Source organism: Peromyscus eremicus, chromosome 2 (genome assembly GCF_949786415.1).
Source record: "Peromyscus eremicus chromosome 2, PerEre_H2_v1, whole genome shotgun sequence".
NCBI lineage: Eukaryota > Metazoa > Chordata > Mammalia > Rodentia > Cricetidae > Peromyscus > Peromyscus eremicus.
The window spans coordinates 63288381-63404354 of record NC_081417.1 but is presented as its reverse complement, the minus strand read 5'-3'; the positions used below and the strand labels follow the sequence as shown (position 1 = coordinate 63404354).

General features: G+C 43.4%; 1 protein-coding gene across 6 annotated transcripts; it reads right to left on the bottom strand.

The window, feature by feature from the left end:
- Positions 1–8033: 8033 nt before the first annotated feature.
- On the bottom strand, positions 8034–114371 carry LOC131903558 (phospholipid-transporting ATPase FetA). 6 transcript variants are annotated; one of them, XM_059254197.1, is made up of 30 exons: positions 114303–114365; positions 110196–110239; positions 91567–91704; positions 91071–91151; positions 70418–70473; positions 68117–68230; positions 67035–67133; positions 65484–65545; positions 62090–62162; positions 61660–61730; positions 59859–59941; positions 58680–58838; positions 56281–56369; positions 46151–46347; positions 43293–43501; positions 40754–40797; positions 26349–26511; positions 25040–25228; positions 24144–24259; positions 19720–19884; positions 17262–17373; positions 15892–15997; positions 15401–15548; positions 14672–14855; positions 12948–13171; positions 11382–11465; positions 10226–10471; positions 9912–10050; positions 8611–8741; positions 8034–8517 (listed from the first exon to the last, which is right to left on the bottom strand). In XM_059254197.1, the coding sequence occupies exons 4-30, from the start codon at positions 91114–91116 to the stop codon at positions 8332–8334; spliced, it is 3495 nt and encodes a 1164-aa protein (XP_059110180.1). In that variant the 5' UTR covers positions 91117–91151; positions 91567–91704; positions 110196–110239; positions 114303–114365; the 3' UTR covers positions 8034–8331. The 6 variants fall into 6 exon arrangements, with proteins under 6 accessions (XP_059110180.1, XP_059110179.1, XP_059110182.1 ...); XM_059254196.1 differs by lacking the exon at positions 91567–91704 and having other exon boundaries at positions 114303–114371; XM_059254199.1 differs by lacking the exons at positions 91567–91704; positions 114303–114365 and adding an exon at positions 77743–77863 and having other exon boundaries at positions 110196–110218.
- Between the last annotated feature and the right edge of the window lie 1603 nt (positions 114372–115974).

The following is a 115974-nucleotide window of genomic DNA, read 5'->3' as shown; positions in this document are numbered from 1 at the left end:
GGTGATTGTGAGCCACCAGGTGGATGCTAGGAATCCAACCCAGATCTTTCTGCATGCACATAGTGCACAGACATACATGTAGGCAAAATATCCATACACATAGACATTTTAAAATAATTTAAAAAATAAAAGTAAGAGGTCATGTAGTTTCAGAAGTTGAAGCCTCCATTTTAAAGTGACCAGCATTTGTCAGAAGAAGAAAAATCCAAAGTATGTAGTCTTCTGCATAAAGAATAAAGCAGATAACTAAAGAGAAACAGACAAGCACTGTTTCAGTCTAATAGAAAGCCTCAGGAGGGGCCTTCTGAGTTGGGTTCCATAAAGACATCACCTGATTTAGACCGAGAATGTTATCTTTCTGGGGGGATAGCCAGAACACACAGGCAGTTTCACTTTACATGGGCTAGGCCCACACTGTTAACAGCCTCCCAGAAACCTGGAAAGGTCACAGGACCAGCTCACTGCACTTTTTCCTTCATGACCTTATTTACCACTGCCGTAAACGAATAAACAAGGAACATTTCCCTAGCCCCTGCGGTTCCAGCCTCAAATATTTTAAGATATTTACAAAGTGGTTTGGGGGTGTACTGGCTGGTTTTGTGTGTCAACTTGACACAAGCTAGAGTCATCAGAGAGGAGGGAGCCTCAGCTGAGGAAATGTCTCCATGAGATCCATCTGGAAGACATTTCCTCAATTAGTGATCAGTGGGGAGGGCCCAGCCCATGGTGGGTGGTGCCATCCCTGGGCTGGTGGTCCTGGGTTCTATAAGAAAGCAGGCTGAGCAAGCCAGGAAGCAGCACCCCTCCGTGGCCTCTGCTTCAGCCCCTGCCTCCAGGTTCCTGCCCTGTGTGAGTTCCTGTCCTGACTTCCTTCAGTGGTGAACAGCAAGCAATGTGGACGTGGAAGCTGAATACACCCTTTCCTCACCAATGTGCTTCTTGGTCGTGGTGTTTCGTCGCAGCAGTAGAAACCCTGACTAAGACAGGGGAAAATACAGCATTTAGGAACCTGGAAGTGATCCTAGACTATTTTCCCTTAACCTATCGCCAACTTAATCAGAAGTTCTGCAAGTTGGTACACCTCAAATTCAAATCAAACTGAGATCCTCTGGAAGAGCAGCCATTGCTCCAGCCCGTTACACGTCCTTTCATCTCATCTCCGGGTATATCACAGACTAAGTTTCTCAGAGCCCAAATCTAATGGCCAGCCACAGTGAGTGATGTATCCACCCTGGCTGGGTATAGGTAACGGGGTCAGCTAGTACAAGTACCAGCACCGAGGTCCACTCATCGGGAACTGTGTGGGGAAGCTAGTCACCAACGGATTCAATGTTCTTGATTACTAGAGAGGCAGGCAATGAGCAAATCAGTGATCTTGGTAAATTGTTGCATATTTTACATAGCCAATCCTCAGAGGTCTTTGCCTCTCTCTTTAAAACCTCTCCCCCAGTTTATGGATCCGGAGAGATGGCTCACCTGTTAAGAGCACTGGCTGCTCTCCCAAAGGACCTGGATTTGACTCCCAGCACCCACAAGGCAGCTCACCTCCCTCGGTAACTCCAGTTCCCTTTCCCCCAGGGATCCAGTGCCTTCTGCCTCCATGGGTACCACGCATGCACGTGGCATACAGACATCCAGGTAAAAAAAAACTCATATACATAAAAATAAATGAAAATGATAAAAATTGAAAGATGCCCTCTATTTATCCATTGATTCCCCCCCACCACCACACACACACACACACACACACACACACACACACACTGCTGTGCCTTAGTTCTCACCATCACTGTACCGTACACGGGAAAATAAAATTGCCTCATAGTCTTCCTGACGTCACCTTTGTACCCCTAGTCTCTTACTTTGTGGCTGTAAGTCTAGCCTTTAATGGCTGAGCCGTCTCTCCAGCCTTGTACCCCTATTCTTCATTAGAGAAGCCTGGGCAAAATCTTTTCAAATGGGATTCAAAACTGTCCACTGTTCCAACCGTATCGATCTAACTCCCAGACCTTGCTGTGTTCATACAGCAGACTTCTTTTTCTTACAAAGTCATTGCACTGGCTATTTATTCTGCATGGGAAGCCTTTTCACAGATTTTTCTTTTGAAACAAAGTCTCACTGTGTAGACCTGGGTAGCCTGGGACTTGCTATGTCAGTCTGGCCTTGAGTTCACAGAAATCTGTCAGTCTCTGCCTTCTGAGTGCTGGTATTCAAAGCATGCACCACCATTCCTGCTCCTGTGCATAGATTTGAGAAACTGTTTGTCTATTTGTGTGTATGCGTGTATGTATGTATATATGTGTGTGTGTGTGTGTGTGTGTATGTTTATTTCAAACCAAGCTTCTGTTAAACAACTGTAAACTTACCTAGTTCGTGGTATTATATTATCATCAGTAGAAAATGGACATTGGATAATCATAAATCTTTTTTTTTTTTTTTTTTTTTTTTTGAGCTGAGGACCGAACCCAGGGCCTTGCGCTTGCTAGGCAAGCGCTCTACCACTGAGCTAAATCCCCAACCCTTGTTTTGTTTTTTTCCCCCTTACTGTATCTGCAGAATCTAGACCAGCACACAAATCATGGAGCTCAGTAACTATTTACTGCATATGAGAATGAATATGATGGAATAGAGAGTGAAATTTCCAGAAGGCCCTGGAACACTCTATGTACAAATGGTGCTTTGAGACATATAGGGCTAAGAGAGTAGCTCAAATGGAGCAAATTTATAGATCTAATTAGCAAACTTTAAGAGTGTGTCTGTTTAACGAGAGCCTTTAAAGAATGGAATTTGTGGAGTGAGGGGTAACAGTTAAACCATTTAAGGCTAAAGATTATGTTATATGCTTATAATTCCAGGCCTTGAGAAACTGAGGCAGGAGAATCACAAGTTCCAGGCAAGCCTGAGCTGTGCTGGTAGATTCCATCTCAAAAAACTTTAAAAGCTACTTGCCTCTGACTGTCTCTTTGGCTCTGAATTCCACAAAATTCCTGGTTATTTTCAGGTAGCCCCTGATGCCTGTCACTTCAGCCTCCATTTAGTGATTAAGATGGCTTAATGAAACCGGGGTCTTCTGTTTGGTTTTTTGAGTCAGGGTCTCACCTCTGGTTGGTCTTGAATGCATTATCTAGCTAAGAATGGCCTTTCTGATTTTCTTGCCTTTGCCTCCCAAGGATTGATATTATGGGTGTACAGCAGCCAGTATTAATTTTTATATTTATTTCTTTTATCATTTTCTATGCTTAAATGTTTTGTCTGTATGTATGTCTGTGCACTATGTGGGTACTAGGAATCAAACCCAGGTCTTTTGCAGTAATTAGTAAAGTGCTTTTACTAATGAGCCAGCTCCTTGAATTAATTTTTAAAATCGAAAACTTTACAGTGCTTGCTTTTCCTTGTCTCTTAGCTTTACTGGATTGCAGGGGGTCATGTTCACTGGAAAAACACAGTAGAGCTCAGTAGATGCTTATGTTGACCTACTCATCTCTCCTCCTAATTTTCTAGCCCTCATTTCTCCAGAGTTTGAGTAGGACAGTAGAGAGAAAAGGTAAAGAAAGTTCTTACCCGATGTATGCTGTCACAAACTGATTGTAGACCTTAGCAAATACCTACAGCTAGCTTTTCCTCGAGGGCTCCTTTGTTTTACACAAATCCCCTCTTTCATAAATCTCACCATGTAGCTCTGGCTGTCCTGGAACTCACTATGCAGACCAGGCTGGTTTTGAACTTACAGAGATCCAGCTGCCTCTGCCTCCTGAGTGCTGGGATTAGAGGTGTGCACCACCTCATCTGTCAAGGTGAAGACAATTTGCTCACATCCTCCCCTCTTTTTATCTGATTCTGAATCCCCAGGCATCTGGCCGCACACCCACCTTCCTTCTCCTGAGGCATTACAGTTCAGATAGTCTGTCTGATGAGATAAAGCCACTGTGTGTCCTTTGTGTGTGGCCTACATGGTTCTGGGGTAATACTTTGCCCTGGAAATCCATGGGAGCACACAGCAGCCATCACTTCCTGCTCTGGCATGGGACACATAGTTAAACTTTTCTTGCTTTTTTAAAGACTTTCTAGTGAAAAGCAGGGGGTCAATATTTTGTGTTCCCTAAACATATTTATCAGTCATGTCAACAATCTGCTCAAATATTTCCTCATATCCTTCTCAGCTTGGATTGAACTGAGGCTGTAACTCAAAGCCCACTAACACTTCTCCCCAAAGGTATCTCTGACATCTAAATTTCTGACCCTTTTCTCAAAGTAGGTAGGCAATGCTGAGTCACAAACTTGTTTTGCACACACATTCCCAAATGTGGTACTTAACATTTGGCTCTTCTGTTTCTGTTTTTGTTTTTGTTTGATTGGCTCTTGAGAGACTGAGGCTTGAAGAGTCAAGCCAGGACGCATGTGAAATATCAGGAGAGGGTGCCGACTGCTCAGGAGCTCTGAGGATAGTGTTGGTCCACACTCTACTTTTATAGATGCCTTAGGTAGGAGACCATGAGTAACGGTGTGCCATAAAGAGGGGTCCCAAGACCCCTAGAGAATAACTGGAAATTGCCCACAGAAACACGAGCTACAGTTCTGAAAGAGAAGGTAAGATGCAAGTTTAGGAAAAAGTAAACAATGAAGAACATTAAGTGTTTGCCTTTTGTGGGATGGTGAGATTAAATACAATACACACACACACCAACCAGTATGCAGTACTTTCTCCAGGGAGATCATTCATGACTTAGGTGAAAAGCTGGAGAAGCAAGCCACCATTAAAATGGGCCTATAAGTGATCAAATGTTCAAGTTACGGGAAAGGTTTTCTAACATAAGGAAGAGGCACCCCCAAAGAGCAAGGAGATTGTGTTGTCAGTGAAGGTAAAGCAAGCGACCCACACTGAGAGCAGGTAAATATTAGCTAGACAAAGGAAGGATGTGGTCGTGGTGGTTTGAAGGAGAATGGCCCTTAAAGAATCATATATTTGAATCATTGTTCTCCAGTTGTGGAGCTGTTTGGGAAGGTTTAGGAGGTGTGGCCTTGTTGGAGGAAGTGTGTCACTGGGGCTGGGCTTTGAGGTTTCAAAAGCCCATGCCATTCCCAGTTAGCGCTCTCTTTCTCTCTCTCTCTCTCTGCCTCATGTTTGTGGATCATGATGTAAGCTCTCATCTACTGCTTCAATGCCATGCCTGCCAGCCAGCTGCCATGTTCCACTCATGATGGTCATGGACTCTCACCCTCTGAAACTGTAAGCCCCACTCAACTCTTTCTTCTGTAAGTTGCCTTGGTCATGATGCCTCTTCAAAGCAACAGAAAAGTAACTAAGAAGAGAGAACAGAAAGAGCCAAGGCATAGAGGCTTCTGAAGATAATGGATCTGAAATAGTTTGGCATGTAAGACTGGAAAGCAGGGCAATTGTCATGGGCAGTAAAGGACTCTCCTCAGTGCTGTAAAATGATGGATTGGAAGGAAGCTAAACAGGAGGCAGGAGGCCAGAGGGGTAGATGTTATTAGTGAGAGCCGTGAGATCCAGACAAAGAACCGGGTGGGGGTGGGGATTAAGGACATTGCTGACTCAGAAATAATGTAACAGTTGAATAAATCAGTTTAAAGAAATGGCAAGACAGGGTCCAGTAAGACTTCGGGGAGTCTGGTTTGACACTATTTGTGGAAATAAACACAGGCAAAGAGCAAGACTGGTAGCTCAGGCCTGTGATCCCAGCACTTGGGAGGATGAGTACGAGGGTTTCTGTGAGTTCAAAGCTGGCCAGAGCTATAGATTAGGTTCCAGGTCAGCTTGGGCTAGAGTGAGATCCTACCTCAAACAGAGAAACAAACAAATAAAGAGAAATATAGGTCTGAGGAGGTAGCTTAGTTGGTAAAGCGCTTGCCTTGCAAACAGGAAGAGCTGAGTTCCAGCCATGATGGTAAGTGATGATATATGCTTGTAATGCCAGCCTCTGGGTATAGTGGCACACACTTATCATGCTAGCACTTGGGAGGCAAGAAGATCATAAGTTTGAGGCCAGACTAGGTGAGTCAGTTCTAGGCCAACCTGTGAGTCCTATAGCAAGGTGAAGTCATACAATGTACAGCTCGGTGGCGTTTAATAAATTAACAGATTGTAACTGGTCCCATTGAGTCCAGGTTTTTAAGGATAAGTATTAAGTTCACTAGATTAAAAAAAAGGTGGGCCGGGCGGTGGTGGCGCATGCCTTTAATCCCAGCACTCGGGAGGCAGAGCCAGGCGGATCTCCGTGAGTTCAAGCCAGCCTGGGCTACCAAGTGAGTTCTAGGAAAGGCGCAAAGCTACACAGGGAAACCCTGTCTCGAAAAAACCAAAAAAAAAAAAAAAAAAAGGTGGAGAAAAGTATTTGAGGATATGAAAATGATGTTCACAATGCCATGAAGAACAATAGATAAAGGTAAACGGAGGAGTGGTTGAAGACAAGGCTTGAGAAGACCTGATAATAGTGTCTAAAGTTTAACTCTATGTAGAAAGCGAAGTTGGGGCTAGACATGAACATTTTCCTTTCAGGAAGTTTTAATCTGGAAATAGTAATGGGGATGCTGCAAATGGAGAAGACCCAGAGAAATAGTCGTGTGTGCGTGTGTGTGTGTGTGTGTGTGTGTGTGTGTGAAGAAGTGATAATATTCTGAGCAAAGGTAATAATATTAGAGTAACAGGAAGGAAGAGAAACCAAGAAATAAGAATGAAGAATTGTTATGACTTGATGGCTGACTGAATAGGACTAAAAGAAAGAGCAAAGGGTGCCTCCGATCTGGTCACCCTGCCTTGGGTGACTGGGGTGATGGCGATGGTGTCCTGTATGGATGTGGTCAGTAGAAGTTGTGTTTACATTTTGAGAGGTCCGACTAAGTGAAGGGTCCCAGGTTCAGTTCACTATTTAGACCAAGATCTAAGAAGGGATGGGACTAGAGGGTTGAGAATTGTCTTTCTGATGGTATGGGATGTCATGAGTTAGGATAAGATACACAGAAAACTTAAACCTAGGACTGAACTCTTGGAACACATGCTGAAGGTACGTGAACAAGATAGAACTATGTAGTTAAAAATATGTGGTCAGGGCGGTGTTGGCGCAAACCTTTAATCCCAGCACTCGGGAGGCAGAGGCATGTGGAGCTCTGTGAGTTTGAGGTCAGCCTGGTCTACATAGCGAGTTCTAGGGCAGTCAAGTCTACACACAGAGAAACACTGTCTTGACATGCCCCCTCCCCCAAAATAATCCTTGTGTAAAAATGTGTGGTCAGACCAAGGCCAGCATAGACTTTGGGGGGGCAGAAAAGTAGAGTGGAGTGAAAAAGGAGAGGGGCAGAGAATGTGGGTCCATAGGCCATGCTTGGATCGATAATGCTTCACAATGATATTGCTCAGATTATATTATTGTCACTAGGGCCCCAATAGACCAGACAAATCTCTTCACTCCAAAATAAGCAATTTATTTCTCCATTTATTTCTCCACAAACTTCTTAGAAACATCTTTTCAAGTACGTACAATTTCTTCTCAGAATCATTTTATAGAAGACAAATGCTCAGCAGCAATGGCTTACATCCCATTAAGAAATTATTTTCTAAATCCTGTGTTGTTCCCCTCCAGGTTCTAATGCCTGAATAAACATCAGTTCTTAGATCAAAGGGGTCAGAGAGGGAAAGGCAAAACTTTGAGCTGTCCTATCCAGGCAGGACCTGCCTCCATTTTCTTTCCTTTCTTCTTCTTCTTCTTCTTCTTCTTCTTCTTCTTCTTCTTCTTCTTCTTCTTCTTCTTCTTCTTCTTCTTCTTCTTCTTTTTCTTCTTTTCTATTTGGTCCAGAAACTCTCCTTCAGTTTCTTCAGACCAAGTCTTCACGGCTCCCTCCTCCTCTGCTGCTCAGGGCCAGCCAAACACTTACCCTGGCACCCTGAATCTTCCAGATAAATCTGAAAATGGTGTCTGGGTGGGATATGTTCATGTGGGGTTCTGGGAAGGTTTACAGTTGCTCTGGGTACGAGAGGGACAGGCCCAAACTGAGATTCTTAGGCCCGTCTTCTTCTTTATTGCCCCGCTTCATCTCTCCCACATCTGCTTGTCTGGATGACAGTGTGGAAGGCAGGATGGGAGGCGTGAACTTGCTTTTTCTTGAAATGCTGTAACTCTGGCTGATATCTGGGGCTGTTGTGTCTTCCCTTGCCTTTCCAGGGTACAGCTTTCTGGGGGATGAGGAAGCTGAAGGCCTGGGGGTAGGTTGATGCTGTTTCTCAAGACCCTCATCCCTTTTTACTAAGTTGCATAAATTAAAGGGAGGAAGAGCAATTATTGACTGATCGAGGGTTTTCCTAAGGGCCTCTGCTTTTTACAGGAACTTCTTGTTTGTTTTGAAGGCCTTGGACTTCAGTGTCTTGCCAGATGTGATGAGGTCCCCAAAGCCCTGTTTGTGGGAGAACGCATAGGCAGAACGTCGAAGGCCTGGGTGTTTTGCTTTGGTCTTGACCGTGGGTGGCAGCGGATGTTTCAAGCAAAAATGAATCCTGTTCAAAACCTATTCCAGAGCATGGGGGACAAGGTTTTCAGAACGGAGGCAAAGGAAAGGGGACCGTGAATTCTGGCTGCGCAGGCTCCCTCCTCCACTCACCTTGTCCACATTGACAGGACAGAGTATCGGTTTCAGGAAGCTGTAGCCGATCACAGGAATCATACAAAGGACCGTGCTGAGGATCAGACACAGCCACAGCTGTGGCTGGTTAAGGTTGTTCCTGGCCACACCTGCAAACAGTGAACCAGGAAAGCAGAGGCTGAAACACCTTGGGGAGGGTGTTGGGGGTGGGAGAAATCATCCAGGGCATAGCTCCATTCTCCAGGCCCAAGAAGGAAGTTACTGATTTCCAGACAATCTAGTCCCCTGAGAAGTAATATAACTGTAAGCAAAGTCACTATATAATTTTTACCTTCACAACTACTTAGCAGTAGTAGTGTACCTTCCTGGAAAAGGTTGCTTTGGTGCCTGATACATTCCCATGCCTTTGTCTCCCTCCAGAGGCTGGGCTGGACAGAGCGGGAGAGGGAGGGGGGTTAGAAGAGCTCCCTAGTGCATTCACGCGACAGCGAATAGCAGACATTGGGGCCAGCACGACAGTTCAGAGGTCAGCGTGTCTCCAAGCCTGACACCTGAGTTCTGTCCCTGGGACCCACATAGTAGAAGGTGAGAACTAACTCCTTCAACTTGTTATTTCTCTCTGTCTCTCACATGCCCAATAAATAATTATATAATAAATAAATGTGATACAAATTTAAAAACATACAAAGCTTTGGAGAAGAAATATGAGTTAGTGGACTGACAAGAGGCAGGAAGCAAGTCCATCTGCATGGCACCTGAACAGCAGTGAGAAAGGGTCAGTGTAAGAGGCAGCAAGGCAGCAGCCTCAGCAGGAGTTTGCACTGCAATTTCAAGTCATTTGATTGAAAAAATAAACAAAGACACAAAAAACCAAGGCTGGAGGGATGGCTCAGCAGTTAAGGGCTGAGCTGCTTTTCCAGAGGACCCAGGTTCAATTCTCAGCACCCACATGGCAGCTCACAGCTGTCTGTAACTCCAGTTCCAGGGGATCAGACACTCTTACACAGACATACATGCAGCAAAACACATACCAATGCAAATAAAATAAAAATCACAAATCATAAAACAAGCAAAGTCCCCCAAATGCTGCTAATAATTCTTGCCCTATCACTTCAAGAGAGACCTGCGAAGATCAAATAATCTAAGATATTTGAAAAAAAAAATGGAAATTCTAAAGTTAAATGTTTTCCTAGGAAGGTTCTGCACCCCTTTGGAGCAGTCTAAGCATCAAGTATGTAATCTAGAGTTTCTCGGTAAACATTAGATTAGCACTGTATTAGTCCTCCCCCATGCCGAACGCCCGCTGGCCAGGGTCCTACCTAGGAACTGGAAGGTGCTGGGGAACATCAGACACAAGCCATCACTATACAGGAAGAACAAGACGCAGAAGTAGAGACCCAGGCTACCCCAGGTGAAGGCATGGCTTATCGTCGTCCAGGTGTTTGTCCTCAGGGCGATCTGAAAGGCACCAGCTCCTGTGTAAGCTGTATAACTTCTCAGCCTCTTCCATTCTCTCAGCCCGCAATGGAAGGTGTTCCCTGCACCCTCCCTCTCTCCACCTCCCTTTCTCGACAGACAGGTTCCCACCCATCCCCTCACTCCTGCTACACACTCCGCTATACGGGGGCCACACCTGCATCGTCATCACCCAGATCAAGGTGGTCTGCACTATCAAGGAGAAGGACTGGAAGTCAGAGATGTCTTTTCCATCACTGCGTTCTGAGTTGAAGATGGTCCCCATGGGGACAAAGAAGAGCACGAAGGAACTGTAGATGCCATGCATCAAACACTTCATAAATTCCTTCTTGTTGAAATACAGGTTGTGCTGTCCTGGCTCATACAGCTCTGGGTAACACAGACTCCATGTTTCATTCACATCCTGGTAATATCAGGGGGTTAGGAGAAGGTCAGGACCTCACTTAGTGTACTGCAGGCTACCCAGGATCTCCTCATGGAGTGCTTGAGAAGCAGGACCAGAGAACAGAGCAGTGGTCACAGCCCTCTCTAGATGAGGCCCTGTAGCAGAAAGCCTGGAGGCAGGAGAGGATGTGGGGGTGACAAGGGAGCACTCTGACAGATGGAAGGGAGGGGAGGAGCTTGGGGGAGGGGGACAGGGGCCTAAGTCCCCAGGTAGAAGTGTTTCTTTGGTTAAATATTCTTGTGTCAAAAGTCACAGGAAAACCCATTAGGATTAGCAAGTCCTTTGGAAGATACTCCTCATCTATTGGAGACTTATTTCTAACTGGTGCCCAGAATGGAGGCTGGAGTAGAAGTCAGGGAGACAGCTATCAGGACTTTTTTTTTTTTTTTTTTTAGTCCTTGGCTGTCCTGGATCTCGCTCTGTAGACCAGGCTGGCCTCGAACTCAGAGATCCACCTGCCTCTCTGCCTCTGCCTCCCGAGTGCTAGGCTTAAAGGTGTGTGCCACCACTGCCCGGTCTCAGGACTCTTACTAAGGAGGGAATCTCTAACAGGTAAAAGACACTGAGCCCTGGGCTGGTCCCCTGTGTCATGAGGAATTGTGCCCACGGCACATGCCTGACTTTTAGAACGCCACCGAGGCCTCCCGCGGCAGGTTGTCTCGTCCCTGTCCTTTGGCTCTGTTCCTCGCACTAAGTTTTGCCGGAGTCCTTCCTCACCCGCTGACACCGTCTAGGTGGTCAGCTCCTTTCCTTGCTCTAGAAATGACTTCCTTCACACTGGATTTTGGAGAGCCCACTGTTGATTTCTTCCTCACTCTTCGAGTCCAGGGTTTCAATCCTGTCTAAGAGACCTGCTCCTGGCTCTTACCTTTTCAAACAGACTCAAGCCGAGCACAGGGAGGGAAGTGTAGACCAGATTGTAGCAGGTGATAAACCAAGTATCATACACTGTCTGCAAGAGAACCAAGGGGATTTTTTTTTTTTAGATTTCTTTCTTCACAAAGCCCCAGCTCTATGCCCCGTCCCTCCCTGCCCCCCCCCCCCAACCAGTCTCCTGGTCCCCTACCTAGCATGACTGAATCTGGTGTAGAGTCCCAGTCTTTCTTTGATATTACTCTAGAACCCAGATTCCTAGACCGAGGGAGGCAAGGCCATGCTGAGCTTCCAAGATTGACCTGAAACAACCCTACTCTGCTCTGCACTGTCCCTCTGGGTATAGAGAGGACACAGATGGGCTTCCAGGGAAAGCTAGCCATAGTCCTGAACCTCTAGGCAAGTGAAGTTTGAGGTTCTTTATCTGCTTGGTGGCATTCAGTGGCTTCTGTGGCCCTGACCATTTACTAACAGGGTAAGGGACAAAGATGTAAGGACTCTTCTCCAGTTGGGTGTTCCATCCTGGAACCTAGTGAGGGCCACTTTCCTTACTGTCCACAGGAGCCAGACCACTCCCACAGACCAGACAGGCCTGACAAGGACCGGGGGAGTCAGTCTGCTCTGCCTGTCGACTGTAGTGTGTAGGCATCTCACAAGATAACCAGGCCTCGCGTTGTTTATCTTGGGAAATTCCCGAAAGACTTCTCACAGGATGTAGGGCTCTTCTTATAACATCAAAATCCACATTTCCTTACTGGGTTGTGATTTCATATTCAAATGTGAAATTAATTTATCAGAGAAACAATCTGTGCATGTTGGGGCAGCCTGGGCAGCAGTAGTTCTAAGTACGGGTGGGCACCACGACAGCCTCTCTGTCAGGATCCAGGAAGCTCCTGGAGGCTTGCCAGTCTTTAGTCTAAGCTGCATGGATGATATATTTGGACTGTTGTCATTATTCACCTACAGACTTAGAATATAACCATTTTAAAGTACCTCAGAAGCATGTAGAATGGAACTATTACAGCTTTATGATTCTGATGATTTAAAAATAAATGTGGCTCTTCCATGTTATAATCACAAAATTAAAACTAGTATTTAAAAGTGGAGAAGTCCAGTTCCCGAGGATCTGAAACAGTCTTTTGGTCTTTGAGGGCACCAGGCATGTGCCTCAAAGCACACATACATACATACATGCAGGTAAAACATTCATACATATGAAATAAAAAAATCTAAAAGTAATAAAAGTGGAGAATTATTAAGATATCATGGGCAATAAAAACACAAAGATGACTTTAGATGCTAAGAGAACTTCCAGATCCTCCAATTTTTCTTGATTATATATGTTGAGAACTCTAGTATTAGTGTAGTTCATGGAAGAGTTCTGAAGGCAGCAGTCAGTAACAGAATCCTATGATCTGCAAATGTAAGGTCAATGTAGGTTGGGCAATGGGATTAATACAGGGCAAAGAGAGGGATGGCAACACTTCATATACTGGCTTCTAGAGAAAGAAAACTGTCCATGCGTGGCTAATAGGATGGAGAGTGCTACCCACTCTCTTACCTGTGCAGAAAACCCGTTGAAGAAGGCATACCAGAAGTGCACCAGTGTAAAGGCGAAGTTTTTGTAAAAGAAGTAGCTGAGGAACTTGCACATGCGATTGTAAGACCAGCGGCCATGGACCATGAGGAGACGCTGAAGATGGTGGAACTGGGCGAAGGAGAAGTCACTGCTGAGTATGGCCTGCATCCCTTCATGGCCGCTGATGCCAACCCCAATGTGGGCAGCTGCAATGAAACCCCAGACATTTCTAAGCCATGAAGACTGTTTGCTGGATTCTTACCCTGGGAGTGTAAAGGGAATGAGGAGATACAGACCTTGTATTTTACATTTGGAACTGTTAGGCCCAGGTAAAAACGGCATCTTCACAGTGGAATCTTTTGTTTTTGATTGACTGCCCTTGCCCCACGCCCTGGGAAGCCCCTTCTTCTGTATTTTGTTTTGGATGCTGTCATTCAAGATTACTTGGTACAGCCAGCACTAGAAGGTCACCCTCTTCCCCTCTGCGGGCCATCTGAACTCTTTCTAACTACTCAGATAATTGTGAGTTAAATCCCTTGTTATCCATAGAAGCTACTTAAATGGATTAAGAATACAGGGTGAATGCCAATCTAAGGCAATATTTAATTACCCACATTTATCTAAGGGGCAAAATCCCACCTGTTCAGAGGGATATACAATGTACATACTTGGTTAGTGAGAAATAAACTCTTCTGGGGACTTAAAGTGATTTTTTTTGCTGGATAAAGCAAGATTGTATTTCATAGAAGATAAGAAACTGGATTTCCTAAAAGGTTTAATTACTCTGACAACTCACTATTCTGGTTACATTCACTGATTTTCTCAATGTATACCTACAGTATTAGGTTCATGTAACCCTACATTAGCTCAATAGGGTTAACTGAAATCTCTTTTTTCCCCATTTATTTGTTTGTTTATTTATTTATTTATTTATTTATTTATTTATTTATTTATTCCTGAGACAGGATTTCTCTGTGTAGCCTTAGCTATCCTGGAACTTGTTCTGTAGACTAGGCTGGTCCTGAACTCAGAGACCCACCTGCCCCTGCCTCCGGAGTGCTGGGATTAAAGGCGTGCAGCACCATGCCCAGCTAGGATAACTGAAGTTTCTAAAGTCTCAAAGACTGGAGCAAGAACACTTTCTAGAACCGAAGTAGAGGCTGGACTGTCTGGTAATGTTTCCTGTGTAAGATTTTGTTCATACCTCACAGATCAACATGTTTCTGGACATGCACTTGAAATTTAAACCAGAAAATTTTTGCTATTTGCTTCTTCTGGTACGAATTTCTATAAATCACCCATTCCCCTCCACAGGGGAATACAGCAGGTTCTCAGGAGCATGGTCTTGAGCCCACAGATTGAGAGCCTGACTCCTACAGAGGCTCTCTCTGTGGACCCGATGCCATCTCAGATAGATGGTGCAGTACTGCGTGGCCTGCTGGGATGTAAGGGAGTGCGTGTGCTCATGTGGGGTTACCTTCATTGTACCTGTGAATGAATCTGAGTTTGTGCATGCCTATGGCTGCAGATTTAAGCGAGAGTTCCCGGATAAAGGAGTGTGAATGGGGTTGCAAACATTAAATGCACACTTCGTAAGTTAGGTGGGAGCATGGTCAACAACACAATACCATTCAGATCAGTTTTGCCCACGGAGGAAGGGAGAGTAAACCATGGCTGGGGACTACTACCCACTGCCCCTCACATGCCTTTGATCATGCCGATGTCATTGGCCCCATCCCCGATGGCCAGTGTCACCACCTTCTTGTACCTCTTCACCAGGTCTACCACTTGGGCCTTCTGAAGGGGGGTCATCCGGCAGCAGATTACCGCCTTGCACATGCATGCTGTTCGCAGTAGCTCCAACTCCATGTTCCCTTCTAGAGCATAGGCCTATAGCACCAAGACACACTTACTCATGTGTTACCCCAAAGTCTTTCAGGGTTGGACCTTCCCTTTGTCTCTCCTGTCTTTTCTAGGGCCAGCCTAGCTCCTCACAAGGTGCTCTACCCCCAAAGGGGGCCACCTCTTGAGTTAGTTCTAGATGTGAGTTAGTTTCCTTGCATCTGGCCCAGCCTTCAGTGGGAAACCGTTTATGGCCTCTCACTGGGTCAAAACAGTCTATGGGTCATTAGGCCAAGTGACTTCTAAAGGGTCCTGTTCTACTTGTTTGCCCCTTTCCCCTAAGTAGCAAGCCATGTTAGTAGGAAAAACTTGAATAAAGAATAAAGGAAGACTTTTCTTTGGCTTCTTTTTCTTCATATACTCTTGTCTAGAATAGCCTGGAGAAAGATGTCTTTCAGGGAAGAATACCCCAGGGAAGGGGAGTAGGGTGACTCATAAAATAGAGAAGGGGTTTAGTTTCCCTGAGTTGGGTTGGACCTAGGGATAGAGTGACTTGGGATAAAGGAACAGAGTGGTAGTTCTGTGTTGCCCACCAGACTGTAGCCACTGATGACCAAGCCATAGTCGCCATTGGGTATCTCGTCAAGTACTCTTATAGGCATTTTGGGTTTCCTGGTAAGACAAATGTTTATGGGATCTGATTCCAGTAGAGACTCAGGTTTCATCTTGTTCCTTGCACTCCTGGAAACCAAAAAACCACGGTCAGAGTCTCATCTGAAGCCCTACAACGTAGGAAGAAAAAACATGTCCAAGGTCAATGTGGACAAGGAAGGTCCCAGGCCTCTCCAGAGCAGCAGGCAGCTTTAGACTCATTTGAGTGAGGCCTCTGCTGCCACATCCACAGTTCTCCACCCACACTAAGTCCTTTAGGCCATGTGCTTCTTTATGAAATTATCTCAACTACTTTGGGTGTTCTGTTTCCCTTTCCTCATTTCTTCTCTGTCCCTTCTGTGGAGGGGACCACATTTGGGGAAAGGGGAGAGGAAAGCTTGGGTCTAGACTGAGGCTGTGTTCCTGTGTGTACCTGAGTTCTTGCAGAACACTTTCCCTGTCTGTGCCTTCCACCGTGAACACCCCATCCATTTCATCCTTGAATATCCTACAGGCGTAGGCGATGTTCACAGCAGTCTCTAGGGAAAAGGGAACACGGTCTCATTTTGACTGGCACTTACAGAGTCCTTACAGTGCACTCACTTGGATAGAGACAGTAGGCTCAGAGCCCACTCGTCCATGTTTGCCTTGGATACAGTTAAAATGACATGTGTTCTTCATGAACCAGGGGAGACTGTAGCCAAACATTCACAGGTGAGTTTGTGAATTTATTTATGAATAGCCAGGACCATTCAGACTCAGTCTTCTCTAAAAGGTCTCTCCTTATTGGTGAGTGTGTGTACGTGTGCCACAGCACATGTGTGTGGGGTCAGAGGGCACCCTGCAGGAGGCTATTCTCTTCTTCTACCATATGGGCCCCAGGGGGTGATGTCAGGTGGTCACAGTCTTAGTGGCAAGCCCTTCATCCTCAGAGCCATCTTGCTTGCCTGTGGGTATGTTTCTTTGAACAGCACCATTCCTATGTTTATGCTAAATTGTATAAGAACAGAGACATGCTCGAATTGTATCATTTCTTTTATATTAAGAAACCTAGGATTTGGAATAAATTAATGCTAAAGAAAAAATAAAAATAAAATTAATGCCCAAGTGCAATGAGAATGTATAAGAGAGATGCAATTTTCCCAGAAACTTCTCACTGGAAGTTCCTGAAGGATTCATAGGACTGTGCAGGAGAAGCCAAGGTATTTTGAGTAGGAAAACAACCCAGACCCAGGAGCAGGAATTGGGTTTGGGGCGGACACATGAAAATAATGGTCACAATAGGGGAGATAAGGATGTGCGAGTAGCAACAGACTGTCTAGGTCCTTGAAGGCCAAAGAGGTGTTTACATCATGAAGTCACTGTAGGTCCCTGAGTAGCAGGCTAATATACAATTAGTTTATGTAAGGGTGATACAGTTGACGGCTGTGTGTAGACTATGCTGAAATTCGTAAGGGCAAGAGGCAGAGAGAGCAGACCGCAGGGACGAAGGCTGAACAAGGGTGGCAGCAGTCAGGATTTTCAGAAGAGAGGGTGGAATGTGGTAAGAGAACAGTCTTTGGGACAACAGACAAGGTACTATTAAAGACGACGTTATCAAGTTCTCATATGGTCCATTCCCTCCTGATGGGTCACATCTGATTTGTCTCTGTCACCAGTCACCACCACTACAGAGTAAGTAACAAACTATATACGAAAGTGGGAAGGAAGCCGGGTATCTGGCAAGGACTTGGTCACACAAAGAAGGAAAAGATGGTTAACCTGGGCAGGAAGGGGGTTGTCCAAGCTGGTAGTTTCCTTTACCTTGCTTGTCGCCAGTTAGAACCCACACTTTGACTTTGGCTTTGTTCAGGGTGACAATTGTCTGAGGTACTCCGCTCTGAAGCTTGTCTTCTATGGCTGTGGCCCCTAGTAACTTCAGAGAGGAGACACTGGTGAGTGAGGTCAAGGACGAGAGCTCCAGCACTAAGTGCATATGCACCTCAGCACTCTGAGCTGACTCTCCTGGCAGGGGGGTCCCCGAGGGAAAAGTCAGCACAAAATGCCTCTGACACACAGCTGTTGTTTGTTTGTTTGTTCGAGACACGGTTTCTCTGTGTAGCCCTGGCTGTCCTGAACTCACTCTGTAGACCAGGCTGGCCTTGAACTCACAGAGATCTGCCTGCCTCTGCAAGGAATTATAGGCATGTGCCACCACACCTGGCAACATGCAGTTTTTAACCACACACTGAAATCAAAGTTAGAAACACAGCATTAGAAACTGGAGACAGAAGAGCCTCGCACAAGTCATACATGAAGCTATGTGCTCACACCAAACCTGAACTTCCTGTATCACAGCACGTTTCCTGGCCGGTTTGAGGCCACTGAGTCCATCTGAGACTCTCACAACTCTCCGCCTCACTGGATTAGGAGAATATGGTCTGACACTAAGCCTTTTGTTTATAGTATTCCTACAGTGCGGACATGGGGGTGGGCCCCACAACCAAACTGAGGAGCGGGGAGACTGACGGACGAAGGCAGAGTGGAAGAAGGCTGAGGTCTCTACCATGTTTTCTGGCTGTCAGTAATTTCTCTCTTCACAGTAGAGCCAGCCTGGTCAGTCTGGTAACCAACAAATACACACCTCTAGGGTCGTCTTAACTTCTCTTTTTCTTTCTTTTTTATTTTTATTTTTTCCTGAGACAGTGTTTCTCTGTGTAGCCCTGGCTGCCCTAGAACTAGCACTGTAGACCAGGCTGGCCTCGAACTCAAGAGATCTGCCTGCCTCCTGAGTGCTGGGATTAAAGGTGTTGTTAAAGGCGTAGGCCACCACCGCTGGGCGACTTCCCTTTTTCTTATGTCTATAATCAACCCATCTGCAAATTCTACTGACTCTAGAAGAACAGAACAGGATGCTGCCCACATTGTAACTACCTTTTTGTCGTGGCTGTCTGTGCAGAGTGGTGGCTGGAGAAGCTGTCACATCCCTCCTGTGGTCTCCGACCCTTCGGGGGCAGGTGCCACACTGGCCTCTGAGGACTCTCACCCATGTCTGCGGGGCCTTTGTTCTGCCTCCTTCCCGGTCCTGTTCCAGCTGCTCTGCTGTTTAACAGGTTAAGCCTGCCCTCGCTGGGTCTTTCCTATTGCCCTCGCTGGGTCTTTCCTATTGCCCCTCGCTGGGTCTTTCCTATTGCCCCTCGCTGGGTCTTTCCTATTGCCCCTCGCTGGGTCTTTTCTATTGCCCCTCGCTGGGTCTTTCCTATTGCCCCTCGCTGGGTCTTTCCTATTGCCCCTCGCTGGGTCTTTCCTATTGCCATCACCCATCAACGGTGTGTGAAGAGCTGGTTAGCATAGCTAGGGAGCGGCTTGGCTTGTCAGCTTCCTGAGGATTCCCTCAGGTGTCTTCTCCACAGAGCAGACCAAACGCCTTGTAATACAACAGTGCCTCTGCCCCTTCAAACCTGAAGCGCATGCTGACTTTCTCTTCTGACATTATTTCATTTTTTCCCCTGTAATATTTTCACCACCTAACATACTGTATATATATATATATATAAAACCTTTTGCCTGTTTTCTCTACCAGTACATAGGACACAGTGGCTCACTGCAGCACTTGATATATATGTTGAATGAGTAAATTATTTTTGTCTTGATTATGACATTAATTCCTACTGAATCATCGAATCTGTATGTTATTCAGATCCTTCCTTCTGGATTCATTCTCCTTCCTTCCCTTTCTTCCTTTATTTTGAGACAGAATCTTCATCCTGCTATGTAGCTAAGGATGAGCCTGAAGTTCCAACCCCCCTGCCTTCACCTCCCAAGTGCTGCAGTACAGGCTTGTATTCCCAGACCCAGCTTTATGCGCACTCGGGATGGAGCTCAGAGCTTCGTGCATGCTAGACCAGTACTCCATCAACTGTGCTGCATTCCTAGCCCCAGACTATGTCGTGGTTTTTTTTGTTTTATTTTTGTTTGTTTGTTTGTTTGTTTTGAGCAGATTTTGAGGGATAAGAAGAAGGACTTTAAAAAAACTATAGCCAGAACAGTTTTTCAAAATGAATTTAGAAGATTCTGGGTATGTTCAATCAACATGAAGCCCTGTACTTAGTTTCCCAGACACAAAATTTTGGGGCTTTCTTATTGAGCTTACCTATCTTCCTCCCAGAGAAAGGCTCATGTGTTGATCCTGTGGAGGTCACTCTTAGATCGCTTGCTCAAGCTACTAGCTGCCATCCCCACCATCTCTGCCCTCAGTCTGTCTCGAGCTCTTCATACTCACCATTAAGTCGCTTTCAACTTCTTCATAGACCAGAGTTAATTTTCTTTCTCGATCCTCTAAAGTCAGGCGGGCTTCACTGTGCTTTTTAATCCACGTCTGGAAAAATGCATTATCCAATTCTCGGTAAGCTACCATGAGGGTGCGAAGGCCTTCACTGGCAAAATCCTGGAAGATATGTATGTGTGCCAAACCTGAGCTGGTAAGGCAGAGGTAAGAGACTGGCAGACTGACCACAGGGCCCATCTGCCTGTAAAACAGAGTTTCCTAGTTAGGGCCATGTGACTAGTCTTGTACTTTCTAAGGAAAATGTTCCAGGGAAGCCAAGTGAGGTGATACGTGTATGTAATCACAGCACTTGAAGACTGAGGTAGGAAGATCCTAAGGTCCAGGTCAGCCTAGGCTATGTCTAGAGTTCTTTCTTCTAAGATCTGGATAATAATAATATACTCCTTACAGAGGGGATAATGATGGTGATGGCATGAAAACAGAGAGAATAATAGACTAAGAGGGAGTTGTTATAAAGTGATGTTACATAATAAGGTGTTATTACTCTTTGCAAATACACATTCAGTTTTTCCCTCATCCTTTCTCCATCAAGTACTCAATGAACAACTTAGACAGCACATGCTCACAGTCTGTCTGCATCTCATTGTTTAGCTGAGCTGCTATAGACAACTGTACTAATCTGGGGTGAGTTAGTATGTTCATTCCTTGGTCACAGATATATCTTAGTTAGCCATAGGTAGCCATGCTGCTGGAGTATAGCCTGGTCATAAGGAGGCCTGGGTGAGAATGTGAGTAGCCTCGAGCAGAACTCACCCATCTGAGGATGGGTTAGAAGCAGATTTTATGTATCAGACCTTCAAATCACCATGATTCTACAGTCTTACTACTAGGGTAAAGGGAGTGAGAATTCACTGGCATTATAAGATCAGAGAAAACACAAATTTGTTCTTTTTTTTAAAGATTTTTTATTATTTATTTATGTATGTATATGACTTCTTTATCTGTATGTACAACTTTATGCCAGAAGAGGGCATCAGATCCCACTAGAGATGGTTGTGAGCCACCATGTGGTTGCTGGGAGTTGAACTCAGGCTCTCTGGAAGAGCAGGCAGTGCTCTTAACCACCGAGCCATCTCTCCAGCCCCACAAATTTGTTCTTATTCCTTGTTTAACTTCTCAGTTGACATTAACTTCCAGGTATAAACAATGTAAGGCAATATCCCTAGGGAACGTCAAATCTTAAGTATTTGTCCTATAGGCAGAGAAGGTCTCAGGAGACTTAGGAAGGGTGTGAAAATGGCAGAAGGTAATTCTGTATTGGATATAGGCAAGAGGACAATACACTAACAGATCCATTAATCCATTTGACAAATCACTCTGCAGAATATGCTAATATCTCTCATCCCTACTGGTATATTTTTCTTTTCTCTTATCATAGGCAAACCATGGCCTGGTGCCCAAATCCTTCCTGTCACCTGTTTTTATGTGGCCTATTTGCTGACTCCTGTTTTGGTGGCCTGGGCTGTGCTTGTGTGTGGGAGTTTGACTCTTACGGGTTTGTCTTCAGACGGTCCGTGTAGTTAAACTGCATTATAAGTGACTGTTAAAGTTGGCATCAGGAAACACATCCAAAGGTTTGAAATGGTTTTATGGCCATCCTTTGAAGGCAGGCTGGGGAAAAGCCATCTGTGAAGGTGCTCTAGATAAGAGAGCGGGCCATGAGAAGACACCGGGGCCTGAACGAGAATAAGGTGGAAGGGTTGTTTTGGGTAGGACAAAACTCACTTCTTAAAACTTGACATATGGCTGGCAGGATGGCTTAGTGGGTAAAGGCACTTTCTGCCAAGCTTGACAACCCTCGTTAGATCCCTCGGGCTCACATGATAGGAGAGAACCAACTCCTACAAATGGTCCTCTGACCTCTACACTGGTGCTGTGGTACTCATTCACCCACATACATACACAGATAAATACATTTTAAAAACTTGATATATAACTCACATACTGTAAGATGCACCATTTTAAAACACATGATTTAGTTTATAATTCATCACTTTGTAGAATGCTCACCATTATCTAATGCCAGAACCTCCATAAACCTCCAGAGAAACACACGTCTATTAGCAGTCATCCTCCACTCCTTTTCTCCCTACCCCAGCAACTACTAACTTACTTTTTTGTTTTGCATTTAAAGACATTTATCTATCTATCTATCTATCTATCTATCTATCTATCTATCTATCTATCTATCTATCTTATTTATCGTGACACACATATTCTCTCTCTCCCTCCTCTCCCTCTCCCTGCTCTCCCTCTCCCTCCTCTCCCTCCTCTCCCTCTCCCTCCTCTTCCTCTCTCCCTCTCCTCCCTCTCCCTCTCCCTCTCCTCCTCCCTCTCCCTCTCCCCTAGCCCTCCCTCTCCCTCTCCTCCCTCTCCTCCCTCTCCCTCCCCTCCCCCTCCTCCCTCTCCCTCCCCTCCCTCTCCTCCTCCCTCTCCCTCCCCTCCCTCTCCTCCTCCCTCTCCCTCTCCTCCCTCTCCCTCCCCTCCCCCTCCTCCCTCTCCCTCCCCTCCCTCTCCTCTTCCCTCTCCCTCCCCCTCCCCCTCCCTCTCCCTCCCTCTCCCTCCCCCTCCCCCTCCCTCTCCCTCCCTCTCCCTCCCCCTCCCCCTCCCTCTCCCTCCCCCTCCCTCTCCCTCTCCTCCCTCTCCCTCCCCCTCCCCCTCCCTCTTCTCCCTCTCCCTCTCCTCCCTCTCCCTCTCCTCCCCCTCCCTCCCCCTCCCCCTCCCCCTCCCCCCTCTCTCTCTCTCTCTCTTGTCAGTGGACAACTTGCAGAAGCTGGTTCTCTCTGTCCACGCTGTGGGTCCTGACCCAGCTTATCAGGCTTGATCTGCTGAGCCTGGCCAGAAGTTACTTTCTTTCTCTGTAGTTTTCTTTTTCTTTTTTTTTCTTTTTTTTTTTTGGTTTTTCGAGACAGGGTTTCTCTGTGTAGTTTTGCGCCTCTCCTGGAACTCACTTGGTAGCCCAGGCTGGCCTCGGACTCACAGAGATCCGCCTGGCTCTGCCTCCCAAGTGCTGGGATTAAAGGCGTGCGCCACCACCGCCCGGCCTCTCTGTAGTTTTCTAAGGTGAATCAGGAAATGAGATCTTCAGCCTTTTTCATGTAGCATGTTTTCAAGGTTCATCTATGGCAGCATGTACTTCATTCCCTTTTATTGCCAAAAATTGCTTTGTAGGAAAAAAAGCACATTTTATTTATTCCTTTATCTGTTGATGGACATTTGGGTTACTCCAGCCATTTTGTAGTCATAAATAATCTGCTATAAACATTCATCTATGTTTTTTCTGTGGATGTGTTTTCATTTCTCTGGAAACAGAACTAGGAATGGAATTTCTGAGTCACATGACAATACTATGCTTAATTTTTCTGAGGAAATGCAAGACTGTTTTCCTAAATGACCATGCCATTATACCTTTTTATCAGCAACGTATGAGGGTTATATTTTCCTACATCTAGATGACATTTAGTATGGTCTGGTCACCAGGTTTAAACCACCCTGGTAGAGAGAAAAGCAGTATTTCATGTTTTTTTTATTTGTATTTTTCTAATAACTGATTATGCCAGCATCTTTTCATGTGTTGATTTGTTCTCTGACTCTGTCCATGTGGTAAGGCATAATAAAATAGTATTTTCTAAATCTACTTTATGAAGCATTTTACTGATCGGCTCCTCCCTCTCCGTCCTGTCTTGTTCTTTCCTTATACTGCTGGCCTTTTACACATACAGGTAGAGCATTAGAAATCTCGGAGTATATTGATCTGCTTTCCCTTTCTTGTGACAGCAAGCTGAGGTCACTCTCTTTTCTCTATGATATATTGCAAATGCTAGTAGGTAGAAGCAGAATAAGATAGGGAGCGGGAAGGTGCCCTCAAGGGTTTGATACCAAGCCTAGTGCTTGTGTTCTGCTCCTTACCCTAAAAGTAGCACGTCTGTGGAATAAGGCCTCCATGTTCTGAAGCAAATACCAGGTCTGTAGGACCTCAGGAGGCAAGAATCACACAACTATTCTGATCACTGTATGTGATCCTGCAGACATGACCCTCATTATGTCTCTAAGGTCTTGTCCCACATAATTCTTTAACACAGAAGTTTGGAAATGTGAGAACACAACAAAATAAAATAGTTTTAGTCTTTCTTTGGTCAACCCATAAATAAATGAATGAATGAATGAATGAATGAATGAATGAATAAATAAATAAATAAATAAATAAATAAATAAATAAATAAATAAATAAAACTGATACAACACATACTCATCTAGAAACACCCTAAAACAGGGACACGTTACTGGTCAAACCCATGTGAGAAGTTGCAGAGAGAGAACCACCCACAGCTTCCATCTGCTTCCACCTCCACACTTACATCTAAGTGATCCATGGTCACATCACTAAGGGATGCACAGGAGGGATGAAGGAGCTCATAGATGATGGTGTCTGCTCCCTTGCAAAACAACATGACCCGATCTTCAGGTGTCCGAACTAAAGATGAACAAATTAAGCAAAATAACCATATAGGCCTACTGTTTAAAAATTTGTCTGGGTTCATTGAGGAATAAAAGGGGGCTGTTCCCCACAACATTTGTTTCTGCTACCTTTGGAGGCTAAGAACTCAATGGGGGTAGTCACACAGAATAGATCATGTAGTAAGGGCCTGATAGTGACAGAGAAACTTTTCGAAACAATTCTTCTATGGGTTCAATGTCCCCCAGGAAGAGTCGGATGCAGACTATTATTTAGTTGTTTTTGCTTTCCTTCGTGAGGCAGGGTCTCACTATTATCTGAGGCTGGGGCTTGGAACTTGCCCCAAAATATTTTAAAATATTTTTGATCTATAGTTGGCTGAATCTGTGACTCCATGGGCAAGGAGGGCCAACTGTATTATTGGCTCCCATTTCTTATGCCATGTTTAGGCTTTAGGAGTTAATTTTATGTCCTCATCTGAGATTTGAACATACTGGCAAGTCACTAGCAGAAATACTAGAGAAAGGACTCAGCACTTGGTAGCAAGGCCCTATTTATATGTAAGAGACAATTTAAAGGAGACAAGAGAGAAAGTGTGTGTGTGTGTGTGTGTGTGTGTGTGTGTGTGTGTGTGTGTGTTTGAGGCAAAATATCTGAGGGAAGTCATGTGAGTGGGAGGAAAGATTTATGTGTAGATGAAACAAAAAGTCAATATGCAAATGTACTCGAAGGACAGAAGGGAGACTGACTTAGAGGGAGCACCCACCACCAAGAGACTGACTTAGAGGGAGCACCCACCAACCACAGACATCCTCTTGCGCTCATTGCTGAAGTCCAAAATAGCCAGCAGCTGGTAAACTCGTACTTTCCCCATTTCGATCACTGTGATTGTCTCAGGTGTGCGGGAACAGAACACAAAGCCAAAGTTCCTAGAAGCAGTGACCAGGGCACCTTCATCTGGTGACTGAGCCTGATACACCAGCTCACCTGACAAGAGACGAAAAGGTGACAGAGCCTGCAGAGGTGAGCGACTTAGTTCACCCAGAAGTGAGACCACATTTCCAGTGGCTGACAGAGAGAGACCAGAAGGGGATATAGTTCTTCAAAACTTCCTTACATGCCTGGCCCTAAACAGTTAAGAACACTGGCTGCTCTTCAAGAGGACATGGTTCTATTCCCAACACTGACATGGTGGCTCACAACCATCTGTAATTCTAGTTCCAGGGGATCTAACACCCTCTACTGGCCACTTTGGGCACCAAGCATGCACATGGTACACAGACATACATACAGGAAAAATGCCCAGACATATAAAAATAAATCTTAAGCCGGGCATGGTGGTGCAAACCTTTAATTCTAGCACCCAGGAGATGGGGGCAGGAGGATCTCTGTGAGTTTGAGGCCAGCCTGGTCTACATAGTGAATTCCAAGACAGCCAGGACTACATAGAGAAACTTGGCTCAAAGAAAAGGACCCAGGTTTAATTTCCAACACCCTCATGGTGGCTCACAACCACCTACAACTCCAGTCCCAGGGGGTCCAACGCCCTCTTCTGACCCCCCACAAGCACCAGACACGTAAGTGGCACACAGACATACATGTAGGCAAAACATGCATACACTTAAAATAATAATAATAAAAAATTAAAAACATTATTTTAAGAAGAAAGACTTAATAATGAATAAAGAGTCATTTCTCATTCATTGTTTAAAAAAAAAGTTTGGGCAAATTAATGGATGACTTTGTCACACTAAAGAAGCTAAGACACATGGTGATGACTGAGACACACTGTAAGTGACAAGACAACAACTCAACTCACCTTCCAGGAAGTCTGCAAAGACAGTGGGACTGGTCAGATGGATGCTTCAGAACCCACAGAGCCTCCAGATCAAAACCTCTCTGGAGGGCACCAGTTCACCCCATCCAGTGACTGACACTTTCCCTAAACCAGCTTGCTACTCCCCTTACCATTCCACTGCTCGCCAGCACGCCCTTGTTAGGAATTCTTTCTTACGTAGACTGTTCAGAGTGTATCACACCACCCTACTTCAAGCAGTCCCGACTTCGGAGCACAGTCTCAGTCCATGAGGCTCAGGCCCGCGCTCACCTTCCACTTTCTCTTCGGACATCACTGTGTGGCACAGTGAGAGGCAGAGGAAGAAGAGGTACACAAAGTGGTCTTCATTCCTCACAGCTTCCACCAAAGTGTTATCATAGAATGAGAACTTAGGGTCGGCCAGCTGGTTATAGGAGAAGTCAACCTTGTCATTCTGGAACATAAACACCAGAGCAGAGTTCTCAGGCACAGCTACACATTTCCCAGAATGTCACATTGGGGTTGCTTCTGGGATGTGATGAGATCTCTCAGGAAATGAGAAGGGGAGATCAGGAGAGATGGCAAATGTTCCAGTGCAGGTTGGCCTGCGGACCTGGGCTGTCGCTGTGCTGGGAAGAACCTTCCCGCAGGACAGGCGTGGCTTGATGGACCTCCTACCTCCTCGCGCTCCTGCTATTCTAAATGATCAATGGAGACCTTGAAACTTGATTTTTTCTGTTTCCAAACCCCTCTGATAATCAAGCGTGAGGGTATGAAGGACTAACTGCTCTCTGTTAGTAACTGGTGTCTGAGAAAATTCTTATTTCTGGTTTCATCTGTCTGATTTAGGCGGCTGAGGAAAGAACAGGTCCTGGGTACAGTGGTATCATTGTAATGGATCCCACAGAGACAAATTGGGCTGGAGAATAATACTGGAAATGCCACGTGACAAGTTTCAGTACATGTTTGTTTACATATTAATATTGCCTGACCTATAAGCATACCTGGCTCTTCCCGCCTCTCTCACAGTGTGATCTAGTTTCTATTTAGTCCTTGACTCAATTTGTGGATCCAAAATTCACTATTTGCCTAGTTATGGCCTGGCCCTTCAGACACGGACTCTTATCTCCATTTAAGTCAGGCTACTCGCAGTCATCACGAATAAACGCTGGCCTGAAGACTGCAGTCTGTTAACATGTCTGCCTGGTCCATATCAGAATTTCCACAGATCTTTCTCCAGTTCTTCATGGTTGTTCTACTGCCTGCGCTGGGCCCCAGTATTCAAGCACACACACAGCTCGGTGCAACGTTGCAGGAAGGGAGGTTGAGGCAAGCAAACTAGCAAGAGTTTTGTCAGAGGAAGAAGTCTTTGGATCCAAGATCTAGACTTAGCCAGTCATAAAGACATGAGCTTTAGAGGCTTATGGATTCAGAAGTTTAAGAGAACCCATCACACAACATCCCCTAAGGCTTTTCTAGAATTGGCTTCTTAAACTGGCACATTCTCTGAAGTAACAGGCTGGGAATAAGGTTGGAGAGGAAGGCAAGGACTAGCTCCTGCACTACCATATTATTTGCAATATAGCCTCACAGCAACTTTCCATCAGAAGTGAGTGACCAATCAAATCTGTCAGAAGGTCTTCTGGAATCTGGAGAGTGTATTGAAAGTAGCGGGATAAAACAGGGGACCAGCTAGGAGACCATTCAGTGATTCATAAGAGAAATGATGAAGAATTAACAACAAATATTAAATCAAAGGTGAATTTGAAAACACAGGGAGCTGGAATTGGTATAACATGGGTCAGAAGAGAAAAAGATGAAAAGAGTTGAATAATTTTATATTTCCCAATTGAACCACTAAATAGAAAGTGCAACCCTTTACCAAGACAGACCATCCAGTGGGTGGAGGAAGTGTGTGACAGTGAAGCACGGGTGGCAATGAAGGTGGTCATTTACACATAATTTTGAAGCCCGGGAAAGTGATCCAAGCAAGTTTTTTTTTTTTTAATCTTTCCTCCCAGATAAGTAATATGTGATGATGGAAATCAAGCTGGCACTGACCTGGAAGCTTCCTCCCTACTTGATAGCTTTACAGCTAGCTGCAAGTTACTATGCACATTACAGGGAGAAAAGTATTCATTAGTCTTACCCAACTGCTAACCCTGCTAGCTATAACAACAAATTGTCCTGGCAAAACATGCCCATTGGTGCAATCATGGCACAAATGTGAAGGCAGTAACCAACCACTTTCTGACTGGATTTGAAGCCTGTTCCATAAGACAGAATTCAAGCCTGGCACTGTTAATAGGGCCAAGAACCTGAGGCTAGGTAGGTCACAGGCCATAGGGGAGAAACTACTAGTATTACTCTGCTAAATGGACAAACCATTACACTAACTCCTAATGACTACTACTGACCCAAGGATTAGTGCATTCTTCAGCTCTCATCAGGGAAGCCTCTTTCTTCGGTAGGTGGTGATTAATATAGAGACTCACAACTGGAAGGCTTCAGTTTTGTGTGGGATGACTCATCCCTAACAGCTTTCTGAGAGCCAACCTGGGTCTGCCTAAGGGCCTTAGCAACAGCAGCTGAGACATGATCTGGAGATGACCTGGACCAATGAGAGGCAGCCATGTCACACCAGCAGATGCATATTCATCAGACCTCCCCCCAGGGCAGGGTGGAGGGTATATAAGGCTTGCCTCTTCCTGAATAAACTGAGCTTGTTGTTTCAACATTCTCCTGCAGTCTGTGTCATTGACTCTGTGGCTACTTGGCCCTCTCCCCGAAAGGGAACAATAGCACAGGACCCTGCTACAGTTTTGTTTTGTTTTGTTATAAAGTACAGACTGGTTTTTACATTTCCTACCTCAACTCTTTGGCTGGATGGTAACAAGGTGGACACTGGAAGTTAGAGTTTGCTGTATGTAAGTGGCTAAGGGTTTAGCAGGCAGGGATAGTACAAGGGATACCCCGAAGGTGAGGATGGGTATTCTAAGAAGAGATGTTTAAAATTAAATCCCCAAATAAAAAGTGAGTTCCAATTGTTAGAAAAACAATAAAACAAACTAGCTAGAGATAGAAAGATAGTTCTGACTGGAGAAATGACTCAGTGGTTAAGAGCACTGACTGTTCTTCCAGAGGACCCAGGTTCAATTCCCAGCACCCACATGGCAGCTCATACCTGTCTGTAACTCCAGTTCCAGGGGACCCGACACCCATGGCAAAACACCAATGGACATAAAATAAATACATTATAAAAAAAAAAGAAAGATAGTTCTATAACAGTGTGGACTAGGAGTACATAGTATGTCAACAAAGGGAAAAGGTCAATATAGTAAAAATAATTTCAAAACTCAATATGTTAAAACCATTAGATTTATTTATGTGTATGGGTGTTTTCCTTGCATGTATTTAAGTGGATCACGTGCATGCCTGGTGCCTGCAGAGGTCATAGAGTGTCAGAAACCCTGGGACTGGAGTTACAGATGAACCACCATGTGGGTGCTAGAACTGAACCCAGGTCCTCTGAAAGAGCAACAAGTGCTCTTAACTGCTGAGCCATCTCTTCAGTCCCCACCGTCAAAATATTTAAAGACACTAAACATTGAGCCAATAAGATGGTTCAGCAACTTGAATTTGATCCCAAGTCCCACTTGGTAGAAGGAAAGAACCAATTCCTGGAAATTGTCCTCTGATCTCCACATGCACATTGTGACAAGCACTTTTCTCAAATAAATAAAAATGTAATTAAAATAATAAGAACCAAAAAACTTAAAATGAGAACAATAGTGGTGACAAATGCATCAGGGAAAGGAAGAATTATTTTTACTACATAAAGTCCAGTTATAAATAAGAAAAGAGGACAAAGAACATGAGCAGACCTAAAAAAACAAGTGGGAAGAAAGAAGAATCATTGTGTACAATGATTCAGCGTAATTGGTAATCACAGCTTGGTAAATTAAATAATGGATGGGAGGTGTGGATACTAAGCCACAGGGGTCAGGTAAAGAGCACACTCCTAAGAGTGTGACTAGAGGGAACAAATTGTGCTATACATCTCAAAAAGATGGAAAAGGAACCTTCTGCATATATTAAACATGAAGAACGGTAGATGCTTGAGATATATTTACCCTGACTTGAACCTTACACAATGTATACATATATTAAGACATCATGCCAGGTGTGTAGTGCATGCCTTTAATCCCAGCACTCAGGAGACAGAAGCAGGCAGATCTCTGTGAGTTTTGAGGCTAGTCTGGTCTACAAAGTGAGATCCAGGACAGCCAGGGCTACACAGAGAAACCCTGTCTCAAAAACAAAACAAAAAGAATGGTGGTGCTGAGTACTGTCTTCTAGGATCAAAGTGCTGCTTTGGTCATGGAGTCTCTTCACAGCAATAGAACTGTGACTCACACAGCACGTATATTCTTTATGAACTAACTTGAGTTTTCCCTGCGGGGTTTTGGTCTTGTTTTACTTTGTGTATTAGTCAGGGTTCTATAGAGGAATAGAACTTATAGAAAAAATAATATATGTATATATAATTTACATATGCATATATATATCTATATATCTCAACAGAAAGGGAAAGAGGGAGAGGAGGAGGGGAGAGGGAGAGAGAGAGGGACAATTTACTAGAATGTTACTAGAATGGCTCACAGGCTGTGGCCAACTAGTCCAACAATGACTGTCTACAAACAGAAGGTCCAAGAATCCAGTAGTTGGTCAGTCCATGAGGCTGGATGTCTCAGTTGGTCTTTAGTCTGCACCAGAATCCCAAAGAAGTAGGCTCTAATGCTAGTGATGGGATCGAATTATAAGCTTCCTTATTCTGTCTTTTCATACGTTGCCAGCAGAAGATGTAGGTCAGATCAAAGGTGGATCTTCCCATCTCAAAAGATCCAGATTAAAAGTGGGTCTTCCCACTTCAAATGATTTTAAAAAAAAATCCCTCACAGGTGCACCCAGCCACTTGGGTTTTAGTTAATTTTAGAAGTATTCAAATTGACAACCAAGAACCCATCACAAGAATAGCCATCAGAAGTCCACCCCTTGTCAACGTGACACACAATCATAGCTTCTTATGTTGTGACTAATTGCCAAATGACAACAATAATGAGGTCATTATTATGCCTAACATGATATAATTATCTATGTACAATTACAAACATATTATATATTTAATCAGGTCATAATTATACCTAGCATGATATAACTATGCCTTGTACAATTGTAAATGCATTATAAATTTTAGAAGATGTGGCAATGTTCCTTGAGGGATATTCTTTTAGTATATCAAACTTAAATATGATAACTGCTGACATTCTCTTAATTGATGTTGCATTATATGATAAAGAAATCAAGAAAACACAATTCTCTGTACAAATATATTCTTAACAAAATATGACAGAAACATCCATGTCAATTAAGTCTTTGTTTCTGCAACTGGTCACGAGGCCTTGGCTGGTATTTATTGTTACCTTCCTGTACTACCCATTCTGTATCTCTTCCTGGAGTGACCCACACCTTCACTCCTGAAGGGTCTTTGTCGTCCTGCCTGGAGAGGCTGTTGTAGTTCCCCATTGACTTTAGTCACAGGACATGGGAGCACCAAGAGACGCCCTAAAGCAGCCATTCTCAACCCATGGGTTGTGACCCCTTTGGGGGTTTGAACGACCCTTTCACAGGGGTTGCATATCAGATATCCTGCATATCAGATGTTTACATTATGATTCATACCAGTAGCAAAATTACAGTTATGAAGTAGTAGTGAAATAATCTTATGGCTGGGGATCACGACAACATGAGGAACTATATTAAAGGGTCACAGCATTAGGAAGGTTGAGAACCAATGCCCTAAAGGATCTCTGCACTCTAGAGATAATCTTAGTTACCTCCACTGTGGAGAAGCAATCCAATTTCCTCTTGATAATCTGGCCAATCACCCCTCCTAACACTGTTATTTCTTTATCTTAGCCTGTTGGTTTAAGGGCATTAGAAGTCCAAAGTGACCAGGGGAAAGTCTGAGCATCCAGTTCAGCAGAATGTTTGCTGTGTTGTTGTCCTGGCAAGAGTGCTCCCCTCTCCCGAACCAAAACTTCTAGGCCAGCAGAACTTAGGGTTGTGGGAACAGGAAGCAAAAACTTTCCTAGTGGGTCACTAGGGGTGATAATGAGTAGAACCATTCCCCTTTCCACCCCTTGATTCCTGGCTAAGGGAGAAACCTTAGCACATATGGGACACTGATTCAAAGCATACACTGCCTTCTGGAGAGCCCTCCCCCAGCCCTCCACGCTGCTGCCACTGGTCATCCTGGGGAATGGTACCCTATCTGGGGCTTTGTGTTGGTCTCTGCTGTTGGCAGATCTGGCACTCAGCAACAGTTGTAGGCAGGTCACCTGGAGAGTGGAAGTCCATGTTGTTGAGCCCATGCACAAGCTCTATCTCTGCTGCAGGCCTCAGGAATATATCATAAGAACTCAGCTGGTTATGGCAAAGTCACTACCTGGAGGGATCAGGGAATTCCTCCAGAGGAAGCCAAATCCCAAGGAGTTTTTGGTGTTACTTGGCTTGTTATATATCAGCTGTATTCTGTTATGAAAATCATGTGTGCCTTCATAGTTTTCCCAATTGACTTTCCCCTAAGAAGGACTAACAGTGTGGACTGATCACTCTCTGGACATACACATTCCAGGTATTTGGAGAACAGCCTCGGGAAAGGCTTTCTCTGGAATCAGGTATCTTTCTTAGCCACTTTCAAGGACTACAGGAAACACCACCCAGGTGGGCGCCCAACTTCTGAGGACTAACAATGATAACAGCCCACCTGCAAGTCTCCTGACTTAAATTCCACAAGGAGACACCACCCAGGTGGGCCCCAACTTCCGAGCCACATGCAAGTCTCCTGACTTATGGTAAATTCCACAAGGAGACACCGCCTAGGAGAGGTGGACGTTAAGTAATAGCTTTACACAATTTAGCTCCGACCCTCCCTTTATATACCGGGACTTCCAGGGCACAGCATGGAGAAGAGAAAAGAGAATGGAAGAACTAGATGGGTAAGAACTTGAGAGGAACAAACTGAGATGGGGAAGAACTAGATTGAAGGGCTAGAAGAGAGGACTAGAGGAATGAGATGGAAGATGATGAAGAGCCAGATGGGGAAGAACAAGATGAGGAAGAGCCAGATGAGAGAGAAGGAGATGGGAGAGGAGCTGATAGGGGAAAGACCTAGATAGATGAGAACCTAGAAGGGACAGAACTAGCTGAAGGAATTAAGATAGAACCTAGAGGGGACAGGAGATAAATATAGAGAGAAATCAGGCAAGAAAGGAGCTAGACATGAGAGCAGAATAGAAGCTGTGTAGAGAGAGAACTATCACAGAATAATAAAGTGTATGAACTAAGGAGTTTCATAACGAAACATAGATTCGTTTCTTTTCATCAAAGATTAATTATCAGCTGGTTGTAGATTCTTCCCGGACCCTGGGAGGGGACTATCGAGGGGCTGGACCCCCATAGTCCCCGATACATCTCTGCCACCACGGCCATGTTGTTCATGGGCCCACTGGGCAATGACAGGGATGGCTGGGAAAAGAGACTGACTGTCCACAGAATGGGTCATGCTATCTACCGATTATTAAACTCTTCCTCAGCTGAAGTCACCTTTGATGAGAATTGATATGGGGCACAGTATCTTCACATCCTTTGCCCATTCAAAGAGATCCATTCATATACTTCTTCCCCAGATGTCTTTCTTACCAATTTCTAGTCATGTTCTTTCCATGTCCCTGACCACCCAACTAACCCATTGACTACAGCCCATGAGTCAGTGAACAATCACACATCTGGCCATTTCTCCTTCCAAGAAAAATATATAAACATGTATACCACCCAAAGTTCTGCCCACTGTGAGGATTTCCCTTGGCCGGCATCTTTCAAGGTTGTCCCAGGAAGGGGGTGTAATGCTGCAGCTGTCCACTTCTGAGTGGTGCATGCATAGAATATAGAACCATCAGTAAACCAGGTCCAGTCTTCTCTTTCTCCATCACCCTATCATAGGGCACACCCCACGAGCCTGGGAGCAGAAGGCACCGCAACAGGAATAGAAACCATAGGCTTTTGGGCAATGTCTCCGTGTAACTTGCTTGTGCCTTCAGGACCTTGTGCACATATATACTACTTCCATTTGGTAATGGATTGCTGCTGTGCACATCCTATTTTATGACTTGGTGGGTCAGATAACACCCAGCTCATGATGGGCAGCTCAGGTCACATGGTAACTTGGTGGCCCATTGTCAAATGTTCCAATTCCAGTAAGGGCCAATAGCAGGCCAAGAGCTCTCTCTCAAAGGGAGAATAATTTTCTGAGGAGGAAAATTCTTTAAGTCTTTTCTGTGATTCACCCATAGGGGCCTGCTAAAGGCTCCAAGCAGCATCCCTATCTGCCACTGACACCTCAAGTACCATCAGGACTGCTGGGTCATATGGTCCAAGTGGTAGAGCAGCCCGCACAGCAGCCAGGACCTGTTGAAGAACCTTCTCCTCTTCCAGTCTACACAGCGGCCAGGACCTGTTGAAGAGCCTCCTCCTCTTCCAGCCCGCACAGCAGCCAGGACCTGTTGAAGAGCCTCCTCCTCTTCCAGCCCGCACAGCAGCCAGGACCTGTTGAAGAGCCTTCTCTTCCAGCCTGCACAGCCGCCAGGACCTGTTGAAGAGCCTTCTCTTCCAGCCTCCACACAGACTAGCAGCTTTCCGAGTCACTTGGTCTATGGGCTGGAGTGACACACCCAAGTGAGGGGTGTGCTGTCTCCAGAATCCAAACAGGCCCACTAGACATTGGGCTGCTTTCTTGGTGGTGGGAGAGGCCAGGTGCAATGACTTATCCTTCACCTTAGAAGGAATCCCTGCATGCCCACACCAGGACTCCTAAGAATTTCCCCGAGGTGGAAGGCCCTCATATTTTGGTTGGTATTTTCCCCCATCCTCTGATGTGCATACATGTTACAAATCCAAAGTGGTTGCTACCTCCTGCTCACTTGGTCCATACAGCATAATGTTGTCAATACAGTGAACCAGTGTGATATTTTGTGGAAGAGGCAGACAATCAAGATCCCTCTAAGATACAACATGGGGCTAGAGAGTTAATATATCCTTGAGGTAAAATGCTAAAGGTATACTGCTGGCCTTGGCATCTGAAAGCAAATGGCTTCTTATGGACTTTATGGACAGGTACCAAGATAAAGGCTTTTGCTAGATCAATAGCTGCATACCATGTACCAGAAGATGTGTTCATCTGCTCAAGTAAGGACACCACATCTGGTACGGCAGCTACAACTGGAGTCACTACTTGATTGAGTTTTGATAGTCAGCTGTCATTCTCCATGATCCATTTGTCTTCTGCATTGGCCAGATAGGAGCATTGTGGTAGGAACCACCACCCCACACTAATTTTTATAGTTCATCCAGGGATGCAATACTGGTTTTGATTCACTATTTTCCCTGGTGGAGGCAACTCTAAAGGCTTCCATTTAGTCTTTCCAACCATAACAGCCCTCACTCCACAGGTCACAGGACCAATGTGGGAATTCTGCCAACACACACACACACACACACACACACACACACACACATACATACACACACATATATACATATATATACACACATATATACACACACACATATATATACATACACACATATATACACACACATATACACACACACATATATACACACACATATACATATATATACACACACATATATATACACATATATACACACACACATATACATACACACATATATACACACACATATACACACACACATATATATATACATATATATATATACACACATATATATACATATATATACACACACACATATACACACACATATATATACATACACACACATATATACACACACATATATACATATATATACACACACATACACACACATATATACATACACACACATATATACACATACACACATATATACACACATATATATACATACACACATATATACACAATACACATATATACATATATATATACACACATATATATACACACACACACACATATATACACACACACACACACATACATACACACACACACACACACACACACACACATCCTGGGACTGGGAAAATAACCACAGGATGAATTTGAGGACCCACTGTACCCACTGTAAGTCAGATGTCAGCCGAATCTCCATTGATCACCTGACATCCATAAGCCCCTAATTTAACTGGAGGGCCACAATGTTTCTCTGGGTCTCCCCGAATTAGTATCTATTTAGAACCAATATCCAATAGACTTGAAAAGCCTGATTGTTTCCTTTCTCCCAGTTACCCTTGTAAAAGGCTGCAGGTCCCTCTGGGGAAGGATTGGGGAAAAGCTAATAACAAAACTCTTAGGTATTTTATCAAGTCCTCTGTCAGGGGAACTGGGCTGTCCATTCACTCAAGGGGTTCTGGGTCTACAAGCTGGCTCAAATCTGGAAATTGGTTCACAGGCTGAAATTCTCTTTTGCTAAGTCTAATTTAGTCTTTTTTTTTCATTTGTTTGAGACTTTTTCTGCTTATACGGGTCAAACAAAAATTCAGTGGGCTTCTTATCTATTTCATGCCTGGAAACACTGTGATTGATCAGCCAGTTCCAAAGGTCCATACAAGACACGCCACCATGAAACCCACTTTGCCTGCACTTCATATTACAGTAGCAATCATCACCGTGCCTTGGGGATTCAGGGCTGCAGGCTGCCACCTGGCCCCTGCTACTTCCGGGCCCAATTAATCTTATTGCATTTAATTCATGCTACTAAGCAGCAGGGTCTCCAACCCTAAGGTCTGGTACAAGAAAAAAGGTGACAGCAGAGCTCTTCAATGTGCTGGTGACCCCTCACCGTTCTGTGTCGTTCTGTGTCTTACAAGATTAGTGAAGGGCGTGTCTTCTGGGCCTCCCCATTGTAGAGGATTAGGTTTTACACAGCACACCTACCTTAGCATTGGAATCTCCTGGCACCTTAAAATCCCTTCATCATATCCCTGATATGCCAAGGGATATTAGGCATCTCCAACTCATTTTCAGTAGGCCATCTTTTGATAAATGCTTCAGCCAGCCATTTACACAAATTTTTGATACATTTTTTTCTGTGTGAGCTTCCATATTAAAGCTAGAATCTCCACTCAGAGGGTCCATATCAATAAACTCAGCTTGATCCAGTTTTATGTTCCTTCTACTATTATCCCACACCCTTAAAATCCATTCCACACACATTCCCCAGACTTCTGCTTGACTGCATTAGCAAACTCATCAAGCTCTTTAGTAGTGTAGTGCACTTCCTTATGGACTACATTAGCAAACTCATCAAGCTCTTTAGTAGTGTAGTGCACTTCCTTATGGACTACACTTTCTAGCTCCCCTCTAAGAGCCTGTTTAGCCTGTAGTCTGGTTCTAGGTACAGCAGCAGCTATTTGTGGACCCTGAGGGACATCAGTATGGCACACACACACACACACACACACACACACACACACACACACACACACACACACAGAGAGAGAGAGAGAGAGAGAGAGAGAGAGAGAGAGAGAGAGAGAGAGAGAGAGAGGTAACATGAATTTTAAAAGTTCTCATTAAATAAAAAACAAACCAGGGAGCCAGATATTGGGGTGAATGCTGAAAGATCAGAGAAACAGAACAAGCCACAGCCACCTCACCTCGCCAATTCCTCAGCTGGTCTTGTTTTCTCACTGGAAGCCTCTGTGTCCTCATCCGAATGGATCTCAGCTGAACTGCTGCTAAAAACCTAAAAGCTTAAAAAGCCTCTAGTTCTTGGTCCTCATGCCTTATATAGCTTTCTGCTTCCTGCAATCACTTCCTGGGATTAAAGGCGTGTGTCACCTGGCTGTTTCCAGTGTGGCTTTGAACTCAGAGATCCAGATGGATCTCTGCCTCTGGAATGCTAGGATTAAAGGTGTGTGCTACCACTGCCTAACCTCTGTGTTTAATATAGTGGCTGTTTTGTTCTCTGACCCCAGATAAGTTTATTGGGGTATACAATATTTTGGGTGACACAATATCGAGAGAGAGAGAAAGAGAGAGAGAGAGAGAGAGAGAGAGAGAGAGAGAGAGAGAGAGAGAGAGAGAGAGGGAGGGAGAGAGAGAGAGAGAGACTCTATTATGGAAGAATGACTCACAGGCTATTGTCCAACTAGTCCAACAATGGCTGTCTACCAATGGAAGGTCCAAGAATCCAGTCCACAAGGCTGGATGTCTCAGCTGGTCTTCATTATATGTCAGAATCCCAAAGAAGTATGCTCTAACACGGTGGAGAGATGGACTTGCCAGAGAGACTGAGGGCAAGCAGGAAAAGAGAGCAGGTTTCCTTCTTCTATGTTTTTACATGTCCTGCCAGCAGATGTGGGCCAGATTAAAGATGGTTCTTCCCACCTCAAAAGATCCAGATTATAAGAGGGTCTTCTCACTTCAAATTATTTAATTAACGGCCCCAGCCGTGTGGCCAGGGCAGTGATGGTGGAAGAGCCAGCCAAGTGCCGCCCCGGCCTTGGGGCCCTGGGCAGCAGCAGCAGCAGCAGGCCACCACAAAGAACAAATATGTGAGGAGGGATGAGAAAGACAGAAAAACGGAGCGGCCTGTGTGCTACGGAGAGAGGCGGACCTGGAGACCTGGTGGTGGTGACAGGTGAGAGAGAGGGCTGAGATCTACTTGCTGGCATTGCCCAGGAGGGTCTGCTTACAACAGCCTGGAGTTTGTGCAGACACAGACTCAGCCCTGAACCTGCCCCCGGCTGCACCATGGCTCTGGGGAGCAACAGAGGCCCGAGATGAGGAAAGGTTCACTTTTTGGATTGAACCTTCTCAAAGGACCACGATGTTACCGGAGGCCATGTTAGTCTCAGTGGTCCATGCTGCTGCCCCAGGCTGCAGTGAAACCTGAGATTCATGAGGACCTGCAGTCTGTATCAGTGACAGTGCTTCAGGCAGTGGTGTGGGTTAGGAGAGCTGGCTCAGGCCACTGCATGGCTCTCCTCAGTTGATGGCTTGTGGCAGGATGCGGGCAGAGAAAGACTCATCCTCCCTCAGGAGGCTGGCCACTAGGAATCTAACCATGCTCCAGTGAATATATGGAGCACACAAAATGGACGTTTTTCTCTTGATGGGGTAGGTTACAGGGAGGGGCAGACATGGAAGACTAGGAAGTGAGCATCATCAGGCTGAATGATGTAAGATTCCCAAATAATCAATAAAAATAACTTAAAATTATTTAATTAAGAAAAAATCCCACAGCTGTGCCTAGCCACTTGGATTTAGTTAATTCCAGATGTAGTCAGGTTGACAACCAAGAATAACCGTCACGCTTTGGTCTAGTATTTCCTCACCATGCTCCCTTTCCTCGCTTCTGCAATGGTAATGTGTATTCTGTGGCATTGTAAGTTGGAAGTATGTGATCTAATTTTTTATTTTATTTTTTTTTGGTTTTTTGAGACAGGGTTTCTCTGTGTAGCTTTGCGCCTTTCCCGGATCTCGCTCTATAGACCAGGCTGGCCTCGAACTCACAAAGATCCGCCTGCCTCTGCCTCCCAAGTGCTGGGATTAAAGGTGTGCACCACCACCGCCCGGCTCTGATTTTTATTTTACAGTAAAGAGATTGCCCGAATTCAGAAAAGACTTTGACTTTGAAAACTGTTTCGAGACTGTGAAAGACTATGGGGACCTTTGAAACTGGACTATATGCATTATGATGTGGCTACAAGCCTATGGGAGCCAGGGAGTAGAATGTGGTGGTTTGAATGAGAATGTCCCCCCATTGCTCATTTATTTTCATGCTGGGTCCCCAGTTGATGAACTGTTTGGAAGGATTAGACCGATTAGGAGGTGTGGCCCTTGTTGGAGTAGGTGTGCTGCTGGGGTTGGGCTCTGACGTTTCAAAGGCCACGTCTGGCCCAGAGTTTCTCCCTCTGCCCACTGCTTGTGATCAGGATGTAAGCTTTCAGCTACTGTTCCAGTGACATGCCTGCCTGTTTCCTGCCTTAATGATCACAGACTAACCCTCGGAAACTGAGCAAGCCTCACTTAAATGCTTCCTTTTTTTTTTTTTTTTTTTTGGTTTTTTCGAGGGAGGGTTTCTCTGTGTAGCTTTGCGCCTTTCCTGGGACTCACTTGTAGCCCAGGCTGGCCTTGAACTCACAGAGATCCGCCTGCCTCTGCCTCCAGAGTGCTGAGATTAAAGGCATGCGCCACCACCGCCCAGCTAAATGCTTCCTTTTATAAGTGTTGCCTTGGATATGGCATCTCTTCACAGCAATAGAACAGTGACTAAGGCAATGATCATGGATTGTTTTGAGGAACTGATCTACATGGATTCTGTTGAGAGAGAGAGAGGGGGAGAGAGAGAGAGAGAGAGAGAAGAAGGAGGAGGAGGAGGAGGAGGAGGAGGAGGAGAGAGGTGTGAAGCAAAACACAGCAAGCCAATACCAACAAAACTATTTCATAAAAATTTCTCAAAGATAGGCCATGTATATGCATTCTTTACATTTTAGGCCACTAAAAGCTTATTATCTCCGGAGTAGAGACTGAATTGTGTAAAAGATCCTCTCCTCACTTCCCACATGTATGCCACAAGAAGCTGTAATTACTCACCGGAGAGCCTGGCACACACTTTCCATTGGCGTCATAGGAATAACCTATTGGCAAGTAAACAGAGCAGAGAGGTAGTGAAGGACTTAAAGGAGGTTCTTAATCTTGTTGTGTGTGCTAGAAACCTGCCATTAACTGTTGTGAAGTTAAAATTCAGCAGCATTAATTACATCCACAGTGTTAGCGATTTTCATTACCATATATCTGTAGTTTGTGTGGCAGGGCTAGGGCTCAAACACAGAGCCTCTTGTACGTTGGGTACTCACGCTACCACTCCATTTCCAGCCCTCAACAAGTACTTCAAATAGAAACACCCCATTCCTCCTCATTTCTAGCCCCTAGCCCACCTCCTGCTTCTCACTTCTGTGGATTTTCCTGTTCTAGATCCTTCCCCTAAAGGGAACCAAGCAACATTTGTCCTTTTGTGTCTGGCTCATTTTCTTAGCGCCCTGTACTTGAGGTTTATAACATGGGTGGTACCAGGTACCCAACTCATGATTGTTTATGACTAAATCATATTTCATGTATTTATGGACTACTTTAAAATGTCTATTCATCTGTTGATGAGTTATGGGCTATTTCTACCTTTGAGCAGTGATGCTGCAATGAATATTCATAAACACCTGTTCTAGTCCTCCTTGGACATCTAGGAGAGGACTACTGGGGAATTTAAAAGAGGCTTTATTTTACTATTTTTTTGTGCATGCATGCACGTGTGTACACTTGTGTATGGAGGCCAGGGGACAGCCCGGCTGTCACTCCTTAGGGCACGCTATTCATATTTTTCTTTTCTTCTTTCCTTCACTTAGTTTTTTTGTTTTTGTTTTTTCAGACAAGGTCTCTTTATCAGCCTGAGCTTTCAGCATACAAGACTGGTTGGATGGAACTAGAAAATATCATCCTGAGTGAGGTAACCCAGTCTCAGAAGGACAAACATGGTATGTACCCACTCATAAGTGGATACTAGATATAAAGCAAAGGGTAATCAGGCAACAACCCACAACTCCAGAGAAGCTAACTAACAGGGAAGACCCAAAGTGGGATGCATAGACTGCTCTGAGAAGGAAAATAGATGAGATCTCCATGAGTAAACTAGGATGAGGGATGGGCAATGGAGGGTAGGGGATAGGGGATGAGAACATACGGGAATGGGATGGTTGAGCTGGAACAGAGAGGGAGGGGGAATGCAATGAAAGAGATACCATGATAGAGAGAGACATCATGGGAATAGAGAGAAACCTGGTGCTAGGGAAGTTGCCAGGAATCCCCAAGGATGGCCCCAGCCTGGGCTACTAGCAATAGTGGACAATGCGCCTGAACTGAACTGGCTTGCCCCAGAGATCAGATAGGTGAATACTGTAACTGTCATCACAGAATTTTTCTAGAATGACTGATGGAAGTAGATGCAGAGATCCACAGCCAATCCATACAGAGCCCCAGGAGTCCAGTAAAGAGAGAGAAGAGCAAGTGCATCAGGATCATGATGGGGAAACATACAGGGATGACCAAACCAAACTAGAGGGAACTCATGAAAGTTGGATTAATGGCCATGGAGCCTACATGGGACAGGACTAGGCCCTCTGCATGGTGAGACAGTTGTGTAGCTTGATCTGCTTGGGAGGCCTCCTGGTGGTAGGATCAGAATCCATCTCTGGTGCATGAGCGGGCTTTGTGGAGCCCATACCTATGATGGGACACCTCGTGCAGCCTGAGGCAGGGGGAAGGGTGTGGACTTGCCTCTACTGAATGTGCCTTCCCATAGGAGGCCTGGCCTTCTTGTGGGGGGAGTGGGCGAGGGATTGGGAGGGGAGGCTGGGCAGGCGGGAGGAGGGAAGAGGGGGATCTGTGATTGGTGTGTAAAATGAATGAAAAAAAATTCCTTAAACAAAAAAGACATGGTTGTTAACTGTGGTTGGTTGATAATACTATACAATAGACTCAAAAACGTACTCTTTCTCAATGAAAAATTTCTACTCTTTCACTACTATCCATCTGATTTTATATTAAAATAGCTGAGCATATTATTTTTCTTCAAGACATTGAGGACCCCTTGAGGTCAGGGACTAAATCTTGCAAATCTGGTCTTCTTAAAGTACAAAACAATGGATTGTATCTACAAGGTGCTAAATAAATGTGTTTCTGTTAGATTATAATCTAATCACATTATTTCTCCCTTCTCTTCCCCCTCCAGCTATTCCTATATAATTTCCCTATTTTCCTTCAAATCTGTGGCCTCTTTTTTCACTAATTGCTATTATATGCATATATGTATTTGTATATACATATATATTCCTAAATGGAACCTGTTGAATTCATACAATGTTACTTGTATATATGTTTTTAATGCTCTTTGGCACTGGACAACCCACTGGTGGGCTCCTCCCTGGGGAAGAGCACCTTTCCCACCCACAGCTTGGTTAGTAAAGGGTTGTGAGAATAGAAGGTAAATATCATTTCAGAGGCTTTGTGGATTGAGTTATATGTGAAAGCAGCGGCCAGGCAGACTCTCTCAGACTCAGGGAGCGCGGGAAAGTGCACATACCGTAGGTCTTCCCATTGATAGAGCATTTATTGAAGATCATCACATTCTCAGTCAGAGTTCCTGTCTTGTCAGAGAACACGTATTTAACTTGGCCGAGTTCTTCATTGAGAGTGGTAGTGCGAGCCTGTGCTGGGGTGTTCTTTGGTGCATAATACATGTGTCGATCCCAGTTGATATAGTAACTGTTTCCCAGTCTTATTATTTCAACACTAAGGAGAAAGCAAGAAAAGAAGGGTCCTGGTCAGAGCAGGACAAGCAAATATATTATTTTGGTTTCCTTCTTATAGGTCCATGATAGATGAGACTCTGCCTGTAAAAAGAGTATCTTCCCTGGGGACCTACCTTCTGAAGGGCTTTTCCACCCACACTTGCCAGCCCATTGTAATTCTGACCTGGACTACGATTATGCAGTTTTCTCACCTGGACTCTGACACAGCTGATTAATTTGTCTGAGACACACTTTGCTTCCTCTCATCTTCTGCAATGTATCCAGAAAAAGTCAATTAAAAAATACCTTTGGAGTAACAGTTAATTTACAAAAGGTTATGTGGGTGTAATTAAAAAGGTTATTACTGCTGGGTGGTGGTGGCATATCCCTTTAATCCCAGCACTCAGGAGGCAGAGCCAGGAGGATCTCTGTGAATTTGAGGCCAGCCTGGTCTAAAGAGCGAGATCCAGGACAGGCACAGTATTTATTAGAAAGATCTCATTTGGGTCTTTACTGCTTAGGATAAAATCCAAACTCTTTTGCTTGTAATTTATGTTCTTTTGGCTCTAACACCTTGGTCCAATTTTGAGAAAACTTCCACACCTGGTACCTGTGGACAGCCCACTTACAGTATTCTTTGCTCACTTATTTTTCAAATAGAGTTGAGGATTACCTTTCCTGCAAACTGTCGTAAGCCTCCCTGGGCAGAACTAATACAATCCTTCTCAAAGAGTTTGTAATACTCATGCATATTTTGATTACAGAATTTGTGAATTGTACCATAATTATTTATTGGTTTCCACAAAACAAGCAAGCTTCTCTAAAAAAGTGATGTCTTATTGCTCAGTTTTCTATCTCTAACACCTAGTAAAAGACTTGGCACATAATAGGTAGTCAGAAACATTATTAAATAAAGTAACTTAGTTATGGAGAATGCTTTCTGGGTTGGGATATCAAAGTTCACGTTTTAGGAGACTTGGAAAAGAGGACATGGACGGACGGACACACACACACACACACACACACACACACACACACACACACACACAGCCAAAAATTAGTTCTTTGAAAAGATAAATAAAATTTATAAACACCTACCCACACTAATCAAAGGAAAAAGGAAAAAAAACTCAAATTAATAAAATTAGAGTCGGGCGGTGGTGGCGCACGCCTTTAATCCCAGCACTTGGGAGGCAGAGCCAGGCGGATGTCTGTGAGTTTGAGGCCAGCCTGGGCTACCAAGTGAGTTCCAGGAAAAGGCGCAAAGCTACACAGAGAAACCCTGTCTCGAAAAACCAATAAATAAATAAATAAATAAATAAATAAATAAATAAATAAACAAACAAACAAACAAACAAACAAAATAAAATAAAATTAGAGATGAAACAGGGACTGTTACAGCACCCTCCAATGAAAGCCAGAGAAATATTATGAAAAGTATATACCTATTGTCTTAGCAACTTTCTATTTTTTTGAAGAGACACTATGACCAAAGGCAACACTTATAAAAGAAAGCATTTAACTGGGGGCTTGCTTACAGTTTCAAAGGGTTAGTCTATTATCATCATAGCAAGAAGCATGGCAGCAGGCAGGCAGGCATGGCCCTGGAGCTGAGAGCTTTACATCCTGATCCACAGGCATCAGGGACAGAAAGAGACACTGGGGTCTGGCTTGGGCTTTCCTCTAACAAGGTCACACCTACTCCAACAAGGCCACACCTCTTAATCCTACTAAGCATTCAAATTTATGAGCCTATGGGGGCCATTCTTATTGAAACTACCATACCTATTTTCCAATCTCTCTCTCTCTCTCTCTCTCTCTCTCTCTCTCTCTCCTCTCTCTCTCTCTCTCTCTCTCTCTCTTTTTAAATGGGAAAATGTATTCTGAGTTCTGCATAGCTGACATGAGAATGAATGTTTAGAACCCACCTCATTGGTAAGGAAAGGCTGCTTGGTGTAGTTAGGCAATACCAAGTTTGTGTGTCTTTTTACTAATTGTTTCATGTGTTTGCCTGTCACTTACAGGTTACAGGGCACAGGCTGTTATCCTTTTATATAAATCACATACTATCTATCACAGTGTTTTAGACATGAAAGACATTGATGCAGTTTTTATATACTCCTCAGAGTGTTTTATACACCAAGACTGTGGAAAGAAAAGTGATTAAGAATACATAGTGAGCTAGGAATGGTAGAGCATTCCCGAAATCCCAGTACTGAGGCTGAGGCAGGAGGATGTGAAGTTTGAAGTCAGCTGGGGCAGCATAGCAAACTCTAGTCTTTAACAGAAGAAGGAGGAGGAGGAGGAAGAAAAAAGAAAGAAAGAAAGAAAGAAAGAAAGAAAGAAAGAAGAAGAAGAAGAAGAAGAAGAAGAAGAAGGAAGATAGTCCGTTCTTTCTGAAAGATCATACTCTAGTTGGTTATTGCAGCAGGAGTAACATATCAAGCTCTAGTCTTTAACAGAAGAAGAAGGAGGAGGAGGAGGAAGAGGAGGAGGAGGAGGAGGAGGAGAAGGAGAAGAAGGAGAAGAAGGAGAAGAAGGAGAAGAAGGAATATAGTCCGTTCTTTCTGAAAGATCATACTCTAGTTGGTTATTGCAGCAGGAGTTTACAGTCATCCCCCCCCAAAACACGACAATCCAAGATGCCCACCTGACATAGAGGGAAATGGGAACCATGGTGTTGAGGACTATGAAGTAGGACCAGAAAACCAGGGCAGAACTTGTAGCTGATGAAGCAATGTAACGCTGCCATGGGAGAAATGCCTGGAAGAAGTAGCCTTTGTTGCTCTCCCAAATGCCATGTCCAATGGACAGCAGAAGGCACATTGCACCCAAAGCCAGGAAGATCTGTGGAGAAAACAATACAGAATGCAAAATATGAATTAAATGAACATCTAAGGACTGTGCTTCCTCATCCCACCTTCTGGAGTCTTAGCTCTACTGAAGTGCGTTTCCTTGGAGACAGGGAGACACTAGAGCAGTATAGGGCAGAGAGCCCAGCAGGGGTCTTCCATGTGAGTTTGAAGGTAGGTGCTAACAACTAGAATACAGTAAGTACTGACTGACAGGAATCATGCCAACTCTTTTACATGTTGCTTAATATTGATGACAATGTCTGACAGACAAGGAACTTGATATTCAGAGTGGGAGAATGTTCTACCACAAGTCATTTAGATGCTGAATAGAAGAAACAGGTTCAAAACAGTGCCAGAGTCCAAGTTCTTAACTGCTCCAGTAGTGATGTGGGGGAGGGGGCTGTCACTTTAACACACAGAATTGTGTGGCTTTGGCAGCAGCTGGAGAGAGGATGGGGAGGAACCGAGAGCGAGAGTAAGGAAGATGGAGGTCACGTGAGCAGTTCAGAATCTGCTCAAGTGGGAAGGCGGACCTGGGTCCACTGAACCTACAGCCCCTCAAGAGCAGTGACTAGAAAGAATCAAAGTCTTGGCATGCTGGCGACTGACGCTGACTTGATCCCTTCAGGCTTACATTCAGGGGGGCTACAGCTGCGGCAGGTGGGAATCCCACTGGTAGTGTATTGAGACCTCCATATTGCTCTTCACAACGGTTGTGCTAATTTATAGTCCACCTTATAGTAGAGCTTAAGGATTCCTTTTTCATGGTGTCCTCGCTGTTTTTTGTTTGCATGATGATAGCCACTCTGACAGAGGTGAAATGGGATCTCAGGGTAGCCCCCATCCCCTAATATAATTTGATTTACATTTCCATGATGGTCAAAGATAGATATAGATACTTCTTTACACTTCACTCTTTAATTTTTATTTTACACATGTTACAGATATTCTGCCTCCACATATGTATGTGTACTATGTACATGTCTTGTTCAGCAGAAGCCAGAAGAGGTCATCAGACCCCTTTGAGTGAAGTTATGGACAGTTGTGAGCTGCAGCGTGGGTGCTGGGAATTGAACCTGGGTCCTCTGGAAGAGCAGCCAGTACTCTTAGCCACTAAGCCAACTCTTTCAGCCTCCAAACTTTGCATTTATATTGCACTATTTATTTAGTTGTTGGATTAGAGACTGCAAGTAATTTCCGGACAGACTATGGTAGTCGTTGTCATGATTCTGCTGCTGCTGCTGAGGAGGTCACATGCTGCTCTGATTCCTGACTCCTCTCCGAAAATTGAGAATCTTCTCCTTTTCCTGTTTCTCTTTCTCCTTTTCCTTCTTTCCTCTTCCATATTTCTCCTCCTCTTTTCCTATACCCCCTTCCTTTTGAGACATGGTCTTGCTATGCAGCTCTGCTGGCTTGGAATTCACTGTAAGCTCCAGGTGGTTCTCAACTCATAATCCCTGACTACAACCTTTAATTTCTTCACATATGGTTGATATGCAACCACTTAATACTAAATTTATTTCTTTATACACGTTAAAATGTTCATGCATGTATACGCTGTATGTCGACATATTTCCCTCCCATTTCTGATGCTCGCCTTTCTCAGCTCTCTCTCTCCTTATTCCCTCACTGGCTTGGAGCTCACTAGTCAGGCCAGCCTGGTTGGCCAGCCAATCCCTGGGACCTTACTGTCTTTGCTTCCCAAATGCTGGGGTCACAAGTACACGCCATCACACCTGTTATTTTCTTCACACCTTGTATTTGTATGTGAGTTCTGGAATTCAAAGTCAGGTCCCCTGTTTTCAAGGCAAGCACTTTAGTGAATGAGCAATCTTCCTAGCCCCGATGTGACCACTGAATGAAACTTACAACAACTAGTGGGAGTTGATACGGATATGTGATATGGATACCTCCCCTCAGTGGACTTACATGCTTCAGAACTGCAGTCATCTACATACTTACAGCATCTTACAGACACACTGGATTCTCGGTGTATTTGTCTCTTGTTGGGGAGATAAAACACACTTTGAAGAAGTACCTTAAGGAAGGATATTCTGATAGTTTAGGCATGCAGATCGTCACGGGTGGGGGAGGCTCCATGCCGGCTCCATGTCAGACTGCTCACATTCTGCCTCACAGACTGAGCTGCAGCGGCTGGAGCACAAGTGGAGCCAGCCTGCAACGCTCCAGGCTGTCCCAGTGGTTCTTTCCTCCAAGCAGAGGAAGGTTCCATAGTGTCCCCAAACCGTAGGGGACAAAGCAGGGCACAAAGTGCTCAAATGAGCCTTTGGGGACATTTTACCCACAAACCGTAACATGCAATAACATGATCTCATGAGCCATAGACTTGTCTTTGCCATTTTTTTCCTGTGGAATTGTATAATATTTGCCAGTATTCTGTTACAATTAATGAATTTGATTTTTATTGCTTATACATATAGTAAAGCTGTAATTAATAATGTGAAAATACTCTAAAAGTTAAAAATCCCATTACAGACGCCAAGTACCAACTCCCTTCAGACGGAAGCAGGAACGGCTGAGTTTGTCTAGGCTGACAGGAGATGCCCTGCTTTGAAGATGACCTTTGATCAAGTGACCTAGCCTACTGGGTGACATCACATGCTTCTGATGTTGTTGAGAATATCACTTTCCTTAATTACTGACTGTGATAATCTACTTCATTAAAAAAATCAGGCTATGGAGTGCTGCTTACTGCTAAGGCTCAGTACTCAGCAGGAGAAGAAGACAGTGGATGCTTGTCCCTAATCTTAACGCTCAACAAGCCTTCCTAGTTTTTTAAAGCTGTATGTATCTAAAAGGACTTTGAAAAGGAACTGTAATTTTAAAACTTTTCTTATTTCTAATTTTGTAGTGCTGGAGATTCCATCCAGAGCCTTGAACAGACGATGTGAGTACTTGACCACCGAGCCCCAGCCCTAAGATACTTCTCATAAAAAAAGAGAAAAGGCAGTTTAATTTAGATACCAATGAGAAGTATGTAGAAAGCAAAGGCATTTAAGATGCTTTTAGATTCTAACAATAGAATGAAAACAAAAACAAAAAGTTAAGAAATAGCCGGGTGGTGGTGGCGCACGCCTTTAATCCCAGCACTCGGGAGGCAGAGCCAGGCGGATCTCTGTGAGTTCAAGGCCAGCCTGGGCTACCAAGTGAGTTCTAGGAGAGGCACAAAGCTACACAGAGAAACCCTGTCTCGAAAAAACAAAACAAAAATAAATAAATAAATAAAAAAGTTAAGAAATTAAGTGTAGATATCACCATAACAGCTCAGCTATGCAAAGAAGTTATTTAAATAATAAAGTTAATTTCCATCCAACAGGAACTGGCTAGAAAGGACATAATTATTACTAGTCTTCAATGTAAGTTTCTATTATTAAAGTTGATCATTATATATTATAGTGCTTTAGATTTTGTTGATTTTCTTTATTTCATGATATAAAAATTTAAATTAACATACAAAGTACTGCATTTCCCTGTGGCATGTTCATATGCATGCATCATTGTACTCTGTTCCAATCTGTCTCCCTCCATCCCCCCCCCCCCCCCCCCCCCCGCCACCCCGACTGGCTGGTTCCTTTCCCTCCCCATCAATGGCTCTGCCTTTAGCTTGCATATTACATGTAATCCTATCACCTCCTTTTCTCTCCATCTCTTAGGATGTCTTTTCCCAGGGCTGGAAAGATGCCTCAGTGGCTAAAGGAACTTGTTGCTCTTTTAGAGGACCCAGGTTTGATCCCCAGCACTCACACAATGACTTCCATCATGGAGTAATCATCCATTACTCCAGTTTCAGGGGATCTGATGCCCTCTTCTGAGCTCTGAGGGCACCAGGCATACATGTGGTGCACATGTATGTGAGCGAACACTCATACACATAAAATTAAAATTTAAAAAAAAGACTCCACCAGGAAACTTCTACAGCTGATAAACACTTTCAGCAAATTAGCAGAATACAAAATTAACACACAAAAACAGCAGCCTTCCTAAAACAGATGACCAACATACTGAGAAATCAGGGAAACGGCACCTTTCACAATAGCCCCCAAAAATAATGCCCTTGGGACAACTCTAACCAAGCAAGTGAAAGATTTGTATAATAAAAGACATTGAAGGAAGAAGCTGAAGACATCAAAAGATGGAAAGATCTCCCATGCTCATGGATCAGTAGACTTGGTGGAAACCTAGTGCCGTGGAAACTTCTGGATCTCTGCTGGTGGCTCTAGTGGGGACTCCTAGTAATGGAGGATATGGAATCCGAATGGCCGTTTTTGTTTTTGTTTTTGATTTTTGAGACAGAGTTTCTCTGTGTAGCTTTGTGCCTTTCCTGGAACTCACTCTGTAGACTAGGCTGGCCTCGAACTCACAGAGACCCACCTGCCTCTGCCTCCCGAGTGCTGGGATTAAAGGCGTGCGCCACCACCGCCCGGAGGCCATTTTTTTGTAGTCAGGCAAGGCTTCCAGTGGTGAGACTGGGTTACATTCGGTTGAACTGTTGGTCAAGGAGGTCCTGTGGAAATCCCTAAACAACCGAGGCTAATACTAGGACAGGGGGCTGCTCTCTGAAAACTAACAGCAGGCCCTGTTGCTGAGGACAACTTCCACACAGTTCACTGAACATAGAAAGGTCAAGTTGGTGCGAACTTGGAGCTTCAACCCTATAGTCTAATCTCTTTGGCCCAAGAAGTACTCTGCAGGCTATGGAAAGAGAAACTTAGATACTAACCCAGCCACAAAACCCTCCAACTACAATCTGTCCTGAGTGCAAGATGTGCTGAAGCAATGGTTAGGCAGAACTTGTGGGAGTGGCCAACCAATGTCTGGTTTGAGGCCCATGCCACAAGAGGGAGCCCATGCCCTACATTGCCTAGAGGGCCAGGAACTGGAAACTGGATAAACCAGAAACCTAGGGTGTGTGTGTGGTGGGGGGATTATATATATATCATTCATATAATATATATATATATGAAATGATTCCTAATGATATTCTGCTATACTCACAGATTGGTGCCTTATACAGTTGTCACCAGAGAGGCTTCCTCTGGCAGCAGATGGATGGGTGCAGAGCCCCATAGTCAGATGTTATGCAGAGAGAACATCAAGTGCCTCCCCTTGGAGATAGAGGAACCCCATAGACAATGGGGAGGAAAGACTGCAGGAGTCAGAGGGGATGGAGGACACCAGGAGAACATGGGCCACCAAACAACTAAGCAGGGCTCACATGGGCTCACAGAGATGCACGGGTCCACACCAGGTCCTCTGGGTGTATGTTATGGCTGTTAGCTTGGTGTTTTTGTGCGACTCCTAACAGTGGAAGTGGGTGTGTCTCTGACTCTTTTCCCTGATCTTGGGGCCCTTTTCCTCCTATTGGGTTGCCTTGTCCAGCCTCGCTAGGAGGGCGTTTGTCTTGTCTTCTTGTACCTTGTTTTGTCCCCATTGGCTCTTGGAGGCTGCTCTTTTCTGAGGAGGAAATGGAGCAGGAGTGGATCTGGGGGAGAGGGGAAGTCAGGGGAGCCAGGAAGAGTGGAGGGAGGGGAAACTGTGCTTAGGATGTAGTGTATGAGAGAAGAATATTTTCAATAAAAAAGAAAAAAAGAGAAAGAAATGGCTGTGGTAGTTTAAATGTAATTGGCTCCCATAAGGTCATAGGGAGTGGCACTATTAGGAGGTGTGGCTTTGTTACAGTAGGTGTGGTCTTGTTGGAAGAAGTATGTCACCCTGGGGGCGGGCTTTGAGGTCTCTTGCTTAAGCTTCACTCAGTATGACAGAGAGTCCACTTCCTGTTGCCTTCTGATCCTGATCAAGATGTAGCCAGCACCATGTCTGCCTGTACACCATCATGCTCCCTGCCATGATGATAACAGACCGAACCTCTGAACTCTAAGTTGCTACCTCAATTAAATATTTTTCTTTATAAGAGTTGCCATGGTCATGGTATCTCTTCACATGACCATCGTACCAAAAGTAATCTACAGATTCAATGCGATACCCATCAAAATTCCAACACAAGTCTTCGTACAATTCTTCAGAGAAATGGAAAACAACCTTATTTATTTATTTTGTTTTGTTTTGTTTTTCAAGACAGGGTTTCTTTGTGTAGCCTTGGCTCTCCTTGAACTAGCTCTACAGACCAGGCTGGCCTTGAACTCACAGAAATCCACCTGCCTCTGCCTCCCAAGTGCTGGGACTAAAGGTGTGTGCTACCACCACCAATCAAAAAGTAAAAAATAAAAAACCAAAAACCAAAAACATAACAAAACAAAACAATCTTTAACGTCATCTGAAAATGCACAGAGACTAGCCAGGCAGTGGTGGCGCACGCCTTTAATCCCAGCACTTGGGAGGCAGAGTCAGGTGGATCTCTATGAGTTTGAGGCCAGCCTGGTCTACAGAGTGAGTTCTAGGACAGCCAGGGCTGTTATATATAGAGAAACCCTGTCTTGGGGGGAAAAAAAGAAAAGAAAAAAATACGCCATCATTTGAGTAAATTGGCAACCTAGAAAATGGGGTGTGTGTGGGGGAATCTACTAATTATTTGCCTAACAGAAGATCAGTGTCAGAATACACACAAAATAAAGAAACAAAAACAGAAAAACAAAAAACTGAACGCAAAGAAACAAACAACCTAGTTAAAGAACGGGATAGGGAACTAAACAGAGCTCTTGAATGATGAAACACAAATAGCTGAGAACCACTTAAAAGAATGTTGAACATTCTTAGCCATCAGGGAAATAAAAATTAAAACTACTTTGAGATTTCATCTTTCTCCAATCAGAATGACCAAGATCAATAAAAATCCCAGACAAACAAACTGTAGCACATGCTGGCAGGTATTCAGGGAAGGGAAGCACTCTTTCACTGCTAGGAGGAGTGTAAACTGGTCCTGGCACTATGGAAGTCAGTGTGGAGGGTCCTCAAAACGCCGAAAACTGTCCTACCACAAGAGCTAGCTCTACCACTCTTGGGAATATACAAAAGGACTCTACATCTTAATACAGCGATACTTTTTCATACATGTTTATTGATGCTCTACTCACAAAATCCAAAAATTGGAAACATTCTAGATGTCCATCAACTGATGTGTGGATAATGAAAATGTGGTACATTCACACAATAGAGTGTTATTCAGCTATTAAGAAAAATGAAATTATGGTGTTTGCAGGGTAAATGGGTTAGAAAAAAACATCCTGAGTAAAGTAACCCAGACCCTAATAAACAAATACTCTATGTTTTTTTCTTATATATGGATGTTAACTTCGGATGTGGGTTTCAATCAGAAAATCTACAGAGGTTAGGGAGCTAGTGAGGGAGCAGGGGAGAGAGGGAGTCGTCCAAGGAAGGGAAATTGAACATAGTGTCATCAAGATTTAAAGGGTAAACCAGGACAGGAGCACTAAGTGGAGGAGAGGATGGGGGAGCAGGGCAAGAGCAGGGAATATGGGGCACTGATAACTAGCAGTAAAGGCCTTTTTACTTACAGAAAGCCATACGTAAGCCTACTACATACAAGTTCCTAAAATAATCACATATATGAATTTCGGTAGAGTTCCCATAGAACGAGGGAGACAATATTCCCAACTGTGCATTTTATGCCAAGTAAAACCTCCAATGTGGAGAATGGGTTACATCTTGTTGAGTCATTGGCCAAAGGGGCCCATAGATGCCCCCTAACATCACAGGCTATTGCCAAGGCTATTGGTTACCCTCCGCAACCTGATAGTAAGGCCTACTGCTGAGGACACCACTTATGTACGTCACCAAACACAGAGAAATGAAGCTAGTGCCCCAGGAGAAGCTTCACCTCTACTGACTAGCATTCATGGTTCTGGAAGGTACTTTGCACACTACCGGAGGAGAGAAGTAATCAATATTACCCAGCTACATGCCCTGCGGCCTACAACAGCACACGCCTGCAGGATGTACCAGTGCAACTGTGGAACACTGTCGTGGGAGTGACCAGCCACTTTTAGAAAATGGACTTAAGGCTACTCCATGAGATGGAGCCCATATCTGAAACTACTAGAGCGGCAAGAACCCAGGACAAGCTAGGTCGTGGTCCCTGAAGACAAACCTACCACTACTATTCTGCTAAAGGAGCCCAGTAATAGAATGACTCCTAACCACATACTCTATTCCTCCAGCTCAGTGCATCACTCATCCTTCACAGAAGCTGCTTCTTTCGTTGATGAGGATTAACACAGAGACACACAACTGGAAAATACTCAGGAGATGAGACTTTGGAGCATTCAGCCCTAAATGGGATATCATGGTCAAACCAGTCAAGGCTTTGGATCTATGCAAAAGAGGAGGCAGAAGCTTGTAAGAGCCAGAAGTGGTGGAGGACTCCAAGGACACAACAGAGTTGGCACACACACTTTAACTCACAGAGACCCGTGACAGCATGCACAAGACCTGCAGAAGTTCAAACCAGACAAAACCCCAGCACAGAGAAGGGAAAGTAGACACACAATGCCCCACCCGTAACGGGAGCTATTTCCAGTTGATGCCTACTGGAAAAGGGTTAAAACAGCTTTCTCCAGTGGAATGCCCTTGGGTACATCAACCATATGCCAGGGCAGGACCTATGCCCAGGGAGAGTTGGCCAACATAAAGTGGACCCCATGCTCTTTTTGTGCGTGCAGTTTTTGTTTTGTTTGGGTATTTTTCTCTTATTAGTTTTTTGTTTGTTGTGATCTTTATTTTTTGCTTTATTTTTATTTTTGAGAGATGAGGAGGAGTGTAGTGGTATTGTGTTCCCCAAAATATTGTACACCCTAATAAACTTATCTGGGATCAGAGACAGAACAGCCACTAGATACAAAGGCTAGAAAATGGTGGCACTCACACCTTTAATCCTAGCACTCCAGAGGTAGAAATCTCTCTGGATCTCTGTGAGTTCAAGGCCACATTGGAAACGGCCAGGCATGGTGACATACGCCTTTAATCCCAGGGAGTGGTGGTAGAAAGCAGAAAGGTATATAAGGCGTGAGGACCAGAAACTAGAAGCATTTGGCTGGTTAAGCATTTGGCTGGTTAAGCTTTCAGGCTTCTAGCAGCACAGTTCAGCTGAGAGCCATTCGGATATGAGGACACAGAGGCTTCCAGTCTGAGGAAACAAGATCAGCTGAGAAGTTGGCCAGGTGAGGTTAGCTGTGGCTTGTTCTGTCTCTCTGACCTTCCAGTGTTCACCCCAATACTTGGCTCTGGGTTTGATTTTATTAATAAGAACTTTTAAGATTCATGCTACAGAGGAGCATGAAGTGGAGTGGGTAGAGAGGTGGGGAGGATCTAGGAGGAGTTTAGGATGGTAAATAATATTTAAAAATTGTATGTACATTTTTAATTAAAACTTAAAAATATCTTTTCCCTCTCTCATGATTCCCTTTATTAGTGATTTTCAGATTTTTTTTTTTTTTTTAGCAGAAGAGCCTCTATTTTTCCAATTGAAATATTATAGAACAGTAGAATGAGAAGCTGCTCTACTTGGGAGCAGAAACTCAGACAAGGCCAGAGCAAACACTATCAGATCTTCTCCTGCCTCTGCAGCAGTCTTAAGACTCCTTCGAGGAATGCAGCTTTAAAACTACCAGTTTAAATAAGGTGTTCTGTTAGTGTATATGACAGGCTATTAAAGGTAATAATCAAAACTGATATGAGAAAGTATCTTCATTTCTTGATTAACTCTGGTCCCACTTATCCAAGGCAACAGTTTCATAATTGTCATTACCTTGACTAGAAGGAGTAACCTAGACTCTCGTCATGGAGTCTGTTCTTTCCTGGCTCACACCTTAGCTTGTGGGGTCACGACATTGCTTGTGACTTTCAAACAACTACGTTCTGATTTGGAAGTGCCAGCCACTGCTGTGGATGTACATCTATGCAAAGAAACTGGGAAAAGTGTTTAACTTACCCAGACCACAAGGACATTCATGAGATGGTCTATATGTGTCCGTTTGAAGGTGGACTTGCCGCTGTTCTGCATTAATTTGGTGTCTGGCCCTGAGCAAAATGGAGAAATCCAGATCTTAGAGTCACTGAATATACTCAGAGCTTGAAATTGTGTTGATGTATGGCTTTATGTTCACTTATTCAAACCTCTTACATAAATCCAATCAACGGTACACCCAAAGGAACGTGTTTGCCAAGTGTCCACACTGACTCCCCTCTTACCAGCACCTTAGCCCGTCTCGATTCTACCGAGGCAGTCGGAACAGCAGTTACCTGAGTGCCCCTTGTCACCACCTGGTTTATTTAGCTTAGGAAAGGAATTTTCTGACAAGAGACTTCTCTGCTTTCTTTTGAGGGAAGCCATTGCTGAGTCAGGCTATACACAAAATTCTGAGAATGGAAGAAAGGAAGTAGGGATGACGGGGATTTTTTTCTGAGGTGGAAGCTGGGGAGTTGAGCCTTCTCTGTGGCTGAGAGACAAAGATGCCACGTTCCTTTATACCCACAGATAGTGAGTAAAAGAGCATTGAATAGCTATGGAACTGACTTGCAAACTATGAGTTAGAGATATTGCTAGCAGTGTGAGAGAAAATATTCATAAGGGGTTTAGGAAGAAACTGTAAGTAGCAATTTCTCTGGCCTTTTATCATCTGACTACCGTTTCTACATGTGTTCTAATAAAGGAGCGCCACTCATGTGCTCATGTGGGGTAGCTGGCTTTTCTGCTCTATGAGCAAACACTGAGCATAAGTGGCAGCGTTCTAGCCTCTGAAGCATTCCTTCACAGGTTGGGGTTTTTGAGAAGTTCGAGGCGGAGTGTGGCAGCTAAGGGATCATATTTTCCAGGGTCTGTAGAAAGACTGACCCTACTCTCCCTGGCTTTCAAGAGGGATGTAGAGATCATGGCAGAACTCCAGCACTGCACATCAGGAACAGCGAATCAAGTTTGCACTAAGCATTTCAGGATGCTCTTTGTAATAGGAGACTCCTGTACGGAACTCCCCAAAGTTCACTGTTATCATTAACAAAGCAAGAGTTTGATGGGAACTAACCCATGCTGGCGTTCCTATTGCTTTGGGGAAAACCTTCAGCTGAACAAATGAACTATCTTGGAGTGGTTTTCCTTTGTGTGGGTAACTGCTGACCTAGTGAAAAAGTAAGTCTACTTTACATCATTTGAGTTGGAAACCAAGCAGCTTAGAAGCTGCCATTCCACATCAAGAACCAATAAGCAAGTTCTGCCAGGGTTTCCTTGGACTCTTAAGCTACTCCAGGGGGTATTTGTCTTATTTTCCATAGAAGGAGAACTAGGAGTCTCATGTTTAAGAGTTGATGCTCTAGAAAAGACCTCCAAAAACCCAATTTTAGTAATATTCTCTACAGTAAATCTTTCTCCATTCTTCCTACTGTGGATATGGTTGTGTTAAAGCCTACATTTCAAGTATCTCCTAAAAGCTTATTTGTTGAAAGCTTGATGTCCAGTAGATGGCGCTATTTGGGGTGGTAGAAACTTGAAGGTCTGGAACTTAGTTGGAAGAAAGCTATTAGGGGCATGTTCTTGAAGGTCCCCTCCTCTGGCTCTTCTGTGGCTCAGCGACCATGACAGGAGCAGCTTTGACCCATCATGTATTCCCACTACGATGTTTGGCCTTGCTGCAGGTCCAATGCTAGGGTCAAGCAACCCTGGACTAACACCTCTGAAACTGAGTGAAAAGTCTTTCTTCCTTTAAAGTATTTGCTTAAGATATTTTATCACAGGGACAGAAAGGAACAAAGTTATCAATGTCTGTTGCCACTAAGGGTATAGCGTGGAGAAGAGGCTCTTTCCCAACCATGCCATGAACCAAGGAAACCTCTCACTACATATTGTGGGTTGTGATTCTAAATGACACCTCAAGATGGGCCACTAACATGGTGCTTTTCTCTTATATGAAGTCTCCATGTCATATTTTATATTCTTTTCCATAATGAGCACCATCCATATTCCCTTTTTACGAGAGTAATCTCTGTGCAATCTTCCATTCACATGCTAATTCTGTTGTACTTTATCTATATGAACACCCTCTCCTGTGTCCACATATGGCTGGGAAGACTCATGAATGCCTTAGGGTGTTGAAACACAAAGCTGTGTTCTAACAAAGGAGGAGCTGCTATGTTGGGAGCACACTGTCTGGAACAAAGTCACTTTCCCCTCAGTTTCTTCTTCAATTTCTCCTCCAGCCACCTGTTAATCCAGCACTAAGTCACCATTCTGATATATGCTTGAATATTATATCTGCATCCTTAGAACTAAATACCCACAACTGAGTGGTGAGCAGGCTCTAATAGGCTGGGTCTGGCTATGGCCGCAAGGACGCGTACCAGTATAAATCACCAAACCGTAGCACCAATCCGTGTTCCTAATGATGCAGCCCCGGAGCAGTAGCTTGTCATGGCCCAGGAAGTAGTCTTCCCCCAGATAGGTCAGGACTCCAGAAAACTTGTCCAACTTGTTATTGGGAGGCTCGCATCGAATTTCTCCTGCAGAGAAGTAAAGTAGGAGGAGTGCTAGCTAGCTCTGTAACCTTGGGAGAATGCTCAGCAGAAAAGCGGGAAAACAACATACAATACATAATACAACAACACATAATACAACATGGTTTTTTCCTCTCTTTTCTCAGATGCCCCCTTTCCTGCACTAAATTCCTTTAGAAAGCACAAAAATATTTCAGGGCACCAAAATAAACAAAGCGATAATTCTGTATTGCCATGGATCATCAGAGAAACTGTCACAGGCACTGTATCAGCAGCAGTGAAGCTGAAGAAATGAAAATATTACTTTAAAGTGAACCTACTATTTTTTTTCCAAAATAGAAATAGTTGACTTTTTCCTGATTAGTAAATATATCCTTTGTGAATATTTTTTTAATTTTATTGGCTTTATTTACTTTGCACGTCAGAGGAGGCGGGAACATATGCAAATGGTGGATGTGGGGACCAGAGGGCAACATGTGGAAGTTGGTTCTCTCCTTCCAGCATGTGGGTCCCAGATATCAAACTCAGGCTTGGAATATTCTCTGAGCCATCTTGCTGAATCTCCTTTGTAAATATTTATAACATGCTAAAATAACCAAGAATTTTTTTTGAGACAGGGCCTTACTATGTATCCCTGGTTAGCCTGGAACTCACTATGTAGACGAGGCTGGCCCCAAGCTCAGAGAGTGCTGGGATTAAAGGCTTTTGAGAAACATTGTCATCTGCTTATTGTCTAGAGAAAAGTGTTATTAGCCTTTGATTACATACTAGAAGGTTTTCATCCCATGCACGAATGCAAACATTTCCCCAAACATGTTCATGTGACATGCATATGCTGCCTTTTGTAATCTATAATTTTCCCTATTATGTTGTGTCTGTTCTTCCCATGTCCAAAATTATCAACGTGCATATTGTTTAAAATGAACTATAAAGAGTTCCTGTATGGATGTGCCATACTTTATTTAGCTGATCCTCTGCTGATTAGCTAAACAAAGGTGTGGGCGGGCAGCCCACTTCCCGGCTCACCATCAAAGGCAGACAGCAGTTCCAGGTTATCCTCCATTTCACTGGTAACCGAGATGGCCTGCTTCACTTTCAGGTTGGTTTCCCTAGAGGAAAGGTCACAGGTTCATCAAATGTATGGGACAGAAACACAACCAGAGCACAGGGCCAGCTTGTGCTTCTCATTAGGTTTTAGAAAATAAATGTTGCCAGCAGAATATGGGCTAAGGTTTTGAGTTGTTGGAGTACCTCACACTAGTTACTCCTTGTTCTCATGGGCAGTAGGCGGAGAGATAACTCCCTGACACCCTCCTCTCATACCCTGCAACAACATGCCACCTCGACTAACCAACACAGAGTGGCTGTTAGGAAAGTTAGAGGGAAACCCGGAGGTGGCATGCATCTGCTTCCTTCAGGAACATGGAGCAGGTTCTGGTGAGAAGCTGCTCGTGCCTCTGAGGAAATATAGTTCTGAGTTCATAAATATTTACAAGGTCCATGGAAAGTTCACAATTAACCATTTTTGGGTACAAGAACGCACAGAGATAGTAACAACTATAGATTTCAAGAAGCTTTTGGATGAGGTATTAGTCAGGGCTCTTTAGAGGAACAGAACTGAGAGAAAAATACACACACACACACACACACACACACACACACACACACACACATATGAAACAGATTTATTAGAGTGGCCGACACACTGTAGTCCCACTAGTCCAACAATGGCTGTTTCCCAACAGAAAGTCCAAGGATCAAGTGCATGAGGCTGACTGTGTGGTCTTCGGTATACACTGGAATCCCAAAGAAGCAGGCTCCAATCCCAGAGAATTGGGAGTGAGGGTAAGCAGGCAAAGGGGAGCAATTCCTTCTTCCACGTCCTTTATACAGGCTGCCACCAGGTGTGGCTCGGATTAAAGGCTGACTTTCCTTCCTCAAATGATTTAATTAAGAAAAATCCCTCTTCCTCACAGGTGTACCCAGATGCTTGGATTTTAGTTCATTCCAGATGTTGTTAAGTTGACAGCCAAGAATGGTTATCACAGGCACAAAGAGGAATGTAGGCTGATACAAAACTCCATGAGACAAGTCTCTGAAATGGCCTCCATATTCCCAAGTAAGACCTTAGCTTACTGTGAGTAAATAAAGGTCCACTTTAATTTCTTTTTAGGACACAATTCTTCTTTGTTTAAATTGCCTCCTAGAAATGTTGTAAATCCATTCTGAAATTTTGCAATCCTATGACTCTCTTTCATGCTAGTCAATATAGGTGTCCCTCACTGACTTCAGGCAATTGGTTCAAGGACCCCACATGAACACCCTAATCCATCATTTGCTCAGCTATCTTTTATAAAATGGTCCAGCATTTGCATATAACCAATAAACACTCTCTTCATACAATGTAAATGCTATGTAAATACCTGTTCTATCTTATTTTTAGGGAATACTGATGAGAAAAAACAATCTGTGCATATTCAGTACAGATGAACCTTTTTTTTTCAAATATTTTCAGTCTGCAATTCTTAAAGAATTGCATGGAACTCATAGACAGGGAGGGCAGACTGACCCCAGTTTAGAGATAGAGAATTTGGGGTTTATTTTTCCAATCCTGTGCCTGATGGATGCTCATTATTGCTGCCCAAGCTCAGACTTAGACCTGAGGGTTCCAAGGCTGTGGCTTATTGTCTTTTCTCACTTGGATATCTTTAAGTTTTCTGGCACATAAACTACTACCATCACCTGAATATAAAACTAGTCCACTGCATCATGCTTGCCCTCTAAGTGGCTAGGTTTTCTTACTGCAGTACCAGGAGAAAACACTTACCCATCCAGGTCTGCTGTTTCAATGTATGTCAGACCGCAGGGCTCACTGCTAGAGAGTAACAGTATATCTGCCTGTAATCAGAAAAGCCAGAGAAGAGGAACCGAAGGCTGGCCCCTAGCCTTACAGTGTGATGGAGAGCAGCCCCTCCCTCCGGAACAGATGTCCACTCTAAGAACTTGGCAGACTCTTGGCTACTCTCATTATCTGTGACCCGTCACTGCTACCATGCACGTCTCTCAAAGTTGCTTCATTTTACCTGAAGCTGTGACAGGAGATGGACAAGAATGAGCTTCCTGCCAGAGGAGCCGGTGGCACCAGGGCAAAGTGAGGACCCTGAAGGCTGTCAAGAGGGGTGGAGGCAAGCCTGCTGCAGGGCTCCCGCCCTCAACTCAAGGACGGAAAGGAAGGCACGGCCAGAGGAGATACTCACTGTGACAGGGTGATCGTTTTCTAGTTTTATTATGTCTCCCACTTGAACATTCATCCATTTGTCCTCCTGAACCCTGTAAGAAAATGGGCCTTGAATTTCTGCTCTCAGAGTTTCCCCAACATTCTGTTTTGACAACTAGACAAAACAAAGCAAAAAGAAATAGAAAAGGCCAAGATGAATGAAGACACATCTCAGGAGGGCCACATTCGTTTGGGCAGTCAAGAGCAAGCTCTGTTTCTTTTGACACATCTCTTTCCCCAGCAATTAGCTTTCCTCTTCAAAGGCAGCCATTATATTTTAAAAATTTTCCTAGAAGCCAGGTGGTGGTGGCACACATCTTTAATCCTAGCACTCAGGAGGCAGAGGCAGGCAGATCTCTGTGAGTTCGAGGCCAGCCTGGTCTACAAAGCAGGTTCGAGGCCAGCCAAGGCTACACATAGAAAAGCCCTGTCTTGAAAAACAAAAAACAAACAAACAGAAAAACAAAAACAAAACAACAACAACAAAAAATCTTTCCTAGAAAATATCAACTCATAGAATCTTCTATAACACATATACTTCAAAGCTACACAGTAAAGTTTTTAATCCCAGTATCTGTGAGGCAGAGGCAGGAGAATTTGGGTGAGTTCAAGGCCAGCCTGTTCTACATAGTGAGTTCCAGGCCAGCCAAGGTTTACACAGTGAGGCCTTGTCTCAAAAAATAAAGTTAAACAGCAGATACCTTACTTTCTTCATTTTTCATTTAATAACATAACTTGGAGGACATCTATAGATGTGGTTCATCCTTTTATTAAAAAGCTAAAATGTATTCCATCATGTGGCTTTACTAATTTTATTTTGTTCTCTCATTGGGTTACCTTTGACCCTTCAAATCCTCATTTCCTATAAAAGGAGCCTGGCAATATGAGCAGATTCAACAGCAATACTAGCTCTCTTCCCTTGTCCCCCTCTTTTGTACTCCAGTTTTCCAACAGTACTCATAAGTCACTTCCTCTCTGATAAAGGACATAGATATATGCATACCCACTCCCATGTGCGAATGCATTTGGAAACATGGCCAGCCCCTTTGAACAATTCTATTATGCCAAGTACCCAAAGAGCAGGGGAAGAGAGGGCATACCCATCCTCCATTTCATTTCCAATGCAGGCTTGTCACATACAGTACTTTACCAGATACACGAAGACATAACTTTTCCCAGAACACTTTCCAGAAAGACCACTTCTTTCCAGAAAATGTCATGTTTATTTTATTTAAAAATTATTTACTATAAATTTACTCTTTGTTTTAGGGATTTTTCTGGTAGAACTGAAGAGTAGAAATAAGCTGTGGAAAAGACATCTGAATTTTTTTTTTAATTTGTAAAAATTTATCTTGGTTTGACATTTACTTTCAAGGGTTCTCTAGGCAGGATTTTCACCAAAGAGAAATGAAGAAAAAGCAGGGTTATAAGATTCTACCTTCTCCTGGAGACCTGAAAAGCTGTTATTTTATTGTATAAGGAGCTGTCAAACTATTACAAATGTATTCCTGGATATTATAATAACAATGGAGGCCAGATTAGGTAAAGAGGAAGACAGTCCCACTGAGCGGTACCTCCCAGAGTTCATAAACATCCTGTCCTTTTCATACTGCAAATACTTAGAAACACTGGATAAGACAAAGCACGACTGCCCTTGAAGTAAAAGAGCCAGGAAACAAAAGGGTGAAACCAGAACAGTAAGCATGCTCTGATGTTGCTCTCGCTCTGGACAGGCGAGGGATTGTCCATTTTAATAACCCTTCCTCTGAGTTTCAGTTTCTCCCTCTATTGCGGCAAGAACAGACTTAGGATCTTGAGAGGCCTCAGAGCTTCTCCTAAAGCCAAGATCTTCAAAGGACAACACCATTCGTGAAAAGGCAGCCTAAATAACAAGCCGCTTGCTGTTAAGTCAGTTCGTACAACTTGATCTGGAGGGCTAGGGGTTGCTGGGAGGTAGCAAAAGAGCAGGGTGTGGTGGCTGAGGCAGGAGGACTGCCATGGGTTGGAGCCTAGTTTGGGTTACCGAGTGAATTCTAGAACAGCCTGACTATAGAGTGAAACCCTGTCTGAAAAACAAAAACAAAAAAATCCCCAAACCACCAAAACAAAAGTCGCAGCTTGCCAACAGCTGTTGTCTCTGGAGCCCTGGCCACAGACTCACCTCTTCTAGCTTTCTTTCCAGTTGCTTTCTAGAAAGCAGCCATTTTGTGATGAGCTTCCCTATACGTATTAAATTAAGTTGACTATGACTGCTCACAAGGCTTAACCAGGGCTTCTGGATAACTCTTAAACTCGCTCTGTGACAAATTCCTCTCCAAAAGTCTTGTACAACCTAAGTACTTGAGCTATCCGAGGGAGTTCATCTGACTAAATGTATTTGGTCAGTTTCCAATACACCGAGTTTTGTCTTTTTCAAACTGCCATCCTTCCCCTTTTCAACAGTAAACCACCTATTTGGTGTCTCCAGAACTTCCGGCCATTAAAACACTCGAGGAAGCAGTCCACTCTGGTTAAGAGTCAGCAACACAATAAACCGAGGGGTTAGATGTCCCAAAGCGTGGGTAACTGGATGATCTGATAAAGACAGCAGGTGTGTAGTATGGGCAAGGCCACTGTGACAGAGGCCGGGCTGTAATCGTGACTCTGTCACGTCTGCATTCTCCCTCATCATGTTTCCGCTCACACTGATCACTCTTCTTCCACACAATTCTAACTTCTCAATCGTTCTGACTCTTTGAACCTCCCTGGAAGGTGTCCTTAATCGCTCTGTCAGATGTGGCTCTATTAGCTTGCCATACCTCTTAGAGTAGCTTTCACATTTTGCCTTGTGTAGGAACATGTCCGCCATAGCACAGCCAGAGTCAAGGCAAGCGCTATCGTTGGTCGTCACACTGGACAGAAGGCTACAGTAGACTAGTCAGTGAACCACATCAGAATCCTTCACGTCCTAAAGGCCAAAGTCTAGAGGCTAACCACTCTGACCATAATCACTGGCATATTAATTTCATGCTATAATGTGTCAATTGCTTGGATATATTATTTCATTTTTATTTTCTCAGGCATATTCTAAGACAGAGAATATTATTTCCATTTTATAGGAAAGACGTCCAGAGAGATCTCAGTTAATACGGCAAGTTCTGGGCATGCTAGAGCACATCTACAGGCAAATTCTTAGAACATTTTCCTAGCATACATGAGGTCTTAGATTTGATCCCCAGCACCCCAAAAAGAAAGATTTCAATTAAACAGAAACAGATTCTTTTAAAGTTTAACATGAGGCTCTTTTCACTGTCCTGAATTACCTTTTTAAAGTACCGACCGCATCAAATTTTAGGACTGTTCCTACCTAAACTGGCTTTCCTAAGAGAACATACCTGCCATTCACCAGCACCAAAACAGAGCGGTTGTTGACTTGCTTGTCACTTTGGTGTCTTTTCTAAAATCACACAGAAAATGTTCAGGAAATAGACACGTGGAAGACTGCATGTACAATTTAAAAGTTTAAAATAGTGCCCACTACGGTTCTTGTTTGTGATCCCCCTCTTCCATATCCCAAAGCCCCCCCCCCCCCCATTAAAACCGGGCTAAGAAGGAGGTATAAAGAGAGCTCAGGGGAAAGAAAGAGACACAACCTTTGTGAGACATTATATATATATGTATATATATGTATATATATATATATGTATTTAGATAGATAGATAGATAGATAGATAGATAGATAGATAGATAGATAGATAGATATACAGCCTAGGAGCGTGAAGACAAATGACTCCACCCAGAGCTAAGAGGACAGGGTGCAGGCCATACAGCACTAGGGAGTTCTTTCTGTACAAAGATCCCGGGACACACAGAAGCATTTCAGCAGATGTGCAGAGTAAAGGGCCGATATTCAGAGGCAACAAGAGAACACATACAGCACATGCCCAGTGACAGGATTCACAAGAACCACCCCTTCAAGTGGGGTTCTTCCAGGACTGGGAAGGGGCGGGGAAGGCAGAATACTCAGTTTTCCATGCTTCAAGGTTCTCCCAACATTTAATCTAAAGAGACCGAGTTCTGAACCAGAAATGGCTGGGTTGCCTTATGTTGGCGAGTTGAGTTTTCAGTTCTCACTATAAGGAGACGGTACCAGGGAATGTATGCTGTTCTGAGTTAAAATGGGTTTATACAGCTCAGTTTGTTTATCTGGGTTGTGACTGAAATTTAAGCCACTGCATGTGCTAAGCCTATATTTTACAGAGTTAAAAAGAGTAGGAAATGTCATACTCTTCAACTCTGGTCCATAACGTGTCTTGACAAAATCAGGCCTCTTTGAAGACACTGCAGGGCTGGCTTCCCAAACCCCACCTGCAGGTTTCAGATCCAGGCTGACCCCTTCCAATTAGCACTGGCTGTGACAGGCCAGTTTCTCTTTCCAAGGCCAAGAAAGGAGTGGGTCTCTGATGGCATCACAGGGCTCCTAGCTGTGCATGCCACACAGAAGTAGCATTTGGAAAGGGAAATATAAAGAACGCTGGAGAGAAGGGGAATGTGGAGGGAGAGAAGCAAGAAGGAACAGAAAAAGGAAGGAACGGGGATAGAGGGGAAGGGGGAAGGGGTGTGAAGTGGGAGGAGGGCCAGATAAAGAAAGGTACCAGCAAAGCCAGACAAAGTTAAGGGGTCAGGGCTGGGTTACTGAGAAGAGAGGGAAGGAAGTCTGGAGGAAGGGCTAACAGTGGTGGAGCAGAAAAAAAGCCCCTTTCTGGCCAAGCAGGGACCAAGCAGAGTCATGGGCTTGTGGACATGATATAACCTCCGGGATAGATAAGGGAACAAGTATGAGAAACATCTATTTATTATTTCTTGGCACAAGGTAGCTCTGGAAGTCTTCTTGCCCACAGCCCAATTACTAGGTATAGTGTGGGAAGCCCCGGAAGCTACTTCACCACATCATCGATGGCATCTTTCACGCCTGTTATGGATAGCACCACGATCAGGGGTATCACAGTTGTGTACCATGCCAGGGAAGAGATCTGAGGAATCAACTTTGAGAAGGAAATAGAGAGATCTTAGGTCAGGAATCCTAAAGAATAACACACTTCCCCAAATTTCTTGCCCTCACCATCATTTTTACCTCTCTGGGTTTATTATTATAAACCAAAAGTTTATAGTTACTCTTCACTTGTTATAACCTCCCTGCATTGCTAAATTAAACATTTCCCAAAAGATGAAGAAAAGGCTGTAAGTTGCCACTTACATGTTGTGAATGTCTCTACCTTAGTACTAATAGGAAAGAGTCATTTCTTCTCCAATAATGAAAGGTATTGGAAGGTAGAGTGTTTACAGTTACATGGCAAGGATAGAGAGATGGCTCCATGGTCAAAAGCACTGGATGCTCTTCCAGAGGATTCAAGTTCAATTCCCAGCACCAACCATCTTTAATTCCAATTCTAGGGGTTCTGATGGCCTCTTCTGTATGTACCAGGCATGCATATGGTACATAAACGTGCATGTAGGCACACATACATAAAACTAAAATGATTTGAAAACAGTGGGCATGGGAAGACCATGTATTCTCCCACATTTTCAGTACAAGGGAGGGTGAGACAGTCTGTCCCCTTCTCTCAATATGAGGCTACCCTACATAGATCCCTCCCCCTGTGCTGGCTCTCTTATATTCTATACCATTCTCTTCCCTTGGTATGTGTCAACTCCTATCACAGAGGAATAGGACTGTAGTTAGAGCTGGGGTGAAGAATCTGTTCTCTTATGGTCAAGCTGAACTGTGGCTATACAGTCACAATGAAGGAGCTCCCGCTCTATGGGACTCCTTCCTTTTGTCTCCTTCATACAGAGGCTTGCTTCACACGGATAACCCTGCCTTCTGCTGTGCTAGGGAACTGTCAAAGGCCCCAGCCATCCATCTGTCAATGTCAAATAAGAGTGTATCTTCCAGTCTAGGTACTGATCACATGACCTGACCCCAGAGAAGATAAGAAAACACTGAAAATGCCTTAGGAGGCCATACCTGTAAGAACAGCAAAATAAGGAAATAAGCATTTGCAAGTCTCTGGAACTGTTCAAACAGGTTCATGGGCAGGAAGTTAAACAAATTATATTTTGAGGTCTTGATGGTATTGTCCTATAGGTAAAATACAAAAACAATAATAACAAAAAGCAAACACAAGTGGAAGAACCAGGAAGCTAGCTCAAAACTGGTTGGTCTGTTTGTTCCCTCAATACTCAGGATATAATTATTGAACGTAGCTATATATTAAACCTGTGGCAGGAACTATGAATACAGAGGTGAATGAGACAGGGTCACAGTTATGAAGAAAGAGAACTAACATCTGTATAACTGTATTGAAATTCATATCCATCATATAAGGTGAATGTTACCACATTCATTTTATAGATGAATGAACTAAAGATCAGAGACATTAAACAACTGTATAATGCTTCAAGGTGAGTAAGGGGCACAGCAATAATCACATTTAGGTCTGTATGATATCCAAAGCTAGTTTTCCTGTATCTCACTGCTTTGTGTTCTGTACAGAGAAAGGGAAAGTCTGCTCCCACTGCCACACTGTACCATGGTTACTACCCAGAACCTCTAACTCAGAAGTCATAAATTAATATCCTGCAGGAACCACCAATACATATGGTTATGTAGTCTTGATATACTGAGAGTTATATGTACGCATGACTTTGTGTGTGTGTGTGTGTGTGTGTGTGTGTGTGTGTGTGTGTGTGTCTATGTAGGAAACAACATGTAAGATACTCTTTGAAGTGGTGTTACATGCCTGTAATTCTAGCACTTGGGGGGTCTGAGAGAGACGGATTTTCAGTTCAAGGCTGGCCTTCTTTCTTTGCCAAACCAAGGAAGGCAAAGCACCGTTTGTGACTGAGGCTGGAGATGACCCAAAGGGTCGTTTAAAGCTAGATATGAAGAGGAAATCCTAAATAACTGAAAAGAGAAAAAGTAGAAAGCTATTATGAAATTAGGACTCTGAAAAATATTAAGATCCAGATAGTGTAAAAATATAGAAAAAAGAATATATGCTCATATTTCCTTATGGACACTCATATTTCCTTTTGTTTTTCTTTTTGGTTTTTAGAGACAGGGTTTCTCTGTGTAGTTTTGGTGCCTGTCCTGGAACTCACTCTGTAGACCAGGCTGGCCTTGAACTCACAGAGATCCACCTGGCTCTGCCTTCAGAGCACTGGGATTAAAGGCGTGCACCACCACCGTCCGGCCCATATTTCCTTTCTGTATGAAGGCACCAATGAGTGTATGAGAAACTAACCCACAAGGGAGCAGATGTGAACAAAGACGGGAGCTGAAACACGATTTTATAAAATGTTTGCTATGTTATGAATTACTTCATAAACAAATAAGTGAAAAATGAAAAATCAAACAGGAAATCGGGCAAATCATTAATAGGTAGTTTTAAAAAATACAAAAGGCTAATTAACAAAAAAGATGATTAATTTCACTAAAAAATTGGAAAGTATGGGTAAGAAATGTCGTTTTTCATCTAAGAGCTGGCAGAGATGGAAGGAACTGATAGTAAGTAGCTTAACCCAGGCCTAGAAACTGCAAGGCCGAAGCCCCAGGGTGTGCTAGAAAGCTAGCCAATCGGAAGCCAGCTTGGGCTACCGAGAGACCCCTACCTCAGAAAAAAACCAAAAATCAAAATTGGTTTGGCAGAAATAAGAAATGAGAGGCTTCCTATGGTGGGTGAACATGTAAATGGATATAATCTTTTCAGAAGGCAAGCTGGAAAAATGTGTCACAGGTTTTTCGTTTTTTAAATGTGTGTCCCTTTAGGCCTAGGCAATTCACTTCCAGAAAGCTCGTAATATTTACACACAGACGTGCCCACTGATACACTAATGAAGTTCACCTAGCACCATTTACCATAGGAAAATACTGGAGACACTGTAAATGTTCACCCACAGAGGCCGGCTACGTGAGCTAAGGTTCATCAGTAAAATGGGAAACAGCACTGCTATTGAGCAAACGGAGCCGATGTACATGTGCTGACGTCTAAGCGACACAGGAGAACCGTGGGAGTATTTGTATGAAAACCAGAAGACTTCTTTTCTGGGCGTTACACAGAATACAGAATCCGAGACATACTCTCCCGAGGGAAGGATTGGGTTAATTTTGCCTTCTGGGCTTTCGTTGCACCTTGTATTACAGGGGGGCTCAAGTTGGTATTTAGGCTGTCGTTTATGCATCAATAACAAAGTCTTCCTTCCCCTCAAAAGGAGAATGTTCAGAACACCAACCACTTCTGAAATAGTCATTGGCAGGCAGACTTACCGGATAGTCAAAAAGAGAGTTGAATTCTCTATTGTTGGCCTGCAGAATTCTTTCTTCTGAAAGGAGAAGGAGAGAAATGATGAGACACATGTCCCTCTAGGTTAGCCTGAGATGTTGCTGGCTAGTGAAGGCTTCACTAGCTCCTCACACCTTCTGGCTGGGGATATCTGTTTTAAGACAACTTTTGGGTGCTGGGAATGCAGCTCGGTTAATAGAGTGTTTGCCTAACAGGCAAGAACCTCTATGTTTGGGCCCCATTTCTGCATCAACCAGGGATGGTGTAAGCCTGAATTCTAGCAGTTGAGAAATAGAGGCCAAAGGATCAGAATTCTATTCAAGGTCATCTTCACCTACATGTTGAGTTCAAAACTACCCTGGGTTACATGAGACCCTGTTTCAAAACAAAAAAGTAAACAAAAAATTAAAAATGGGACGTAATTAACAGGCAGTGGTGAGGTGGTAGTGCATGCTGATAATCTTAGCTGAGGCAGGAGGATATTGGGTTGGAGGCAAGCCTGAGTTACATACCAAGGCCCTGATTCAAGACACACCTCTCCCCAAAAGAGCCAGGGCTAGAGCTCAGTTATTTGCCTCGTATGCATGAGGCACTGGATTCAGTCCCTAGCGTCACATAACACTGGGTATGTGGCACACACGCAGGAAGTGGAGATGGGGGATTGGAAGTTCACAGTCATGCTCGGCTACATGTTGAATCTGAGGCCAACCTGGGCTACATGAAATCCTAACTCCAAAAAAAAAAAAAAAAGATAGCAAGAAAAGTAGCTTTCTAGAGACAACCAAACATGCACCTCTAGAGGGATCCATACATTAATACTTCAAAAGTGCTGCTGAGACTATGTTCGGCAAACATTACTGCTCATGGTAGGAATCTGGTCAGTTCCACACCTTGTCTTAGGGTGACTGAGGCTTTTCACCTATAGTAGCTCTAAGACTATAATGTGTTGGGGTCTGGGTTTTTACCTATGGCTCTTGGCTCCTAACTCCCTCCCTGAGACAGGCCACAGTCTTAGCATTTCTCCTTTCTAATATGGGTCATGAAACTCTAACCATCTCCTACCTTTTGATCTTATTGTGTACCATAAAGAAATTCCCTGACTCTCTTATCTGGTGGTAAGTAATAAGACCTTCTTTATTCTGGAGTGGTCCTTCCCCAGATACTGGAGGCAGGAATCCTGCACAGAGAGGCTGAGAAGTCTAGACAGGCCTTGGGTTCTCCATCCAGTTGATTAGTAATCATGCACATGTAGTAAGTTTCCATAATATCCTATGGAACTGGACTCAGAGCTTGTGGAAGGTGTAGAGGCCAGAAGAGAGGTGAACAAGGGCTCATCCATTGGTTAGGAAGGTGGTAAACCTCAACTCCTCGGGCTGGTGCTCTTGTTCTCATGGTCCTTCTAGATCTTTATCTTTATATCTATATATCTATCTATATCTATCTATCTATCTATCTATCTATCTATCTATCTATCTATCTATCTATCTATCTAAAGCCAGGCAGTGGTGAGGTGGTGCATGTGTGTATACACACACACACACACACACACACACACACACACACACACACACACATATGTATATATGTCTTCATTTGGCTTTATTTGTATACTCTAAAATATTCTTTATATTAAGCATTAAATGTAAGCATGATGTTTCCATGAGTTGTGATGTTCTAAGTAATCAAATCTGTGTGTGTATTGGGGGTGGTGCTCATTAAAAAAAAACAAACAAACAAACAAAAACAATTTGTAAATTATCAGAAGTCCCAGAGGCCTGGACTCATGGTTGCCTTTAAGTGGGGACAGCCGAGCTGAGCCTTCAGTTGTGGGGCCCATTACTAAGAACTAAGTGCAGTTGCAGACTCTGAGCTGGTGTCTGCTGCTCTGCGATGGCCTCCCTGCTGCTGAGGTGAAAGCCCCATATCATTTAGCATCACAGAAATCTTCTGTGTTGACTGTGTTATGAGAGAAGAAGAAAAACAGAAGTTCTTTCCAACACAATTGTCCAGTCAGTTTAAATGAATGATCGCCACTGAGCCTCCATTGTTCAGAAGCTAGAACGCTCCAGCGGGGGTGGGGTGGGGGGTGGGGATTATGGGGGTGGGGAAGCTGAGTCAGACAGAGTCCCAGCTTTAAAGGACTTTGTGTAAGAGTGAGTCTGCTAACTGCAGCACCTGGCAAAACCGTCATATGAAAACTGGATGTGTTACAAACTATAATAAATGGTGAATCTGTTAAGATGAGTACACACACACACACACACACACACACACACACACACACACACAGAGCTGTCCCTCTGTATTTGTGGGGTTTGGTTTCAGGTCTCCATGGATACCGAATTCATGAAAATCTTAGAGAACGTAACATAGTGTTTTCATGTAGTCCATGTAACCCTCCTTCAAATTTCACATCTTCTCTAAACTAAACATAATACTCAAATGAATTTAAATGCCATTTAAATACCCATTAAACTATAGTATTTAAGGAATCATGACAAAAAAAATTCCATAAATATTTAGTACAGATGCAATTTTTGTTTCAAATATTTTCAGTCATGGTTGAACCTATGGATTTGGAACCCATGTGTGTAAAGGGTATGTATAGCTATTGCTATCTACCCACTAGAGACTTATGTCCTACGGAAGCATTCCTTCAGTCTTTAATTCTTCCTTGACTCAACAGCATTTGAATTTTTGGCAGGGGTAAGGAGGCCCTCTTTATGTCTTAGTGTTGTCAGATGAAGCAAGTATCCTCCCTGGCCATCTTCAGACTCCTAATCCTAGTGAGAAAAACAAATATCCAAGTGCAGAGATACACGTAAGCATATAGGGTTTGGGGGTGTAGAGAATAGATGAAGTAGGATGCACAAGTATTACTGGAGGGAAAATGTCTGCAATTATCTGTCTATCCATCCATCATCTATCTATCTATCTATCTATCTATCTATCTATCTATCTATCTATCTATCTATCTATCTATACTGTGTGTATATGTGTGTAGAGGAAACTTTTTCTAGACCTTGTAATCAAGATAATAATACATCTTTATATTATTTAAGACTATGCATTCAATCTGCTGTCCTACTGTGTATTCAGCTTACGTTTAACCTCCTTTAGGAGAACAATGTAACAAACCTTGGATTTCCAATGCATTCAGCTTTTCAATGTAATGTATAACTTTAAACTATATATTTTCCATGACCTTAACCCAGAAGTAAGTGTGTGTGTGTGTGTGTGTGTGTGTGTGTGTGTGTGTGTGTATGTGTGTGTGATCTTACCAAAGATGCCCAAACAAGGCTGGGTGTATAGCCAGCTATACAGATTATAGTTTGTTCTAGGGGAGTCACGTATTTATTACATTCATTTTGTGATGACCATAATTATTGATTCCTAGGAGTATTACAAGCTGAATAAAGATGGAGAAGCTGTAGACTCAGAGGAAGAGGGCTGAAATGATGTTTTCTCATACCTTGTTTTGACTGGCTAGTGGCTTATTTGCAAGAGCTTCTGCTAACCACTGTAGTCTAGGTTTTCCAAGGTGGTAGAACATGTATGACCCAGATAATGCAGTCACATTCAGGGTTCAGAGCTCCTTCAGTCATGGCCTGAGTTCTTCATGTTAGAACCTTCTTGTGGGTTCTAACAGCTACCTGACTGAGGTAGAACACAGGCAGTACTGCTAAGATTATCTACTCACTGCACAGGCTATGTCCATAGTTTATTTGGTAGTGGTGTCTAAAATCCATCTTTCCCATTATACTTGTCATTTATTCATCCAACCATATCCCATCTACCAGCATAGCCATTTATTTTTATCATTTTACATTTGATGAAGTTTTAATATTTTTGCTGAATTTCATATTTCTTATTAGATTTTATTTTACTCTTTTTTAACTTAGCAAAAGTTTGACAGGCTTTCTCAAGTACTCCTTTGGGGCCACGTGCATGCCTATAATCCCAACACTTGGCAGGTTGAGGCAAGGAGAACATAAGTTTGAGACCAGTCTGGGAGACCTATCCCAAACCCTCTCTCCTCCAAAAAGCAAATAAAGATTAATTCAAACTCCTCTAGAACTTGTAAATAATATAAGAAAAAACTAAAAGAACTAAGTGTTCCCTATTGTTAATTCAAAGATTACTCCCATTTGGTTATTCCTACATGAAACAAGAATGACAGGATGTGGTCTATGCATGGGAGATTAGAATTAGAAAAGACTGGAAATCAGCTTAGGTAAGAAGAGTCTAGAAAATGTTCTAATGAAGAAGTTCTGCTGTACAAATAAAAGGGACAAACATAAAACTCAGGGCTGAAATCAATAAATTAGAAACAAAAACAATACAAAGAATCAATGAAACAAAGAATTGGTTTTATGAGAAAATCAGTAAGATTAACAAACCTTTATCCAAATTAACTAAAAGGCAGAGAGAGAATATCAAATAAGAAAATTAGAATGAACAGGTGGACATAACAACCAACACTGACAAAATCCAGAGAATTATAAAGGCACACTTTAAAAATCTGTACTCCACCACATCGGAAAATATAAAAGAAATGGATAATTTTCTTGATACATATCACTTACCAAAGTTAAATCAAGATCAGATAAGCAATTTAAACAGACCTATAAGCCTTAGTGAAATAGAAGTAGTCATTAAAAGATGTGGAACAAGAATGACTGGACTGCTACTCACATCACCAGGCAGGCTACCTGAAAAACAGGACCCCAAGAAAGACACAGGGATCGCCCAATGACAGAGAAATGGAATGAGATCTACATGAACAGCCTGGACATGAGTGGGGGTAGTGAAGGGCGAGGGTCGAGGGAAAGAGAGCTTGGGTGAGTGGGAGATCCCAGCTGGATCAACAACAGAGAGGGAGAACAGGGAATAGGAGACCATGGTAAATGAAGACCACATGAGAATAGGAAGAAACAAAGTGCTAGAGAGGCCCACAGAAATCCACAAAGATACCCCCACAACAGACTGCTGGCAATAGTCGAGAGACAGTCCGAACTGACCTACTCTAGTGATGGGATGGCCAAACACCCTAATTGTCGTGCTAGAAACCTCATCCAACTACTGAGGGATCTAGATGCAGAGATCCATGACTAGGCCCCAGGTGGATCTCTGGGAGTCCAATTAACGAGAATGAGGAGGGTTTATATGAGCGAGAATTGTTGAGACCAAGGTCGGATAAAGCACAGAGACAAATAGCCAAACAAACGGAAACACATGAAATATGAACCAATGGCTGAGGGGTCACCAACTGGATCAGGCCCTCTGAGTGGGTGAGACAGTTGATTGGCCTGATCTGTTTGGGAGGCATCCAGGCAGTGGCACCGGGTCCTGTGCTCACTGCATGAGTCGGCTGTTTGAAACCTGGGGCCTATGCAGGGTCCCTTGGCTCGGCCTGGGAGGAGGGGACTGGACCTACCTGGACTGAGTCCACCAGGTTGATCTCTGTCTGTGGGGAAGGCTTTGCCCTGGAGGAGATTGGAATGGGGGGCGGGCTGGGGGGAAGGTGAGGGAGGGGAGGGGGGAGAACAAGGGAATCTGTGGCTGATATGTAGAACTGAATTGTATTGCAAAATAAAAATTTAAAAAAAAAAAAAGTTTCCCAACTGAGTAAGCACAAGGAGCAAGCCAGTAAGCAGCACTCCTCCAAGGTCTTTGCTTCACTTTCTTTGGGTTCACGCTTCTGCTCCTGCCTTGAATTCCCTGTATGATGAACTATGACCCAGACTTGTCAGCCAAATAAACTCTTCCTCCCAAGCTGGTTTTCATGAGTGTTTTATCCCAGCAGCCGAGACCAAACCAAGACATGAACATTGACATAAGTAATGAAGCATCTGTTGTCTAATGGGAGGGAGGTGATCTAAAACAGTTATAGCAAGGGGAAGTGAGATGGCAAAGAGAAGAATAATGGTCATTTGTGAATTAAATTACCTCTGGACAGCTGAGGTTCTGTCTCAGCAAGTACTCCAGGTGGCATCCAAAGAAAGTGAAGCAAAGACCTTGGAGGAGCGCTGCTTACTGGCTTGCTCCTTGTGTTTACTCAGCTTGTGTTCTTCTACATTGCAGGACTGGAGGCTCAGGTGTATCACCACGCAAAATGGGCTGTGCCTTCCCGTACCAATCATTCATCAAGAAAGCAAGTGCCCCAAAAACATGCCTATAGCTCAATCTAAGAGAGGAATTTCCCAATTGAGAATTCCTTGTTGTGGGATGGTCTGTATGTCAAATGCTCTGATTGGTCAATAAATAAAACACTGATTGGCCAGTGGCCAGGCAGGAAGTATAGGCAGGACTAACAGAGAGGAGAACTGAGAGAACAGGAAGGTGGGAGGAAACACGCCGCCATGACAAGCAGCATGTGAAGACTCTGGTAAGCCACGAGCCATGTGGCAAGGTATAGATTTATAGAAATGGATTAATTTAAGATATAAGAACTAGATAGCTAGAAGCCTGAGCCATTAGGCCAAACAGTTTAAATAATATAAGTGTCTGTGTGTTTATTTTATAAGTGGGCTGTTGGACTGCCGGGGTTTGGTGGGATCTGGAGAAAAAACTCTCCAGCTACATTTCCTCTTTCCAGCTTGTGTCAGGCGGACAAAAAAACTAATGAATACAGTTTGAATCAAAAGAAAACCCAGCCTAGTAAACAGTTCTCTCTTTCTCACAGTTTCCTGATCCTCCCATGCAAAATGCAACCCCTGTTCTTATTCCTGAAGCCATTAATATATTGTACCTATAGTTTCATTATTTCCCTGTCACACTGACTCTTAACACCTATAAGAATCATATTCCCTTTGTTATTAGCATACTAGTCTGCAAAGGATTTCACAGTTTTCTAGTAGCGTCTAAATGAATCTTTGCACTGTTTTGCCTGCTTTCCCATAATGCATCACTTTCCCTTTACACATCAAGTTGAAAGCTCTGGTTCTGGTCTTAGACAAATTTAAGATTCCAATTCTACCTCCAACTAGCTGTATAATTTCATACTGTGTATCTCTGGGTATGTTGCCTTATGAGTGTAATAAAAAACTAAGAAAATCTAAAAAAAAAAAATTCCCAACTGAAAAAGCCTAGGGTCAAATAGGCTTAGTGCAGAATTCTACTAAACTTTCAAAGAAGAGTTGAGTCAATCAATATTCCTCAAATTATTCCACAAAATAGAAACAGAAGTAACATTGCCCAATTCATTTTTATGACGCCATAGTTACCCTGATACCCAAACCACATAGAACCCAACAGAGAGAATTGCAGACCAAAATTCCCTCATGAACATACATGCAAAAATGCTTACAAACTGAATCCAAGAACACATCAAAAAGATCATCCACCATGATCAAGTAGGCTTCATCCCAGAGATGCAGGGATGGTCCAACATAGGTAAATCGATAAATGTAATCCACCATATAAACAAACTGAAAGACAAAAACCATATAATTGTCTCATTAGATATAGAAAACATCTTTGGCAAAATCCAATACCCCTTCATAATAAAAGTCCTGGAGAGATTAGGGATACTAGGGACATACCTCAACATAATAAAGGCAGTTTACAGCAAACCCAGAGACTACTTAAAAACAATGGAGAGAAACTCAAAGCAATGCCACTAAAATCAGGAATAAGACAAGACTGTTCACTCTCTCCATAACTATTCAATATAGTACTTGAGTCTTAGCTAGAGCAATAAGACAACTAAAAGTTAAGATCGAGGGGATAAAAATTGGAAAGGAGAAGCCAAAGTATCTTTATTTGCAGATGATATGGTAATATAAATAAGTGACCCTAAAATTTTCACTGGGAAACTCCTACAGTTGATAAACACTATCAGCAAAGCAGATGGATACAAAATTAATTCATAAAACAAATATTCAAATGACAAATGGACTGAGAAAGAAATCAGGGAAGCAACACCTTTCACAACAGCCTCAAATAATACAAAATATTTTGGGTGTAACTGTAACCAAGCAAGTGAAAGACTTGTAAGATAAAAACTTCAAGTCATTGAAGAAAGAAATTGAAGAGGATATCAGAAGATGGAAAGACCTCTCATGCTCATGGATTGGTGGGATTAATATAGTAAAAATGGCCATCCTACCAAAAGCACTCTACAGATTCAAAGAAATCCCCATCAAAATCCAACACAAGTCTTCACAGATCTTGAAAGGACAATTTTCAGCTTCATATGGAAACACAAAAAAAAAACCAGGATAGCTAAAACAATCTTAAATAATAATAATAATAACAATAGACTGTTGGAAGTATCACCATCTCTGGCCTCAAATTGTATTACAGAGCTATAACAATAAAAACAGTATGGTATTGGCACAAAAAACCAGACACATTGATCATGGAATCGAATTGAAAACCCAGACATAAATCTACACACCTATGAACACCTAATTTTTGATAAAAGACAGCACCTTCAACAAATGTCAAACTGGATGGCTGCATGTAGAAGAATCCAAATAGATTCATACTTATCACCCTTATACATATTTGTGCAGTTATGCTACACAAAACTCAACTCCAAATGGATCAAAGACCTCAACATAAAACCAGATACACTGAACCTGAAAGAAGAGAAAGTGGGGGATAGTCTTGAACGCACGGCCACAGGAAAAGACTTTTAGAAAAGAACATGGATACTATAGGCACTAAGATCAATTAATAAGTGGGACCTCATGAAACTGAGAAGCTTTGCAATGGCAAAGGGTACCATCATTTGGACAGAATGGGAAAATACTTTTACCAACTACACATATGACAGAGAGCTAATATCAGAATTTTATATAAAAAACCTCAAAAATTAGATATCAAGAAAACAATAACCTAATTTAAAAATGGAGTACAGATCTAAACAGTGAATTCTCAAAAGAGAAAACTCAAATGGCTAAGAAGCATTTGAAGAGATGTTCAACAACCTTAGCCACTATGGCAATAGACCTTGCCTTGGAGGTGGTGGGATTGGGGTGGGTTGAGGGGGAAGGCTGAGGGGCGGGAGGAAGGAGGACAGGGGAATCTGTGGTTGATATGTAAAATGAATAGAAAATCTCTTAATAAAAAAATTATTAAAAAAAACAAAACTACTTTGAGATTTCATCTTACACCCATCAAAATGGCTAAGATCAATAATATAAGTGACAGCCCATGCTGGTGAGGATACGGAGTAAAGGAACCCATTCATTGCTGGTGAAAGTGCAAACTTGTACTGCCACTATGGAAATCAGTGTGGTGGTTCCTCGGGAATATGAAAATTGATATACCCCAAGATCTAGCTATACCACTCGAGCATATACCCTACATGCTTCATCCTACCACAGAGACACTTGCTCAGTCATGTTCATTGTGACTTTATTCATAATAGCCAGAAATTAGAAACAACCTAGATGTCCCTCAGCAGAAGAATTACTCAGCCATTAAAATGACATTATAAAATTTGCAGGTAAATAGATGGAACTAGGAAAAAGCATCCCAAGTGAGGTATCACAGACTCAGAAAGCGAATTGTGATATGTATTTGCTAATGTGTGAATATTAGCTGTTAAGTCAATGACAATTAAACTATAATCCCTAGAACCACAGAGATTACGGATAAAGTAAGGGGCTAGGGGGACAGATAGATCTCATTAGGAAAGGGAAATAGAATAGATGGTTATGGATGAATTGGGGAAGGGCTGGAATCAGAGGACCAAATGGGGAGGAAAAGGAGAGAGGAAGATGAAGTAAGGGGAGAGAGACCTAAAATTAAGGTTCATTTGAAGAGCAGTATGGAAACCTAATATAGTAGAAACATTCTAATACACACACACACACACACACACACACACACACACACACACACACATATATATGAAAGTGATCTAAATGAAGTTGCCAAATAAGGGGGAGACAGAGTCCCAACTGGTCATCACTTGCCACCAAATGAAGTTTCCAGTACCAAGACTGGGTTATAGCTAATTGAGTTGTTGGCCAAAGGGGTCCCAAAGGACTCCCCCAAACAACCCAGGATGTTGCAAAGACTATAGGTTCCTCTTCACAAACTTACGGCAAGCCCCCCATTGCTGAAGACAACATCAACACAACTCATTGAACATGGAGAAGTCAAGCAGGTGCCTGCCTAGAGCCTTCATTCCTGTGTTCTAGAGTCTTTGGTACAGGAAGACACTCTGCCTTCTACCAAACTGTGTTTGAATGTAATTGGCCCCCATAAGCTCATAGGGAGTAGCACTATTAGAAGGTGTGGCTTTGTTGGAGTAGGTGTGGCCTTGTTGGAGGAAGTGTGCCACTGTGGGGATGGACTTTGATGTCTTATATATGCTCAAGATATCACCCAGTGAGACATACCACTTCTTGATGCCTGCAAGATGTAGGACTCTCAGCTCCTTCTCCAGCACCATGTCTGCCTGTGTGCCATCATGCTCCCTGCCATGACAACAATGGACTGAACCTCTGAACTAAAAGCCGGCACCTTAACTAAATATTTTCCTTTATAAGAGTTGCTGTGGTCATGGTGTCTCTTCACAGCAATAGAAACCGTAACTAAGACACAAATATAAACACTAAGCCTGCCATAAACCCTCCGATCTACAATGGGTCTTGTCTACAAAATATGCTAGGACAATGGTGGCACAAAGCCTGTGATAGTCACCAATCAATATCTGACTTGACTTAAGGCCCACTCCAATCTATACCTGACACTGCTTGGGTGACCAGGAATCAGAGACTAGACCACCCAGGAGCCTAAGGTAAAACCAAATATTGCTGGTCTAAAACAAACAAACAAACAGCAATAAAGTGACTCCTCATGACATTCTGCTGTACTCACAGCTGGGTGCCTTGTTCAGCCATCATCAGAGAAGCTTCTTCCTGAAGCAGATGGGAACAAATACAGAGACCTGCAGCCAGACATTATGTAGAGAGTGAGAGACTGTTGAACATTCAGCCCTAAAGGAAATGTCTCCATCAAATCCCTCCCCTCAAGGCTATGGGAACCCATGGAAGAGGAAGCAGAAAGAATGTGAGTGCTGGAGGGGATGGAGACACCAGGAAAACAGGGCCCTCTGAATCAACAAGATCAAAGCTCACATGAACTCCGAGACTGAGGCAGCAAGCACAGGGCCGGCATGGGCCTGCATATAATATTACTGTTTCCAGTTTAGTGTGTTTTTTTTTTAATGGGATTCCTGAGTGTGTGAATGAGTGGGGCTCTGATTCTTGGGCCTTCTCTTGGGTTCCTTTCCTTCTGTTTGTCTTGTACAACTCTGTGATAGTTTTTGTTTTACCTTATTACATTTTATTTTTATGTATTTTATTATTATCCCTTAGAAGCCTGTTCATTTTCTTTTTCTTTCTTCCTCTTTTTTCTTTTAATTTTATAATTAATTTAATTTTACATATCAGCCACGGATTTTCCTGTCCTCCCCCCCATCCCTAATCCACCCCCCCATTCCCACCTCCTCCAAGGCAAGGATTTCCCCTGGGGATTCAGCTCAGCCTGGTAGATTCAGGTTTTTGTTTTTGTTGGTTTTTTTTTTTTTTTTTTTTGGTTTTTTGTTTTTCAAGACAGGGTTTCTCTGTGTAGCTTTGGAGCCTGTCGTGAAACTCACTCTGTAGCCGAGGTTGGCCTTGAACTCACAGAGATCCTCCTGCCTCTGCTTCCCAAGTGCTGAGATTAAAGGCGTGCACCACCACTGCCCAGCTGTTTGTTTTCTAATAAAAGACAGAAAGGGAGCAGATGTGGATGGGAGGAGAGGAGGGGAGGAACTTGGAGGAGTAGAGAGAGGGGGAATTGTAATCAGGATATATTATGTGAGAAAAACAATCTATTTTCAATACAAGGGGAAAAGAACTAATAAATAATTAAAACTTAAAAACAGAAACAAACACGGGGGTTTCTTAAACTTGGGGAAAGGGACAAACATCTAGCTCTGGTGTGTGGTGAATGTGGAAAATATTTTCCATTGCAGCTGAAGGCTGGATTTGCAGCCTATCCAGCGATGACATGGCTTCACAAGATCTGTGCTAAAAGCTGGCCTGTGCTAGTGAAATCATCGGACTAGAAGGCCACGTGGTGTTCCAGTAGCACTGAAAACTTTAAAACACAGCAGGCTTCCAAAGTAGTTAAGAATATGGACAAATGGATCAGGCTGCTAGGGTTCAAATCCCAATCCTCCACTCACCAGCTGTGGAGCCTTGAAGAAGTCATTTAACCTCTTTGAGACTCATTTTCTTCCTCTGTAAAATGGAAATGGTAGGAATACCTACTCATAAAGTTACTGTGAGGTTGATGAGCTAGGGCATGTAATGCACTTGAAAATAGCTCTCAGCTCATAAAATATGCTCAGAAAACAGCAGCAATTGCAGCTGGAGCTTTGACTGGGCTGTGAGTGACTTAGGACAAGTCACTTTCCATCTCGGGGCTTCGGCTCCTTCTCATGTAAGATGAGACAGCCCAGCCTGGTGAGAGGCCACTGCAGGACAGAGAATTCAAGATTGGCCTGGGATACACAGGGAGGCTCCCTCAAAAAAAACAAAACCCGAAACCACACAAAAAGTGGGGTAGCTAGCACAGGGACAAATAGCCAAACTAGCGAAACACATGAACTCTGAACCAATAGCTGAGGAGCCCCCATGGTACTGGACCAGGCCCTCTGGATAAGTGAGACAGTTGATTAGCTTGAACTGTTTAGGAGGCCCCCAGGCAGTGGGATTGGGACCTGTCCTTGGTACATGAGCTGGCTTTCTGGAACCTAGGGCCTGTGATGAGACATTTTGCTCAGCCTTGATGTAGGGAGGAGGGAACTGGACCTGCCTCAACTGAATCTACCAGGCTCTGGTGACTCCCCAGAGAAGACTTTGCCTTGGAGGAGGTGGGAATAGGGGGTGGATTTGGAGGGAAGGCTGGGGAGTGGGAGGAGGGAGGACAGGAGAATCTGTGACTGATATGTAAAATTAAATTAATTATTGGAGCCTAGCCTTTAACAGCTGAGTGGTGGTGGCGCACGCCTTTAATCCCTGCACTCTGGAGGCAGAGCCAGGCGGATCTCTGTGAGTTCGAGGCCAGCCTGGTCTCTAAAGTGAGTTCCAGGAAAGGCGCAAAGCTACACAGAGAAACCCTGTCTTGAAAAACAAAAAACAAAAAACAAAAAACAAAAAACAAAACAAAACAAAAAGAAATTAAATTAATTATAAAATAAAAATACTTATTAAAAAAAAGTGGGGTAGCTAAAACCTACCTTACATGCTAATGTGAAGGTTAAATGTGAGGGTGTGTCTAAGGCCTGTTTCCAGACTGATCAAAGTACACATTAAATACTATGTTTCTTCACGATTTTATGATAAAGGGTATTTCATGAATACTGATATAGTTGTCCATACCTAGAGCAGATTTTATTTGTTTTTAAAATTATATATGTGTGTGTGTGTGTGTGTGTGTGTGTGTGTGTGTGTGTGTATGCAGGGGTATGGGGGCTGTGGATGTGTGAGTGCAGGTGCCCACAGAATCAAGAAGAGGGTGTCAGATTCCTACAGCTGGAGTTACAGGCAGTTGTGAACCACCTAACAGGGGTGATGGGAACAGAACTCGGGTCCTCTACAAGAATGACATACAGCCTTAACCACTGAGATATTTCTCCACTCTCTAAAGCAGGTTAAAAAATTGGGGGCTATAGAGATTGCTCAGTGGTTAGGAGCTCTTGCTGCTCCTGCAGAGGACCTGAGTTCAGTTCTAAGCACCCATATGGCTGCTTACAGCTGTTAGCAACTCTAGTTCCAGGGGATCCAGCGCCTTCCTCTGGCCTTTATGGGCTCCAGGTGTGCACATGGAGCACAGACATGCACATACATGGCAAACACTCATACCCATAAAAATAGAAATAAATCTTAAAACCTCTCTGTGTGCACTGTGTCTGTGCACATGCCTGTGTTCTTATGTATGAGTGTGGATGCACACCTGTCAGCACCTGCCTGTGCACCAACCTCCCACTTCATTTGAGAAGGACCTTTTGTTAACTGCCCCCCCCATCAGACTGGTTGGCCTCAAGCTTCAGGAGTTTCTTGTCTCTGCCTCCTCCAGATATGATAGGAGAGCTCCGAACTCAGGTCCTCGTATACTTGAACAGCTAGCTTGTCACCTACTGAGCCATCTCCTGAGCCCCTAAAGTAGGTTCTGAATCCTCAGTGATCTACGGTGGCTGGGCTAGCCCTGTCTAGTGAGAGGAATCCTCACTCACTCTGCAGGAAAGTAGAGGCAATAATAGAAGTCTCTGTTTAAGGATATACTCGGTTTGCACTCAAACGACAAGGATGAAAAAGTCCAGTTTTTATACAATACTGATGTAATCCAATCTCAAATTTTAGGGTTAAAGATACAGAAGATTAGAAATTAATCCAGACAAGGTGGTTCTAGTCTCATATCTGTTGCTGTGATAAAACCAAAAGCAGCTCAGAGGAGGAAAGTGTTTATTTGGCTCCTGTTCCCAGCCATGGCCATCACTGAGGGAGGTCAGGGTAAGAACTCAAGCGGAAACAGAAGTGCTTGCCTTTCCACACAGCATTACCCTGACTACAGAACTCGCTCACAGCAAAGGGAGTGAGCAGGAGCCGTGAGGGGTGGTGCTTGCTGGCCCGCTCACGCTCATGGACCCAGCTAGCTTCCTTATACCGCCAGGGCCACAGTGGGCTGGGCCCTCTCATACCGGTTAACACCCAGTCCCTCACAAGCGTGCCCACAGGCCAATCTACCTGGACAACGCTTCAGTTAAGATTACAGCCAACTCATTGGCTCGGCCTGGGAGGAGGGGACTGGACCTGCCTGGACTGAGTCTACCAGGTTGATCTCAGTCCGCGGGGGAGGCTTTGCCATGGAGGAAGTGGGAATGAGGGGTGGGCTGGGGGGAAGGTGAGGGGGGCCGGAGGGGGGAGAACAAGGGAATCCGTGGCTGATATGTAGAACTGAATTGTATTGCAAAATAAAAATAAAACAAAAACAAAAACAAAACAAAACAAAAAAAGATTACCTTCTCAGATGATACTAGGCTGGTCAAACAGAGAGTAGAAGTCTGACAAGGATAAAGGTGGGATCTAATATTGAAAAATGGGTTTGGAGAGATGGAGCTTGAAAAAGATGGTATGCTGGAAAGTGAGTAATGAAGAGGAAGAATGATCCAGAAGAGAGGAAAATGTGGTGGTTGGCTGGTTAGGCATCTGGCTCAGGAAATTATGAGTGAATATTTGCTTGCTCAAAATGGGAAATGAATACAAACGATATTTTCTAGGTAAAAATGAAGTGATGGTCAAGAGTACAAGTCTCTGGCTAGATTAATAGAATCTTCCTCTCCTTCTAGCTCTCTACATTCAGCCCAGGTACTAGGAAGGGAAACTGAGGAAGGGCTTCTAGATGCAGTGCTACATAAGTAGGGAGAGGTGATTTCAACCGTTACTTACACAGTCCCTGTAACGGAAATGTCCTTTTCTCTCCTGTCTAAATAAAAGCTGCTAGGAAGGGTATCTACTTGTATAAGGAATACTGGAATTTCTTCGATTTCAAATAATTCTGATTTATGGTAGTCAATCACAATATAAAAACAGGATCGTTAGGAGCTGATTTAGTTAGTAGCTATGTGACTTACAGTCTTGGGCACACGAGAACATTTATAATCTCTTCAAACTGTGAGACATATGGAGTACAGCCACCAGATGGTGCTCTACATATTTAATAATGGCAGGTAGCCAAGTGGCACAGCAGAGTCATTGAAGAAAGACCCGAATCTATGGCTCTAAAGAAGATGCAGTACATGAATTTGCTCTTTCATGACAATTTCATTCCATTACACAGCAGTTGTGTGTCCAGTGGGCTACAGCCACTTACCTATCAGTCCGAAAACAGCCTTTCTTCACTAAACAGGTCCTTAAAATAAAGATAATAAGATCCAGAGTCTCACTGTGTAGCTCATGCTGGCCTCAAACATGAGATCCTCCTGCCTCGGCCTTTCAAGTGCTTTCCTGGTGCTGTGCCTCCATGGCCAGCCGAAATCCACTTTTCTTTTAGGTTGCATATATACCAATAATATCATGTAGTATTTAATTTTCTTTGCATGGTTTATTTCAGTTACATAATGTTCTTCAGGATCATACATGTTGTCATAAATGACAAGATTTCCTTTTTTTAAAACAGTTGAACAGTATTCTGGTTACTAAGTCTGAGGCAGCAATGGGGGAAGTTTTGGGAAGTGCCAGTTAAAGGGTACAAATTTTCAGATATGAGGAATAAGTTCAAGAGAGCCATTGCTCAAATATGATGGCTGTAGTTGATAATACATTGCATCCTTAAAAAATGTTGAGAGTAGATTTTTAGTGCTCTCACAAAACAAACAAACAAACAAACAAACAAACAAACAAACAAACATGACTATGCACGGTAATGCAGGTTAATTAGCATGACTTACTTATTCCAAAGTGCACATATGTATTTTAGAGTAACGTGTACACATTAAATGTGCACAATTTCATACTCCTCCTTTAAAATATGAAGAATATAGTATTTGTTGCTATTTATTTTTTTGTTTTTGTTTTAATTAGTTTTATTTTTTTTAGGCAGGGTGTCACTAGTCCAGACTGGCCTGCAACAGGCCATCCCCCTGCTCCAGCACCATTGGGGATGGAACTGCAGTCCTGAACCACCGTGCTTGGGCACTTCCTTTTTTCTTTTCTTTAAATCTTAGCATCCCGCTGCTTAGTTCAGCTCGAATGCCCTTGATTTAATGAAGATTTGTCTAATGAACAAACACACACATGAAAATATGCTTACAAACATGTTCTGTCAAACTGAGGTCAGATTTCTGTGCAGACTCTGAAGCGGAGGGTGATGACCTTCTCCCTGTGGGAGGATTTACATGGCCACAGAGCAGCTGGGCTGAGAAGACCCTCAGCTAATGCTGGAGCTTTGCTGACCTTGGGTAGCTAAAATCAGTAAGCAGGTGGATGTCCTGGCCTGGCTGAAGAGGGTGTGTAGCTCTGCCCAGAAGAGCCTGCAGAGGAAGCTCACTGAAGTCTTTAGTAGTTTGCAGTGCCATCCCTGAGCTCTCACAGTCCTCCTGGGCCTCTGTTCCCACATCCTCAGAGCTTCACTGGTTCTTCTCTGTGGGCTCAGTGAAAGCCAGTGTAGACCCGTTAAAGGACTCGGTCCTGCTGGGAGCGTGGTGGAGCAAGAGGCCCTAGGCTCAATTCCCAGAACAACAAGTAAAAATTAAAAATAAAAAGATAAGAAAATCAAAATGTCGTAAGAGAAAAAAATCCTGTTTTATTAAGCATAGTCCCATAGAAACCTGGTTTAGAGTCCAGCATGGTGGCACACCTGCTCTCCCAACGCTTTGGAGGCTGAGGCAGGAAGCTTGGGAATTGAAGCCAGCCCCGGCAATATAATGAAAGTCTGTCTCAAAAACAAATCAATAAACAAACACAAACAAATCAACTGGTCTGGTGAGCGTAATTCAGGACTTGCTAGAAACAGAGGCCTACCCTCAAGTGCTGTGTCTCTCCCCTCTCCTCTCTGAGGCAGAAGTGGACAGACATTATTCATAGTGACTCCCACAGAAGACAAGAGGGACACTTAGCTCAGCGTCCCCGCTTCATTTGGAACGTAGGACCAGTGACATCTCATCAATGTGGTAAAGATAAAATCAGTCCCACTAGACTAAACTGCTGGACATCATTTTCATGGCTGTCCAGCCACAAAAATCTTCCCTGGAAATTTCTAATAAAGGCCATCCTTAGAAACAAAATACCTAGATTATGCCAACAAAGTGATTTCACTGTTAACAGAGTTAAAACTTAATCCCTTCTGTGTAGGGCTATCAGATTTACCAATTAAAAAACAGAGATTACAAATAATCCTACAACCTACATGGGTACATTTAACACTAAAAGTTCTGCATTGTTTATCTGAAACTCAAACTTACTTAGGAACCTTTTCCAGCTACTGAGGTCAAGAAATTCCTAAGTCACTGTAGTTATCTGAAAGGATTTCCCCTCTTTCTTTGCGTTTTAATAGAACTCTCTGCTTTTTACCTAAGCACAACTGTGATGGAAGCTGCCTTCCCTCATCAAGGAGACCTCTCCATGACTTCCTAGAAAAATATTCCAAGACACCAGAACTCACATCTTTTTAAATCCCAAAGAAAAAGAAACAGTAATATGAGGAAAAGCAGAATCAAGTCTCAAAGAAACAATTACTTTAGTATGATCAGACCTATTTCTAAGAGGACTGATAAAGAAACAAAATTCCAGACATGAGCTCTAGCAACTTCAGAAGACTGGTAACACTATTACAGCACAAAATGCACAACTCAGTAGCTTTAATGTTCTCACAGAGCTGTGTAACCTAAATGTCCATTCTGTGTGTATATGTTTGTTTAAATGTCCATTCTGTGTGTGTGTGTGTGTGTGTGTGTGTATGTGTTGTGTTTATTTAAATGTCCATTCTGTGTGTTTGTTTAAATGTCCATTCTGTGTGTGTGTGTGTTGTGTGTTGTGTTTATTTAAATGTCCATTCTGTGTGTGTGTGTGTTTTTTAAATGTCCATTCTGTGTGTGTTTGTTTAAATGTCCATTCTGTGTGTGTGTGTGTGTGTGCTGTGTTTATTTAAATGTCCATTCTGTGTGTGTGTGTGTTTTTTAAATGTCCATTCTGTGTGTGTTTGTTTAAATGTCCATTCTGTGTGTGTGTGTGTGTGTGTGTGTGTGTGCTGTGTTTATTTAAATGTCCATTCTGTGTGTGTGTGTTTATTTAAATGTCTATTCTGTGTGTATGTGTTTATTTAAATGTCCATTCTGTGTGTGTGTGTGTTGTTTTTATTTAAATGTCCATTCTGTGTGTGTGTGTGTTGTTTTTATTTAAATGTCCATTCTGTGTGTGTGTGTTTATTTAAATGTCCATTCTGTGTGTGTGTGTTTGTTTGAATGTCCATTCTGTGTGTGTGTGTGTGTGTGTGTGTGTGTGTGTGTGTGTTTAAATGCGCTACTGGATTGGATTCTAATTCTAAGGCTCTGTTTAACTCTTTTAAAAATTTCATTTTGTGTGTATAGGTGCCTGCCTACATGTATGTCTGTGCACCATGTGCACACCCGGTGCCCCTGGAGGTCAGAGACAGTCCTGGATCCCCTGGGACTGGAGTTACAGGTGGCTGTGAGGTGCTCTGTGGATGCTGGGAATCAAACCCAGGTCCTCCGAAGAGCAGCAGATGCTCTTACCCTCTGAGGCGTCTCCAGCCCTCTGATGAACTTTGTCCACATGCCATACTATCATGTCTTCCTCCTTCCACATAGCTTCCTTTCTCTCCCCTTTCTCTTCCTTTCTTATTTTATGTCCCTTTCAACTTATTTCCTTGTTTTTGTTTTTTAAAAAATTACTCAAAGTAACATGAAATACATCTTCCACTGTAGAAGGTTCTAAAACAATATTAGATGGAAAAGATGTAAATTTCCTTCCTGTGCCCTCCACTCCTCCTCACTAAAAACAACTGTGACCTGTGAAGATCTATGACAGCTGAAATTATGTAGTCACATAAACATCTGTATACAAATATGTAGCATAACAGTTATTCATGATGGCCAAAAAAGTACAAGTTATAAAATGCCTCTAAACTGACCAACAGATAAACTGTGGTGCAGCTCTACAGTGGAGTATCACCTGACCACAGAAGCAGTAAAGACAGTCAACTGGGAGAAGCCAGTGACAAGAGCACCCACACTACGGCCCCATTTGTCCCTGTGTCTGTGACACTGCACACTAAACCCACGGCCGTGCACGTCCTTGGCAAATGCTTTTTCCCTGAGGACAGAGAACGAAGAGATTTGTGCAAAAGGAAAGGGCAAACAGCAGAGCTGGGATTTAGGCTGGAGAGAAGGTACAGTGTGGCCTTCAATCAGCAAATCATGTCATTCGCAAAAGGAGTCCTAACTCTTGGAGGACATTCTGCCTTGCTTTTTCAAATTTTTCAAAATTCAAAATCTCATGTCAGAAGTTTTTATTTTACTTTTGACAAGTCAGGCAGCTCCATTCTGAAAGACAGCTGCCGTGCCCCCACCTGTGCCCATCACCACCCTGCTCTACACCAGGACTCCATGATGAGACACTGGAGCCCTCCCTAGCACCAGCCAGATCCATTTGTTTTGTTCACAGAAAGACTGCTGAGGGTATTAATTGGCTCAGCATTTTTTTTTACACTGTCCTTCTCTTTTTAGCAAAAAGCAGTTATAAACATGGGAAGAGGGAAAGAAATTCAAGCTTTCCTGGTGAATTTCCAAATACCGGGACATTATAAAAATGAAAACTTTCAACTACTTAAATTAGAATTCTCAAATAGCAAAACTGGGGACCATGTGCTTAGAAGCATGATGTATTTTCTTCTGCAAAATGTATTTCCTTTCTTGGTCATTTTCTTAGTGGGCTGCTATTCTGGTTGGTAAGCTGGCTGAGTCTGTCATATACATTCATGTGCATGCACACACGTGAAAGCACACATGCACACACACACACACACACACACACACACATACACACACACACTTTTCTGAGGCAGCAGTAAGGATGTACAGACCTAATTCCGTTTTCTGAGTTCACCTACCGAGTTCATTTTGTCCATCTTCATTCTCCTTCTCAGACAAAGACATTGCAGAACAGCACCAACTACAACTCCATGGGCTCTCTGCAAGGAAAATGAAGAGGCTGGAATGAGGATTTTCCATGCTGACACTATCTCATCCTGACACATGTTTAAGAAACTTGGAACTCCATTTCTGACCCCCCCCCAAAAAAAATCTACCTCTTACACATATGACTAGGTTTTAGACCTCACTGCATTTACCTTTATTATAAAGACAGTTTCAGAGCTCGGGTGAGTTCTAGGCCAGCCTGGGCAGCTTAGTAAAACCTCATGAACTGAAGAATGGTGTTCACCTTTAATCCAGCACTCAGGAAGCAGAGCTTCCTCTGAGCTGGAGGCCGGCCTGGTCTCACACAAGTTCCAGGACAACCAGAGCTACATAAACAGACAGTGGCAGGCTCAGCACAGTGGACAGTGGACCTTGGGCAGGGACCAATTGGTCAGACTTTTACCTTACCTTCAGGTACAGTTACAGGACAAAGAATGAAGACTGTAAAGTGTCTTGTTTTACAGGCCGAAGGAGAACTACATTTTCCTGAGCACTGGTTGCCCTGGGAGGAACATCCTGAAGTTCAAGCCTCCAACGTGCTTCAGCCTGGACAACGCACAGCATGTAGCAAAGCTGGATGGCATTCTAACAGGTAAGCTTGGTAGAACCCCTATCTAGATAGCATGTATCACGCCCTGGGTTTGATCCTCAACACCACAAATATATAAGACCAGTAGCTAGAGCCTCCCAGCATGCACCAGGAAGCCTGTAACAAACCAAGCCAAAGTATCTCCTACATCAGAAAGCTCAAAAGCATGGTTTTATAACCATTACCTACACGCACTGACAAGCATCAGTGTGGAATGCAGGACTGGACATGAGAATAACCTGTCTTTGAGCCAGGGGATGGGCAGGGTGGCAACCATCTGGGACCCCAGCACTTGGTAGGTGGAACAGGGGAGGTCACATTTAATATATTCCTCTCACTTCTGGCAAACAAACCTATAGATGACTACAATCTGTCAGAAAAAAATCATCAGAAACTACGGGGTGATATTTTAGCACAGTTCTGGCTTACATCCTGGGTTAGTTTTCTAATCTCTAGAGCAGAGGTTAACATGTGGATTTTTATCCAGTGGAGATACAAGTATTTTATCCTGAGGTGAAAGATAACTCCAAAGGCTGTGGCATACTGTTCTTTAGCACATTACTCATTTTATATTTAGTTCAGAAATCTTAATTTTTTTTGAGCTAGTATCTTGTTATGTAGCCCAGGCTGGCCTTGAACTTTCTTGCCTCTGTCTTTTTAACATTTCTTTACTGAATAGTTTATAAATATTTAGTTCCTAAATTTTCACTCTAGCTGATCTTAACATCTTACTGGTTCTCTCATTAGTTAAATAAAATTTCATCTTTTTCAATGAGGATTGAAACTAGGCTCTCTTGCATGCTAGGCAAACACTTCCACTGAGTTATATCACCAGACTTTATTACTTCTCTTTTTTCTTGCTAAGTTATCCAGGTTGACCTTGAACTCACACTGTAGCTCGGGGTATGCCTTGACCTTGTTGTCTTCCTACCTCAATCTAAGTAGTAAGTGTGTCTTTCGACATTTGTTTTTTTACATTAATTAATTTAATGTGTGTGTGTGTGTGTGTGTGTGTGTGTGTGAGAGAGAGAGAGAGAGAGAGAGAGAGAGAGAGAGAGAGAGAGAGAGAGAGAGTCACAATCGTGGAGGTTAGAGAACAACTTGCAGGAGCTGGTTCTCTCCTTCCACTATATATGTATGTGGGTTCTGGAGTTGAACTAAATTGTCGGCTCGGTGGAAAGCACCTCTACCCACTGAGCCATCTTGCTGGCTAGTTATCTGTCCTTTCATGTGAAAATCATGTTTGTTTTAACTTTTTGAAAATTGTAGTTTATCAACTTTTAAGCTTGTATGTTCTTCTTCGTCCTCCTTCTTCTCCCATCCATGATGGTCTGACCACATGCTGAATGTTTGTTCCCGTCCTAGGGTGTGCTGTAAGAGTTCTAGAAATGTTAGAAGTGGGGCCTTGTAGGAAATCGGCCGCTGGGAACAGGTATGGGAGGGCTACACTGATCCCCAGACCTGCCTTGCTCTCTACTTCTTACCCAGTGAAGAGCCCCCTCTATACCTGCCTCTGGGGCATGATGCTCTGTCCAAGCACACAAGGCCAAGCAGCCATGGATCGAACACTCTGAACTATGAACTAAAATAAAACCTTTTCCCTTAACATGTTTATTTCAGACACTCTCGGGGATGAGGAAGCTGATAGACTATTTTTTAACACAGCTGAGAAAATAACAATAAAATGTATTCTAACCAGTTTCTCTGAGGTCCCATGAGTCACCACATGTAGATGAGTCAAGACTAGAAAACTTAGGTGAAAACACCTATAAAGTTAGTTGTAAAACCACAGGAAATGAAATGCTGAGCATTTTGACAAATTAGTGAGTACAAGCTTCCTGTAAGTGTCCAAATTTTTAGTTTTCGAAATTTTATTTATTATGTGTCTGTGTACATGTGTGCACGTGCACACATGTGTATGTGAGCCATGGTATGTACGTGCAAGTCAGAGGACAATTACAAGAGTCAGTTCTCTCCTTCCACCATGTGGTCCTAGGGATGGAACTCAGGCTGTCAGGACTGACAGCAAGTTCCCCAAACTACTGGTCCGTCTTGCCAGCCCCAAGTATCAAGATTTTTAAAAAGAAAATTAAATGTTGTACAAGTCAAAACTCTTGTGGAATACAGGTTTTGTTTGTTTGTTTGGTTGGCTTTGGTTTGGTTTGGTTTTGGTTTTTGAAGACAGGGTTTGTCTGCCTGTATCCCTGGCTGTCTTAGAACTCACTCTGTTGACCATGCTGGCCTTGAACTCACAGAGATCCGCCTGCCTCTGCCTCCTGGGTGCTGGGATTAAAGGCGTGCACCACCACCACCACCACCACCACCACCACCACCACCACCACCACCCCCAGCAGACTACAAGTTTTTTAGTCTAGCCTCTAGAGCAAAGTTCTTAGCTCTGGCAGTGGAGTCTGTTTAATAATGGCAATTCTGAGACATGGTTCTCTAGGTACCGAGTCCACTCCCTGACTGTTCCACCTCCTGTATAGGTTATGTTTCCATTGGTCTATTGGTCATGGTCTATGATAAGACACTACGACCAAGGCAATTGATTAAAGAATTTACTTGGGGCTTATGGTTTCCAAGGATTAGAATCCGTCATAACAATCATGGAAGGGAGCATACAGCAGGCATGGTGCTGGAGTAGCTGAGAGCTTACATCTTAGTCTGCAAGCAAGAGGCAGGGCAGAGAGAGACATACTGGGAATGGCATGAGTCCTTTGAAACCTCAACGCCCACCCCCAGTGACACATTCCTCCAATAAGACCACACCTCCTAATCCTTACTAAGTAGTTACACCAACTGGGAACCAAGCATTCAAACATATAAGCCTATGGGGCCATTCTCAGTCAGGATGCTACACCTCCATGGTAGCCTTCCTGAAATGGAGAATAAAGAACGGGATGGTCTGGGCCAGTGAGACGGCTCAGCAGGTAAAGGTTCTTGCTGTGAAGTTTGGAAGATCTGAAAGAACCAGTTCCTGAACATCGTTCTATGACTTCTACACACACACACACACACACACACACACACACACACACACACACACAGAGAGAGAGAGAGAGAGAGAGAGAGAGAGAGAGAGAGAGAGAGAGAATTAATAAGTAAATGTATTAAAAGGGATGAGGCTAGATGTTCAGCAGTTAAAAGCTTGCACTCTGGCACAGGACTGGAGTTTGGTTCCTAGCACCCATATCCGGTGATTCACAATTGCCTACAACTCCAGCTCCAGGGATACAATGCCTTCTTCTGGCTCTGCAGGCACCCACCCATAGGCACACACACATATGATACATGCATACACATAACTAAAATTATGTATCTAAATAACGGGCAAACTGTGAATGGTGCAAGTCTTTAAATTCTCAAAATCCACCTACATTGACACACTTCTCCCAACAAGGCCATGCCTCCTAAACGTACACTGTGGTGGTATTGTGTTCCCCAAAATATTGTGCACTCTAATAAACTTATCTGGGGTCAGAGAACAGAACAGCCACTAGATAGACATAGAGGCCAGAAAATGGTGGCACACACGCCTTTAATCCTATCACTTGGGAGGCAGAGATCCATCCTGATCTCTGTGAGTTTAAAGCCATACTGGAAACAGCCAGGCATGGTGATTCACGCCTTTAATCCCAGGAAGTGATTTCTGCAGAAAGCAGAAAGGTATATAAGATGTGAGGACCAAGAACTAGAGCTGGTTAAGCTTTCAGGCTTTCGAGCAGCACAATCAGCTGAGATTCATTTGGATGAGGACTCAGAGGCTTCCAGTCTGAGGAAACAGGGTCAGCTGAGGAACTGGCAAGGTGAGGTGGCTGTGGCTTGTTCTGCTTCTCTGATCTTCCATCGTTCATCCCAATAACTGGCCTCAGGTTTGATTTTATTAATAAGTACCTTTAAGATTCCTGCTACACTACACAAATAGTTCCACTAACTGGGAACCAAGTGTTCAACATCTGAGCCTCTGGGGGACTTTCTCATTCAACCACCACAGGCCCTGTCTCAAAAATAAAATAAAATAAAATAAAATGAGAAGAAAAAAGTAACTTATGATCATAAATATAGCATTAAAATGAGGAAACCACAGTTACATATATCAACTGATAAACTCATTGACTCTAGTTAGGGAGAAACAAGTACAAAAAAATATATAAAATTATTATTTTACTTATCCAATTTACATATCATACAAAATATATTATTAGAGGTATGTGTCAAATATATCAAGATAAACACACAAGGAAAAGTATGGATATAAAAAGCAGGAAATCTAGGACCAAGTTCATGGAGGGGGTGGGGATAGGATGGAACACACAGAAAACTTCAATTACCTATGTTCAATGCCTGTGTTATTACTCTTTATAACTTACGTGTTTGTCAACACTGTACATCAACTCAATATATAACAGAAAATGAAAAAACTGAAGTGCAGTAATTCTTAAGTAACTTTAAAACAAAGAATAGGTCCAATTTGAGTTGCTATGGTTTTTAAATTTTTATTGTGTGTGTATGCATGTGTGAGTGTGCGTATGTGCATATGCATGTGTGTGTGCATGTGTGTATAAGCATGCCATTGAGCATTACATGGAGGTCAGAGACCTCATACAGCTCAGTTCTCTCCCACCATGTTGGTTCCACGGACTGAACTCAGGCTGTCAGTCTTGTTGACAAACGTCTTTATCTGCAGAGCCATCTTGCCAATCCAGTCACTATGTTTTTAAAAATGTCTTATTTGAGATAACTTATGGAAGACTGGCAAAAACAGTACAGAGAATTTCCATCCATTCTTTATGTGCCTTGTGCTTATGTAAGAACCTTATGTAACCACAGAGCACTTAACAAAGTAAGAAATGAACCTTGGAAGAAAACTGTTAACTGGGGTTGCAGTGGACTTACATTTCGCCTGTTTCCCTATATTTCTGGTTCCAGGGCTAGTCTGGAATCTCACACGGTATTCACCCGGTGCATCTCTCCAGTCTTCTCTAACTTGTGACTGTCACTCATGCTTTCCTTGTGTCGAACTTTGACACTTTTTCAGAGTTCTAACCAGTTTTTTTAAGTTTTACATTTATAGATGTGTGTGTGTGCCTGAGCATACACCATGCCATGCATGTGGAGGTCGGAGAACATACAGTGGGAGTTGGTTTTCTCTTTCCCCCAAGTGGACGTCAGGGATTGAACTTAGGTGGTCAGGCTTGGCAGCAAGTGTCTTCACCCTTCAGTCACCGTGGCAGCCCGCTTTGTTGAATGTGCCTCTGATTTGTCTGATGTGCCCTTTCTAGTACACAACAGAAGGACGTGCATGCATCAGATACCTGCTGCTAGTGATGTGAACCTAGACACTAGCGAAGGCTTTACTGTAAACATTTTCCCTTTATTTACTAAATACAGATAGGGGGCAGTCATCACATAAAAATGTTTTGAGTAATCAAAAAAGGAACCATGCTCTCTCATTTAGACTTCAGAATCCAGAGGAAGAAATAAGTAACCAAGATCTACCTTGGATTCACAGGCCCCCAGCTGCCTAGCCCCTGCTCTGAATGTAGTAAAATAGAAACGAAGATGGTCTGAAAGTCAAGGATGGGAAGAAGACACCGAAGACTCATTGGCCTAGAGTCTTCCAACTGGGCCGCCCTCCAGACCAGCTTCACCTCAGCCACCCTGCAGCCCTGTGCCACCAGTGCTCCTCCATCTTCTTATTTACACACAAACAACTGAATAAGTTACTGAGTAGAAAAATGGGAGAGAGCCTTTAAGGACAGGTCTCCAAGCTTGCATTTATCTCGGTCTGAAGGCTAGATAAAATATAAACACAATGGAGCACAGCAATGAGCTATTGTGTCCCCACACCACCAGTGACTCTTATCACAGAGTGAGCCACGAGTGCTGTGATAGACAGGCTCTCAGTGAGTCTGTCTAGGGGGAAGAGGCTCTTTGTTCATCACGAAAGCATCAGCAGAGGAGACTGCAAATGAGCACTCCTGGCAGGCTTGAGTGCTTTTAAGAATCTAAAGGGCTCTCACAGAAGCAGATGTGCCTGTCACTGGCTGACTGAAATAAGAGCTGTATTTTCCTAGAATTATTGTGTGAAACCATAAAGTCTCCCCAGCCTAGTTTCTCTGGTTTAACTATTACACCCTACCTATCTACAAAGCCACAGGTACCCCAGAAATCAAGGTTCCCATCCTGATCTCTCCACAGAACCTCAGCAAAAAATGCTTTACTTATTTCATGTAGCATAAGCACATATACCAAGAGTAACAACAAAAAGATATCCACCAGCACTCTACATTTCTTTGTTACAGTTATCCGCTCTTACGTCAGTCAGAACTTCTAACAGCAAAGACCCCCTAAACTTAGGAACTTTAAAACTCAATGGTATAGTTGGGGTGCCATTTAGATGACATCTTAGTTAGAATTACTATTGCTGTGATGACCACAAGCAACTTGGGGAGGAAAGGGTTTATTTTACTCACAGTTCCATGTAACAGTTCATCATCAAGAGCAGTGAGGACAGGAACTCAAGCAGGGCAGGAACCTGGAGCAGGAGCTGATGCAGAGGCCATGGAAGAGTGCTGCTTACATGCTTGCTCAGCCTGCTTTCTTATGTTAGGGGCTGGAGAGACAGCACCCAGGACCACCAGCCCCAGGTAGCACCACTCACAATGGACTGGGACCTCTGGCATCAATCACTAATTAAGAAAGTGCCCTACAAGCTTGCTTATAGCTAAATCTTATGGGGATATTTTCTAAATTGAGGATCCCTTTCTGATGATTATAGCTTGTGTTAAGTTGACAAAAACTAGCCAGAACAGATAACCAGATATGTTTCTAACTCTCTTTTCAAAATTTTCTCTGAGCTACGGTCTTGCTATATAAACCAGGCTGGCTTCCACCTCCTGACCCTCCTATCTCGGCACTCCAGTGTGGAATTACACATGTGTGCTGCCCAGCACTTCAGTTCCCAATTTCTAATCCACTCGGGTTTGGGGGACTTTCCATATTCTCTTGTGGAATTTTTTTATTTCTGTTTCCTGTACATAGGGGGAAATAAAGTGAGTCTCAAAATCTTCATTCACAACCTGTTTCCCCAAAGGTGGTTCATGGACTTTTAATAACTTCTCAGTAAACTTGGTTTGATTGCAAGGTTAAGGCCAAGGGCTGAAGGCGAACATGAAGCAGTCTTCTAACACAAACTGAGACAGAGGGGTCTGCAAGAGACTGCAGCTGCGTTTTCCAGTTTGCTCCGTCTACAAGGCAGGCTTTGAGAAGTAGCAGTGGGCTACAAGGACTCCTTGTCTGCCTTTACAACAAAGAAAACGTTTTCCTCTTTTGATCTTTATTACTCCCAGACTAGACAGAGCCACTTTATATTTGTTTTCCTCTTCCAAGTTCTCGGTCTGTGGTGCTGGGGACCATCTCAGAGTCTTGTAGATCTCAGGCATGCTCCATCACTGACTGACTGACAGCCCCAGCTTCTCACAGCTGGATCTCTCAAGCATAACCTTTTGTAGAAACCTCTTTTTCAAGGGTTCCGGTGGGATAGCTCAGTAGGAGAGCACTTTATGGTGATATTTTATTTGTGCTGAAATTGATTTTATTTGTATGTTTATAAAGTTGCCTGGGGATCAGAGCTAAGAACAAGCCATTAAGCAGAAGTCTCATAGTGGTAGCACACATCCTTAATCCAATCACATGTCAGACAGAGTCTCTGTGTGTTCAAGGACACAGGACACAGCCAAGCATGACCTGAACCTTTAATCTCAGTACCAACCATAAAGACCTGGAGGTCTGTATAGACAAGCAGTGACGAGGCGGTCATGTGGTTGGGTTTAGAGCCAATGAGAAGGTAGAACAGAAAGGCAATAAAAAGACAGGACACAGGAAGAAGGTCTCTCTCTGAGGGGAAGGACAGCAGCAAGTGGTAAGATAAGGCGGTCTTAGCTCTTGGCTACTGCTCCATCTCTGGGCTTTTAACCCTTTATTTGGCTCTGTGTTTCTTATTTAATAAGACCGTTTAGAATTACATCTACAGCACTTGCCTAGTGTGACTGAGGCCCTGGGTCTGATACTCAGTTCCACAAAACAGGGAGCAAGGAAGCAAGAAACAAGGAAGAACGGAAGGAAGAAAGGAAGGAAGGAAGGAAGGAAGGGAGGGAAGGAGGGAAGGAGGGAAAGAGGGAGGGAGGGAGTTCCTTTGAAAAACACTCAATGTTCCTGCTTTGTCTTTTCTCCTTTCTCAATTTGTCCTTGGATGACACTGTGGTGATACAGTGTGCACCCCAATAAAGCTTGCCAGAGGATCAGAGGACAGAGCCAGCCACTAGATTAGACATAGAGGCCGGACAGTGGTGGCACACACCCTTAATCCCAGTACTGAGAAGCACACACACCTTTAACCCCAGGAAGTGACAGCAGGGCGGAGAAAGGTATATAAGGCGTGAGGAAACAGGAACTAAGGCAGTTCAGCTGAGACCCTTTCAGGAGAACGCAGAAGCTTTCAGTCTGAGGAAACAGGAACGGCTGAGGAGTTGGCAAGGTGAGGTTGGCTGTGGCTTGCTTTGCTTCCACCCCAATATCTGGCTCTAGATTTTTATTAAAAGGCCATCTAAGACTTGAACAACATGAAATCAAGGGGGAACATAAAATCCCTTTGGAAAGGGCTAAAATTATTTTTCCCATCCTGCATAAGTCCCTTAATAGTTCAAGAAACCACTTGTACCACCCCACTTTATGACATACTATGGGAAGTCACTGAAGATCTTTAACAGGCAACCATTAATATCCAAGAACTTGAAAATTCCAGAAAACTAGAGTTTCATAATGATGTGTTGAAGATCAGGAAAAGGGAAGATCCAAGAAAAGGGAAGCAAGTGAAGGACCCTGCAAGCTTAGCATGCAGTGAAGCCTGTGCCCTCGCTCCTTGGAAGGCTGAGGCTGGAGAGTTAGGGTAACCTGGACTATCTAGTGAGCAAAATCAAGGTGAGTCTGAGCAACTTAGTGAGACTCTGACTCAAAGCGATACTCTAAAAAGGCCAGGGACATAGCTCATCTGTAAAGGGCTTACCTGGTATATATAAAACTCTAAGTTTAATTCCCAGTACTGCAAATAAAAAAAAAAGGATATTACTATAGTCAGAAAAGGATATTACTACAGTTGGTAACACAGTGAGCTCTCCATGTTAAGGACAGCAACATGAGAGGAGGTAGAATTTACTTATACATTCATCTAACAAACGAACAGGCCAGGCTCTTTACTAGATTATCAGTAATACAAGGAGATCTAACAAAGTTTCTGCCAACAATGCAGCTGATGTTCAGGTGAAATTAATAACATTTATTAAGAAATGCTTTATGAGAATATATATACGTATATACATACATACATATATAATGGAGCAGTGGTCCAGGGAACGAGTTGTGGTGACAAGGTGATCAGAGTTCTTCAAATGAGGTCTGAAGGATGAGAAGGGCATAGCTTTTAGATCCGAAAGACCATTTCAAACTGAAAACCAGCAGCAACTGCAAAAAACCCTGAGAAAAAATACGTCTGTGCAGAGAAAGAGGGCCAGCAACTCAAGAGCATCAAGAACAAGAGTCAGATTTGAGAAGTAAAGACCAGGTCACTCTGGGCACTGTAGATCAGTCAGGAGTTTGACTTCACTATGAGATTATGATGAGAGGACAACACCAGAGTTTGAACGTGGAGAAGCAAGGATAAGAGTATTAAAAGCTGCTGGGCATAATGGTTCACACCTTTAACCCCAGCATCTGGAGGCAGAGGCAGGAAGATCTCTGTGAGTTCAAGGCCAGCCTGGTCTACACAGTGAGTTCCAGGACAGCAAGACCTACGCAGTGAGACCCTGTCTTGAAAGGACAACAAAAATTAATGTTAAAGCTGATGGAAGTACTAAAGACACCATCTGGTTGCATCCTATAATAGGGACTAGGGGAGGGGATGAGGGAACAAAAGAGAAAGAAAACTGTAACACTGGGGAGTTTGTGCAGGAGTCTAGGTTGGAAACAGCAGCAGATAACCTTAGGCTATGGAAATAAAGACAACGAGAACTGGTTGGTTATACAGGACACCTCTTCAAGTTAACTGGATTTGTCAATCGTTTGGATGGAAGTGCCATTAAATGAGATAAATAGGCCTATAGAGAGATGTTTGGGGGCAGGATGGTTCAAGGGTTCTCTTTACACTTTGGTTGGTTTGCTATGACATTGAGGGGTACCACATTTTGCAACTGGACATGACTCTGAAGCATTGAAGGAAAATTATTCACTGTTCAATTGACAGGTATTTCTTTCTTTTTTACTTATTTTCTCTTCCTTTATTTTTCTAAGTTTGTTTATAGGAACAGATTTTCTCCTGGCTTTGGGTCTCATTTTCTGTTTCTTATATCTATATCTATCTGTATTATTATTGTTATTATTATTCTCTCATACACTACATCCTGACCACAGCCTCCCATCCCTCCACTCCTTCTAGTTCCCCCTGTTGCACAAATCCTAATTGGTCTTATAATAACAACCTGGAGTCAGGTATCAGGGTGAAAGCTGAAAGATCAGAGAAGCAGAGCATCCAGCTACCAGAGTGCTTACCTCTACGAAATCCTCAGCCTGAAAAAGCCTGAGTTCCTGTCTCCTCCTGCCATCTATTCCTTTATCCGCCCAGCCATATCACTTCCTGTCTCAACCTCCCTAGTGCTGGGATTAAATGCATGTGTACTACCACTGCCTGGCTGTTTCTCTTTTAGACTGGATCAATTTTTGTGTTGCCCAAGGTTGCCTTGAACTCAGATAACTATCTGCCTCTGCCTCCAGAATGCCTCCTTGAAATTCAGCTTTAAGGCATTTTCTCAATTACTGATAAATGAGGGAGGGCCCAGCCCATTGTGGATGCTACATCCCTGGGCTGGTGGTCCTGGGTTCTATAAGAAAGCAGGCTGAACAAGCTAGGGGAAGCAAGCCAGTAAACAGCACCCCTCCATGGCCTCTGCATCAGCTTCTGTCTATGGGATCCTGCCCTGTTTGAGTTACTGTCCTGACTTCCTTCAGTGATGAACCACAAAGCTGAAGTGTAAGCCTAATAAACCCTTTCCTCCCCAACATGCTTTTTGGTCATGAAGTTTCATAGCAGCAATAGAAATCCTAAGACACATGGCATGTACTCACTTATAAGTGGATTTTAGCTGTAAAGGATAACCATGCTACAACCCAGAGACCCAGAGAAGCTAAGTAACAAGGAGGGCTCAAGGGAGGATGCTTGGTTCTCCCTGGAATGGGGAAATAGAGTGGATTTCAAGGGTGCACTGGGAATGAGTGGGGGTGAGAACACGAGGGATCAGGTTGGGGTGGAGGGGAGAGTACTGGAAGAGATAATTAATAGAAGAGATAGCTAGAAAAGGGGAGTATTTGGGGTAAGGTAGAAACCTAGTGCAATGGAAACTCCCAGGAATCTACAAGGGTGATCCTAGCTATGACTCCTAGCAATAGGAGATAAGTTGCCTGAACTGGCCATCTCCTCTAACCAGGCAACACTTCCAGTAGAGGGACTGGGACACCAACCCAGCCACATAACCTTTGACCAACAATTCCTCTTACCTACAAGATGTGCTGGGGTAAAGGTGGTGCAGAAATTGTGGGAGTGGCCAACCAATGACTGGTCCAGCCTGAGACCCATGCCATGAAAGGGAGCTAACCCTGACACTGCCTGGAGGGCCAAGACTGAGAGATTGGATAGCCCAGATACCTAGGATAGAACCAAACGTGACTGGCATTAAAAAATATCCTTGTAATGATGCCTAATGATATTCTGCTATACTCATAGATTGGTGTCTAGCCCAACTGTCATCAGAGAGGCCTCATCCAGCAACTGATGGAAACAGAGGCAGAGACCATAGTTAAACATTAGGCTGAGCTGAGGAAATCCTGTGGAAGAGGGGAAGGAAGGATTGCAGGAGCCAGAGGAGTTAAGGACATCACAAGAAAATCCACAGAATGAACAAACCTGGGCTCACAGGACCTCACAGAGACTGAACCAACAACCTGGGAGCCTGCATGGGACTGACCCTAGGCCCTCTGCATGTATGTTGTAGTTGTGAAGCTTGGTCCTTTCGTGGGACTCACTAACAGTGAGAACAGGTTCTGTTTTTGACTCTTTTGTGGGCTTTTGGGACCCTACACTTCATACTGGGTTGCCTTGTCCAGCCTTAATATGAGGGGCAGTGCATAGTCTTACTGCAACTTGATATGCCATGTTTTGTTGATATCTAAGGGAGGTCTACCCTTTTCTGAATAGAAAGGGAGGAGGAGTGGATGGGTTAGGGGGCTGAGGGGAGTTGTGGGGGAGGAACTGGGAGGAGAGGAGGGAGGGGAAAACTGCAGTCAGGATGTCAAAAATAATAATAAAATTATTTTTAAAACTTTAAAATTGGTGTGTGTGTGTGTGTGTGTGTGTGTGTGTGTGTGTGTGTGTGTGTTCACATGCCATGTGAGTGCAGTCTTCCAGAGGTCAGAGAGGGAACTGGATTCCCTAGATCTGGAGCTGTAGGAAGTCATGGGTGCTGAGAGCTAAAGTTAAATCCAGGTTCTTTGGAAGAGCAACAAATACTCTTAACTATGTGTGACCCCTATTCACCTAAAAATTTTTTTAGATGATCCTAATATGTAAGTGTATAAAATAGGTATACAAATCAAATATTTATGAGAATAAATCATAAAGAAGCTTATTTTTAAATAATCTTTGGTAAACATTTAATTGTATCATTTATTAAAGATGACCACAAAATCACCACACTAATGGAGTAATATCCTTATTCTTCCACAAAGAATTAAATTTTGGCTGAACATATGATTCTGCAAGATACAGAACATCTTCAAGAGTTTTCAGAGTCAATCAATATTTTGATGTTATAATTGTAAGTGAGGAGAATGCCACTTCACATAAATACATAGTACAAAATAGCGGAAGCAAGCTTAGGGTCATTTCAAAAGTTGCTGGAGAGTCTGTCCTACTCAAGCTGGAGCTTCACCCCTCTTTTTACCTTTTATTTTGAGGCAAGGTCTCCCTTACTTGCCCAGGCTGAGTTCGAACTCAGATCCAGGAAGGTTTGACACACAATGGGCCCTCTTATCCCAAAGCATCGATCTCATCCCAGTTTCCCTCCTATGTGCTTTTCTTAAGTGACAATGCCTTTCCTTTGTATCTCTCAGCATGATCCTCCAAACCTCACCTCCAGTCTTGAGTTCATATTGTTGGGCTTTTCCATTTAGGTCTAAGATAAACACTTCCCAAAATGAGATTCTTCACTGTCTCTAACTTTGTGTTCATAAAAATGTTTTTATTACTACATTTATTTATTTGCGTGTGTGTGTGTGTGTGTGTGTGTGTGTGTGTGTGTGTGTGTGTATGTGTGTATGTGTGTGTGTGTGGTTTGAGGGCACATTATGTGGTAGACTTGGTGGTCATCAAGGAACAATTTGTGGAAGTCAGTTCTCTCCTTCCACCATGTTGGTCCTAAAATCTAATTCAGGTTTCCAGGCTTGGCTACAAGCACCTACTAAGCCACCTCAGCAGCCCTTGTTGATTGGTTTTGTGAGACATGGTCTTGCTACATAGCCCTGACTGGTTGGAACCTGGTATGTAGCTCAGGCAGGCTACATACATAGGATTACTCACAGCAATCCTACTTTAGCCTCTTCTGTCCTGGGATTACAGGCACACACCACAATGCCCAGCTTACTTTCTCTGACCTCAAGCACTGCCTCACTACTCTGTAACTCCATGAAAGCACTTCCAAAAAGGGAGAGGACCTTCCTCAGAATCCCCTTTTACCCAGAATTCAGTCTGTTGTAAGTAGCTGTATAAGGTGCCCAAGTATGTCCAGGGGTTTCAGTATTCACTGGAGGAAAGGAAAACAGCACTCTGTACACTTCCCTGGAGAGAGTCCTGAAACTGCTTTGATTTGACTTAGCTAGAATTCACCACTATCACCTATTTCTCTGTTTCCTGTGTAAAGGCCTTGAGCTAGTTCACCACTGTACCTATTGTTCTTTGTGTCCTATTTTGGGGAGATGTTGGTCAGTCAATCCCAAGTTAACCTCCTGCCTAACATTCCCCTGAGAACTTAAAAAAAAAAATAGGGGCAATGACTCTTGTCTGGCTACTTCCTTCTAAGTGAGAATGTGATTATAATGGGGGCCAGGGACCTCCACTGCCTCTGGGGAGGGCCAATCCAGGGGCCTTCTAGAAAAAAATGTTTTAACATTTATTGAATATACATATGTATGAAAATGTGCCACAGCAACATATGGAAGTCACAGGACAATTTGCAGGTGATGATTCCTTTCTTCTATCACGTGGGTTCCAGGTAACAAATTCAGGTTTTCACGTTTGAAAGCAAGTGCCTTTACCCACTGAGCCGTCCTGCCAGCCATACAGGGGTGTTCGATATAGAAGGAGGTGGCCATGGTGGTGAAGGCTTGGTATGCCTTCTCAGCATCATTCAGTGTTTTAGTGTAGAACCTTATTTGTCGTCAAAACTGACCATGTACAACAGCAGGCATTACTGGGAAGTCTTCCAATTCAGCAAGTCTGTGTTCTCCTAAGTGAAAACAATCCACGTGGGACACACTGGTAGCACAAGCAAGGAAGCAAGAACGCGCTCTTTAGACACAGGGGCCGAGCTGAGCGCCGGCAGGTACTGTCTTAGCTGCCGACCAACCCCTTAGCGGCCCCCACGTGTTACTCAAATGGAGCTCAGCGGCCACCAACAGCTTCACGTTCAAGACGCCTGGATTTGTCCCAAACTACTCTTTTCATCTTTCTCTTCCACTACCTATTGCAAGCTGGCCTATACGTGGCCCACATTCTCCTCATCTACGCCACTGTCCATACTGTCACTTCTAAAAGTGATGCCTTCCTCCATCTTAGATTCCTCCAGAGCTATCTTGCAAAGGCCAGGACTGGGAGCTTCTCAATGAAGTCTCTATGCTCCCACAGACAAAAATACTTTACCCCTCCAACTCCCACAATACTTTGACTTTATTCTCCAAAAACAAACCATTGCTCTTTGTGCTATAATAATTTTTTTGAATTTCATCTTCTTTACCAGTCTGGTAACTGGAACCGTATTTATTCCTATGTCTTCTAAATAGGGGAGGGTTTTGTTTTGTTTTTGTTTTTAAGGAAATTGATTAACGAGTGAACATGGGGTTGGCAAGATGGTTCAGTGGGTAAATAGTCTTTGCTATATGAGCCTCATCTCTAGAACCCACAGGAGAAGGAAAATCAATTCCTGAAAGTTGTCCTTTGATCTTTATACACATGGACATACACACACAAATAATAAACAACATGATTTTTTTAAAGACAAGTGAACACAAACAATAGGTGTTGTTTTAAGGTTACTTTTGTTTATGTTGCATTTGTTTAACTCTGTGAAGCTGTGTTACTGTGCCTGTCTAGAACACCTGATGGTCTAAAAAAGATCTGAACAGCCAATAGCAAGGCAGGAGAAAGGATAGGTGGGGCTGGCAGGCAGAGAGAATATACAGAAGGAGAAATCTGGGAGGAAAAGAAGTAGTAGCCAGAGAAGGAGGAGGACCCACGGGCCAGTCACCCAGCTACACAGCAAGCCGTGGAGTAAGAGTAAGAGTTACAGAAGTAAGAGAGTGGGAAAAGCCCAGAGGCAAAAGATAGACAGAATAACTTAAGTAAAGCTGGCAAGAAACAAGCCAAGATAAGGCTGGGCATTTAGAATTAAGAATAAGCCTCCATGTGTGATTTATTTGGGAGCTGGGTGGTGGGCCTCCCAAAAGAGCTAAAAAACCCCAACAACAGGTGGGTTTATTTAAAATACCAGTCGAAGGAAAACCTTCCTGAAACACAGTCATTACATGATGTCTCCTGCTGATAAATTCATCAAGACTATTGCTACAAAGAATACAAGCGCGTTATCTGCCTGATGCTGAAAATAAGCTCTGGGACCTGTGTGTCTCTCAGATAAAAGCAATCCAAAGGCACATTATCCTTAGCTGCCCTACTTCATTAGGGACAAATGTGGTAGCCATAGAGTGAGGCACTCCTGTGACTAACTTAATCCAGCTTTCTACCCTGGGGGACTCTAGGCCTCACATGGTACTTCACAGTAAAAAGCAGCACATTTCTAATGGGTCTAAGACACTCCCATGTGAGGTTCCCAGTCTCCAAATGTCCACAAGGAAATCAAACTGAGCATGCCTAAATTAAAATAGGTCTCAGGTGTTTCCGCTAGTTTGGCTATTTGCCCCTGTGTTTTTTCCAATCATGGTCTTGATATCTCTTGCTCATATAACCCCTCCTCTCTCTCACCAATTGGACTCCTGGAGCTCCACTTGGGGAGACCTTGCCTTGGAGGAGGTGGGAATGGGGGTGGATTGGGGGGAAAGGCTGGGGGGTGGGAGGAGAGAGGATAGGAGAATCCATGGCTGATATGTAAAATTAAATTAATTATAAAATAAAAATATTTTTTAAAAAATAGGTCTCAGGTTTTAAAAAAAATTCAGAATTGCCTTCCAAATGGGCATGGTAATATACCCCTTTAATTCTTGTAGTCAGGAGACAGAGGCAGGATATTTCTGTGGGTTTGATATCGGCTTGGTCTATGCACAGAGTTTCAATAAAACACAGAATTGCCTTCTGTATCGACCAAGGATGCCTGGGCTAGGAGTCATTCTGGATCTCTGACAACCTTCTAGGATCACTCTGACTCTGGAAATTACAGAATTTCAGAATTAGAAGGGCACAGGGAGCTAAGTACTTCACCCTTCCACCCTGAGTAGTCTCCCTTTATGTCCAGCCTGTTTAAACACTTCAGTGAAAAAAATCTCTCCAGACAACTTCGGTATTTTCAGCCAGCTCCGTTTGTGAATTCCTTTATGCATACACTTTCTCCAGACTCTTACGAAATGTGGAAGGCTAGAAAGGGCCAATAACAGGATTTGCCTAAATTGATCTCGAGTTCTTCCCAGCTGGCCAGAACTGAAGCAAACAAGCTCCTATCCCTTGAATGTGGTACTTGATACAGTGTTCAGTCTGTCTTCTCCATGGTCATCTTCCAGCAGGAGATAGTGTGGCCACTGGTGTAAGAATTATGCTTCAGGGTTATGCTCCTGAAACCTAACATCCAGCCACTCCATCTACCTATTGTGTGGGCAGCCAACCAAACAACAAACCACGAGCACTTTACTTTTCTCTAGCACTAATCTTGAACAGCCTAGCTTTCCTGTTTGCCCTAATTCTCAAATGCACTCAACTCCATGTTATCCATCCTCAAACTCTTTCAGGAATGTCTCTTCTCCAGCATGGTGTCACTCAGAGACTTCCAGTAACTTCTCTTATATTCTCCCCTCCTCTTTCAATTCAACAAAGGGCCAAATGGCTGGGCTTATCCAGACGCACGCTGTCTAAGCAAGAGATGGTCCAGGGACCTCAATTATACATTTAACAATAGTCTGTTGGATTACTCCTGTCTCCCTTAAAGGCTTAAAGATTAGAAACAAACTCACCTTAAGCCTTGTGAAAGATATTTCCACCAAGGTTATCATAGCATGGCTTTCTGTTTGCAAATCTTCAGAATCAAATTACTCATCCATCTGTTTCAACTCTTTAGTTAAAAGTTGCTCTTACTGACCTCTAAAAATAACCCTTAAACACTACTCTCATGTACAAACTCAATAATAACCTCAAGTTCAATTTTGCAATTTTTTTTCCCTCTCGACTCTGTAGCAAAAGTAGTTTCAGGCAAGGTCAGAGGCAAATGAAGTTTGAATCCCAGCCAAGTTTCTTGCAGTGCTTTTTTTTTTTTTTTTTTTTTTTTTTTTTTTTTTTTTTTATAGACAAGGTCTCCTGTAGCTGAAGCTGGTCTAGAACTCACTATGTACCCAGGCTGGTCTGGGATTCTTGATCATCCTTCCTCCATCTCCCAAGTTCTGGGTTTACAGATGTGCCACCACACCCAGCAAGCTATATAATTTCCCCCCCATTCTGGTCACGTGGTGGTTGAACCTAGGGTATTGTGCATGCTAGACAGGCCTCCTATCACTGAGCTGCTACATCTTCAGCCAATGCAGATCACAATTTGTAAGGTGCTTCTAGGAAGATATCCATTCAATGCTTTACAAATGTGGTGGTGGCACACACCTTTAATCCCAGTACTCCGGAGGCAGAGACAGAGAGAACTCTGTGAGTTCGAGGCCAGCCTGGTCTACAGAGCAAATTCCAGGAAAGGAGCAAAGCTACAGAGAAACTGGTCTCAAAAAAAATGAAACAAACAAAAAACAAAAACAAATGTCCGGAAAGCACAAGTTGTGTGCGTGGAGCATTGTAAAACACAGGACTAGGCAAATTCCAGTAGTGCTTGATGAACTCTACCTCAACTGATGTGAGCAGAGTACTTACCTGAAATAAACACTGTTATGTATTTCATCTCAGAGAAACACCACCTAAGAATGAAACAAAAACTGCTTGTCAGTTCACTGGCATCCTGATGCCATAATATCTACCATTCATCAAAAATTTAGTGTGATAGACACTTTACTCAGTGCTTTATGCAGTCATCTTGCTTTTTATTTTAAATGTATGTGCCTGTGTTTGTGTGGGAGTAAGTGTCCTTGAATGCAGGTGGCTGTGGAGGCCAGAAGAGGGTATCAGATTTCCTGAAGCTGGAGTTACAGAAGATTGTGGTTGCTGGGAACTGGGCTTGGGTCTTCCGGAACAGCAGCAAGAGTACTTATCTGCTGGGCTGTCTCCCGAGCCCCTTTCATTTTGTTTTTGAGACTTGGTTTCGTTATGCTGCACCGTGGCCTTGAACTCACAATCTTCTGCCTCAGCCTGCTCAATAGCTAGAATTATAGGCACATGCAGTATCCAGTTCATGATGGAAAAAAAAACTCAAAGTAAAGCATGCAGCCAAGATTAATCAAATCAAAATAGTGGATTCAAAGCATCAGTATTATCCAATATCAAGTGATTCCAAAGTGTATTCAAAGCTGAGGACCATTAATACATACTTCCTCATAAGAGACAAAAGGAACCCAATAACTCAATAATTTAAAAGTGATCAAGGCTCACTGAATGAAAAACCAGGTGACTCCCTAGTGAATGATTAAAAACCCCTGATGTCAGAAGTTACGGCTCCTGTAGAACTTTTCAATGACTTCTTAGCTTTCTCCCATTAAAAGCTGGTCATTATAATGTGCAACAGACCCCAGGTGATGTACTTTATCTTCCCCTTCAGTCAGTTCATCTACACTTTGAGACCTTGGCTAGAGAAGGAGCTATTTTGTCATGTAGGAAAGGACCTAATATAAAGTGGTCATCCAGGGGTATCAGGGCTCCGTGCTGGGTACTTTTATATACATCACAGAATCTTCATAATCACTCTTCAACAAAGGCACCAGCATCCTCATATACAGAAAAGGAGACTGAACCTTATAGAATTTTAACATAGGGAACACTACACTATTTGGTGATTTGTTCCTGGAGAAAATGTTGTTTGCTATTTCCTTTCCCATCCTCCAACTTATCTGTCTTGGTCTGGGAAGCTGAATTCTATGGACTATTTCCCCCATACTCTCTCAACTGTAGACTGCCATTTAGGTCTTACCAGTGAAAAGTACCGCTGGCAACTGAAGGGCATGGGGAACGTTAGGGCATTTATTCCTCTGCACCACTGCAGGAACTTGAGGGGATCTGACACTTCTGGCTTCAGGGCACTGGCACTCAAGTGCACAACCCACACACATAGCTAAAATTTTAAAGTCTCTAAAAAAATAGGATAAAAAGATGAATGCTCTACTCCTTTGAACTTCCATCAATTTCCAGTACCTGCAAGAGTCTCCTCCCTTTTTTCTACTCCAAAGTCTCCATCCTTCCCAGCCTGCCTAGTCTTCCAGGAAGTCCTTCTGAGCCTCTACTACAGAACAGGGCAACTCTGTAACTATTGTTGTGCTGAATCTACTGTGACTTTAGTACCTGTCCTATGGCTCTCTGACTGATCAGCTTTTTCAACAGGGACATCCTAGGAAGACAACACATTCATTAAGTAAGGGAAGTTCAACTGAAAGAACATCTGAGGTCACCTTACCTCCTTATTTCACAGAGGAGGACATCCGGGTCGACACACAAGAGTCCTTTTCATAGTTATACAGCAGCAGAGTTAAGTCTAGAACTTAGATTCTTCCTGCTACTTCAATATGGTGTTGAGTCTGCACTGGATACTTAGTAGGTAATCGATGTGCTGACGACCACCTCTAAATGTATAATGGTTACTTGTCTCTTATTCAGTGCTAGGATCTGTGCCTAGATAATACCAGACATATAGTAATTGCTCAACAAATACATTTTTCTTGGACCTGGGACTAAGCAAGACAAATTCCTTAAAAGTTAATTGATCAGCACACGGAGAAAATGTATAGTTTTCAATGTGCTCTTACGTACATGAGCCCATTTCACCCCTCTGAGTTAGATATGGAAGGAATTACCAGTCCAAATAACTGCAGCAAACTGTTATGTAAAGGCCAGGATCCTGAATAGTATGCACCAGAGACCCATGTTTATGTCTTCTGATTCCTGCTTCTTTGCATTTTATGTTGCCTTTTCAACTCTGCCTTTCTGCTTCTGGGTCTGGGAAGATCATGTGGGAGATATGCAGTGAACAGGTACGCCACACGTTTATTCTGGCCTTTAAAACCCACTAGTTCAGATCTTCTAACCTGAAAGTTTTCCTACTTTTCTTTTGTTTAAAATTGTATCAAGGGGCTGGAGAGATGGCTCAGTGGTTAATAGCACTGGCCCAGTGGTGTTAGACCCCCAGCACCTACATGGCAGCTCTAACTCCAGTCCAGGGGATCTGATGCCCTCTTCTGTCTTCCAAGGGCACCCATATAATTGGTGCACAAACATGCAACCAAAATATCCATAGACATAAAAAAATTAAAAAAAACTTATCAACTCATCCTATTGAAGTATTATTTAACATGTGCACTGTATTTCTATACATAGAGTATGGTATAAATTCTTAATATGTCCACTAGTGAAGGTGTGTTTTGTTCTGTGTGATTAGACTCAGCCTAAAGACACTTATTTCCCAGACAAAGGGTTACCATTGTGTGTTCTTGAGTAAAATGGTCAGCACTTTTGATCCTTAATTCTAGTTCCTTGCAGATGGTAGGTAAGTGATCTACCATTGCGCTACACCCCTTGCTTGGAGTCAGACTAATTGAGACTTTACTATAGGGATAGATTAGAGCCAGGTCCTTTTGTGACCAGGTATTCACAAGAGAGAAAAATAATACCTTATCTTTACCCTGCTCTATCAACAAGGAATTGTACATGGATGGGTCCTCTTCAAATGAACCAAGGCTCTTTCAGATATTTTGCTTGAATTCTCTTACTCAAACTGTTTTGGTATGGATTTCACCCTTGGTTCTAACTCCCAGGATGTCCTCTGGTACAATCAGAGCACAGGAGCTGAAGTTAACTTTAACACACATACCATTTGGATTTCATCTTTCATTAGGAGCTTAAATATTAGCTAAGAAAATGACCACATGTTCTAAACCAAGAGTCATATACTCAAATGCCTCCTAGATGTACAGCCCAGGATAAGATAAGAAAACAAGAAGTGAACTGTGTGGTGAACTGTTAAGACTATTTTAATGGTGTTTCTTACCTTTAACCACTTGCTTTATGGGAATGTGAGCTCAACTAACAAGTCTTTCAAATTTCAAGAACCTGCAAATATGTATTTTAAAACTTAAAAAAAAAAAGTGTTGTTTTTACTTTTGAGAGGGTTCTCATGTAGCCCAGGCTGGTCTTGAACCTTTGATTCTCCTGCCTCAGTCTCAGAAGTAATGGCTGAAAAAAGTTTTAACGACTGCTGGGTGTGGTAATTTATACTTGTAATCCTAGCAGCCAGGAGGCTGAGGCAGGAGGATCACTACAAGTTCCAAGTCTGGTCTATACAGTAAGTTACAAGCCATTTAGGGCTATCCAGCAAGACCCTGTCTCAAAGCAAACAATGTCTATGCTAGTAGTTCCTCAGAAAAATAAATAGCTAGCTAGCTACTTATTAACATTAGAAAGCTTGTTCGTGGTAGATTGATTTTTCCTTCCGGGTAGAAATTAAAAGGAAGAGAATGATAGCAAATGTAGAAGAATCTTAACTGTCTTGGGAAAATGAACAAACTCCCATAGTTAACAGGAATATGGTATGCTGGGGGAGAGGGTTAACCTGCTTTATGGAATAAGTGGACAAATGTGTGCCCTTTGGGAGTTATGGGGCGGGAGGATAAAGACTTCTTTGGAAGTATCTGCACACAGCTCTGGGAGCGCTGGGTAAACGTGTATATTTGAGGGGTACTGACAGAGCGGTGATCTTGGCAAGTATTAACAATAGTTCTCACGGAAGGAAGATGAATAACCACCGGGTCATTAAAGTTAAGGCCTCCACACAATGTTGTCAGGAAGAAAGCCTTAACTTCTCCTTGGGCGCCCCCTGCTTACCGTCGCCTCAAAGCCGTCTACTCCAGCAACCTCCATCTTAACGCATCTTTCTGCGCAGGTGCCACAGAGGCACAGCTTCCGCCCAGAGCAGGACCCCCCACCCCCACCCCGCGCTGCCACGCGCCCATCTCCAGCCACGCCCATTTCTGCGGAACTCACACCCTGCCCCAGACCCTGCTCCCGACCCGGTGACTGTTTAAGCAGCCTGCAGATCAAATTCTGGCATTGAAGTGAAATGGCCAGAGATGAAATCCTCAGATCCCTCCAGGGGCGGACTACACGCTGATCAGGGGAGACAGAGCAACAATGGAGAGTGCTGCCCTGAGGTGGTTGGGTCCCCATGGCTTCCCAGAGGTGACAGGATAAATGCAGGGCAAATGCCTGACATTCCAACAAGGACACAAGATGTAAAAGGGCACTGAGGGGCACAAGCATGTCAGGGCAATAATTCAGACAGATAGCAGCAGGATTATGTGTGCAGGTATGTAGCTGGTGTGTCCTCTTGGAGGGTCTAAAGTTTCAGCTTAGAAGCTATGGGTGAGCACTGAGTAGCTTTTAACTGGAGAGCATGAAGAGGAAAGAAGAGGGACCCCAGAGAGATGGCCCAGTGGTTAAGAGCACTTGTTCTTGCAGAGGTCTTGGGTTTGATTCCAAGCATTCATAGGGTGGCTCACAACCATCCGTAAATCCAGTTCCAGTGTCGGATGCCTTCTTCTGACCTCGGTGGGCACCAGGCACCCAGGTGGTACACAAGCATACATACATGCAGGCAAACACATTCATACACACAAAACAAATAAAACTTCAAATACTTTTTAAAAAGAGAGGGGGGGGGGGTGCAGAGACAGGGGTTTATCAGTGATCCAGAGGAGGGGAAATAAAAACCACGATGAGGGGCTAGGAGGTGGGCAGAGTCCCTTATACGCAAACAGATGAGAGGGGCCAATGACCACGTACTAAAGATGGTGAACTTCCAAGATGGCTGGCTGCTTCTTCACCCTCCTGATCTCAGACAAAAGGCTGCCAGCTTAAAAAAAAAAAGCTTCTTGGGCTTTTTACCGTCCTGCCAAGGGGGCCCCTGCTGATGGAGTGGCCCAGCAAGTTCAAGGCAGATCAGGACAGGCTCATATAACAGCTGTGGGCGCATCAGCCGTCCTCCTGTCTTTCTTCCAACTCACCAACCCTAAATTAGGGAAGGGAGACCCCCACACTTCATAATTTACAGGTTTCCAGCCCTCAAGAAGCTGGGCTTCTGCTTTACAGAGGGTCTTTTCTTTGTGTGTACCTGCTGTATGGGAGTGTTTTCTCACTCCTAGTAAAAGGCCTTCTTTCAACTGCTCAATCCGTCTGCTCCTGTTTGCTGTGTTTGCGATTTCTCAACAGCTACCTGTCACAGTCAATATTTTTTCCCTGTCTTTTAATTCTTTAACTGGCAGAGAAAACGAACCCAATCAAGACCCTTAATAACTAGTGGTAGTGGGACTAGAAAATAGATAGTAGACTCATGGAGGCATTTCATCTTCAGACATAGTCTAACTGTAGCCATGGCTGGCCTGGAACTGCTATACATAGATCCAATCTACCTATTGGATATATATATATATATATATATATATATATATATATATATATATCCTTAATAAACTTGCCTGAGGATCAGATGACAGAGCCA

Excerpts from the sequence above, each read along its gene's own strand:
- LOC131903558 (XM_059254196.1), bottom strand. The coding sequence starts at position 110,223 with ATGAAATACATAACAGTGTTTATTTCAG. Across the intron at positions 68,231-70,417 it reads ACTCTCTTTTTGACTATCCG|GACAATACCATCAAGACCTC; the intron begins GTAAGTCTGCCT and ends TTTTACCTATAG. Across the intron at positions 58,839-59,858 it reads ACTGCTGTCTGCCTTTGATG|GAGAAATTCGATGCGAGCCT; the intron begins GTGAGCCGGGAA and ends ACTTCTCTGCAG.